Source organism: Loxodonta africana, unplaced genomic scaffold (assembly GCF_030014295.1).
Source record: "Loxodonta africana isolate mLoxAfr1 unplaced genomic scaffold, mLoxAfr1.hap2 scaffold_302, whole genome shotgun sequence".
NCBI lineage: Eukaryota > Metazoa > Chordata > Mammalia > Proboscidea > Elephantidae > Loxodonta > Loxodonta africana.
Genome location: NW_026975022.1, coordinates 43,030 through 187,208, shown reverse-complemented (window position 1 = coordinate 187,208; position 144,179 = coordinate 43,030). Strand labels below are relative to the sequence as shown.

The 144,179-nt window shown below is 41.7% G+C and overlaps 1 long non-coding RNA gene across 1 annotated transcript; it reads left to right on the top strand.

Moving 5' to 3' along the window:
- The first annotated feature begins 30,643 nt into the window (after window positions 1-30,643).
- LOC135229455 (uncharacterized) lies at window positions 30,644-74,261 on the top strand. The gene is made up of 5 exons (XR_010320160.1): window positions 30,644-37,553; window positions 54,223-54,370; window positions 61,469-61,704; window positions 71,932-72,114; window positions 73,966-74,261. It is a non-coding gene; the product is annotated as an uncharacterized LOC135229455 (long non-coding RNA).
- Window positions 74,262-144,179: the final 69,918 nt, after the last annotated feature.

Here is a 144,179-nt window from a genome sequence, read left to right as displayed (position 1 = left end):
CATACTTGATGGTTCAAGTCATCATACTTACTCACCTGTACTTTTGTAATATCTATCTAAATTGTCTTACTGTGCCCATCTTTGTACCATAAAGCACATGGAATAATCCATTTAAAGTATGTTAGATTTTATTACGGTTCTATTCAATTTTACAAAAACCTGAGTTGAATGGAAAGCTTTTAAAATTAAACTCAGGGCCCAACTCCACCTGGCTTCCATTGTTGTGTGCTCCTCAATTCCTATTACATCACTGGGCTCTTTCACTGTATTACAGCTATATTTTGCTGAGGTTTCTTCTTTGGATACTAACTCATCTCTTATTTCAGGGCTTCAGCCAGTTCATTTGCTTTGAGCAGTCTGCTTCTAGAAATGATAGAGAGACTTCATCCCTGAACCAGTTACTATCTTGTCCTTTACCCTACTTTTTTAATTTTTCTTCAGAGAGCAAGGCACCATCTAACTATATATGTAATTATGTGTATCTATTTCTGTCTACTACTAGAAAAAGAATTGATGCATGCAAACTCCAGTGTTGATGAAGAATATTGAATATACCATAGACTCCCAATAGAATGAATGTTTACTCATGCAGTCTTAGAAGAAATACAACCAAAATGTACCTTAGAAATTAGGATGGTGTTTCAGTCATCTAATGCTGCTATATCAGAAATACCACAGGAGGATGGCTTTAACAAAGAAAAATTTATTCTGTCACTGTCTAGTAGGCTACAAGTCCAAATTCAGGTCGTCGGCTCCAGTGGAAGGCTTTCTCTCTCTGTCTGCTCTGGAGGAATGCCCTTGTCATCAATCTTCCCTTGGTCTGGGAGCATCTCAGTGCAGGAATCTCAGACCCAAAGGACATGCTGTGCTCCAGCACTCCTTTCTTGGTGGTATGAGGCCCCCATGTCTCTCTTCTCACTTCTCTCTTTTGTATCTCAAAAGAGATCCACTTAAGACACTACCTGATCTTATAGATTTCATCAACATAACTTCTGCTAATACATTTTATTACATCATAGTGATAGGGTGTACAACACTTAGCGAAACCACATCAGATCGTAAAATGATAGGCAATCATAGAATCGGACAAGGGAATCATGACCTAGGCAAGTTGACAGATATTTTGGGGGGGGACACAATTCAATCCATGACAGCTGGTGAGACTTCAAATTGCTTACTTTGGACATGTCATCAGGAAAAACCAATTGCTAGGAAAAGGTACCATGTTTGGTAAAGTAGAGAGCCAACCAAAATGGGGGAAACCCTCAGTGAGACGGAATAACCCAATAGCTGCAACAATGGACTCAAAATACCAAAGATCATGAAGAGGTTCCAGGACATGGCAATCTTTCATTTTATTATGCATAAAGTCACCGTAACTCAGAACCAACTTGATGGCAGCTAACAACAACTAGAATGCATATACTTTGACATCCTGCTTTGGTATCTGAAAAAAATATTTGTGTCCAGAAAGTATTTCTTGGATGAGTGAATGCAACTTGTGTAGATTAGATTATTAGTCACCAAATATTGACATTATTCCCCTGCTTGCCCCCCCCCCCACAGACCTACACTGTCTTCATGGGAGGAGTATATTTCCTGACCCATTGACACTAGTCTTGGCCATGTTACTTGGTTAATGGAATGTGGATATGAGTGTGAGTGTGGTGTTTCCCAGCCTAGTCTGTAAGAGACTTCTCCTCTGAAAGCTTGAAGTTCTACCATGAGATGAACTTGCCTCAAGTGTCTGCCGCCCCTTCAACTTGTCCAAGGAAATTAAGAGATGCATGGAAACAACCTGAACTCAAAACCTAGCTGATCTGTAGAGTTGCATGAAATACTTTTTACTACGTGTCACTAAGATTTTGTGGTTGTCTTTTATGCATCATTATTGTAGTAAAATTCTGACTAATATCCCAACCCAGTGCCTTCGAGTCGATTCCATGACTAATATAGGAACGTGATATGGAAGCCAAATACAGACCTAATGGTATATGAAGTATATGATTAATTCACTATACCTAGAAACAAGGGAAAGGGTTATCCTTGGTGCATCCTGAGTAGCGGGGTATTTCTCATCTCTTCCACATCAGGATTTGCCATATGACTTGCTGGGCAAATGGAATATGAATGAAGTGAAAGATTCCACATTCAAACAGAAGAATTAAGTGCCATTTACCTGGTTCCATCCATATTCCTATGCATTTGCCAGGATAGTGACTAACATAAGAGCTGCTAACCAGAAATGAAATAGGAAAGATGATAATACAGAGCAGATTTGCACTTGACTCACACCCAAGAGGTATTATAAATGAGAAATATCCCCACATTTTAAGTCAATGAAACTTGTGGATTGTCAATCAACTAGGATAGAGTTCAAGCCCAGTTCCAAGGATATAACCCAACCATTTCACCAATAACAGTAATCACATTTGTCGTGATTATTTCTGGAGCATGAATTAAACCAGATGTTGTCTAATTAGGTCAACTGTTTATTTATTCTAGAAGGGGTTCATGCACCTGTAATTATTATACAAGTTTGAACTCAGGATTTTTTTTTTTTTAACCCAGTTAACACAAATTTTAACTGATTTAGTGATAATGCAAAAAAAGTGCTGCTGCTGATGATAATGGTGATGATATACACCCGTCCCAACCCATATGTATTTTATATAATTAATACTGACAGGAGCTTGGGTGAAATTTTGACTTGCTCTACAAGCATGACTAGAAACCAGTGAGATATCACAGGTGTCTCCTATGAACAATAGGCATATTGGTTTTGACAGACCCTAAACCAAAGATGTCCCTATAATAGCTGACTTGAATATCATATTTTTAATACCATTAGGTGACCATTTATATATTTTTATAACTGGTCCTTATTAATGGTAAGATAAACGGGACATTAATAGATTTGAATATCAGTATAACAACAGGGATCTGCAAGAAATTCAAGCCAGATTCAGAAGAGGGAGTGGAACCAGGGATATCATTGCTGATGTCAGATGGATCCTGGCTGAAAGCAGAGAATACCAGAAGGATGTTTACTTGTGTTTTACTGGCTATGCAAAGGCATTCGACTATGTGTGGATCATAACAAATTATGGATAACATTGTGAAGAATGGGAATTCCAGAACACATAATTGTGTTATCAGGAATCTGTACATGGATCAAGAGGCAATTGTTCAGACAGAACATGGGGAGACTGAGTAGTTTACCGTGAAGAAAGGTGAATGTCAGGGTTGTGTCCTTTCACCATACCTATTCAATCTCTATGCTGAGCAAATAATCTGAGGAACTGGACTGTATGAAGAAGAATGAGGTATCAGAATTGGAGGAAGACTCATTACAGCCTGCATTATGCAGATGACACAACCTTGCTTGCTGAAAGTGAAGAGGATTTGAAGCATTTACTGAGGAAAATCAAAGACTACAGCCTTCATTATGGATTACACTTCAACACAAAAAAACAAAAATCCTCACAACTGGACCAATAAGCCAAACCATGATAAACAGAGAAAAGATTGAAGTTGTCAAGGATTTCATTTTACTTGGATCCACAATCAATACCATAGCAGCAGCAATCAAGAAATCAAAAGATGCTATTTCCAGAGGCAGAGCCAAGGTGGCAGAATAGACAGGCGCTTCCAGCGAGCTCTCTTTACAACAAACACCTGAAAAAAACAAGTGAAACAAGTATATTTATGACAAGCTAGGAGCCCTGAGTATCAAAGGCAAGCTTAGAAAAAGAACTGAGGGGCAGGGGGAGGAAGAGATGGTTCAGAAGTGGAGAGGAGTTACCAGACCTGAATCATGGGGAGCCCTTAGGCCCCATTCCCAGGAGCTGCAGTGGCGGGTTGGTACTAGTGTTCGGCCACAGTTTCCTCAGGGAGAAGCAGCCAGCCGTACAGCCTACTCAGACCTCTGGAACCAGAGAAGAATGGCGCTCTCAGCGAAAGCTAATTACCTGCATATATTTCACTGCACCCCCCACTCTGCCCCCCTGCCCCCCCTACTCCCAAGATGGCTTCAGTGGCTGACTTCCCTGGGCCTGAGATAGGTCCTGTTGAGAGCCTAGACCTATCCTCATGGGCTTTGAGAAGGAATAAATTTGCAATTGGGGAAAAACATAATTTACCAGCTCCATTAACTGGAGAAGCTCAGGACAGAAGCAGCTCCTGATCAGACATAAACGGTCTGTGGACTTTGACAACCTTTCCCCTCTGCATGGACCTGTCTGGGCCTATTTCAGGAGAATAGGCCCCTGTTGGCAAACACCAACTATTTCAGCTGTGTGGTGGAGAGGTGGGTGTTTGATGTTTGACATTGCTTTGCCTATTAAACAGGGTCCTCACCTACCCATATCAGGGGCCTAAAGACAGATGGCTCCACTCAGGTCACCCAGCCACCCGCAAAAGCGGTCCGAGGATAACTGGTACTTCTCAGTCCTTACAACCAAAAATATTGGGTGCCCATGGTCCGTCTGAAGAACTCACCCAACTGTACACTCTAGGGAATAGGGGCACACTTTCCTCAGAGACACTTGGGGGATGATTCTCAGCCCCCTGCCTTGTTCAGAGTACGACCATCTGCTACAACCAGATACAGGTACCTGCACCAATCACCCCTGCCCCTCCAAGGGTGTGGGACACAGCCTGCACCACACACTTGATGATCAGCTACCTAGACACCTGAGCTGAATTCATACAAGAAAAGTGAATGCACTCCTAGACTGATCTACCTGATAACAGCTCTAACCATCTGGTGAGAGGACATCTGAGCTCCAAAAGTGAAAATAATCAAGTTAGCTCACTCAAGCAACCATCTGGGCATATCAAAACAAAACAAAGCAAGAAGCTATGACACAGTAAGCAAACATAAAATAAACTAATGCAATAACTTATAGATGACTCAAAAAAAAAAACAGTCAATTTCAAGTCACATAAAGAAACAGACCATAATTACCTCAACAAACTCTCAAAACAAAGAATCAAGGGATCTTCTAGATGAAAGTGCATTCCTGGAATTACCAGAGGCAGAAAACAAAACATTAATATGCAGAACCTTTCAAGACATCAAGAAGGAAATAAGGCAATGTGCAGAACAAGCCAAGGAACATACAGATAAAGCAATTGAAAAAATTAAAAAGATTATTCAGGAACATAATGAAAAATTTCATAAGCTGGAAAAATCCATAGACAGACAGCAATCAGAAATTCAGAAAATTAACAATAAAAATAAAGAAATAGACAACTCAATAGAAAGCCAGAGAAGCAGATTTGAGCAAATGGAAGGCAGAATTTCTGAACTTGAAGATAAAGCACTTGGCAGTCATATGTTTGAAGAAAAATCAGATAAAAGAATTTTAAAAAAATGAAGAAAGCTTAAGAATCATGGCAGACTGTATCAAGGGAAATAACCTACGAATGATTGGAGTATCAGAACAGGGAGGGATAACACAAAATACAGAGAAAATTGTTGAAGACTTTTTAGCAGAAAACTTCCTTGATATCATGAAAGAGGAGAAGATATCTATCCAAGATACTCGTCTAACTGAACATGAGGCAGATGTCAAAAGAAAGTCTCCAAGACAGATTATACTTGAACTTGCCAAAACCAAAGATAAAGAAAGAATTTTAAGAGCAGCTAGGGATAAAGGAAAAGTCACCTAGAAAGGAGAGCCAATAAGAATAAGCTTGGATTACTAGGCAGAAACCACACAGGCAAGAAGGCAATGGGATGACATATAAAAAGTTGAAGGAAAAAATTGCCAGCCAAGAATCATATATCCAGCAAAAATGTCTCTCAAATATAAAGGTGAAATTAAGACATTTCCAGGTAAACAGAAGTTTAGAGAATTCATAAAAACCAATGCAAAACTACAAGAAACACTAAAGGGAGTTCTTTGGCTAGAAAATTGATAATATCAGGTATCAACCCAAGACTAGAACACTGGGCAGAGCAACCAGAAGTCAACCCAGACAGGGAAATCCAAAAAAACAAAGCAAGATTATTAAAAAAAAAAAAAAACAACCCTCAAAACAGGGGAACAGCAATGTTATCATAGAAAAGAAGACAACATTAGAATAATAAAGAGGGAGTAAGAAATGTTATCATACACCTTCCATATGGAGTGGAAAATACGGCAATACAAAGAAATAAAAGTTACATTTAAATTTAGAAAAATAGGGGTAAATAATAAGGTAACCACAAAGGAGACAAGCTATCCTACCCATTAAAAAAAAAAAAAAAATAGAGACTCAGCAGAAACAAAATCAACAACAACAGATATGAGGAAAGGACAATATATAAAGAAAATCTACTCAGCACATAAAATCAAGTGGGAAAAAGAAACTGTCAATACACAAAAAAAGACATCAAAATGATAGCACTAAATTCACACCTATCCATAATTACTCTAAATGTAAATGGACTAAATGCACCAATAAAGAGTCAGAGAGTCTCAGACTGGATAAAGAAACACGATCTGTCTATATGCTGCCTACAAGAGACACACCTTAGACTTAGAGACACAAACTAAAACTCAAAGGATGGAAAAAAATATATCAAGCAAACAATAAGCAAAAAAGAGCAGGAGTAGCAATATTAATTTCTGACAAAATAGGCTTTAAAGTTAAATCCATCAGAAAAGATAAGGAAGGACACTATATAATGATTAAAGGGACAATACACCAAGAAGCTATAACCATATTAAATATTTACACACCCAATGACAGGGCTGCAAGATACATAAAACAAACTCTATCAGCATTGAATAGTGAGATAGATAGCTCCACAATAATACTGGGATACTTCAACACACCACTTTCGCTGAAGAACAGGATATCCAGAAAGAAGCTCAGTAAAGACACGGAAGATCTAAATGCCACAATCAACTAACATGACCTCATAGACATATACAGAACACTCCACCCAACAGCAACCAACTAAACTTTCTTTTCTAGTGCACATGGAACATTCTATAGAATAGACCACATATTAGGTCATAAAGCAAGCCTTAGCAGAATCCAAAACACTGAAATATTACAAAGCATTTTCTCTGACCAGAAGGCCATAAAAGTGGAAATCAATAACAGGAAAAGCAGGAAAAAGAAATCAAACACTAACTAAACAATACCCTGCTCAAAAAAGATTGGATTATAGAAGACATTAAAAAAAAAAAAATAAGGATGGAATAAAGAAATTCATAGAATCCATTAAGATGAAAACACTTCCTAACAGAACCTTTGGGACACAACAATAGCGGTGCTCAGAGGCCAATTTATATCAATAAATGCACACATACAAAAAGAAAAAGTGGCCAAAATGAAAGAATTATCTCTACAACTTGAAGAAATAGAAACAGAGCAACAAAAAAAACTCACAGACACTAGAAGAAAACAAATAATAAAAATTAGAGCAGAACTAAATGAAATAGAAAACAGAAAAACAATTGAAAGAATTAATAAGACCAAAAGCTAGTTTTTTTGAAAAAAATCAACAAAATTGATAAACTACTGGCCAAACTGACAAAAGAAAAACAGGAGAGGAACCAAATAACCCGAATAAGAAATAAGATGGGCGATATTACAACACACCCAACTGAAATTAAAAGAATCATATCAGATTACTCTGAAAAATTGTACTCTAACAATTTGAAAACCTAGAAGAAAGGATGAATTCCTAGAAACACATTACCTACTTAAACTAACACAAACAGAGGTAGTACAACTAAATAGAGCCATAACAAAAGACGAAGCGAAAAGGGTAATCAAAAAACTGCCCCCCCCAAAAAAAGCTCTGGCCCGGACAGTTTCACTGAAGAGTTCTATCAAACTTTCAGAGAAGGGATAACACCACTACTACTACAGGTATTTCAGAGAACAGAAAAGGACAGAATACTCCCAAACTCATTCTATGAAGCCACCATATCCCTGATACCAAAACCACGTAAAGACATCACACACACACAAAAAATTACAGACCTATATCCCTCATGAACTTAGATGCCAAAATCCTCAACAAAACTCTAGCCAATAGAGTTCAACAACATATCAAAAAAAAAATAATTCACCATGACCAAGTGGGATTCATACCACGTATACAGGAATGTTTCAACATTAGAAAAACCATTAATGTAATCCATCATATAAATAAAACAAAAGACAAGAATCACATGATTTCATCAATTGATGCAGAAAAGGCATTTGACAAAGTTCGACACCATTCATGACAAAAACTCTTAGCAAAATAGGAATACAAGGAAAATTCCTCAACATAATAAAGGGCATTGATACAAAACCGATAGCCAACATCATCCTAAATGGAGAGAGCCTGAAAGTATTCCCCTTGAGATAGGGAACCAGACAAGGATGCCCTTTATCACCACTCTTATTGAACACTGTGCTGGAGGTCCTACCCATAGCAATTAGGCTAGATAAAGACATAAAGGGCATCCAGATTGGCAAGGAAAAAGTAAAAGTATCTCTATTTGCAGATGACATGATCTTATACACAGAAAACCCTAAGGAATCCTCCAGAAAACTACTGAAACTAATAGAAGAGTTCAGCTGAGTATCAGGATACAAGACAAACATACAAAAATCAGTTGGATTCCTCTACACCAACAAAAAGAACATCAAAGAGGAAATCACCAAATCAATACCATTTACAATAGCCCCGAAGAAGATAAAATACTTAGGAATACATCTTACCAGAGATGTAAAATACCTAAACATAGAAAACTAGAAGACACTACTGCAAGAAACCAAAAGAGACCTACCTATGTGGAAAAACATACGTTGCTCATGGATAGGAAGACTTAACATTATAAAAATGTCTATTCTACCAAAGGCAATCTATAGATTTAATGCAATTCTGAGCCAAATTCCAACTTTTTAAAAATAATTTGTATTGTGCTTTAAGTGAAAGTTTACAAATCAAGTCAGTCTCTCACATATAAACTTATAATATACGCCTTACTACACAATGAGACAGCCCGCTCCCTCCTTCCAGTCTCTTTTTTGGTGACCATTTTGTAAGCTTCTAACCATCCCATCTTCCCTCCAAACAGGAGATGCCAACATAGTCTCAGGTGTCCACCTGATACAAGTAGCTCACTCCTCATCAACTCTCTCTCCAATCCATTGTCCAGTCCAATCCATGTCTAATGAGTCCAATGACATTTTTTAATGATAAGTAAAGCATTACTGGAAAAGAAGAATAAAGTGGGAGGCCTCACTCTACCTGATTTTAGAACATATTATACTGCCACAGTAGTCAAAACAGCCTGGTACTCCTACAACAACAGGTTCATAGACCACTGGAACAGATTTGAGAATCCAGACATAAATCCATCCACATATGAGCAGTTGATATTTGACTAAGGTACCAAAACAGTTAAATAGGGAAAAGACAGTTTTTTTTTTAACAAATGATGCTGGCATAACTGGATATCCATCTGCAAAAAAATCAAACAAGACCCATACCTCACCCCATGCACAAAAACAAACTCAAAATGGATCAAAGACCTAAATATAAAATCTAAAATGATAAAGATCATGGAAGAAAAAATAGGGACACTGTTCGGAGCCCTAATACATGGCATAAAGAGTATATGAAACATTATTAATAATGCAGAAGAAAAACCAGGTAACTGGGAGCTCCTAAAAATCAAACACCTATGCTCATCCAAAGACTTCACCAAAAGAGTTAAAAGATTACCTAGACTGAGGAAAAGTTTTTAGGTATGACATTTCCAATCAGTGCCTGATCCCTAGAATCTACATGATACTGCAAAAATTCAACTACAAAAAGACAAATAACACAATTAAAAAATTGTCAAAAGATATGAACAGACACCTCACTAAAGAAGACATTCAGGTAGCTAACAGATACATGAGGAAATATTCATGGTCGTTAGCCATTAGAGAAATGCAGATCAAAACTACAATGACATTTCATCTCACTCCAACAAGGCTGGCATTAATCCAAAAAACACAAAACAAGAAATGTTGGGGAAGTTGTGGAGAGATTGGAACACTTACATATGGTTGGTGGGAATGTAAAATGGTACAACCACTTTTGAAATCAATTTGGCGCTTCCTTAAAAAGCTACAAATAGAACTACCATAAGATCCAGCAATCCCACTCCTTGGAATATATCCTAGAGAAATAAGAACTTTTACAGGAACAGATATATGCATCCTTATGTTCATTGCAGCACTGTTTAGAATAGCAAAAAGATGGAAGCAACCAAGGTGCCCATGAATGAATGAATGAATAAATAAACTATGGTATATTCACATGACAGAATACTGCGCATTGATAAAGAACAGTGATGAATCTGTGAAACATTTCATAACATGGAGGAACCTAGAAGGCATTATGTTGAGTGAAATTAGTTACAACAGAATAAGTATTGTATAAGACCACTACTATAAGAACTAAGAAATAGTTTAAACAGAGAAGAAAATATTCTTTGATGGTTAAGAGAGATAGGAGGGAGGGAGGGAAGGAGAGGGATATTCACTAATTAGGTAGTAGATAAGAACTACTTTAGGTGATGGGAAAGACAACACACAATACAGGGGAGGTCAGCACAACTGGACTAAACCAAAAGCAAAGAAGTTTCCTGAATAAACTGAACGCTTCGAAAGCCAGAGTAGCCGGGGCAGGGGTTTGGGGACCATGGTTTCAAGGGACATCTAAGTCAATTGGCATAATAAAATCTATTAAGAAAGCATTCTGCATCCCACTTTGGAGATTGGCATCTGGAGTCTTCGGCCCTAGCAAGCGGCCATCTAAGATGCATCAACTGGTCTCAGTCCACCTGGATCAAAGGAGAATGTAGAACACCAAGGACACAAGGTCATTAAGAGCCCAAGAGACAGAAAGGGCCACATAAACCAGAGACTACATCAGCCTGAGACCAGAAGAACTAGATGGTGCCCAGCTACAACTGATGACTGCCCTGACAGGGAACACAGAGAACCCCTGAGGGAGCAGGAGAGCAGTGGGATGCAGACTCCAAATTCTCGTAAAAAGACCAGACTTAATGGTCTGACTGAGACTAGAAGGACCCTGGTGGTCATGGCCCCCAGACCTTCTGTTGGCCCAGGACAGGAACCAACTCTTCAGACAGGGATTAGACTGGACAATAGGTTGGAGAGGGATGCTGGTGAGGAGTGAGCTTCTTGGATCAGGTGGACACTTGAGACTGTGTTGGCATCTCCTGTCTGGAGGGAAGAGGAGAGGGTAGAGAGGGTTAGAAGCTGGAGGAATGGACATGAAAAGAGAGAGTGGAGGGAGGGAGTAGGCTGTCTCATTAGGGGAAGAGCAATTGAGAGTACGTAACAAGGTGTATATAAGTTTTTGTGTGAGAGACTGACTTGATTTGTAAACTTTCGCTTAAAGCACAACAAAAATTAAAAAAAAAAAAAGAAGAAAGAAATCAAAAGACACATTGCATTGGGCAAATCTGCTGCAAAGGACTTCTTTAAAGTGTTGAAAAGCAAATATGTCACCTTGAAGACTAAGGTGTGCCTGACCCAAGGCATTGTGTTTTCAATCGCCCAATATGCATGTGAAAACTGGACAATGAATAAGGAAGACCAAAAAAGAATTGACGCCTTTGAATTGTGGCGTTGGCAAAGAATATTGAATGCACTGCCAAGAGAAGGAACAAATCTGTCTTGGAAGAAGTACAACCAGAATGCTCCTTAGAAGCAAGGATGGCGAGACTGTGTCTTACATACTTTGGACATGTTGTCAGGAAAGATCAGTTCCTGGAGAAGGACATCATGCTTGGTAAAGTACAGGATCAGCGGAAGAAAAGGAAGACCCTCAAAGAGAGAGATTGACACAGTGGGTGCGACAATGGGCTCCAGGATAGTAACGATTTTAAGAATGGTACAGGACCAGGCAGTGTTTTGTTCTGTGATACATAGGTTGGCTATGAGTCAGAACTGACTTGATGGCACCTAACAACAACAATCAATTTGAAAATGATACCTTCAGTTCTTTTTAACTCCAATTTACTGAACGCTCTGTAATTCTGGTTGACTCATAGTGCCACAGTATTTCAAATTTATTTTCCTAACTTTTTTCAGATTCTTCGAAATCATCCTACTGAGTGATTTGGATAACTTTTATATACAACTTCCATCAACCTAGTTGCATGGTACATTCAAATATTAACAAAAAAAAAATTAGTCAACCCATTTATTTAAGTCTGATTAGAGCCACTTCATTTCTCACAAAAAGATTTAATAAATATCGAATTATTTTACAAATAGTTGTGTTGACATTTGTAAACACATTCCATTTTCTCATGCTTTACTTGAGTCATATTAAGCCCTGATATCCTCCTTCCTTTTGGGAATGTGAGAGTGGAGAGGCAATTAAGAATAATCCACAGCTGGCTCCAGTCAGGCATCTCCTTTCCATGAACCCTTCCTTTATGATAAAAATCTCACATGAGATGATTCTAGATGATGTAATTATCAAGGAAGAGTAAAATTCCCATGTTTCCATATGAGGTTTCATTTCACTGAGAATTAAGTTACCTTGATTAGTGTTTATTTTCCTCGTGCCACACACAAGCAGTTGCACCTAGAAGATATTGCTTGTTCAAGATATTTCTGTTCATTTGTTTAACTTTAAGAGTCTTCTTTGGGGCCCAGTCAAGACAGCCAAATTGCATTTGGTTCTTTTTCTGGTCTTTAGGAGCCAATGATGTAACCACCAGGAAGGTAAGTAGCTATAAAAATGAATGTTTCTGCACAAATGAGTTCAAATGCATGACTGCAGGACATCAGGAATGTTCTGGATGAAATATGATGAATATATTGTTGCTTCTAAGATTTTGTGGAAACTCTGGTGACATAGTGGTTAAGTGCTATGGCTGCTAACCAAAGGGTCGGCAGTTAGAATCTGCCAGGCGCTTCTTGGAAACTCTATGGGGCAGTTCTACTCTGTCCTATAGGGTCGCCATGAGTAGGAATCACCTCGACGGCACTGGGTTTGGTTTGGTTTTTTGGTTCTAAGATTTTGCAGGTAAGGATAAATTTTCTTAATCTTTTTATTCCCATAAATGATTGTCTAATCAAATATACATTATTCTATTTTAAACACCATTGTAGAAGCAACCTTCTGTATGTTCCTGCTATGAACATATTTTACATTTTGTTTGATTATTACTGTTCTAGTCCTACCCTTCTGAGAACCAATCCTTTTGAAATCCTCACCTGCTCTTCATATTAGGTTTCTAACTTACTCTTCTTACATTAATAACAAAATATTAATATCTATATTTATAAATTTATCACTTCAACATGACAGTTAAATTATCTAGCCTGATGTATGGATTCAATAGATAATAAGTAACATATTTATATTTTCTTACTATTTTAAATAACTTTCGCATGCCATGTGAGGCAGGCAGTGCAGGAATTATCTATATTTTAATTTCAGGAAGGTAAATTGCTTACTTAGATGCATACCCCCAATAGCATATAAACACTGAAATTCAACCTAGTGTTTGTGAATTCACAATGAAACTGAAAGGGAAACAAAAAGAGGTAGCATAGAAAGAAAGAAGACGGGAAGGAAGGAAACGTATCTGAGCAAACTGTCTAGAAGCTTGGAGTGAGTAAAGAAGGCAGGTAGAAGAAATAGCAATATTTGTTAGTAGTGGCTTTGTTTCATCCATTGTCAGAAGTAAGTTTCATACGTATGTATGTATATATATATATATATGTATATTCTTTCCAGATGAGGGTCATCATCCCATTTTGTGGGTGAGTAAATCAAGGCTACAGAAAGTAAAGAAGCATACTTAAAGTCATCAGCCAATTAAGGGCAGAGTGGGATTACAAATACAAATCTGCGTAATTAAAAAGCCAACATTGTATCAATGATATTTCCCTTAACGTTATAATGGCTCCCACTTTATACTTACAATGTAAGCATTGCTGGACAGTATAAAATACCTATTTGATTCCTGAGTTTCCTATACAAAAAAGTAATGATGAAAGTGGTGAGAAATTTAAAGTATTGAACACTACAAACACTCTGGGCTGTACCATACATAATACGACATGAACAATTGACTTCGTTCTCCAAAAGTAAAAGATAAGAAATATTAGACAGTAAAGATAATTTAAATCTATTAGCCAGCAAAACATGTGAAAATAGTAGCCCAACCACTCCTGACTGTCTACCGTGTTAGTATCATAATCACTACTCAGAGACTGATGCTGAGTTTGTGCCATTGAGAATGGGTGAAAACAGGAGCACCAACTGGTCTCAAAGGCATTTAAACCCCTACTGAGAACTGGAGCTAATCATTTGATCTTACTTATTTGGAATTTATTATAATTTTTGATCAATTTACATTTAAAATTTTAAACATTACATAATTCTCTTTGACATATTTCATGCACTAAATACATAGCTGGAATATAAGCTTATCAATTTATCTGACTTATTACAAGAAAGGAATCCTGGTGATGTAGCGGATTCCAACCTGGCTGCTAACCAAAAGGCCTACAGTTCAAATCCACCAGCCACTCCTTGGAAGCCCTTATGGGGCAGCTCTCCTCTGTCCTACAGAGTCGGTATGAGTTGGAATCAACTTGATGACAACAGGTTTGGTTTAGTTTTTTTTAACACAAGAAAAATCTAAATGTTAACATCATTTTTGGTGAATTTATATTTTGAAATTAAAAAGAAATGTATATATCTAAAAAAAGCATAGATAGATTGTAACCTGTTTTACAAATGTTGAAATTAAGTTTTATAGTCAGTAAGTATTGCCGATATACAGCTAGTCAATGAAGGAAGTAAAACCCAGGTAATTGAAACTTGATTCTAAATCCCATTCTGTCTCCACAAAAATGTAATTACTTTTTAATCATGCCTGAACTCTGAGTGGACAAGAATATAATAAAAGAAAACAACAACAGCAAATAAAATGAAACACTGTTTTAAGTGTTAAGGTAGAGAAATAAGAAAGACATTTAAAAGTAAATAACAAGGCTTCAACAACAGGTAAAGAGCGCAATAAGGCAGTAAACATGTTGAGTCGACAATAGTGACCATAGTGCTATAAAAAATATATATATATATATATAGGATGTTAAAAAAAAAAAAAGACTTCACAGGGACACACAGTGATCAGTATCACATAAAATGGTGGTGGGACTAGAACTTGGGTTTACAGCACTGTGAAGATTTTCACAGCTATTTAGGAAGTGGTAAAGGGAAAAGTAATGCATTCAGAATGGGAAGAGTTGTGAGCAAAGCTATGTTTATGTAATGATTTAAGCATTTTTTCTACAGCATGGGACTTGTAAAATGATTTATTGCATTAAAATAATACTTGAATGACATGGACAACTAGTTTAATTCCAATAAATCAGAAATTGCAACACCTGCTAAAGAGAAAAGCTGCTGGATGCACATTTTGAAGCATCTAGCTATTTTATTTCGGTGTCAAGATGCTCCTCTCTTTTACATAACGCTGGTAACCTCTGCTGCACTTATTTTTTATTCTTTGTTTTCTGTTTGTATCTGTCATGACAATAGATATCTATTGACTTATTCTGCCGTTTAATGTGTTTTTATTTGTTTTTGTCTTTTTTAACCATCCGAATTATTACATTAAACATTTACCTACAAGTACACCTATAGTTATGGAACATATTTGTTGTTGAAACTTTCATGTCAAAATATTTTTTGATTCAGTATTCTCTAGCCACAATAGTCCCTCCAACTCTTTAAACCATTGGAACATCACTTTATAATTTGAAATGTAATGATATACACATTATTACACACCTGATTGTTGTCTTAAGCCACATTAAAAAAAAAACATAGTGGTGAAAAATTTATATAGAGACGATGATTTGATGAAATAGTGGTTTGCCTAATAATAAAACTTAACATTTTTATAAGATTTTTCACTGTAATTTTCAAGGAGAGATTTGGAGCCAATTCTTGAACAATGCTCTTGGCAGGCTGAAGAATTTTTACCTTAGTAGAAGGTGAAGAGCAGTGGCAAATATTGAGACAAAGCTGTCTTTCTTCCTGTGCTGAGATGAAGGTCCGTGTTGCTGTGCGGAACTGCATCAGGTAGAGAATTTCTAAAGGGAGCCAAGACCCGCTATGCAATTTCTTCATCCTTAGAGTTAAATAACCATAAGAATATTTCCTATACTTCAATTTATTCTTGAACATTGAGTGAATGGTCAAAAAAATGAATGATATTGGGTAATATTTGTGAGAAAACTACGTGTAGAATGTTCATTATATGTACACAAAACTCTGGGTATATGGAGCAAGAAAAATATCTACAAAAAATACGAATTAATTAAGAGAATTAGATTCCGGCAACCAGCACAGAACCAATATGCACTTATGTCTTTAGTGATGTTCAATATCCAATGCCTTTATTTTTAACTGACTTGCTTACAGAGCTGTGTTTTGTTGTAGAGATCAGTGTTATGAAGGCAAGTGGGACTTGCTGAGGCACTGCAAATGCAGTCAGTGTGATTGTGTGTATCCAACTGGGGATCCGTCACCAACACTGCTGGGAAACTGCTGGTAAGGAAGCACTTTTATTCTACCTGTTTCTGACTAAAAGAGCCAGTCCCCAAAATATACTAAAAGGTGGATGTCATGGATTGTATTATGTCCCCCCCCAAATGTGTGTACCAAGTTGGTTAGGCCATGATTCCCAGTGTTCTGTAGCTGTCCTCCATTTTGTGATTGTAATTTTATGTTAAAGAGGATTAGGGTGGGATGTAACAAAAACATTACTAACAATGTGCAAGCACCCAAAGAGAAATTAGGTAACTCCTAAAAATCAAACACTTATGCTCATCCAAAGTCTTCACCAGGAGAGTAAACTGATTACCTACAGACTGGGAAACAGTTTTTAGCTATAACATTTCTGATCAGCATCTGAACTCTAAAATCTACATGATATTGCAAAAACTCAATAACAAAAAGACAAATAATCCATTTAAAAATGGGCAAAGGATAGGAACAGGCACTTCAACGAAGAAGACATTCAGGCAGGTAACAGATACATGAGGAAATGCTCACAATCATTAGCCATTAGAGAAATGTAAATCAAAACTACAATGAGATACCATCTCACTCCAACAAGGCTGCCATTAATCCTAAATCACAAAATAATAAATGTTGGAGAGGTTGTAGAGAGACTGGAACACTTATTCACTGCTGGTGGGAATTTAAAATGGTGCAGCCACTTTGAAAATCAATCTGGCACTTCCTTAAAAAAGTAGAAATAGAACTACCATAGCATATGGCAATCCCACTCCTTGGAATATATCTTAGAGAAATAAGAGCCTTTATATGAACAGATATATGCAAAACCATGTTCATTGCAGCACTGTTTACAATAGCAGAAAGATGGAAGTAACCAAAGTGCCCATCAACAGATGAATGGATAAATAAATTGTGGTGCATTCACACGATGGAATACTTCACACAGATCAAGAACAATGATGAATCCGTGAAATATTTCATAGCTTGGAGGAATCTGGAGGGCATTATGCTGAGTGAAATTAGTCAGTTGCAAAAGGACAAATACTGTATGAGACCACTATTATAAGAACTCAAGAAATAGTTTAAACAGAGAAGAAAATATTCTTTGATGGTTATGAGGGTGGGGAGAAAGGGAGGGAGAAGGATATTTGCAAATTTAGGTAGTAGACAAGAACTATTTTAGGTGAAGGGAAAGACAACATACAATAAAGGAGAGGTCAGCATAACTGGACTAAACCAAAAGCAGTTTCCTGAATAAACCAAATGCTCCAAAGGCCAGAGTAGCAGGGGCAGCAGTTGGGGGATCATGTTTTCAGGGGACATCTAGGTCAATTGGCATAATAAAATCTATTAAGAAAACATTCTGCATCCCACTTTGGTGAGTGGCATCTGCAGTCTTAAAAACACTATCAAGCGGCCATCTAAGATGCATCAATTGGTCTCAACCCACCTGGAGCAAAGGAGAATGAAGAACACCAAAGATACAAGGTAATTATGAGTCCAAAAGACAGAAATGGCCACGTAAATCCGAGACTACATCAGCCTGAGACCGGAAGAACTAGATGGTGCCCATCTACAACCGAAGACTGCCCCGACAGGGAACGAAACAGAGCATCCCTGACGGAGCACGAGAACAGTGAGATGCAGACCTCAAAGTCCCATAAAAAAATCAGACTTAATGATCTGACTGAGACTAGAGGAACCCTGGAGGTCACGGTCCCCAGACCTTCTGTTGGCCCACGGCTGGAACCATTCCCAAAGCCAACTCTTCAGACAGAGATTGGACTGGATTATAGGATAGAATATGATAGTGGTGAAGAGTGACCTTCTGGTCTCAAGTGGACACATGAGACTATGTGGGCAGCTCCCGTTTGGAGGGGAGGTGAGAAGGCAGAGGGGGACAGAAAGTGGCTGAATGGATACGGGGAATACAGGGCTGAGAGAAGGAGTGTGCTGTCTCATTAGTGGGAGAGGAACTAGGAGCACATAGCAAGCTGTATACTAATTTTTGTATGAGAGATTGACTTGATTTGTAAAGTTTCACTTAAAGCACACACACACAAAAGATGCAAAGAATACACAGAGTCACAGTACCAAAAGAAATGGTCGACTCTCAGTCGCTTCATGAGGTGGCATATGGTGAAGAACTGGTAGTAGTGAAGCAAGAAGTCCAAGCTACACTGAAGGCACTGGCGAAAAACAAGGCTCCAGGAGCTGAGAGAATACCCACTGAGTTGTTTCAACAAACAGATGCAGCCCTGTACATGCCCACTCCACTATGCAAAGAAATGTGGAAGCTAGCTACCTGGCCAACAGACTGCAAGAGATGCATGTTTGTGTCCATTCCAAAGAAAAGCGATCCAACAGATTGTGGAAGTTATCAAATGTAAATCATAGTATTAGTAAATATGGTAAACAAACAGACAAACTATCTACTCCACAGTGAATATGACATTCTATCCCCAGGAGATCTAGTGAGTTTATGATGTTGTTGTCAGGTGCTGTTGGGTCAGTTCCAACTCATAGAGACCCTGTGTACAACAGAACGGAACAGTGCCCAGCCCTGGGCCTTTCTCATTGCTGTGTCTGAGCCCACTGTTGCAGCCACCGTCTCAATCTGTCTCATTGAGGATCTTTGTCTTTTTCACTGACCCTCTACTTTACCAAGCATGATGTCTTTTTCCAGGGACTGATTCCTCCTGATAATATGTCCAGAGTACGTGAGACCAAGTCTTGCCACCCACCTTTCTAAGGAGCATTCTGGCTGTACTTCTTCCAAGACAGGTGTGTTCATTCTTCTAGCACTCCATGGTATATTCATTATTCTTCACCAACAACATAATTCAAGTTTCAGTTCTTTTGTCTCCCTTATTCATTGTCCAGCTTTAGCTGCACATGAGGCGACTGAAAATATCATGGCTTGGTTCAGGCACACCTTAGTCCTCAAAGTGACATCTTCGATTTTTAACACTTTGAGGTCTTTTGTAGCAGATTTGCCCAATAAAACATGTCATTTGATTTCTCGAAGTCTGCTTCCATGGGTGTTGATTGTGGATCCAAGTAAAATGAAATCCTTGGCGACTTCAGTATTTTCTCTGTTTATTGTTCCAGTTGTGAGGATTTTTGTTTTCTTTATGTTGAAGTGTAATCCATACTGAAGGCTGAAGTCTTTGATCCTCATCAGTAAGTGCTTCAAGTCCTCTTCACTTTCAGTAAGCAAGGTTGTGTCATCTGCATGTCTAGGCTGTTAATGAGTCTTCTTCCAATCCTCGTGCCCCTTCTTCTTCATATGATCCAGCTTCTTGGACTGTATGGATTACATGTTTTTTTAAAGACACTGAGTTTTTGGTAATTTACTATGGCAGCCCTAGAAAATGAATACAGAGCCCTTCACCAAGGACAAGTCAAGTTAGCACCAAAAATGCTCCTGTAAGGGTAGCCACGTAACATGAGACATGGCAGTTTTTAAAAAGTATGAAGTAAAACTTTCAGCTTTGACAAAGAAAGGGCTCCTCTAAGTCCAAGTTCTAAGTCCATTGCTGTTGGGTCAATTCTATCTCATAGCGACCCTAAAGGACAGAGTAGAATTGACCCATAGGATTTCCAAGGAGTGGCTGGTAGATTCGAACTGCTTGAATAAGTATTGTGAAAAAATACAACCCTGACACACAACTTTTCTGAGCTTAGTATTAAAACAAAACAAAAAAAAAGTCGCTATTGAGTGGATTCTCACTCATAGGGACCCTATAGGACAGAGTAGAGCTTCCCCACAGGATTTCCAAGGAGCGACTGGTAGATTCAAACTGCAGACCTTTTGGTAGCAGCCAAATGCATAACCACTGCACCACCAGTGGCTTTCAAATCAGCTATAGGCTGATGATCTTCAAATTCTTAGAACCCAGAAAACTACTCTACCTCAGAGTGGTATCCACAGCTGGGAACTGTTCTCCACACTTGGATGACCTCAGACATCCAAATCTAACATGTACAGAAAAAAATCTTTTGGTCATTTTCTCAAGCTTGTTCCTCCATGGTTTTCCACATGGTAGAGAATGGCTCTGGTGACCATGCGCTCATGGTAGCCTGAATTCTAGAAGTCACCTTTGATTCTCCATTCCCCTCATCCCATACGTCTGATCGACCACCAATTCTTGGCAGCTCAAGCTCCAAAGTACACCTCAAGCCTGCCCACTGTTCCCATCTGCACTTCCACCATCACTCCTCACCCTGACCACTGCAGAAGCATCCTGACCGGTCCTCTGTATTTGCTGTCTTCAAGTTCTCCTGGGCTACAGTTAATTCCTGGGACACATTCTTTCTCAAGACCATTGAACAATAGAAGGAGAAGGGCATTTAGTTGTATGCTACCTCCTCCGCTTGAGCTGCATGCCCCTCAGAAATCACTTTTCAGTGTGCAGTCTATAATGTCTCTATCCCAATTTCCTGTCTTTGGCTGCACTGCTTTGATAGCGTGCATGCATGTGTGCTTCAGGGGTCATGTAGGCAGATGCTTGGAGGAATTTTTCTTAGTACAATCATGGTTGTGTGCCATCAAGAGATTCTGACTCATATCAACCCTGTATGACAACTTAGAACTGCCTCACAAGGTTTCCTAGGTTGCAGTCTTTATGGTGCAGCCCTGGTGGCCCCGTGGTTAAGAGCTCGGCTGCTAACCAAAGGGTGGACAGTTCGAATCCGCCAGTTGGTTCTTTGCAAAAAGACATGGCAGTCTGCTTCTGTAAAGACTTATAGTCTTAGAAACCCTATGGGGCAGTTCTACTCTGCCCTATAGGGTCACTATGAGTCGAAATTGATTCAATAGCAACTGGTTCGGATTTTGTTTGGTTAGAATCTTTATGGGAGCCCATCTCCAGATCTTTTCAACCCCTGAGCTGGTGGGTTCCAACGGCCCACCTTTCAGTTAGCCAAGCACTTAACCGTTGCACCTCCAATACTTAACTCTGCACGCGAGAGGGCCCTCTCCTGACGTCTCCCGTCTCCTCACCCCGCACACTTTGGCGTTGTCCTTGCTTCTAGACCCCACCCTCCCCTCTGGAGGCCCAACCCCCCCACGCCCGCCCCACACCCGGGCCGCTGGGCGGGGCCGGCAGCCATGTTCCTAGCCGTCCAGCCAGTTACTCCCGGAAGTGCTGGGACGGGTGGTGAGGGGCCCGGGCCGGATGGCGCGCCTTAGAGAGGATGGTGTTTGTGCTGCTTTCTGTGCCGTGGTTTCTGAAAGATAGGAAACTCCGGCAGCTGGGTGGAGGGACCCGCTCCCAGACTGAACAAGCCCGGCCCCTCGAAGGTGTGGAGGGAAGGCGCCAGGAGGGCGGTTCCCAGTCCCAGCAGTCTGTGGGCTCCAGAGGTTGGGGAGTCCGGAGGTTGGGTTAGCAGCTGGCATCGCCCCCTCCGGCGTACCCCGTCCCGAGTGATCCCCAGGGGCGGACGCGGTGCGGGGCCGGGCGGACGCAGCCACTCTAGGGGCTGCGAGAGGGAGCCTCTGGCCCGGGAGACGCAGCTGGTCTGCGAAATTTCATCCCCATGGATTTGCGGGGGGGGGGGATCCAGCTGCGGGATCCAGCTGCGGAGTGCCCTCGGGCCTGGGGGCTTGAAGGGCTTGGGGAGAAAGGCCGTGTCCAGGGCTGCGCCAAGGTCCCTACTCTGCCTGGGCGGGTTTGCGGGCCAAGCTGGGGGATGGGCGCCTGCCCCCCCGCCCCCCACCTGCTCCCTGTGCCGGGGGGGGGGAAACGAAGGCCCAGAGTTCGCCCGGGGGGGTGAGACTCCAGACTGAGGACGGGGCACTCGCCCCCGTTCGTCGTCCCACCCCCACCAGACTCCGTAGGGTGCCAGGGGCGGGGAGAGAGCGATCCCCCGCCCAAGGCCCCGCTGCCCCTTACTGTTTTGGGCGCTGTGCCTGGGAGGCTGAGGCACCCCGCGCCCGCGCCCGCGCCCGGCTGGTCTACTCTCGGGGCTGGGGCGTCGGCGCGGCCCCAGCCCCACCTGGAAAGGAAGGGGTCCTGGGAATCTGTGGAGCAGCGCGGGGATCCTACTCCTTGTGGAAGCAGCAGCGATTCAGTGTGTGTTAACAGTGTGGGTGCCGGGTCCCGCTCCCCCTCTGGGTGGCGGGGGTGGGGGTAGCAGGAAGGGGTCCTGAGCGCCCATGTTGTTTGTTAACTTAAACGTTTGTGCGGCGCTGTGTAGCGGTAGCTGTGGACGCGGTCTCTGGTGCTGAGGGGATTTGAGGGTTCCTCAAACTGGTGGGATTTGGAGCCTCTACCCTGGTGGCAGTGGGTTCAGTGGGTTACCCTGGTGGCGTAGTGGTTAAGTGCTAAGGCTGCTAGCCAAAAGGTTGGCAGTTTGAATCCACCAGGCGCTCCTTGGAAGCTCTGTGGGGCAGTTCTACTCTGTCCTATAGGGTCTCTATGAGTCAGAATTGACTCGATGGCAACAGGTGTGGTTTTTTTTTTTAGGTTGGAGATTAGGTGTCTCTCGGGCTGACATTTGAAGGTCTGGAGCTGACGGTTTATGAGGGCTTGTAAGGGTTTTAAGCGCTCCAGCCATGGGCACCAACCCGATCTTCCAGCCCCTGCGGACTGACCGCCCCCCCCCTGGGGGGGGTTGGCTGCTCTGGGACCCTGAGCCCAGAGGGCGATGAGAAGCTGACAAATGTGAGTGATGCCCTCCCTGCAGGCTCCAGTCGGCGGGGCAGCCCTGCTCACACGGTCTCAATAGGGGCAGTCGGCTTCGTGCCTGGGGGGTGGTTTCCGAATGTTTCCTCGTGGCCCACCCCCCCGTGCGGGGCGACAGCTCTCCCCTGGGCGGGGACCTAGTAGAGGCCTGCAGGGCATCAGGGTGTGGAGGGGCAGAGCTTGGGCGGGGAGGGCGCGGCCCTGCAGGTTCCTGTACATGACCACGGCAGGGGAGTGCGGGTCTTGAAGGCTGGGCCTGGTCGAGGACCCACTAGGTCTCACAGACGGAGTGGGTTAGGATAATCATAGCATTAATGGGAGTATTGAGAGAGCGCCCTGGGGCGTTGGGTCCCTCGGGAAGAAAAGCTTCTGCTGTCGCCACTGGAGCGGTACCCAGTTCATCCCGTCTTAGGTCCAGGAGGTTCCCATGCTCGGAGGGTCTGGTGGGCAGAACAGAACCGGCGGTGCGCACGCCCTCTCGCGGCCTTGCGCCCAATCGCTGAGGTTCAGTGTCAGGTGATTCTAAGCCATGGTTTTGGAACTCAATAGTGAAGCAGAGCAAATAAATGATGCAGTGCCTTGATGGGACCGGTGGAGACAACAAGAAGCAAAGCACAGCTGAAACTTCAAAATTCCACTGAGTGTTAGTAGGATTTGGAGGGAGAAAATAGACGGAGAGTCGAGAGGCCCAGAGATGCAGAAGGGTTAGAGGATTAGGGTTAGGGGTTAGGGTTTGGTGTTAGGGGTTCAGGTTGGGGGGTTAGAGGTTTGGGAGTTAGGTTTAGGGGTATAGGTTTTAGGTGGCTGGGGTCGGGGTTAGGGCTGGGGTTACTAGGCTAGGGCACAAGTGGTTTAGGGTTATGGTTAGGGTTAGAGTGAGGCTGAGGTTGATTCCCAGTCTTGTGTACCGTCTCTTCCTTCACCAGAGTTACCACATATCTGTCGTTTGGTTGGAAACCCTGATGGCATAGTGGTTAAGACCCACCAGTGCTAACCAAAGGTCTGCAGTTCGAATCCACCAGGCGCTCCTTGGAAACTCTATGGGGCAGTTCTAATCTGTCCTATAGGGTCTCTATGAGCTGGAATCGACTCGACGGCGGTGGTTTGTTTTTTTTTGGTTATTATTTAGTTAGCTTTTCTCTACCCACTCTCCGTCTGCCTGGTGAACATCAAGGATTGTTTCTGTGTGTAAATGTTTTCATGAGTTTTTATGATAGTGGTCTCTTAGTGTATATGTCGTTTTGTGATTGACTTAGTCAGCATGATGCGCTCCAGATTCATCCATGGTGTGAGATGTTTCAGAGATTCATCATTGGTCTTCGTTGTCGTGTAGTGTTCCACTGTGTGTATGTACCGTAGTTTGTTTATCCATTCCTCCGTGGATGAGCACTTAGGTTGTTTCCATCTTTTTGCTACTGTGAATAATGTCGCAGTGAACACGGGTGTGCATATGTCTATTCCTGTGACTGCTCATGGAAACCCTGGTGGCTAGTGGTTAAGTGCTACGGCTGCTAACAAAAAGGGTTAGGGTTTGAGGTTCGGGATGTTAGGGTTAGGGTTGTTAGAGTTCTGGTTGTTAGGGTTTGGGGTTAGGGGTTGGGGTTAGGGTTTTGGGGTTAGGGATGTTAGGGTTAGGGTTGTTAGGGTTTGGGTTAGGGTTTTTCGGTTGGGGTTAGGTGTTAGGGTTAGGTTTAGGGTTTGAGGTTAGAGTTTGGATTTACAGGTTAGGTGTTAGGGGTTGCAGTTTGGGGTTTACAGTTTTGGGGGTTTAGGGTTTTGGGGTTTAGTCGGTAGGGTTTGGGTTAGGTTTTAGGGGTCAGGATTTAGGTTTAGGGTTGGGGTTGGTGTTGGGTTTGTTTGGGATATGTGGTTTGGGGTAAGAGAGTGGGTGTTAGAGGTTTGGGGGTTAGAGATTGAGGGAGTTAGAGGGTGAGGGGTTAGAGGGTGAGGGGGTTAGAGGTTGAGAAGATTATAGAGTGAGGGAGTGAGAAGGTGAGGGTGTGAGGGGGTAAAGGTTAGGGTTTAGGGTTAGAGGGTTTAGGCTTAGGGTTCAGAGGCTTAGGGTTAGGGGGTTAGGGTTTCAGAGTTCAGAGGTTGGGGTTGGTGTTGTGGTTAGGGTTAGAGAGTTAGGGTTAGAGGGTTAGGGTTGGAGGTTTAGGGTTAGAAGATTAGGGGTATGGTTTAGAGGTTTAGGGTTAGGGGTTAGGGCTAGGGTTTAGGGGTTCAGGTTTAGGGGTGTGGGATGGGTCTGGGGTAAGGTTTTAGGGTTTAGGGTTAGAGGGTTATGTTTAGGGCTTAAGGCTTAGAGTTTAGGATTTCAGGACTTAGGGTTTAGGGCTTAGGGCTTAGAGCCTAGGGTTTAGGACTTAAGGTTTAGGGTTTAAGGCTTAGAGTGAGGGTTAGGGCTGGGGGCTGGGGTTAGGGTTTAGGGTTTAGTGTTAGGGTATTAGGGTTAGAGGGTTAGATGGTTTAGCGTTTAAGTTTAGGGTTTAGGGGTTGGGGTTAAGGGTGTTAGTGTTTAGGGTTTTGGCATTTAGGGTGTTAGGGTTGAATGTGTTAGGGGTAAGGGTGTTAGGGTTTTAAGTGTTAGGGTTTACAGTTTAGGGTTAAGTGATAGGGTTAGGCTTAGACTCATTCTTAGGTTTAGGGCTAGGGATTTGAGGTTTAGGGTTTGGCGTTGGGTTTGGGGGTTGGGGTTAGGTTTAGGGCTAGGATTAGAGGGCTAGGGTTAGAGGGTTAGAGTTAGAGGGTTAGGGTTTCAGGTTAGCGTTAGAGGGTTAGGGTTCGAGTGTTAGGGTTAGGGTTAGGGTCGTTAAGGTTAGGGTGGTTAGGGGTTAGGTGTTAGGGTTTAGGGTTTAGGGTATAGGGGTTAGAGTTTGGGTTAGGGTTAGAGTTTAGGGCCTTGGGGGTTAGGACCTAAGGGCTTAGGGCCTTAGGGGCTTTGGGACTTAGGGCTTAGGGGCTAGAGTTAGAGGGCTAAGGCCAGAGGGCCAGGGTTATGGTTTGATTCCTGGTTGGCAATTTTTTTCCTTCAATATTTTGTATAAGTCATCCCATTGCCTTCTTGCCTCCATGATTTCTGCTGAGTAGTCCAAGTTTATCATTATTTACTCTCCTTTGTTGGTGACTTCCTTTATCCCTAGCCTCTCTTAAAATTCTCTTTATGTTTGATTTTGGCAAGTTTGATTATTATATGTCTCGGTCACTTTCTTTTGAGATCACCTTATGTGGAATTTGATGAGCATCTTTCATGATATCAGGGAAGTTTTCTGCCAACAAATCTTCAACAGTTCCCTGTGTATTTTCTGTTAGCCCTCCCTGTTCTGGTACTGCAATCACTCATAGTTATTTCTCTTGATAAAGTCCCACATGATTCTTTGGATTTCTTCATTTAAAATTCTTTTATCTGGTTTCTTTTCAAATATATTGGTCCCAAGAGTTTTATCTTCTATCTCAGTAATTCTGCCTTCCAGTTCTTCAGTTGTGCTCTTCTTACTTTCTATCGAGTTTTCTAACTCTGTAATTTTATTGTTAATCTTCTGAATTTCTGATTGCAGTCTCTCTATGGTTTCTTGCAGCTTATTAAATTTTTAATTATGTGCTTGAGTAACCTTTTTAATTTCTTCAGCTGCTTTATCTTTGTGTTCCTTGGCTTGTTCTGTATTTTGCCTCATTTCCTTCCTGATATCTTTGAGAGTTCTGTATATTAATCTTTTGTATTCTGTATCCGGTAATTCCAGGATTGCACCTTCATCGAGAAGATTCCTTGAGTCTTAGTTCTGAGAGCTTGTTGAAGCAATCATGGGTCAGCTTCTTTTTTTTTTATTTTAATAATTTTTATTGTGTTTTAAGTGAAAGTTTACAAATCAAGGCAGTCTCTCACATAAAAACTTATACACAACTTGTTACATATTCCCAATTACTTTCCCCCCAATGGGACAGCCCACTCCCTCCTTCCACTCTTTCTTTCCGTGACCATTTTGCCAGTTTCTAAGCCCCTCTACCCACCCATCTCCCTTCCAGGCAGGAGATGCCAACATAGTCTCAAGTGTCCACCCAAACCAAGTAGCTCACGCCTCACCAGCATCCCTCTCCAACCCGTTGTCTAGTCCAACCCATGTCTGATGAACTGGCTTTGGGGATGGTTCCCGTAGTGGGTAAACGGAAGGTGTGGGGGCCATGATCACTGGGGTCCTTCCAGTTTCAGTCAGACCATTAAGTCTGGTCTTTTTATGAGAATTTGGGGTCTGCATCCCACTGTTCTGCTCCCTCAAGGGATCTCTGTTATGTTCCCCGTCAGGGCAGTCATTGGTTGTGGCCCGGCACAGTCTAGTTCTTCTGATCTCAGGATGATGTAGTCTCTAGTTCATGTAGTCCTTTCTGTCTCTTGGGCTCGTTATTATCTTATGTTCTTGGTGTTCTCCATTCTCCCTTGATCCAGGTGGGCTGAGAATCATTGATGCATCTGAGATGGCTGCTTGCTAGCATTTAAGATTCCAGATGCCACTCTTCAAAGTGGGATGCAGAATGTTTTCTTAATAGATTTTATTATGCCAGTTGACTTAGATGTCCCCTAAAACCATGGTCCCCAAACCTCTGCCCCTGCTTTGCTGACCTTCGAAGCATTCAGTTTATTCAGGAAACTTCTTTGCTTTGGTTTAGTCCAGTTGTGCTGACCTCCACTGTGTTGAGTGTTGTTCTTCCATTCACCGAAAGTAGTTCTTGTCTATCTCTTTAGTAAATACCCCTCTCCTACCCTCCCTGCCTCCCCCCCTCATAACAACAAAGGAATATGTTCTTCTCAGTTTAGACTATTTCTCAAGATCTTATAATAGTGGTCTTATACAATATTTGACCTTTTGCTACTAATTTCACTCAGCATAATGCCTTCCAGGTTTCTCCATGTTATGAAGTGTTTCACAGATTCGTCACTGTTCTTTGTTGATGTGCAGTATTCCATTGTGTGAATATAGCATAATTTATTTATCCATTCATCCATTGATGGGCACCTTGGTTGGTTCCATCTTTTTGCTATTGTAAACAGTGCTGCAATAAACGTGGAAGTGCATGTATCTATTTGTGTAAAAGCTCTTATTTCTGTAGGATATATTCCGAGGAGTGGGATTGCTGGGTTGTATGGTAGTTCTATTTCTAGCTTTTTAAGGAAGCACCAAATTGATTTCCAAAGTGGTTGTATACCATTTTACATTCCCACCAGCAGAATATAAGTGTTCCGGTCTCTCCACAGCCTCTCCAACATTTATTTTTTTGTGTGTTTTGGATTAATGCCAGCCTTGTTGGAGTGAGATGGAATCTCATTGTAGTTTTGATTTGCATTTCTCTAATGGCTAATGATCGAGAGCATTTCCTTATGTATCTGTTAGCTGCCTGAATGTCTTCTTTAGTGAAGTGTCTGTTCATATCCTTTGCCCATTTTTTAATTGGGGTGTTTGTCTTTTTGTGGTTGAGTTTTAGCAGAGTCATGTAGGTTTTAGAGATCAGGCACCGGGCAGAGATGTCTTAGCTGAAAACTTTTTCCCAGTCTGTGGGTGGTCTTTTTACTCTTTTGGTGAAGTCTTTAGATGAGCATAGGTGTTTGATTTTTAGGAGCTCCCAGTTATCTGGTTTCTCTTCGTCATTTCTAATAATGTTTTGTATTCTGTTTATGCCATGTATTAGGTCTCCTAATGTTGTCCCTATTTTTTCTTCCATGATCTTTATCGTTTTAGATTTTATGTTTAGGTCTTTGATCCATTTGGAGTTAGTTTTTTGCATGGTGTGTGGTAGGGGTCCTGTTTCATTTTTTGGAGGTGGCTATACAGTTACGCCAGCACCTTTTGTTAAAAAGACTATCTTCTCCCCAATTAACTGACACTGGGTCTTTGGCAAATATCAGCTGCTCATATGTGGATGGATTTATATCTGGATTCTCAATATTGTTCCATCGGTCTATGTGTCTGTTGCTGTACCAGTACCAGGCTGTTTTGAGTACTGTGACAGTATAATTTGTTCTAATATCAGGCAGAGTGAGTCCTCCCACTTTGTTCTTTTTTAGTAATGCTTTACTTTTCCGCGGCTTCTTTCCCTTCCATATGAAGTTGGTGATTTGTTTCTCCATCTGTTTAAAAAATGTCATTGGAATTTGGATCGGAAGTGCATTGTATCTATAGATGGCTTTTGATAGAATGGACAATTTTACAATGTTGTCTTCCTATCCACGAGCAAGATATGTTTTTCCAATTACGTAGGTCCCTTTTGTTTTTTTTGCAGTAGTACCTTGTAGTTTTCTTGGTATAGCTCTTTTACATTTTTGGTAAGGTTTATTCCTAAGTATTTTATCTTCTTGGGGGCTGATGTGAATGGTATTCATTTGATGATTTCCTCTTCAATGTTCTTTTTGTTGATATAGAGGAATCCAACTGATTTTGTGTGTTTGTATTGTAATCTGAAACTTTGCTGAACCCTTCTATTAGTTTTCTTGAGGATTCCTCAGGGTTTTCTGTGTATAAGATAATGTCTTTGGAAATAGAGATAATTTTATTTCTTCCTTACCAATCTGGATGCCCTTTATTTCTTTGTCTAGCCCAGTTGCTCTGGCTAGGACCTCTAGCACAATGCTGAGTAAGAGCAGTGATAAAGGGGATCTTTGTCTGTTTCCCGTTCTCAAGGGAAATGCTTTCAGGCTCTCTCCATTTAGGATGATGCTGGGTATTGGCTTTGTATCAATACCCTTTATTATGTTGAGGAATTTTCCTTCTATTCCTATTTTGCTGAGAGTTTTTATCATGAGTGGGTGTTGGACTTTGTCAAATGCCTTTTCTGTATCAATTGATAAAATTATGTGGTTCTTGTCCTTTTTTTATGTGGTGGATTACGTTAATTGTTTTTCTAATATTGAACCAACCTTGCATACCTGGTATAAATCCTACTTGGTGATGGTGGATTATTTTTTTGATATGTTGTTGAATTCTACTGGCTCGAATTTTGTTGAGGATTTTTGCATCTATGTTCATGAGGGATATAGGTCTGTAATTTTCTTTTTTTGTGTTGTCTTTAGCTGGTTTTGGTATCAGGGTTATTCTGGCTTCATAGAAGGAGTTAGGTAGTATTCCGTCCTTTTCTATGCTTTGAAATACCTTCAGTAGTAGTGGTAAGTCTTCCCTGAAAGTTTGGTAGAACTTTGCAGTGAAGCCATCAGGGCCAGGGCTTTTTTTTGTTGGGAGTGTTTTGATTACCTTTTCAATCTCTTTTATTGTTATGGGTCTATTTAGTTGTTCTACTTCAGTTTGTGTTAGTTTAGGTAGGTAGTGTGTTTCTAGGAATTCATCCATTTTTTCTAGGTTTTCAAATTTGCCAGAGTACGATTTTTTTGTAGTAATCTGATATGATTGTTTTAATTTCAGTTGGATCTGTTGTGATATGGCCCATCCCATTTCTTATTTGGATTATTGGTTTGTTTTCCTGTATTTCTTTAGTCAGTCTGGCTAATGGTTTATCAATTTTGTTCATTTTTTCAAAGAAGCAGTTTTTGGCCTTGTTAACTCTTTCAATTGTTTTTCTATTCTCTAATTCATTTAATTTTGCTGTAGTTTTTATTTTTTGCTTTCTTTTGGTGCCTGACAGTTCCTTTTGTTGCTCTCTTTCTGTTTGTTCAAGTTGTAGGGACAGTTCTTTCATTTTGGCTCTTCTTTAATATGTGTGCCTTTATTGATATAAATTGACCTCTGAGCACTGCTTTCACCATGTCCCAAAGGTTTTCATAGGAAGTGTTTTCAGTCTTGTTGAATTCTGTGAATTTCTTTATTCCCTCCTTAAGGTCTTCCATAACCCAGTCTTTTTTGAGCAGGGCATTGTGCAGTTTCCAAGCATTTGATTTCTTTTCCCTGGTTTTTCTGTTATTGATTTTTGCTTTTATGGTCTTTTGTTCAGAGAAGATGTTTTATAATATTTCAATGTTTTGGGTTCTGCAAAGGCTTGTTTTATGACCTAATATGTGATCTATTCTAGAGAATGTTTCATGTGCACTAGAAAAGAAATTATAGTTTGCAGCTGTTGGGTGGAGTGTTCTGTATAAGTCTATGAAGTGAAGTTGTTTAATTGTAGCACTTAGATCTTCCGTGTCTCTATTGAGCTTCTTACTGCATTTCCTATCCTTCACCGAGAGTGTTGTGTTGAAGTCTCCTGCTATAATTGTGGAGGTGTCTATCTCACTTTTTAATTCTGTTAACATTTGTTTTATGAATGTTGCGGCCCTATCATTGGGTGCATAAATATTTAATACGGTTATATGTACCTGGTAAATTGTCCCTTTAATCTTTATGTAGTGTCCTTCTTTATCCTTTGTGGTGGATTTAATTTTAAAGTCTATTTTGTTGGAAATTAATATTGCCTCTCCTGCTCTTTTTTGATTGTTGTTTGCTTGATATATTTTTATCCATCCTTTCAGTTTTGGTTTATTTGTGTCTCTTAACTCTAAAGCGTGTCTCTTTTAGGAAGCATACAGACTGATCGTGTTTTTTTATCCAGTCTGCAACTTTCTGTCTCTTTATTGGTGAATTTAGTCCATTTACATTAAGTGTAATTATAGATAAGTATGAGTTTAGTGCTGTCATTTTGATGCCTGTTTTTGACAATTTCATTTTCCATTTACCTTTTTGTGCTGAGTTTTTCTTTGTAGAATGTGTGTTCTTCCTTTTTATAGTAGTTGAATTTATTTTGGTGAGTCGTTATGTTTATCTTGGTTTTTATTTTGAAGTATGGAATTGTTAGACCTTGTTGTGGTTACCTTAATATTTACCCTGGTTTGAGTAAGTAAAAACCTAAGTTGTTTCGCCCTGTATCACCTTGGTTTCCTCTCCATATGTAATTTCTAAGCCTCCTGTATTTAGTCCCTCTTTTTTCACTATCGTAATCTTTTACATAATCACATCAATGATTCCCTGTTTTGAGTAATTTTTTTAATTAATCTTATTTTGTTTTTGTGATTTCCGTATCTGGGTTGATATCAGGATGTTTTGTTCTGTGACCTTGTGTTGTGTTGGTATCTGATATTATTGATTTTCTGACCAAAGAATTTCCTTCAGTAATTCTTGCAGTTTTGGTTTGGTTTTTGCAAATTCTCTAAGCTTGTGTTTATCTGTAAATATCTTAATTTCACCTTCATGTTTTAGAATTTTGCTGGATATATGATTGTTCGCTGACAGTTTTTCCTCTTTCAGTGCTCTATATATGTTATCCCATTGTCTTCTTGCCTGCATGGTTTCTGCCGAGTAGTGCAAACTTATTGATTCTCCTTTGTAGGTAACTTTTCGTTTATCCTTGGGTGCTTTTGAAATTTCTCTTTATCTTTGGTTTTGGCAGGTTTGATGATATGTCTTGGTGATTTTCTTTTGGGATCTATCTTGTATGAGGTTCGATGAGCATCTTGGGTAGATATCTTTTCATCTTTCACAATGCCAGGGAATTTTTCTGCCATCAGATCTTCCACTGTTCTCTCTGTATTTTCTGTTATCCCTCCCTGTTCTGGAACTCCAATCACACGCAAATTACTCTTCATAGAGTCCCCCATGATTCTTAGGGTTTCTTCATAGTTTTAAATTCTATTTGATTTTTCTTCAACTATATTTGTGTCAATTGTCTTATCCTCCAGCTCCCCCACTCTGCATTCCAGTTCCTCGATTCTGCTCCTGTGACTTCCTATTGAGTTGTCTGATTCTGTGACTTTATTGTTAATCTTTTGGATTTCTGAATGCTGTCTCTCTATGGATTCTTACAGCTTATTAATTTTTTCACTATGTTCTTGAATAATCTTTTGGATATCTTTAACTGCTTTATCCGTGTATTCCTTGGTGTTTTCTGTAGATTGCCTTATTTCATTTGTGAGGTCATTCCTGATGTCTTGAAGAATTCTGTATATAATTTTTTTATATTCTACATTTGGCAATTCTAGGAATGTATCTACATCTGGGAATGATTTTGATTCTTTGATTTGGGGGTTTGTAGAAGCAATCATGGTCTGCTTCTTCATGTGATTTGATGTCGACTGCTGTCTCTGAGCCATCTATAAGATATTGTAATATTTTCTTTTATATTTGCTCACTGAGTCTTATCTTCTTATTTTGTTTTGTTACAAGACACCCAGATGGGCTACTAGATTGTGGTATCGTGATTGATTTAGCTTTTGAATCACTTACGTCCTATTACCAGCTTGCCTGAGCTGTTACCAGGTATATAAGTGTATGAGTCCATTCACTATTCTTGAATAGAATCAGCTCAGGTGTCCTGATAGCTGGTCACCTAGTGTGTGGTGTAGGCTCTCACGTATTATCTTAGAGGAGTAGTGGTGATGGTTGTATGCACCAGTTTCTATTAGTGGCATGGGGTCACATTTCGAGGAGGGCAGGATGCTGACAGCCTTCCTTCAAGTGACAGTGAGGTAGGTGTGGCTCTATTCTCTAGAGCACTCTGGTGGGTGGGCTTTGCAGCTGTATCTTAGGCACCCAATGCTTGGGTAGGCGTCACTATTCTCAGACCCCTCTAGCAGGTGGCTAGGTGATGTGGGTGGAGTCTCAGCCCTCAGTTCACTGGTGTGGATCAGCGAGGGCTCTGTTTAATAGGTAGAGAGATATCTGACCTCCAAAACTTGCCTTTCCACTGCTGAGCTAAAACAATTATGGTCAGATCTCTATCAGAATTGCCTTTACATTGTAATAGCCACCTAGTTACCTGTAGGGTGAAAGCCAAAGACTATGGGTCTGTTAATGCCTGGATGGAGCTGATTCTGTACTGTTATTTCAGTTTAGGGAAGTCAGGGAAGGATTTTTTCTTTGATTGTTAAATGCTGCTTTTCTCAGGCCAGGAGAATGGGTTAGAAAAGAAAGAAGAAAAAAAATCCAGCAGTGCACTTCACTCTCTGGCACAGAGAATTCCAATGTTAATGAAGCTGGCTGGGGCAATGAGGGGTGGAATCAGATATATAGAAGAGAGTAGCCTGGCAAAATATACAAAGTTACTTATGTTGTTTGGTGAGGACTGTTTTTTCTGAGATTCCAGAGCATTGTGTCGCTCGTGTGTGGTGGCTGGATCCCTGCTGAGACTGTCCCAGAGGGTTAGGGCTGCGTCCATGCTCACACCGTCTCAGGAAGCCACAATCGGCTCCCCCACACTTAGTCCAAAGCCCAGCACCAGGGTTTCCTTTCTGGGACGCTGCACTCCAGGCTCCAGAACCAGTCGCTGCTTCCCTATAGTTTTTCGTTTCCCTGTCAGCCACGTCTGTGTGGAGCCTGTGTGTGCTGCCTGGGTCCCCTCTGAGGTTGGTCCTGAGGGTTGGGCCTATATCTGTTCTTCCGTGTCTCAGTAAGCCACAATCAGCCCCACCACTCTGACACCAGGAAACCACGAGGGCTCAAGGCTGTGGCGTGGGACACTGGCTCTGGAAGTGGTCCCTGCTGCAGCGTGGCTTTTCGCTCCCCCGTCACTCAGGTCAACTCCTTAGTTCTGTGTTTGATGGTCAGGGTTTGTAGATTGTCCTTTATGTAATCAGTTCACTTGTTTTTTCGAGTCTTTGTTTCAAGAGGGATAAGCGGAATCTTCTACCTAGTGAGCCATCTTGGTCCTGCCCCCGTGTCTGCCTCTTTATGTGATTTGATATTGACTGTTGTCTCTGAGCCATCTATAAGTTATTGTATTAGTTTATTTTATGCTTGCTTTTTGTATCCTAGCTTCTTGCTTTGTTTAGTTTTGGTATACCCAAATAAGCTGCTTGAGTGCACTAGGTTGATTATTTTCACCTTTGAAGCTCTAATGTACTATCACCAGATGGCTAGCACTGTTACCAGGCATATGAGCCTAGGAGTTCATTTATTTTTCTTGTATGGATTCAACTCAGGTGCCCAGGTAGTTGGTCATAAAGTGTGTGGTACGGGCTCTGTCCTACAGTCTTAAAGGGGCAGGGGTCATTGGTGTAGGCAGAAGTATCTGGCTGCAGTAGGGGGTCAGGCTCTGATCAAGGCAGGGGTCTGACAGCTGTGCTCTGAGTGTCTGTGAGGAAAGTGCATCCCTGTTCTGTAGAGCACATGGGTGGGTTCTGTAGAAGGGCAGTGGGCACCCAATGCTTTTGGTTGTAAGTTCTGGGCGGTACTACTTATCCTTGGAGCCCTATCACAGGTGGCTAGGTATTGTGGGTGGAGCCAGCAGTCCTTATGCCCCTGATGTGGGTAGGTGAAGACCCTGTTTAATAGGCAAAGCAGTGTCAAACATCAAATACCCATCTTTCCACCGTTCAGGTGAAACAGTTGCAGTCTGGCAACAAGGGCCTATTCTCCTGAAATGGGCCCACACAGGTCCATGCTGGGGTGAAAGGTATTCAAAGCCCATGGACTGTTTGTGCCTGAACAAGAGCTGCTTCTGTCCTGAGCTCCCCAGCTTAATTGAGCTGGCAGATTATCTTTCCCCCAGTTGTGAACTTATACCTTCTTCAAGGATGGAAAAATGGCTCAGAGTGGTACCAGGGCCTATCTCAGGCCCAGGGAAGTTGACAGCCACTGAAGCCGGCTTGGGGGCTGGGGGCGTGGTAAAATAAACACAAGTAATTAGCTTTTGCTGAGAGTGCCGTTCTTCTCTTGTTCTGGAGGTGTGAGTAGTCTGTGCAACTTGCTGTCCTTCCCTGAGCTAAACGCCTGTGGAACGCCACTGCCAGCCCCACTGCAGTCGCTCCAGGGAACGGTGCCTGAGGGTTCCTGGCTATTCAGGTCCAGTAACTCCTCTCCACTTCTGAATAGTCTCTCCCTCCCCCTGCCGCTGAGTCCATTTTCTAACTTTACCTTTGATGTTCAGGGCTCCTAGCTTCTCATAAATATAATCGCTTCACTTGTTTTTTCTGGTCTTTTTTGTAAGAGGGATCACTGGTGGCGTCTCAATACTCAAAACTTCATCATTTCTTCCTTTCACTTTAGCTACTCGACATTCAAGAGCAACGTTCAGAGTCTCTTCCGACATCCGTTTTGGTCTTTTCTTTCTTTCCTGTCTTTTAAAGGATCTCTTGCTTTCTTCATGTGTGATGTCCTTGATGTCATTCCACAACTCGTCTGGTCTTCAGTCGTTAGTGTTCAACACGTAAAATGTGTTCTTGAGGTGGTCTCTAAATACAGGTGAGATATACTCAAGGTCATATTTTGGCCCCTTTTGACTTATTCTAATTTTCTTCAGTTTCAACTTGAACTCCCATATGAGCAATTGACAGTCTGTTTCACAATTGATCCCTGGCCTTGTTGTGACTGATGATATGAGTTTTCCCATCTTCTCTTTCCACAGATGTAGTCAGTTTGATTCCTGTGTATTCCATCTGGTAAAGTCCACGTGTATAGCTGCCGTTTATGTTGGTGAAAAAAAATATTTGCAGTGGATGAGTCACTGGTCTTGCAGAATTCTTTCATGAGATTTCTGGCGTCATTTATTTCATCGATGCTGTATTTTCCAACTACTTTTCCTTCTTTGTTTCCAACTTTAACATTCTAATGACCAGTAATTATCAATGCATCTTGATTGCATGTTTGATCAATTTCAGGCTGCAGAAGTTGTTTAAAATCTTCAATTTCTTTATCTTTGGCATTAGTGGTTGGTGCATAAATTTGAATAGTCGTATAAACTAGTCTTCCTTGTAAGTGTATGGATTTTAGCCTATTAGTGACAACATTGTACTTCAGGCTAGATCTTGAAATGTTCTCTTTGATGATATGTAACGTCATTCTTTTGACTCTAGTGGAATATCCATGTTTGTAAGACTGCTCACAGACTGTTTCACCAGAGAGTTTTCTGGTACTGCAACATCTACCACTAATCTCTGTGATCCCTGTGAATTGGCAAAATAAGAATAGTGCTATAGATTTCTTCCAAATACAGAAAACATAAGTATGAAAATGTTCTTGCTGTTGATTATATTCTTTACCAATCTGTTTGTGTGGGATTTTTGGTACTTCACTTGAAAAATGAGTCCAAGGTACTGTGATGTGATTGTTTACTTTGTGTGGCCTTTCTAGCCATGGTCTTATAACATCCACCCTGGTGCTTGGGCAGGACTGTGTGATAGGGTAATTGTGGCTCACCAAGGGGATTGTTTATTTTCCCTTCAAAGAGAACCAGTTCCAGAGCAAAGAGGAGGATTCAACTCCCATCAAGGAAGAACAGCCAAGAGCCGAGCGTATATTATGGACCTGAGATCCCTGCACTGAGAAGCTCCTAGAAGCAAGAGACTGAGATAGAGAGAGGAAGCTGTAACCCTGAAGATGGTAAGATGCCATGGCAGGAGAGACCGAGCAACAGGGACCTGGCTATAGGAGATGATGGCCCATGGAGAAGGAAAGCTGAGTGCCTTTGGAGAGAGGCCGGCCCAAGGCCAGGCAGAGGCACGCCTATCAGCACAGGAGGGAAGAGGCTGTCCTGATAGAAGAACTGTATTCTGAGTGTCTTTGAGCCTGAGCTATAACTGTTACTTCCCTAATAAACCCCATAATCGTGAATATGGACTATGAGTTCTGTGTGGCCATTGCAATGAGTTATTGAACCCAGCAGAGAAGTAGGGAGTGCTGTGTGAGGGACAGTTGGTGTCAGGGTTAGTGAAGATGGTGGAGAGAGGATAGTTTTTCACCAATGCCTTCAATGCAGCTTCGATTTCTTCCTTTTATACCATCAGTTCTTGATCTTATGCTACCTATTGAAATGGTTGAAAATTATCCAGTTCTACTGCAGTGGCTGTATTAATATCAGACAAATTATACTTCAGAAAAAGGAGTATTATTGGGAATAAGTAGAGACATAACATAATAAACGTTCAATTCTCCAAAAAGATACAACACTCCTAAATGTGTATGTGTCTAACAACAGGGCTCCAAAATACAAAAACTAATAAATCTGAAAGGGGAAATGGACAAATACGCATTTATAACTGGTATCAGTACTTTTCTATCAATAATTACTAGAGCCCTGCTAGCTGAAGTCCAAAGCATCTGTATGAACCACTCATGGATGTCTATGTGTGTGTATGTGTGTATGTATGTATATAGTATAAAGAGAAGTAATACAGAAATAAACATAGATACATGTTGTAGTCCTTGGGAGGTACAAACGGTTAATGCATTCAGCTGCTAACCAAAATGTTGGAGGTTTGAGTCCACCCAGAGGCACTTTGGAAGAAAGGCTTGGTGATCTACTTTTGAAAAATTAGCCATTGAACTGACACACTTGTGTGTCAGTACTACTCTGACACACATGAGGGGAGGGGTCACCATGAGTCAGATCAGCTTGATAGCAATCGAATGATTTTTTTATGCATTCTGCCAATGTTTGTCTTTTAATTGGTATCTTAGGCTGGGTTCTCTAGAGAAACAAAACCAGTGAGGTGTATATATATATATTTATATATAAATAGCTTTATATCAAGAAAATGGCTCACGAGGCTGTAGAGGCTGGTAAGTCTCAAGTCCATGGGTCAGGCTTGTGGCTTCTCCTGACTCACATAGATGCAGGGACTGCAGAACTCAAGATCTGCAGGTCATACAACAGGTCTGTGGCTCACAGGCTGCAAAGGCTGACAGATCTCAAGATCGGCAGGTAAGCTGGCAGGCCGTGGCTCACAGACTGCGGAGGCTGGTGAATCCCAAAATTGGAAGGTAAGCTGAGAGTTCAAGTCCCAAAATCTTGAGATCAGATGAAGAGGAGCCAGCTGCAGGATTCCGAGTGAGCAAAAACTCAAGAGCCTTGCCAGAAAGTCCACCTATATTGGATGCAGTCCACACCCCCGAGGAAACTCCCTTAGATCTGATTGGCTACTCACAGCAGATCCCATCATGGAGGTAATCACATTATATCACATCTCATCATGGAAATGATTGCATAGTTATACGACTGCTAAACTACATCATAACTGCCAAAGCACTGAGAATCATGGTCCAACAAAGTTGACACACAACTTTAATGATCCCAATTGTGAATTTAATCTATTTAAATTTAGAGCGATTAATGATAAGGAAGGACTTATGTCTTCTACTTTGTAGTAGGTCATATACGTATTTTGTTTCTCATTTTCTTCACTACCGTCCACTTTTGTGTTTGACTGATTTTTTTCAAGTGTACAATTTTGATCCTCTCCTTATTTCCTTTCCTTATATTTTTTAACTTCTTAGTGGTGATCATGAGGATTACAATTAATATCTTATGTTTATAACAATCTTCTTTTAATTAATACAAATTTAGCTTCAACAGTATACAACATTCTGCTTTTATTCATCTCAGTTACCTCCCCTACTTACGTTGCTGTTACAAAAATTGCATCTTTATACATTGTGTGTCCGTTAAGAGAGATGTATAAGTATTTTTATGCATTTGTGCTTTAAATCATATATGAGAAAAAGAGAGGCGTGATATAAAAATATTACTGACTTTGTTTTATCTAAGTAGTTACCTTTACAGAGTCTTCGTTTCTTTTTATGGCTTCAAGTTACTGTCTAGTGTCCTTCCGTGCCAGCCAGGATGATTCCCTGTAGCATTTCTCATAAGGCAGTTCTGCTGCTAACATACTCCCTCAGGTTTTGTGTATCTGGGCATGTCTTAATTTCACCTTCATTTTTGAAAGATAGTTTTGCTAGATATTGACATCTTGGTTCATAGTTTTGTTTCTGTATTTTTTTTCCAGTACCTTAAATACATCATTCGACTATTTTCTTGTCTCAATGGTTTCTGATGAAAAATCAACAGTTAAACTTGTTGAGACTCTCTTGTACATTAAAAAAAAAAATTTTTTGTACATTAGGGGTCACTTATCTGTCGCTGCTTTCAAGTTTCTATCTTCGTCTTTTGACATTTTGATTATGTCTGTCTGTGGATATCTATGTATTTACTGTCCTTTGAGTTTATTGAGCTTCTTGGATATCTAGGTGACATTTGGGAAACTTCCAGTCATTACATTTTTAAATATTCTTTCTGTCCTTTCATCTTTCTTTCCTTTCTGGGACTCCTTAATGAGTATGTTGGTATGCTTGATGTTGTCCCGCAGGTCCCTTAGGCTCTGTTCATTTTCTTCATTCTTCTTCCTTTATGCTCCTCAGTTAGAACAATTTCAGTTGTGCTTTTTCAAGTTTACATTTTCCTGCTTTCTTGCTCAAATCTGCTGTTGAGCTCCTCTAATGAAAATTTTATTTCAGCTATTCTACTTTTCAGCTCTATAATTTCTATTTGGTTCTTTTGTATAATATTTCTTTATTAATGTTTTCTACTTGTTCATACATTCTTCTCTTGGTTTCCTTTTTTTGTGTGTGTGTCTATGGTTTGTTTAGCTCTTTGAGGAAATTTAAGACAATTGGTTTAAAATCTTTGTCTAGTAATCCCAATATCTGTGTTTCCTTAGGGATGCTTTCTGTTCATTTCTCTTCTTTCTTTCTTCTTAACAAATGAACCATCCTTTTCTTTTTTCTTTTTATGACTTAGAATAGTGTGTTGCAAACTGGATATCTTAAATATTATAATGTAACTCTGGAAATCAGATTCCCTCCTGTCATTAGGGTTTGCTTTTTTTTTTTTTTTTAATTGTTGAGGGCCAGTCATCCATTTGCTTAGTGATGTTTCCAAACTATTTCTGCAGAGATTGTATGTCTTCTCATGTGTGGACACTGAAGTTCTGTTCTGTTATCTCAGCAGTCAGTTCATGACCTGACAGTGCTTTCTTTAAATGCTTGTAGCCAAAAAGAAAAAGTAACATTATCCCAGTCTTTGCAGATTGGCTCTGAACTGGCGCGTTCTTTCAATGCTAAGCAAGAGTGCCTAAAACTCTGACCTAGCCTTCACTTCCTGCCCCCATGGAGCCCAAAGATCAGCCAGAGGTGCAAGCCTAAAGCTTTGTCAGGATCTTTATGAGCATATCTTCATCCTTAGGCAAGAACATTGCACTTCAGATTCCTCAGTATATATGGTAGCCCTTCAAAGCCCTTAAACCACCAACCATTGTCCTCTCAGCCCTTTTTCCAAGCTTTTGGATGTCTCTGCTGTTTTCTCTGTCCTTCATCCTTTGACCCTGGAGGTAGGACCAATTCTTTTTAGCTTCGTACTTCTGAGTTTCCATCACATTATACATTTTTTCTTGTGTGCTGTTGAGTCAATTCTGACTCATAGTGAATATAGGATGGAGTAGAACTTCTCCAAAGGTTTCTAAGGCTGTAATCTTTATGGAAGGGAACGGTCATATCTTTCTCCTGTGGAGTAGTTGGTGGATCAAATCAAAAGGTTTAACAGCTGAGTGCTTAACCACTGCACTACTGGGGCTCCTTTTGACATCATGAATCATAATAGATTTTTAACACACCCCTCAGAAACATAGAAGTCCATAAATTATCAAGGATACAGAAGATTTAACATGTAAAAAAATACCAAATTGATATATGTGTATGTGTGTGTATTATCTAACCATGAAAGAATATACATTCATCTCATGCACATACATAGTGTGTATAAAAATTAACTGTATACTGTGTTATAAAGCAAGTCTCAACAAATTTCAAGAGTCTGCAATAATATAGAGGATATAAGTACAGCATAATTAAAAAAAAAACCATCTTAGAAAATGAAAATACAAAATCTCCATTTTTTTTTTATGTAAGTACACCATAATTAAAAAAAAAAAAAAACCATCTTAGAAAATGAAAATACAAAATCTCCATGTGCTCGGATATTTTAAAATACTATGAGTCAAAAAAGACATCATAATGAAAATTAGAATACATTTTGAAGTGAACAATTATGAACATAGTGCATATAAAAATTTGTGCAGTACAGACAATATAATATAGGAAACTTATAGCCTTAAAAATATAATTGGAAAGAACAAATCTTGAAAAATAAGTGAGTTAAACATCCATTCAAAATGTTGGGAAAAAACCAGAAACAAACATTCATAGGAATTTTTGTTTCTGTTAATGATTGAATAAATGCAACAGACGATCAACAAAGACTAAAGTTGATTCTTAGAAAATGCTAGTAAAATTGACAAACTTTAGGCAAGATTGATCAAGTGAAAAAGAATGAAGATATAAAAAACGAATATCAGGAATTAGAAAGAAAATGACTACAGATCTTGTACAACATAAAGATAATGTGAGAATGTTATGGACCGTATTAGCCAATAAATTTGCAAATTTAGGTAAAGTAGGCAAACGTATCATACCATGTAAGTTAATAACAACGATTCAAGAAGAAACAGGAAGCAAAAGTAATTCCACAACTGTTAATAGAATTGAATTAGAGCTCAAACTATTCTCAAAAAGAAAACTTCATATCAGATGGCTTTTCCTGCAAATTCTGCCAAATATTCAAGAAATATTTCACAAATTCTTCAATATAAAATGAAATATATACCCAAACTCATTTTATAAAGCTTGTAGAATGAATATTGATACCAAAACCTGACAAGAGAAGCAGAAGATGGGAAAATTACAGGCCAATGTCACTGATGAACATAGATGCAAAATATAAAAATAAATAGGCAAAACAAATCCAGCAATACTCTAAAGAAGAATATATTATGACCAAGTTGGGTCTATCCCAAGAATTCAAGGTTAGTTTAACATTCGAAAATGAATCAGTATAATTTGCCATATGTACAGGAAAAATAAATGTGATTATATTAATAGGTGTAATAAAATAAGTATTTGATAACCTTCAGCATCCACTCATGTTTTTTAAAAGAACGTCTAGCATGCCATGAGACCAGAAGAACCAGAAGGTTCCCGGCTGCTGTCGCTGAACATTTTGATCAAAGAGTCCATAGAAAAGCCCTGATCAAAAGGGGGAAAATGCAGAACAGAATTTCAAATGAACCCTAGACTTTTTGGAGCCACTGAGGGTGAATGAACTCCTGAAACTATTGCCGTGAGATAATCTTTAAACATTACACCAAAAGCATTCCCTTGAATCATCTTAAAACCGAAGTATGAAAAAGAAAAAACCAAACTGTTGCTGTTGATTCCAACTCAGAGACTCTGTAAGACAGAATAGCACTGCCCCATAGAGTTTCCAAGCTGCAGGTGGTGGATTCAAACTGCTCTTCTTTTGCTTGGCTACCGTATCACTTAACCACTGTGCCATGAGGGCTCCAGAACATTAGCTTACTTAACTAATAAAAATGGTCTACCTTGAGCATATGCTCTTTTAAGAACTGTCTACATGGCATCAGATTGACAACAGCTACTGAAAAGATTAGATAGGAACCTTAAGGAGCAGTGGGTTTATGTTAATGACAGAGGAACAACTCAGAAAAGGAGGGTAAGAATGGTTGCACAACTTCAAGAATGTAGCCAGTGTTATTAAATTGTACAGGTAGAAACTGTTGAGTTGGTGTATTTTTTGCTGCATATATTCTCAACCAGAAAAAATACAGGTAATAATTAACAAAAAATGTCAAGGAGAGCTAAATATTTTGAAAATAAGACAGAGTTGCATGTGAGGGAATGAGTGGGGTGAGCTGTTTTAGATTAATAGTAAAGGCTTCTGGGAGCAGGATATTTGAGGAGATAACTGACCTATATCAAAGGAGAGAATAGCTGTATGAAGTTCTGAAGGGAGGGATATTGCCAATAAAGGAAAGAGTTGTTTCTGAGGCCCTTAAATAACCAAGTGTTTTGGCACGTTTGAGGAAGCTCAGGAAAGAAGTCATGGCTAGTGTGGAGTGAACCGAGGGAAGACTGTTAGGAAATGAGGTTAGTATGGTGAGCAAGCCCCGCATCATGAAAGACCATGGGAAGGATTTGGGAATTTTTCCTAATTGCCATGAGAAGCCACTGAAATGATGCTGTTATGTAGATTGTAAGAGGGAAGATCGGTGCATAGAGTCCAGTTTTAACCAAGAGATGATGGTGGATGTAAGGTGGAGGTAGTGAGAAGTGGATAGAGTCAGGATTTATGTTAAGGTAGTGCCAAGAGTCCAGAATATGTCAATGGATTGGATGCAAGATTTGAATAAAGGAGAGAAATCAAGGATGATTTCTAGGTTTTTGTCCTGAACGACCCAGAGGATAGTGAGAACATTTGCTGAGATAAGGAAGACTGGGAGGTAGATAAGACACTTGGACGAAGAATTTTGTTTGAACCACATTAAGTTTGAGATGCCTAGTAGACATTCAAGGGGAGATGTGAGGTCAGCCATTGGTGAAGGAACAGGGCAGAGTATGTAAATGAGGGTATCCTAGGGCGCAGGTGGAATTGACTGCCATGAATTGGCTCAGATAACCTAGACAGTGAGAAGTGATGAGTGACGTTACTTAAACAGGGCATGGAAATCAATGAAAAAGGTGTGGGAATGGCAGGGAAGCTAAGGTAGAGAAGTTTCTCTCTCCCTAAACCTGATTAGCTGGATTTGAAGACATCATAAGTTCCTGTATGAGAAATATCCAGCAAATTACCAGTTGATTTAATAAATTGATAACAAAGTCCACCTTTCAGCCAAAGATTGAAAAGCAAACAAACCAATTGCCATCCAGTGAATTCTAACTCTTAGCAACCCTATAGGACTGAGTAGAACTACCCCATACGGTTTCTAAGGAGCAGCTGATGAATTCAAACTGCAGACCTTTTGGTTAGCAGCTTAGCTCTTACCCACTGGACCACCAGGACTCAGACCAAGAATAACACATGTGAGGAACTTACTCCTTAGTTCAATCAAGTATGTAGAAATTGAAATTTGTAATTTTGGAGATTCCCCTCTTTTTTTTTCGAAATGGGGGGCATTGAGATGGAGGATTTTCCTATGCCCACCATCCTAAGGGATTTAATTAACCCATAGTTGAGACATTGTAAACATTTGAAGAAATTATTACCTTTGAGAAATTTGAGGGTGAGTAGGCATATCACCTGGCACCTCTTAAACTCCTTTTAAAAACCTGACTTGAAGACTCACCTGCCTTTTTGAATAAGTGCCAGCTTGAATAGGCAGGGTTCAGGGAATTGCCAACCAAAGGTATGGTTTCTCCAGAGGCCTCCAAGGGGTGTAAAAGAAGAGCGGAGCCAGACCCCGTGCTTGGGACACACCATTGGTATGAAATATTTGAGTGTGTGTGTGGTGAGGGAGCACTGGGTGTGGGAGAGTGGGGTGGGTGGGTAATAGGGAAATGCCTGGTTTTTTTTAAGAAACAGTTTTTTACTTTTTTTTTTTTTTTGATTACAACGAACAGTTCAGTGGAGACACATTCCTTATGTGCAGGGGCTAGTGGAAGTGCTGATAGCTGAGAATGTAGCCTGCTCCCCAAGTGCCAGTTGGCATTTTGGAGAGAAAACTTGATGTTTGGAGCACTGACTGGCCCTGCCTTTTCTAAATAATTAAGGGTGGTGGGGTGGTGGTAAGAGAAAGAGGATGGTCTATGAACACTGACCCTGGAAAATTAACCCGAGTGTGTGGGTTGTGGATAGCAGGAAAAGAACATCACCCGCAAATGACAGCAGTGCCTTTATTTATTTATTTATGCTTCTTTTTAGTTCTGAGTTGTTTTTAAGCCAGAAATTAATGGGGCCACCATGAATTTTCAGAGAATGAGTTTTACAAAAATCTAAGTGTTTTAAATATTGCAAGGATTTACTTATATATGCTGTATATGAGAAAAGTCCTTCCAGTTATAGGGAGGAGAAAGAAAGTATATTCAGGAATTAAATTTTCACAGTTCTCTGAATTCTTATATTTCTCCTGTTGTCCATTTTTCTTTTTTTGTCCTTCATCCACCCCTTCCACCTTGACCCACTGTCTTCATCATCTAGTGCTGCCGTAACAGAAATACCATGAGTGGATGGCTTTAACCAAGAGAAATTTAATACCTCACATTGAAGTAGGCTAATAGTCCACATTCAAGGCATCAGCTCTAAGGGAAAGCTTTCTCTCTCTTTCGGCTCTGGAAGAAGGTCCTTGTCCTTAGCCTTCCCATGGTCAAGGAGCTTCTCAGGTGCAGGGACCTTGGGTCCAGAGGACATGCTCTGCTCCTGGTGCTGCTTTCTTGATAGTCTGAGGCCCCCAACTCTCTGCTTGCTTCCCTTTCCTTTTATGTCTGGAGAGATAAAAGGTGGTGCAGGCCACACCCCAGGGAAAGGTGACCTGAGTGAGGGTGGTGTTACAATCCCACCCTAATCCTCTTAAAGTAAAATTACAATCACAAAATGGAGGACAACTACACAATAGTGGGAATCATGGCCTAACCAAGTTGAGACACACATTTTTTAGGGTCATAATTCAATCCATGACACCCACCAAACCAAACTTGTCACCATCAGAGTTGATTCCAACTCATAGAGACCCTAGTTGATTCGAACTCATAGAGACCCTATAGCATAGAATAGAACTATTCCATAGAGTTTCCAAGGACTAGTTGGTGGATTCGAACTGCTGACCTTTTGGTTAGCAGCTGAGCTCTTAACCACTATGCCACCAGAGCTCCTCTTGATCCACAGTCCACCCTAATTCACCACTGTGTTAGAAACTAAGGTTTTGCTACTCTGAAATAAGAACCTTTTACTATACTTTTGTGTTAGTGGTTGCTTTTGGTACGTCTTTAAGCACTGAACAGTTACCTCATACCCGTTAAAAACCCATTGCCACTGCGTCTATTCCAACTCATAGTGGCCCTATAGGGCAGAGCAGAACTGTGCCATAGACTTTCCAAGGAGCGCCTTGTGGATTTGAACTGATGACCTTTTGGTTAGCAGCCGTAGCTCTTAAACAGTACACCACCAGCGTGGGAGGGGTTTAATTGATAACATGATGTCTGGGCTCCAAGGGAGATGGAATGGATGTGCAGGAGAAGGGCATGCAGAGTCTGCCTGTATAGTCCCCAGAACTCTGTTCAAGATCATAACACACCTCAGTAATCACTTGAATCTAAACATACAACTTTAACAGTTGATGTAAATGACTTTACACATGAATTTTGGAACTCAACTCTTTCTCAATGGAAGTTCCTTCAACCTAGCCGTTTGTTTGTATTCCCTTAATAATTATGAAAGCTAACAATTATTGTGTTCATTCTGTGTGTAAGGCCTTTTTCTAAGTGCCTTGTGTGTTTTATTTAACCTGCGTAAGAACCTTTTGCGTAAGACCCATTTTAGAAATGGGAAACTGAGGCAGTGAGAGGTAAAGTAACGTGCCCAGATCACCCAGCTGATAAACTGAGTTAGGATTTAAACCCAGGCAGTTTGTTTCAGAATTTGCTTATGTAATCACTGTACATGACAGCAGTGAGCCCTAGTGGCTCTGTGGTTAAAGAACTTGGCTGCTAACTGAAAGGTCAGTGGTTCGAACCCACCAGCCTCTCTGTAGGAGACAGATGTGGCAGTCTGCTTCAGTGAAGACTTAGAGCCTTGGAAACCCTATGCGGCAGTTTTACTCTGTCCTTTGGGGTCACTGAGTTAGAATCGACTTGATGACAGTGGGTTTTGGCACATAATACTAATGTGCAGTGTATTCTGTATGCCGTGTATATGTTCAGAAACTAATTTTCCGAACATTTATGCCATATATAGATTACCAATCCAGTTTCCATTGTGTAGATTTTCACTCATGACGACCCCGTGAGTTTTCAGAGTAGGACTGCCCTCCATGCGGTTTTCAATAGCTGTGACTATTTGGAGGTAGATTGCCAGGCCTTTCTTCCAAGGCAACTCTGAGTGTATTTAAACTGCCAACCTTTCAGTTAGTAGCTGAGCACTTAACTCTTTGTGCCACCTAATACATATATATACTAGGAGGTTTTCCTCCTTATTTGTACTTTAACATTTTTTAGACTCTTACGAATACTTGTTCCTGGCAGTGAACTAGATGCTAAAGAACAGAATAGGCACATGTAACCCTCTCTCACCTTCTCCCTCCCCTCTTCCACAGAGATGAAATGAAAAGGAATTAATGAAGACAGATCACTGGATTAGGGCCCATACTCCGGGCTATAACAGCATGGGGAGTTTCTCCTGTCACTTCAGTTCTTGTTCAGGAATTGGTACCTGCTTTTTGTGAATCACAAAGACCAGTGCTGTATATCAAGCCATTTAGATTTGGGGTATGGAGCAGTGATGTAAAAAAATTAAATTTTATTTTCAGAGATTTTTTCTATTAATTGTTTACATTTATTTTAATTGTGTATTCTAAAACCCCTACAAAAAGGCATGAAATAATTGTTTAAATTTTAATTCATATGGGTCAAAATGTATGTTAAACTACCTATCGTCACCTTCACAGTTGTCGTTATGTTTGAGCCAATTGTTGTGGCCACTTGTTACCAAGTATGACCTGCTTCTCCAGGGACTGATCTCTCCTGACAACATGTCCAAAATATGTGGGATGAAGCCTCGCCATTCTTGCTTCTAAGGAATATTCTGGCTGTACTTCTTTCAAGACAGATTTGTTCATTCTTTTGGCAGTCCGTGGTATATTCAATATTCTTTGCAAACACCGTAATTCAATGCCTTCAATTTTTCTTTGGTCTTCCTTATTCATTGCCCACCTTTCGTGTGCGTATGAGACGACTGAAAGCACCGTGGCTTGAGTCAGGCACACATTAGTTTTCAAGGTGACATCTGTACTTTTGAACACTTTAAGAGGCCTCTGGCAGCAGATTTGCCCAATGCAATGTGTCGTTTGATTTCTTGACTGCTGCTTCCGTGGGTGTTTATTGTGGATCCAAGTAAAAATGAAGCCCTTAATGACGTGAACATTTTCTCCGTTTATCATGATGTTGCTTATTGGTCCAGTTGTTAGGCTGTTAGTCTGTAGTCTTTGATCTTCAGCAGTAAATGCTTTAAGGCCTCTTCACTTTCAGCAAGCAAGATTGTATCATCTGCATATCTCAGGTTATTAATGAGTCTTCCTCCAATTCTGATGCCTTCTTCTTCAGACCAGCTTCTCAGATTATTTGCTCAGCATACAGGTTGAATACATATGGTGAAAGGATACAACGGTGATGCACACCTTTCTTGACTTTAAACCATGCTGTATTCCTTGTTCTGTTTAGATGACTGCCTCTTGTTCTATGTACAGGTTTCTCATAAAAACAGTTAAGTGTCCTGGAAATCTCATTCTTCCCCATGTTATCCATAATTTGTTATGAGCTGGAGTAGGTCTCAGAAATAATGTACCATTTCTTCCAGTTGGTTGTGCATGGCTGCCTACTTCCCTAGGTGGTAGCAGCTAAGGCCTGTCTCAGAAACACTCTCCTCCCCACTTAGCATGAGTTTTCACACTGCTCCATCTTCTTTCCCTTGTGTGTCTCCTGCCCTCCTCAGTGGCTGGGGAAAATGATAGTAGTCCACTGATGAGATTTATTCTTTTATTATACTTTATTTTATTATTTGTTTTTATAACATAGTTCTGTTAAAATCAAGGGTAATAAAAATGTTTGTATGATGGAAGTGGATTATCTCACCCACTGTGTCCATCTAAAGTTTCATGAGAAAACTGTGCCCACAACAGAGGGCTCCCACTCCTCTGGCTCACTGTATTTTCTCCTTGTTTATTTGCTCTTCCCTCTTTCCTGATGGATGCATGGAACCACTGAGCTTCAGGGCTCCACAATTCTGCTTTTCATACCAGTGTTACTGTAATCTTGGGTTCATGGGCTGCCTTGCCACAGATTTACTCATTCTGTTTCTGTTAATTATTTCATTACTTAAAAATCTCTCATGAATTTTTCCAGAAGTACATTCTATTCCTCAAAAACTTGGAAGCAATGGGAAAGTATGCAAAAAAAAAAACAAGAAAACATACGTAATGCATAGAATAAATTATTAACGTTCCGATATGTCTATTTTCTTGCTTATATTGGCATGTATGTGTATTAGAGTCTCTGGTTGATGCAAATGGTTAATATCTTGAGCTGCTGACAGAAAGTTGGAGTTCAGGTCCACCCAGAATTGCTATGAAAGAGAGGTCTGGCAGCCTACTTCCGAAAACTCAGCCATTGGAACCCCTATGGAGTACAGTTCTACTCTGGCACACTGGTGTCATCATGAATCAGAACTGACTCAGTGGCAACTGGTTTTATGTGTGTATTAGCACACACAGTTATGTATATTAACACAGATATTATATCCTGATATTTTCATTCAACATTAGTCTTTTCATGGTAATTTTTTTTGTTTTTTTTTAATGAGGGCATTAAATTACTTTATAATATTCTGTGTGCATGTAGTATATGTTTTTTAGCGATTTGACTATAGTTGCAATAATGTGCATGTTTCTAGTAATCTTTAAGCTATACTTACATCTTTTTAACATACATCTCTGCCATTAAATCTCTTTGTTTAAGTGTTGTTTAACACTCATTACGCCTAAGGGATGGTCTCAGAAGCAACCCTGATCAATTTTTCTCCCTCTTACTCATGAAGCCCCTTAATGTATTTCAAGGTATCAACTACGAAGGATTTTACGTCCTTATCGTTTGTTTATTTTTCATTCAGTCAGTGTATTCCATGGGCCAGAAGTAGTCTATGTTATGCAGATACAGTGGTGAAAGGTACACACTGTCCCTGTCGTCATGAAGGGGACAACCCAGTGCAGGTGGGAGGAGCACTGGGGAAATGCAGCTGAGAGCAAGGACAGACAACCCTCCAGGAACCACACTGGACTTCAGAGAGGCTTGTTGGCTGCTGTTCACCTGGCAGGCTTCTAGATACCCGAGTACCCTTGGGCTTGGTGCCTACTCCTCTCTCTATTGACACCCTCCCTCTAGGATGCCTCAGTGAGTTTACTGCTGTCTATTTGTAGCTAAGGACGTGAGGTTTATACCTCCATCCATTCAAACTCCTCCTGGGTCCAGACTCATATATTCAAATGTCAGCCTAACTCTCTGTAATGACCTCTTTATGCATTATAATGATACATTCCTCATATGGCCATCATGAAAAGCAAACATGAAAGGAAAGCACAGGAGTGCCTGGCACCGGTGTAGGTACTCAATGAACATTAGCTGTTGGTATTATTCTTGACATCTGCGTGTGGGGTGAAGTTTTATTACCTGACATCTCCATGTGGGTATCTAACAGCTGCACCATGTTATCTAGGCTATGAAACAATTCTTGGTTCCAACCACCATTCCGTTCTTATCGATGAATTTCTCAAGGCTTCGGTGATGGGAGTGTGTGTTTTTCCACACAATGGACATGATTAGGAATGGTAGGCCAGGTCCTGCACAATAAATTGCTCCAACATTCCTATGGGTGACCATTGAGACAAGTTTCAGCCACTGAATGTAGCAAAGAATTGGAACTACTCTCAGCTGTTCATGTGACTACTCTCAATCCAGAATATCTGGTAAGTCGACTGTTAGGGATTGAATTGTGTCCCTCCAAAATGTATGTGGAAATCCTAACCCCTGTACCTGTAATTCTGACCTTGTTTGGAAATAAGGGGCCTGCTTTTATTATGTGAATGAGGTCATACCAATGTAGGGCGGGTCCTAAGCCTAACTCTTCTTAGTTATAAAAGGAGCAGAATACACACAGACACAAACGGGTGAAAAGGAAGACAGACAAAGAAGACAGATGCTTCTAGAAGGCCAGGAACACAAATGATTGCTGGCATCTACTAGAAGCTGAGGTAGACAAGGAAGGACCTCCCACTACAGCCATGCCCTGAATTCGAACTACTGCCTGCTAAACTGTGAGAAAATAAATTTCTGTCCTTTAAAAGCCATCCAGTTGTGTTATTTTTTGTTATGGAGGGACTAGGTAACTAACACACATACCCGTGCTTATAAGTTCAGCCCAGTGCAGAACAGTTTTCTTCCCTCCTTGGTCTAGCCCACCTGAACCTGCTCTTTCCCTATCAGTGTCCTTTGCTTTCACCTAAGAGCTATGACAGAGTCCGCTTGATGCTGACGCATTGAAATTTCAATTTATTTTTTATTTATGATTACTATTAATTCCAATATTTTCTACGGTTTTCAATGGAGACAGTCCTATAATCTATGAATAGCAGTTATACTTTTTTTGTATTAGCTTACACTTCCAGTGTTAAATGTTTAATAAAAATAATGATAGAAGCATCCTTATTTTATTGTTTATTAATTTTAAAGAGAATGTCCCACACGTCACCATGAACTATCATGCTAGTTGTAGTTTTCCACGTTCGGGAACTCCTTTTCTGTTCCATGTTTACTCCTAGTCCTTATCTCTCCGTGTGATTGGATTTTATCAACCTGCTTTGCCCCCATCTCTTGAGGTGAGCATATGTCTTCTCTTCTTTCACCTATGCATGTGGTGAATGAAATTACTAAATCTTTAATGTTCACTCAAATTTGTATGCCTACAATAAACCGCCTTGATCATGGCATGTTACGTGGTTTACCCTTTGCTGGATTTCCTTTGCTGGCATCTTGTGTAGGGTTTTGCATCTCAGTTACTGAGTGTGCTTGTCCTCTAACTCTTCTTCTACCTTCTTTCTCTAATTTGTTATCATTTTTAAACTAGCCATAAGGATCAAGTTAGGGGAGTGTCTCATGGTTTTCTAATCTCTGTTGACTATGTACTAGATTAAAATGACTGTTTCTTGCATGTTTGCTGGAACCTGACTGGAAACGATCTAGGTCTGCCATTTTCTTTGTAGGGAGATCTTGAACTACTGACCCATTTTATTTAGTGGTTAAAGGCCTCTTCTGGTGCTAATTTACTTGTAAAAAATTCTGATGCATGTTCTAGATTGCTCGAATCTCATCTTTAAATATTGATTATCAGGGCTTGTAGCCTCATGCAAGCCAATTAATCAATCCCAGATTTCCCCAAAGTCAGGCCCTGCAATGATTCCTGGTACCAAATTCCCTCATCTAAGACTTATTTGCAAAGAAAGAGACAACAGTATGCTATCTACGCAGTTGTGTATCCGCAGCCTTCTTGAGTCCATAACGTGAGGTTACAGTCTTCTAATACTTTTTTTGTAATTGTTCTCTTTCTTATTTTTTTTTCCTTTTTTCACTGCCAATACCGCCCCCCCCCCAGTCTAGTAGTTTTAAAGTTGTGCGTTTCAGGTTCAAGTCTGTAATCCAGCTGGGATTCTGTGTGTGCTGCATGTGTGCATCAAAAGAACACGCTTCTAGAAGCAGAAAGCAGGCAGTGGGACTGTTGGGTGGTTGGCGGGGCGGGGGGAGGGGAGCTGCTGCCCAGAGAGGGCGTCCGAGGGAGGCAGGAGATGCCGGGCTGCCCACTGCAAGCCTGCAGACTCCAAGGGGGAGGAACCTGCGTGCGCCATGAGCCTTTTGAGACAGGCCCTAGCCCGCCCAGCCGGGTGCTAACCTCGCACCCGCCAGGCTTGCGGGTTCCCCCAGGACTAGGGGAAGCCTGAGGCCAAGGAGGGCAAGACCTAGGGTCTGGACCTGGGAACTGGTTCTGCCACGTGTGATCGCAGCACTTATGCTGGGAAGGGGGGCAGGAAGCATATCGCAACGTGCGTCCGGACGATGACCCAGAAGGGCAGGAGTTGTGGTCACCCACGGACTCTGCGTCTGCATATGGACGCCCCCCCAGGGTGCAATTCCAGGAGCACAAGGCAAAGCCACAGAGGCCACAGTGCACCTCGCCGATGCTCCCCAGGGGCATTGCCCCAAATCTGGGAAACAGTCCCTCCTCTGGGCTAGGGACTTTGTTTCCTCCATTGTCATCACTGACTGTGAGCAGACTCTTGTCTAGGCAGACTAATGAGGAGTTATCAAAATGAGCTTAAAAGTCCGGATTTGAGTTAAGGATCATAAATTAACACAGAGAAATACGACTTTAGCAATAAGTGCCTGCTTGAAGCCCAAGTTGCCTGAAAACACGGAATTTCAGTCTTTCAGCTCCTCTGCTAATCTAGGGACTAAGAACTGGATCTCACTGGAGCTCAAAGATGTGGGGCACTGGAAATACTCCTGGGTCTGTCTGCTCATGGCTGATTGCCTGATTCCCAGTTTTATTATACAGCTTAAATACAGACCAGAAGAGGAGTTTGGGGCTTGACACCTGACATCTTAACACCAGTTCCTGTTTCTTGAGGAAGGAAGAGGTAAAATAAATCAGCGTTTACTGTTTCCTTCTCCATCCCCGGAAGTCCTGATGAAGACCCTCTCAGGTAAGGACTGGCAGGGAGTGGCTTGGTTTACTATTCAACTTTGTCCTTCAGTCACTTTGTTTATGTCCGGCATGTAAACTATTGTGCATTGAGAAGCATTCTAATTCTTGTGCAGAAGGACTAGACCTCCTGCAGAATGACTATATTGTGCCTCCCTCGGGCACCCCTGTCTGCGCAGCACCCCCCAACGCCAACTGCCCAACCGCCTCTCTCCTGGCATTCTGCTTCTAGAAGCATGTTCTTTTGATGCAGAGATGCAGCACACACAGAGTCCCAGCTGGATTACAGACTTGAACCTGAAGACCTTATGCAGAATGACTATTTATGAACCACTAAGCTCAGTACTAAAGCAGGTACTTACCCCTCAGAGAAGGCCCTGGGGGAGGTTGACACCTGCATTCCCCAGCGCTCCTGCTGCTCTAGAAGTGCCTGAAATGCCTCTCTGGGAAAGGCCTTCAGAGTAGTAGGCTCATGGCCCAGGTGGGAATTCAGGCCTATTTTTCTGTTAGAACATCTCATTTCGCTCTGAAAATATTATTATCCAGTTTATTCACCAGGCATGAGTACAGACATCTCATATTTTCAAAATTAACCCCATTCTCTAATACTAATTTGCCACCAAGAGTATATTCCAAAGTTTTTCCAATAGGCTAGAAAGTCTTTGCAAAGAGGGGAGTCCTGCGCCATGTTGTGCAGTGACAACAGGGTTAGCATAATATGTTTACCGAGATACCTACCACTTTTTTTTTATTTTTTATTGTGCTTTATTTGAAACTTTACAGAGCAAATTACTTTCTTGTTCAACCATTTATACACAATTGTTTTGTGACATTGGTTGCAATATTCATGATGTGTCAATATTGTCCTCTCCTGTGCTCCAGTTCCCCGTTTCCATCCGCCATGATTCCTGTTCCGTCCTGCCCTCTTTTCAGTGCTTTTGGGCTGGTTTTGTACTTTTGGTCTCATACACATGATTGAACTAAGAAACACTTTCTTCACGTGTGTTATTGTTTGTTTTATAGACCTGTCTAATCTTTGGTGGAGGGCGAACTTCCGAAGATACTTTCCACTTTGTTGCTTGCCATAATTCCTGAAATTCCAAGCCTGCCACCTGAAGAACTTCCTTTAGTGTTTCATTTAGAGCAAGTCTGGTGGCGATGAATTCTCTTAAGCGTCTTTCACCTGAGAATGTCAATATTTTTCCTTTACTCATGAAGGAAATAACAGCCTATAGAACACTGGGTTAATGTTTCTTTTCTTTCAGTGTTGAAAAAATGCTGTTTTCACAGCCTTTTGGCCTCCATGGCTTCTGATGATGAATACAGAGTCATTCCAATTGTTTCTCCTGTGTGAGATGAGTTGTTTTCTCTCTAGCTTCTTTGAAGATATTTTCTTGGTCCTTGTTATTCCACAATTGACAATGAGGCATTTGGGCGTAAAATTATGTGAGTTTAACTTGTTGGAGTTTGCATAGCTTCTTGAATCTGTAAGTTTATGTCTTTCAACAAATTGGGAAAGTGTTGAGCCAGTATTTCTTCAGATACTTTTTTCTACACCACATATTTTCTCTACACCGTATGGAATTCCAATAAATAAATGTTAGATATTTTTGAATTTTTTTGAGGCTCTGTTCATTTTTTTTCAATATTTGTTCTCTGTTTTCAGATTGGATATTTTCAATTGAACTGTTTTCATCTCACTGATCCTTTTGTCTGTCAACAGCATTCCGCTGTAGAGCTGATCAAGTGAATTTTTTATCTCTATTTTTCTGTTTTTCCTGTCTAAAATTTTCATTTGTGAATGGTTTCTATGTATTTTTCTATTTTTCTAAGTTGTGCCTGTTACTTCTTTGAGCATGGTTAAAGTAGCTTTTTAAAGTTTTTGTCTGTGATTCCAAGACTGTGTCTTACTTCAATCTTACAGAAAATGTCGATGTTGTTTGTTTTAGGAATCACTTGACCCAGTTATGTTCAGGCTCCAGGTTCTTTCCCAACTTCTGTGTGCTGTGGCTCAGATGTCAGTTCAGATTTTGAAGACTTTGCAGTGATATTTGGATGTAATCTATGGGAGTGTCACTCAGTCTGGGACCTTGTTGGTGTTCTAACCCATAATGCAGTTCTCAAAGGATTGATCTACTTCTTAGGGTCAGAGCAAAGCATATGCAACTGTGGGAGTGGGGAGGGGTATGAAAAACAACTTTATGGTATCCCTCTCTTGAGCCGCCTGGTCTCTGTCTCTCTGAGGCTCTCTGATGTCTGAGCAGCTACCTTCCTGGTCCACTGGCAAGAATGTTGGGGCTTTAATCTCTTCATTCTGCTGCGCAATTAAGTGACTGGGTCTGCGTATGAGGCCAAATAATGGTAAGATGGAGAAAATGTAACAGAGATTCCTGTACATTATTTGGTCCTTATACTTAGGTCAGAGAGAAGGCACACTGTTTCGGGTGATACTTTGAAACAGGTATGGAGAAAAAGGCTTTAACAGGTTGATAGCTGCATACTAGGTGTTACGGATTAAACTCTGTCTTCCCAAAATGTATATATCAGCTTGACTAGGCCATGCTTCTCAGTATTGTGCGATTATCCACCATTTTGTCAGCTGATGTGATTTTCCAATGTATTGTAAATCATACCTCTATGATGTTAATGGTCGAGGTTTTGAAGCAGTTATGTTAAGGAGGCAGGGCTCAGTCTACAAGATTAAGTTGTGTTTTAAGTCAATCTCTTTTGAGATATAAAAGAGAAAAGAGCAGAGAGACAGGGGGACCTCAGTAGCACCAAGAAAGAAGTGTCAGGAGCAGTGCATCCTTTGGACCTAGGATCCCTGTGCTGAGAACCTTCTTGTCCAGGGGAAGATTGGTGACAAAGACCTTCCCCTAGGAGTGACAGAGAGAAAAAGGCTTCCCCTGGAGTTGGCACCCTGAATTTGGACTTATAGCCTTCTAGACTGTGAGGGAATAATTTTCTTTGTTAAAGTCATCCGTTTGTGGTGTTTCTGTTACAGAAGCACTGGATATCTAAGACGCTAGGTACCAGGAGATGTACATTTCCCAGCTCTTTCACTCCCAGGGACACTATGACTAAGTAGCCAATGCCATAAATCCATGCGAGCAGACTGTTCTGATTACTGCTTTGACTCTACTGTCTGTTATGGTAACCACACCCACCTTGTCTTTGTTGATTGAGTGCTACCATTTGGCTGCTACCACCATGGGGTCCAGTCAACTGCATTGTAGTTAGGTGTCTTCATTCAGTTAGGGCAGTTCTCACTGTGGACTCTTACTTACATAAAATAGCAACCACAGAAGTCTTCAATAATGCTGGGGCTTGCTTCCCAAATTTGGACCTCACTGCTGTGGTAAAAAGAGAGCCCTCTGGGCACTCCGTGTGTGGGTCTGTGGGTCCAGCCTAATAAATCCATTCTAACATGCCAATTTCCCTCAGCCTTTGGATACCTTCTCCTACAGTATACAATGGCAGATCTGCCATTTCCACTTGATTTATTTTAGGCCACCACTTAATCCATGCTTCAGTAAACCAGCCAAATAAACTATGAGATCCTTTTCTAACCTCTCAAGCTGAAACACTGAATGAAGAATCTATGCTTCCTGGGCCTATATCAATAAACTCAGACTAATCTACCTTTATGTTGCTTGCACCGTTATCCCACAGCCATAATAGCCATTCCCACACATATTCCCCAGGTTTCTGTATGTATGTATATATTAGAAAAATCAAGCAGTTCTTTTGGAGTTTAGCATAGCTTTTCCTGGGTCACACTTCATAGCTCACCTTTTGGGGCTTGTTGGGACTGAAGCCTAGGTATAGGTCTGGAAGCAAAAATGGGCAGTGGCAGTGGGATGTTCAGCCGTGTCTTATAAGGCATCTGCCTAAGGTGATGCCCCAGGCAATGCCCCAGACACCACCCCAGGAGACAACTCAAACAAGACACTTCAGGCACAGCTGGGGTAATCTCATCAGATGGAGGTGGAAGGGATAATTGTTTTACTGGGAAGGGTGCCTTAGCAGGCAGAGTTAGAGAATCTCTTCAGATGGGAGTAAGAGGTCTGGTTCTGTTAGGAAGAGCGATTCAACAGAAATTGGAGGTTCATTGTCCCCCGCTTCCTGACTATCTGCCCATATGTCCTCATCCCAAGTTTCAGGATCCCATTTCTTCCCAATCAGTGCCCTTACTTTAACTTCAGAAACCATTTGAGGTTGGATATTCAACTGGCGCTTTAATTCAGTCACTCTTATGATAAGAATCTGAGTTTATTTTTGGCAGCATTAGCCTTGTTACTATAAGAAATATGGTTTTCTTTCTGGGCACAAGTGGCAGCTTTCAGGTCTTGTATGTGGTGCTTGAGCTTTGAGCCCATTTCTTTCATTCACCAGTGTGGCTCCAAAAGCAGGACCAACCAAGCAGCTTCCTTATTATTCTTATTCTGACAAAATTATAGAAAAGTATCAAATATGTAATCAGGCAGAGCCTTGTCTCTCACAAATATTTGATCCAGTGGTAGTAGTATTTTGCGTATTTCTATTGTCACCTCCCACCATGGATTAGCAATAGCCTATTTACTACTGGAGACAGTCATCAGTGCCTTTAAGATTAGCCAGACTTGAGAATCAATTCAAAAAACTCGTCCTTAAGATTTGGTTCCTCTGGAACCACTGTAGGTACCAAATATCTTAGCCTGGGATCTCTAGAGATGCAAAACTGGTGAACAGAATATATATATACACACATATATATGAAAAAAAAAGTGTGTGTATATATATATATGTGTGTATATATATATATATACATAAATTTTTTTTTTTTTATATGGAAACCCTAGTCGCATAATGGTTAATAGCTATAGCTGCTAACCAAAAGGTTAGCATTTCGAATCCACCAGGCGCTCCTTGGGAACTCTGTGGGCCAGTTCTGCTCTGTCCTGTAGGGTCACTATGAGTTGGAACCGACTCGACGGCAATGGGTATACACACACACACACACACACACACACACATATGCTTACATATGTTAGTTGTGGCTCTTAGAGGCCATCGATCCTGTGTAAAACAGAATGAAACACTGCCTGATCCTGAACCATCCTCACAATCATTGCCATGTTTGAGCCCATTCTTGCAGCCATTGTGTCAGTTCATGTTGTTGAGCGCCTTCCTCTTTTTTTTTCTGACCCTCAGCTTTTCCAAGCATGATGAGCCTCTCCTGGGACATGTCCTTCCTGAAAATATGTCCAAGGCACGTGAGACGAAGTCTCGCCATCCTTGCTTCTAAGGTGCATTCTGGGTGTACTTCTTCCCAGATGGATTTGTTTATTCTTCTGGCAGTCCATGGTATATTCAGTATTCTTTGCCAACACCATATTTTAAATGAATCAGTTCTTTGGTTTTCCGTATTCATTGTCTAACTTGCTCAAGCATGTGAGGTGATAGAAAATATCATGGCTTTGCTCAGGCACACCTTAGTCCTCAAAGTGACATCTTTCCTTCACAACACTTTAAGGAGGTCTTTTGCAATAGATTTGCCCAATGCAATACATTGTTTGAATTCTTGACTGCTGCTTCTGTGGGCATTGATTATGGATTCAAGTTAAATGAAATGCTTGATGACTTCAGTATTTTCTCTGTTTATCATGGTGTTGCTTACTGGTCCAGTTGTGAGAATTTTTGTTTTCTTTATGTTGAGGTGTAATCCATACTGAAGGCTGTAGTGGTTGCTCTTCATCAGTAACTGCTTCAAGTCCTCTTTACTTTCAGCAAGCAAGGTCGTATCAGCTCCATATCATAGGTTGTTAGTGAATCTTTCTCCAAAACTAATGCCATGTTCTTCTTCTTACAGACCAGCTTCTCAGATTATTTGCTCAGCATACAGATTGAGTAAGTATGGTGAAAGGATACCGCCATGACACACAACTTTCTGATTTTAAACCACACAGTATCCCCTTGCCCTACTCAAATGACTGCCTCTTGGTCTACGTAGATATTCTGCATGACTACAGTTAAGTGTTCTGGAATTCCCATTCTTTGGTAAGCTATTCAATTTGTCATGAGCCACACAGTTGAGTGTGCTTGTATAGTAAACAAAAATAGGTAAACATCTTAGTGATAGTCTCTACTTTCAGCCAAGATCCATCAGACATCAGAAATGATAACCCACGTTCCATGTCTTCCTCTGAATCCAGCTTGAATTTTTGGTAGTTCCCTGTCTGTGTACTGCTGCAACTGTTTTTAAATTATATTCAGCAAAATTTTTCTTGCATGTAATGTTAATGACATTGCTCGATAAGTTCCGCATTCCGTTGGACCACCTCTCTTTGGAATGGGCACACATATAGATCTCTTTCAGTCATTTGGTCAGGTAGCTGTCTTCCAAATATATTGGAATAGACAAGTGAGCACCTCCAGCACTGCGTCCGTGTGTTGAAACATCTCATTTGGTACGCCATCAATTCCTGGAGCCATGTTTTTTGCCAATGGCTTCAGTGCAGCTTGGAGTTCTTCCTTCAGTACCATCAGCTCTTGATCCTATGCTACCTCCTGAAATGGTTGAACGTCGACCAATTGTTTTTGGTGTATTGAGTCTGTGTATTCCTTCCATCTACTTTTGATGTTTCCTCTGTTGTTCGATATTTTGCCCATAGAATCCTTCAGTATTGCACCTAGAGGCTTGAATATTTCCTTCAGTTCTTTTAGCTTGAGAAATGCCAGGTGTTTTCTTCCCTTTTGGTTTTCTAACTCCAGATCTGTTCACATTATATTATCATACTTTGTCTTCTCCAGCTTCCCTTTCAGGTATTCTATTGAGCTCTTTTACTTTATTTTTCCTTCCATTCTCTTTAGCTACTGTACATTCAAGAGCAAGATTCAGAGTCTCTTGTGACATCCTCTTTGGTGTTTGCTTTCTTTCCTGTCTTTCTAATGACTGTTTTTTTCATATATGATGTCCTTGCTATCATCCCACAACTAATCTGGTCTTCGATCATTAGTGTGCAGTGCATCAAATCTATTCTTGAGATGCTCTCTAAATTCAGGTTTGATATACTCAAGGGCATACTTTGACTCATGGACTTGTTTTAATTTTCTTCAGCTTCAACTTGAACGTGAATATGAGCAACTGATCATCTGTTCTGCAGTCAGCCCCTGGCCTGATTCTGACTCATGATATTGACCAAGTGAAGAGTGATTCAGAGAAAAACATGGGTAGAGTGTGACCTAATTTCCATAAAAACAAAGAAATGAATGTACTTACACGTGTCCCGGCAAAAAGAAGTGTGTAAAACGGTACATATGTATCTTTGGACACTGGACACTTCAGGGGAGCAGGTACAATATACTTATGTGGGGATGGCTCTTATTAAAACTTCTATATACAAATCTCTATTGTTAAATGTGTTATAAGAATGTAAAAGCTTTTAAAGTTTAATAACATCATACGTGTATGTGTGTGTATTTGAAACTTTTTTTTTTTTTTTTACTATTTTATATATGTGTTTTTTAGTTATCTAGTTTTTTTTTTTAGTGTGGCTATTTTTTTTTAGTGTGGCTATAGCGGAGATACCACAAGTGGATGGCTTTAACAAACAGAAGCTTATTCTCTCACAGTTTAAGAAGCAACAAGTTTGAAGTCAGGGCACCAGGTCTAGGAGAAAGCTTTCTCTCTTTGTGGCTCTGGGGGAAGGTCCTTGTCATCTATCTTCCCCTGGCCTAGGAAATTCTCAGCGTGTGGACACTGGGTCAAAAAGACGTGCTCCACTCCAGGCACTTCTTCCTTGGTGGTATGAGGTCCCTCTCATTTCCGCTCACTCTTCTCTTTGTATCTCAAAAGAGACTGACTCAAGACTCACCCTAATCCTGTAGATTGTGTCCTCCCTCATTAACCTAACTGTCTCTAATCCCGCCTTATTAACATCACAGAGGTTAGAATTTACAACACATAAGTAATTACATCAGATCACAAAATGCAGGACAACCACGCAATACTGGGAATCATGGTCTGGCCAGGTGGGCACACATTTTGGGGGACACTATTCAATCCATAACAATAGAGAAAACACTGTCTTCAATGCCAGATTCAGAGACTTTTATCCATCTATGAAGGGCAAACACAGAAATTGAACAAAATTCAGACCAGCGAATTATTGCTTGCTCTTGTAACTAATGACTTCTTCTGGTCTCTGTACCTGGAAATGGCCAAAACGAATTCTGTGAGGATTAATTCAGTTATTGCTAAAACATCTACTGCATTTACATGTCTACAGATAAGGAAGAATGCTGGACACCATGTGTGATTCATTAAGTAACACAGGGACTATTAGACTGTTGTTCTCCTTCTCTGATATGCCACTATCACCTTCTCCCCTTGTTGCTCTCCTGAAAAACCCACACTTGTATATTCTAGGCTTTTTTCCAGGATTGAATTTGCAGGAAGTTAAAGATATATCTTTGAAAGATAAAAAAGACTTTGGCCACATTGTCTTTAGACAGTCAAACTTCCCAGCCAGCCTCTGTGCAGGATGGGAATTCACAATCCCTCCTACTCAGTACCTCTGAGCAGGACAGGATTTCTGTTTCATTATCAGGAGACTGTGGAATTCACCCCTCTTCAGAAAACTTACTTTCCTTTGCCTCAAACTCTCCCTCTCAGGATCTGTCACGGTCACTCTGAGAAATTCACATGGGCAGCCTGTATGGAAGTGCCCATCCTAGAGGCCCTGCCCTCCTTTCCTTGCTCCATAGGGCTTCCTCTGACACTTGGGGTCGCATCTCCCAGGGAGTACACACCTCTGGCACTTCCAGGGATTCCCAGGCCCTGGGATACTGTGGATGGGACTTGGAACTCAATCTGTTTCTTCCCATCCTCACCTTTGGTTATCTGTGTTCTGTCTTCACCAGATTTAGGAGGCCTTGTCTTCTCTTTGCTCATTTCATTTCAGTCAGGCTTTTCTATTCCAACTCTCTGATCTCAGGACAGATCAGGTTAGACCACAGAAAAGAGAAAGACCAAGCAAACATCACTGATCTGTGCAGAAGCTGCTGGGAAGGGATTCGATTCTCACTGGTTTAGGGTTTTATGCCCACTGCTCACCGGCAGGCAGGTTCCCCCCAGAGTCTGGCTTCTGTCTGGTACCTTGTACTACAAAGAACTCAGTGACCAGCCCACCTTCACAATCACACCTCCCTTAGAGCTACCTTTGCAGCGGCTCTTTCTCAGACTTCCATGTCCCACTGAAATCCCATTTCTCTTTCCTTACAAACATTGTGCTCATTCTCAGGGCCCCGAGACCTTATCTGCAGGTGAGTCTTGTCCTCTTCTCTCCTTGGCTTTTGAGTGGACCTCATGTCTTCGGACAGCTATCCTGGGGCTTCTTCCACCCTGGTGCTCTGGGGCTGGATCTCTCCATGTACTAGAGGGGGCGTGGAAGGGGCACAAGGCTAAAAGGATGGATCTTCCAGGTGAGGTGGGTTTAAGAAGCCTGAATGAAGTTCTTCCCTGAAGGGTGCATATTTTGCAGTCCACACATCCTGCTTCTCTCAGTCTGAGAGTCCTAGCATGTCTTCATGTGCTTTCTCCTTTGACTTTGAGGCCATGCCTGCACCCTCTGCAGCCAGGTCTCCCACATGTGTAGCAGCACCAGTAGGTGTGGTAGCCTCTTCAGCCCCTGTCTCCTCCTCCATATGCTCCTGGAGGTACCTGGCTCTTCTTGCCAGGACTCCAGGATGCTGACCAGGAACTCAGTGTTGGTTAGACTGAGGGCAGCCAAATCACAACCATGCCTCCTGGGGGGGGGGGCGGGGGGCAGGGCTTGAATATGTCAGCATAAGGGTCAGTATTTTTCTGAGTATGAGGGAATGATTGGCGAGTTAAGGAAGAAAGAGAAGGAGTTTGGGAGGGGAATGTAAGCTCCAGTGACAGACAGAAGATGGGGTGGGGGATCTCTCAAAGGGTATTAGAGGCCAGTCAGAAAAGCAGGAAGCAGCAGGAAGCAGGGTCAGTGGAGGGCAGCACTGGGTGGAGGAGGACAGCAGAGGTAATAGTAGTGGGGAGGGCAACAAAACTGGCCTGAAAAGAGTGATACATGACTGATCCTAGATGAAGCTCAGGTTGAGAAAAGTAGGAAAATAAAAAATTCTATCCTGTAGCCATGTTTGTGGTTAGGGGTTGTTAGGCTCTTGAGGGAGGTGGGCAGGAGACACAGGAGGGGAAGGGGAGTTCCTGGATCTAGGGAGGAGTCTACAGCCCTTCTTCTGCCCTCAATGATATGGGTTCTGGGCTCTTCAACCTACTACTCCCAGAACCTCCTGAATAATTTCCTTAGTTCTTCACATGGTATATTAATTCCATCTCAGTAGAAAATATAATAATGAAGTACGCTTCTTCCTACCCACCCTTTCCACCATCCTATACTCTCTGCCCCAGTTGCCCACTGGCTTCCTTCCCTTCCATCATGTTCAGATCCAGAACAAAAGAGTGCCTTGTCTGCAGCTATTCTGGAAAGCTCTCAAACTTACAATTGAATTCTTTTGTTTCATCCCTCATTTATTCCTACATTTCTTATTGACAAAATAAACTTTGGTTAATTATCTACTAAATGACAGAAAGTGCTTTCTCAGGAGAATCTTCCTTATGACCTTATCCATTCATCCCAAATCCTTCATCTTGTCCTACCATGGCTCTCTTTTCTGGTGGAAGTCAGAGCTTTTGTTCTGTAGCACTCATCAATCTGGGTCGATTTTTCCTCATCTTTATCTACAGTCTTAGAGAAAGGCCTTTTCCTCGTGTATCACTGTTTCATCCTGCCTGGGTGAAGATGTCCAAACATAATGGTCTCTGAAGGACATTTATCCCTTCTCCCAGCAGGACCCTTTGATAACCTGGGGACTCTGGCTTGCTCCTGAATTTCCTTGATTCAGTAGCTAAGGTTTCTCTCCCACAAGACCTGAGATCGGCACCCTTTTCAAAAAGCAGCTGAGATCTGAGTTAGCACCAAGGCTTCCGTAATCCTGTGTGACATCATTGCTGACAGTGCTGAGTTCCATGGGCCCAGTTTGAAGCTAAACAGGGCAACCAGAAAAACATGAAACTGTCAGGTAGGCACTTGAGAAGTGCTAATGCCAATGTGGGAAGAAGGAGATTAGATACTAAAAATGAATTGCAACTTTTCCGTGCCGTGTAAGGGGTTACTATCCCCTGGTGGGTAAAGAGAGCACAGGGAATGATAACAGTATCATGGGCAGCTGCTTTCTCCCAGTCCTCTCATTTGACTCTGTTGGAATCATGTCTCTCCAGCTCTGGTTATAAAATGTCCACTCTGAGCCACTCTTAGGTCTCCTTAGCCTCTGAGGCTTCACACAGGCTCTGCTCTCTGACTAGGAGATGTTCTCTCCCTTCCCGTCTGCTGGCCTACTCTCCCTGGTGAAGCGTGAAGGTGAAGAAAACTGTCCCCATTGGAAAGATTAGGCTCATGACTTCACCAAGAAGCCCTAAGACTCAGGAGTTTTGTGGTCAGTCAGAATGGGAAGTTTGGGAGTTGACTTGGGGAACTGCTTTTGTTTAGGAGGCCATTTAGAAGAGAAAGCAGCAAATGGGGAGACCATTTGAGGAGGAAATTAAGAAGGTTGGGGTGGTGATGAGGAAGGAGGAGTCTTCTCCAAGGAAAATAAAAGTTTCCACATGGGGATGGTAGGGGCTTGTTTTGTGTGACCCCAAAGGAGAGAAGAGGCAGGAATGGTAGGGAAACAATAGAACAAAAGATAATCTGTGCCTGTTCACAAATGTAACAAATGCCCCAGTGTTTTCAGCCTGTTTCCTCAGACTTTTCTCATCAAGCCATCCCTCCCCTTTTACTGAAGCCTCTGGAAAATACCTGAGGCTTCCTGGATGCTCGGCCTTTTTTCACCCCTTAACTATTCAGTCATATTCCCAACTTGGTTCAGGCATCACTTCCTGGTTGTAGTCTTGCCTGAATCTTCTCCTGGTAGATGAGTCCACTTCTTGCTCTGTACTCCATTGTACCCAGGAAACCCTTTACTGCAGCATAAAACACAATTGCATTTACTACACATTCTTCCTCTCTCTGTGCCCACGCCTTCTATGAGACTCCAGAGCACCTTTCATTAGCAGTAGGAGTCTTCTTCTACCTGTTGAAGGCCGACCTTACGGTTGCTTCAGCCATTGAAATAGTAGCAGAGATGATACAAGGAGAGAATTGAAAAGATTTTACATTGAGTCTTGCCCTTTTGTTGCTCTTAAACCCTGAGAACCTGTGGGAGTGACCCCAGGCCAGCCTGCTGAATGATGAGGGACCATTGGAAAGAGGATCCAGCGGTTTCCCTGAGTTGATTTTATGAAACTGGCTCGCAGGTGACCTGGAATCAAATTGTAGGCACATGAGTAAGCCCTGCTGTGAGCCGCTGTGGCTGGCCCAGATCAGAAGAACCCCAAATTGACAACCTGAAAAATTGTGAGCTTAGTAAATGGTTGTTTTTTTAAGACACTACCTTTTGGAGTCATTTGTTACACAGCAATACGTGACTGATACACCTGTTAACTTGGCCGTTTCTCTCACCAGGCAGTGAGGCAGCTTCTGTAAGTCATTTCATCACTAAGAGCATCTGGCCTAGGGTCTGACATGTAGCTGTTTATACAGGAAATCTTTGTTGACTTAATGCATGAATGAGTAATACGAATTTTATGTGCGAGTCTGCACAAAATCATGTATGAATAAAAGCATGATTTTTTAAAAAATAAAATGAATTGAGGCTCAGAACTACCTGCTTACAAAATTGAGGGGAGTTTTTAACCTCACTTACTTTTAGGGTACTCCCTCCTCCAGATATGCAATGATTCCCAGGGTCTAATGAAGGACCAGTGCTTGGAGAAGACCTTGAACACACCCATTGCCTCAGCGTATGTGGGTGATCTCTCTAGAAGCATTCGTTCTGCTGTTTCCATTCTCAGCTGGATCATGAGAACCTTGGTGGGGCTGTCAACAGCATAATAGGGTTTGTCTACTTATGTGCCTGCATCAGCCTTTGAGGTGCTGTAACCCCCTCCAGGGCACTATCAAGAAGGAGGTCCTACCCCTTCCCAATGTCTAGGACCCTACTATCTCACTGTCACTCTTCCCCTGGGCTCCAGTTCACTCAGTGTGATCACCTCAGTGAGCTGAGGCTTTTACCACAGACTCTTCAGAGTCTTGAAGTTTCAGGCCTTCAACACTGTGAGTCCAGCTATCTCCTTGAAATGAGGTAGGGAAGGAGGAAAAACGTAGGAAGATTTTATTTTCCATTTAATGTTGCAATAAAATTTCTTGCCCTGCATTTTTGAAGGGTCCTGCCTAACAATTCCCTCTGTTCTCTTCCAAGATGTAGGACGATGAAGAGTGAATGTTTGTTGTGTCATAATCTGCAGAAGGCTGCAAAGTGCACATGGGGTCCATTCCCCCGATGCTCACACTAGAGCACCCCACCCACGTGGAAATCTCTGCAAGTGTTACTGAGTCCCTCCCACATCCACAGTGAACAGCTTTCAGATTCTTATAAGAGGGAATTGTGTCCTAACACCAGCTGCTCCCTGGAAACCCTATGGGGCAGTTCTACTCTGTCCTATACGGTCTCTGAGTCAGAATTGACTAGATGGCTACGGGTTTGGTTTTTTCTTTCAGCCGAGTGGTGAGAGTTTGATGTCAGCTCCATAATCATGTTATTAAAAAATAATGACAGGGTGGCAGGTGAAAGCAACAAAACAAAACTGAAATGTAATGGCTTTTTCACATTTATTGGCCCCACAGAGTTCCTTCGAGGTGTTTACTTTTCACTAGATTCGGAGAAATCTTTGTGAGAGAGACAACAGCTTGAGATAGCTCCAAAATTACGTTTCCCTCCTTAATGTTAGGTTACATTAAGAGCTGGTTGGCTGATTTATCATCTGCCTGCTTCACAAAAATAGAAGGCCCATGCAGGGAGGAACTTGTCTGTTGTGTTTGTCAGAGCATCCTGGTACCTGGCACCTAAGAAGTGCTAAAAAATGATTTGAGTGAATGTGGGTGGGTTTTTATAAAAAACACTGTGTTGCTGTCTTTATTTAGTTAAATAGTGAAAACAGGGATAAGGAAAATGGAGACAATTATTTGTATAATTTAGAGTTACATAAGATGAGAATAGAAGTTGAATAATGAAGAGATAAAAAAAATAAGCTGTACGGATGGAATGTACCCCCTTCCCTTTGCTTTGGAGGGAGACGTTTTAAAATTGGATTGTTTTTTCCCTACTGATTTATAGGTTCTATATGTTAATTGAAAAGTTAGTCTTTTAGGAATCACAAATACTTCTATTGAGATACAATTCACCTGCCGTAACACTGCCTTTGAAAATATGCACAATACCGTGGCTTTTAGTATATGGACAGACTTGGCACAACAGTCACCACTGTCTAGCTTCAGAATATTTTCAGTGCCCCGTAAATAAAGGCCCTTGTTAATAAAGGCGTATTAACAGTCATCCTCATTACTCCTTTCCTCCAAGCCGTAGCAACCACTAATCTACTTCTGTCTGTGTTGGTTTGTCTGTTCTGGACATTTCATGTAAATGGAATCATGCACGATGCGGTCATTTGTGTTTGGCTTCTTTCATTTAGCGTAATGTTCTCAAGGTTCGTCCATGTTGTGGCATGTATCAGTACTTGGTGCCTTTTTGTGGCTGAGTAATATTCCAGTCTATGAATATACCACATCCTGTCTATCAGGTCATGACATGTGGGTTCTCTCCACATTTTGGCTGTTACGAATAACACTACTAGGAATCCTCTGTGTGAGTTTGTGTGTGAACATGCTTTTGATTCTCCGGGTACAGACCTAGGAGTGCAATTGCAGTGTTGTATGGGAATTCTGTGTTTAACTGTCTGCAGAATTGCCAAACCATTTTCCAAAACAATTGGATCATTTTACATTTCCACCAGCGGTATTCCAGCTTCTCCACATCGTCGCCGACACTTGTTGTCCATCCTGTTGAGTTTAGCCATCTTAGTGGTTTTGAAATAATAGTGCACTTTAGTTTAGATTTGCATTTCCCTGATGACTAATGAGGTTACGCTTCTTTTCCTGTGCTTGTTGACAGTTTCTACATCTGATTTCGAGAAATCTCTATTCAAATCCTTAGCCTGCAAGCTTTTTTTCAGCTCTTTGCCTGTATTTTTACTCCCTTCATATACTTTTTGATATGCCAAAGATCTATAGATCTTAACAGTTTTAGCCTTCATATTTTGGGATTTTTAAAAAGTCTTTCTCTTTTATCAATAAAAAGAAAATAAAAACTTCTAAAATTTTTATGGTTGCATATTTTAATTTTAAATATTCGATCCATCTGGAATTTTGTTTTGTGTAAGGTATGAGAAAAAGGATGAAAACATTTTTACAGGTGGTCTGAGTGATTACCAGATTGCTACAAACGCTCCTTTTCCCGTGACCCATATCTTAACTGCATTTTCCCGTAGTCTGTACAGAGACGCCTTTTTACAAAGGGAGGCCACCATTCCCAGCCATTTCATTTTAAGGTTTGTTTTCTGCAATTAAATCCCTTGTGTATCTTATCTACACACCTTTTCTTTTAAGCTAATACAAATTTTGTGTGAGTAGGACCTTGGCGAGTGTAAGATGGGCTTGAATTTCATAACTGGTTCCGTGTGGTGCAGCCCAGCAGACGGACAGACAGAAGCAAGGGCTGCAGAGGCGACAGAAGCTATGAGAACATGAGCCTCTAGAGATGTGCTGTGGAATTTCAGATAAAGATTCCACGTGCCAGGAATAGTCTACATCATGTGGACGCAGTGGTGAAAGTACACATTGTCCCTGCCATTGTGAAGGGGACACCCAGTGCGGGTGGGAGGGGGACTGGTAAAATGCAGTCCAGAGAAAGGACAGACCATGCTCCAGGAACCACACTGGACTTCAGAGAGCTTTGTTGGCTGCCGTTCATCTGTCCGGCTTCTAGATGTCAGAGTGCCCTCAGGCTCAGTGCTTAGTCCTCTCTCTCTATTGACACCCTCTCTCTAGGATGCCTCAGGGAGTCGGTGGCTGTCTGTCTGTAGCTGAGGATGTGATGTTTACACCTCCATCCATTTCAACTCCTCCTGGTTCATGACTTCTATTCAAATGTCAGCGTAACTCTGTGTACCGAGTTCTTCATCTGTAAAATGTGCCTTATAATGATACATTCCTCACATGGGTATCATGCAGAGCAAGTATCTTAAGAGAGGAGAAGCCCTCACAAGAGTCCTGGCACCAGTAAGTGTTAGCTGTCAGTATTATTACCTGCCATCTCCACGTAGATGTCTGACAGCTATGCCATGTTACCAACGCCATGAAACAATTCTTGGTCCCAACCCCGTTCCACCCTTATCGATGAATTTCTCAGGGCTTCAGTGATGGGAATGTGTGCATTTTTCCACATAATGGACATGGCTAATAAAGGTTGGCCTGGTCCTTCATAATAAGTTGCTCCAAAGTTTATATGGGTGGACTCAGACAAGTGATAGCCAACTAATATAGACAAAAAATAGAACTCTCAGCTGCTCATATTTGTACTCTCAGCCTAGAATATCTGGTGAGGGTACTATATGGACTGAATTGTGTAACCCCAAAGGTACGTTGAAATCCTAACTACTGTACCTATAAATGTGACCTGATTTGGAAATAGGGGATTTTTAAAATTATTTTAATGAGGCCATACCAGTGTAGGGTGAGTCCTAAACCTAATCCCTTCTGAGTTACAAAAAGAACAGAATAGACACAGACACAAACAGGGGAAGAGGGAGACAGACAAAGGGGAAGATAATCTACAAGGCCAGGAACGCAAAGGGTGGCTGGAAGCTGCTAGAAGCTGAAGTAGACACGAGCCATGCCCTGAATTCCTACTTCTAGCCTCCCGAACTGTGAGAAAATAAATATCTGTTCTTTAAAGCCACCCAATTGTGTTATTTTTTTCTTATGGCAGCACTAGATGACTAACACATACCCATGACTATACATGAAGCCTGGTGTAAAATAGCGTTCTCCCCTCCTTGTCTAGCCCACCTGAATCCTGCTATTTCCTTATCAGTGTCCTCTGCCTTCACTAAGAGCTACAACAGAGTCGGCTTGATGCTGATGCATAGAAATGCAGTTTATTTTTTAGTTTATATTTATGATTGACTAGCATTAATTTCAATGGTTTGTAAATTTTTCTGTGGAGGCATTTCTGTAATCTATGAGTAATAGCAGTTGCAGCTTTTCCTTCTTTTTGTTGTCATTTTGTTCTAGCTTGGACCTCCAGTGTTAAATATTTAATATAAATAATGATAGAAAGCATCCTTATTTTTTTAATATTTTTGTGTGTGCTTTAAGTGGAAGTTTTCAAATCAAGTCAGTCTCTCACACAAAAACGTGTATACACCTTGCTACACACTCCCAATTACTCTCCCCCTAATGAGACAGCCTGCTCTCTCCCTCCACTCTCTCTTTTCGTGTCCTTTTCGCCAGCTTCTAAACCCCCTCCACCCTCTCATCTCCCTTCCAGGCAGGAGATGCCAACATAGTCTCAAGTGTCCACCTGATCCAAGAAGCTCACTCCTCACCAGCATCCCTCTCCAACCCATTGTCCAGTCCAATCCATGTCTGAAGAGTTGGCTTCGGGAATGGTTCCTTTCCTGGGGCAACGGAAGGTCTGGGGGCCATGACCACCGGGATCCTTCCAGTCTCAGTAAGACCATTAAGTATGAATTTATGAGAATTTGGGGTCTGCATCCCACTGTTCTCCTGCTCCCTTAGGGTTTCTCTGTTGTGTTCCCTGTCAGGGCAGTCATTGGTAGCAGCCGGGCACCATCTAGTTCTTCTGGTCTCAGGATGATGTAGTAGCTGATTCACGTGGCCCTTTCTGTCTCTTGGGCTCGTAATCACCTCGTGTCCTTGGTGTTCTTCATTCTCCTTTGATCCAGGTGGGTTGAGACCAATGGATGCACCTAAGATGGCTGCTTTCTAATGTTTAAGATGCCAGACGCCAGTCTTCAAATTGGGAAAGCATCCTTATTTTAATGCTAATTAATTTTAAAGAGAATGTCCCACATTTTCCCATGAACTATCATGCCAGTTGTATTTTTCCAACTTAAGGAACTCCTTTTCTGGTCCATGATTGCTCAGAGTCCTTATCTCTCAGTGTGATTGGATTTTATCAACTGCTTTGTTCCCATCTCTTGAGGTGAGCATGTCTTTTCTTCTTCCATCTATGCTTATGGTGAATTAAATTATTAAATCTTTAATGTTCACTCAAGCTTGCATGCTGACGATAAACCCCCTTGATGATGGCGTATTACATGGTTTATACTTTGCTGGATTTCCTTTGCCAGTATTTTATGTAGGTTTTTGCATCCCAGTTACTTGGTGTGCTTGCCCTGTAACTCTTCTTCTATCATCCTTGTCTAATTTGGTGTCAATATTAAACTAGCCTTAGGGATGAAGTAGAGGAGCATCTCATCTTTTTCTCTTCTTTTCTGACTTTGCACAAGATTAAAATGCTCTGTTTCTTGCCTGTTTGCTGCAACCTGAATGAAAGTGGTCTCGGCCTCCTATTTTCTTAGGGAGATCTTGAACTACTGACCCATTTTGTGTAGTGATTAAAGGTCTTTTCTGGTGCTACTTAGAAAAATTTCCACTGCATGTTCTAGGCTGCTAGGATTTCATCTTTAAATGTTATGTTGTTATCACGATTTTCAGTCTCATCCACGTCAATTAATCAATCCCAGATTTTCCCTCATTTTTCCAAAGTCAGACTCTACCTCTATTCCTGGCAGCAATTCCCTTATCTAAGACTTGTTTGCAAACAAAAATACAACCCAGCATCTTTGAGTCCATGATGTGAGAATACAGTCCCATATAACTTTTTTTGTAACTGTTGTTAAGTGTTTCTCCTCTTTTTTTTTTTTTTTTTTTGTTCATTTCCCACCTATCTAGCAGTTTCAAAGTTGTGCAGTTAAGGTTGAGGTCATTAGCTGGATTGACTCCGTGCAGGGCCATGGGGTGCTAGTTGCAAATGGACATCAAAAGAGCACTCCTCTAGAACTAGGAGGCAGGAGGAGGTGGTTGGGCGGTTGCGGGGGCGGGGGAGGGAACTGGGCAGGGCTGTGTGGAGAGGGACGCCCAGGGGAGGTGCCAGGTCGGAGGCTGCCCCACCACAATCTCAGGTGCATCAGGAAGGAGCTGGCTGCAGGAGCCTTTCACGAGAGTCCCAGCCCACCCAGCCTTGGCCTGAACTCAGACCCGCTAGGCTCACAGGTCCCACCAGAACTAGGGGAAGCCTGAGGCTACCGATGTCAAGACCCAGGGTACACCCCTGAGCCCAGTCACAGTGCTTATGCTGGGATAGTAGGGCAGAGGAGGCGTATGGGGACTTGGGTCCAGAGGGTGACCCAGAAAGGGTGGGAGAGTTGTGGTCACTCTAGGACTCTGGCTCCGCACGTGAAGGGCCCCAGGTTGCACTTCCAGGAGGAGAAGGGGAAGCCACAGAGGCCACACTGCTCACACAGCAATCCCCCACCCCCCTCCGCCCTTTCTCCAGGCGGGACGCCCCTCCTGTGCTGTCCTCAGAAGGGCTCTTCAGGGACCGCACCCCTAGTTTGCGGAGCAGCAGAGCCTGCCCCAGTCTGGACCAGGGACTTTATTTCTTCCACTCTCACCACTGGCTGAAGGCAGACTCCTGTCTCCACAGACTAAAGAGGAATTATCAAAATGAGCTCGAAACTCTAGATTTGAGTTAAGGATCATAAATTAACACAGAGAAATACAACTTTAACAACAAAGACCTGTTTGGAGCCCCAGTTGGAATTAAAAAAAAAAAAAACTTGAACAGAGGGAGTGATAAAGTCTTCCTTCTTTTGCCACCCTCTCTCGGTGGTCCCAAGCTTTCTCATCTCCCACCTCACAAGACTGTATCAACTGCTTTGAGACTTTTAGAATAAAGATCCCCAGGCATATCACTGCTGTTACCCTGTGAGGATTTCCCCAGTGCTGGGTTAGAGTAAGACAGAATCCTTCCAAGGCTTCCAGGGCCTGTGTACTGGACGGTCAGCACACGGAGCCTCAGAGCCCACTTCGTTTTTCCTGTAGTTGGGCATGACCCCAGGGACATGACCCTGAGAGTGCTGACACTTCCTGAAGCCAGTGACCCTCCCCCTGGGCTTCTCTCTGCATGGGTCTCAGAATCTCTGAGGCCAACTTGTACCCTCGGAAGTGTTTCTGCTGAAGGACACGTAAACCGCACTGTGGATTTGTGTCCTGCAGTCTGCAAAACTGCCTCCCCTGAGTGGGGTGAGGAGCTACTGAAATACTGAAATCATTGAAACTAGCAGAAGCCACAGCTCATGGTGCTGGGAGAAAACTGGGAAGGACGGAGAGGTGAAGAGGCTATAAAGGCTCAGTTGTGAAGGTGATCATGGGCCAGGATGTCCTGAAGTCGCAAAGCTGACCAATGCTGAGTGCCCTAAAACCTGCTACTCCTGTGCCCATCTCTTCTTTCAATGGACAAAGTCTTCCCCTGCTCTTATGTGCCTGGGCTGGAAGGGCCTTTGACTTAGAACATGAAGCAGCCTCCAGAGCCTCTTGGGGCAAGTGATGGTCAAGGAGGCTCTGCCTAACCCCACCCTGCCCTTCCCACTTGTCAGAGGACCAGGAATTTCAGTCTTCCAGCTCCTGGGCTGATCTAGTGACTTGTAACAGGATTTCTCTGGAACTGGAAGGTGTTGAAGACAGGAAGTACTCCTGGGTTTCTTCACCCAGCTGAATGCCTAGTTCCTGGTCTTATTACACGGCTTACATTCAGGATAAGAAGAGGCATTTGGAGCTTTACGCATGACCTCTTAGCAGAGGTTTCTGTTCAGGAGCGAAGAGGTAAAAAGAAAGCAGTGTCTACTAAATCCTTTTCCAAGAGTCTCAGGAAATTCTCACGAAGACCTTCTCAGGTAAGGACTGACGGGAAATGCCTTGGTTTAATATTAAACTTTGCCCTTGACACATTTTGTTTATGGAGGGCATATACAATGTTGTCCGCTCAAGGAAGCACTGTAGTTCTTATCTAGACTTTATGTAGAATGAGTATATATAAAACCTAAACTTGGTCCTTAAGCAAGGGGTTACCTCTCAGAGAAGGCCTATGGGAAGGTTTCTACGAAATTCTGTGGTGCTGCCATTGCTCCAAGGAGCCCAGGTGGTGCCAAGTTTGAGCACTCGGCTGTTAACCGAAGGTTAGTTTTTTGAACCCACCAAAAGGCTCTAAGGAGTAAAGACCTGGCGAACTGCTTCCGTTAAGATTACAAACCAGGAAACCCTATCGGGGAAGTTCTCCTTTTACACTGGGCCACAATGACTCAGAAACCCACTCGATGGCACCTAGCAATATCAACAGGAAGCCGTTGCCCCACATGTGCTTGAAGTGCCTCTCTGGGGAAGGTTGGCCTTCAGAACCAGCTCATGGCCACACGGGAACTGAGACTCATGTTTTGTTACCACACCTTAGTTTCAGTCAGTAAATTTATTTTCCAGTTTGTTCACTAGACTTGACTACAGACATCTCTCAGGTATTGTCAAAATTAATTCCATTCTCTAATAATGATTTGCCAGGATGTATTTCCAAGCATTTCCAAGAGACTGGAAAAACTTTCCAAAGAGGCTTGTTCAGTGCCATGTTGTGCAGTAACTACAGTGTTGACATAGTATATTTATCCACATAGTTTCCACGTTTTCTGCTTTCCATAAATACAACTGAAATTCCAAGTCTACCACCTGAAGTACTTCCTTTAGTGTTTCACTTAGAAGTCTGGTGGTGATGAATTCTCTCAGTTTTCTTTCCCCTAAGAATGGCATTATTTGTGCTTTACTCCTGAAGGTAATGATTGGACATAGAATTCTGGGTTAATATTTCCATCTTTCAGGGTTGAAAAAATGATGTTTCACAATCTTTTTTTTTTTTTGGCTTCCATGGCTTCTGATAGTGAATACAGAGTCATTCAAATTATTTTTCTCAGGTGAAATGTGTTGTTTTCTCTCTACCTCCTTCCTGAGTATTTTCTTGACCTTTGTTATTCTGCAGTTGATTATGATGTATGGTATTTTTATGCAAGTAACCCATGTTCTATATATATATATATATGTGTGAACTGTTTTTCCCCTCCCGGGTGTGTCTGTGAGTACAGTATACTGTTTTTTTCTTTTTACATGCTGCTGTTAAAAAAAAAAAAAAAATTAGAGTAATGTACTTACAAATATACTTGGGATGTGGGGTAAGGCCCACTGGGTTGGCAAAAAACCCATAACCCACAGAATATTTTTGTGAAAATTCGGTATTGGGGCATGGAATTCTTTAACTTGCTGTGGTTTGCTGAACTTCTTGAATCTGTAAGTTTATGTCTTTCACCACATTTGGAAAGTGTTCAGCCAGTATTTTTTCAAATACTATTTTCTTCACCACACATTTTGTCCACTTCTTCTGGAGTTCCAATAAATAAGCTTTTTGTCTAGTTCTTGAGGCACTGTCCATTTTTTTCCATATTTTCCTCTCTGTTTGCAGAATGGATATTTTCTACTGATCTATTTCAAGTATTTAGTTTTTTTCTCTGTCATCACCATTCTGCTATTGTGAAAATATCAACTGAATTTTTTATTCCTACGATTGTACTTTTAACATGTAAAATTTTCATTTGCAAATAGCACCTATTATCTTTCCATTTATTTAAAAAGTGTCCCTGTTATTTCTTGGATTAGAATAGCATTTTAAAATCTGTTTCTTATGATTTTGAGAGTACAAGTCCTGCTTAAATTTTATGGAGAATTTTTTTGTTTTTAGCAGTCGATTGACCCAGTTATGTTCAGGCTCCAAGTTCTGTCCCATCTTTTGTATTCTATGGTTCAAATGTTAGTTCAATTTTTGAAGGGTTTGCAGGTGTATTTAGGTCTAACCTATGTGAGCGCCACTCAGTATGGAACCTTGATGGCATTCTAACCCATAGTGCGGGTCTTAAAGGATTTGATAATGCTTCTTAGGGTCAGGGCAATGGATACGCACCTGGGGGGTGAACCAGGAGTTCATAGCAAGTCTGCAGAATCTCTTTCTTGCACAGCCTCCTCTCTCTCTTTCTCTTCTGCTCTCTGAGTTCAGAAGGAGTGCTTTCCTGGCCCACTGGCGGGAATGCTGGGGCTTTAATCTCCTCATTCTGTTGTGCACATCAGTGACTGGTTCTGCCTATGGGGCCAAAGCACCGGACAACCAGCCAAAAGGCTGGCACTTTGAACGTGTCAAGAAGCGCCTCAGAAGACAAACCTGGTGATCTGCTTTTGAAAAGTCTCACCCTTTGAGGCAGAATTGACTAGGTGTCAGTTAACAGCAGAGAGAGAGAAAATGTAATGGAGCTTTCTCTACAATATTTGGTTCTTCCATACTCTGGTCAGAGAGAAGGATTCTCCTCTGCCAGAGTTTCAGGTGTCTGCCCACCTGCCCAGCTGCCTGTCTCTCTCCTTTACGGACCTTCTATCCCATTTATATGAGAGAGGGCTTCTCTCGGGGCTGTTTCTGTCCACAACGGGTGTGCAGCTGTGAGATTTGGGCTCATTTAATTTCAGCCTCTAGAATGTTCATACTTTATGTTCTGGTTCTGCCCTGCCCCCATCCACCTTCAACACTTTCCTTTGCAGAGTCCTGAGATAGTGTCCCATGCATTTGTCCAGATACTTAGTTGTCAGATACCAGCATAGCCACCGGGGGCAGTGCTGTTGTGGTTGAGGGGGGAGAGACTGTACACTGAAGGAGCTGCAAGACCTGGCTGCCTTGTGTGAGCAGGACGGGGGTGTGCTGAGGAGTGGGTGCTGAAGGTGCTGAGTCAAGGGGAGTTTAATATAAAGTTGGGTCAAGGATAGTTTGTTGACAAGGATTTATTGCCGTAGCAAGGGTTCTGGAAATGGGTTTAATATGCTGTGGGATTGCTTTTGGAAGCTTAGAAAAGGCAATGGCCCACATTCTCTGAAATGGAAATGCCAGACCTGCTAGGTCAGATGTTGGAAGAGGGATTAAAAGCCTCCAATATGTGGGCATGTCTGAGTTAGTCTTCTATAAGACCATTTCTTGGAGGTCCTGAAGGATATCCATTTCATCAAAAGAATAAGGAATGCGGAGATGAGGGGAGCACCAGCAAGATAGAGCTTACCAATATGTATACTTTGTAGGGAGTCCCTGGACGCCACAAACAGTTAAGTGCTTGACTATTATCTGAAAGTCTGGCAGTTTGAACGTACTCAGAGGGTCCTTGGAAGACAGTCCTGGCCATCAACTACTAAAGGATGAAAGCCTTAAAAACACTATTGAACAGTTAGTTCTACTATGCCCACATGGGGTGGTCATGAGTCAGAAATGACTTGATGACAACTAACAGCAACAATTGTCTATAGGCTCAGGTTGTTAGTGGGAGCTGGGCTGCCTAGTAGCAATGCAAATCATGGGATCCCAGCTCTACAGAGGCCAGGTGAAAGTACTTAACTGTCAGAAACAAGTTGTGTGTGATTCCAATAATGGTCAGCAGGTCAGAGTAGTAGTTATCTATTGGGGCATAATAGATTCTCCCCAAACTTAGCAGGTGTGAGATAAATGGAAAATTAATATTCAACTCATTCTGATAAATTTGGAACTAGACAAAAATTTTGGTATCACTCAACATAGTTTTCAGGTGAAGGAATAAACTAGAAAATTTAAATAACTAGTATAAGTATAATAAGAGATTTTTCAAATAATGATGATATAATTGCATACCTGAATAAAAGACAAATACATCAAAATCAATGGTTTGTCTCCAGTATAGACATGAGGGTCTCAAATTGGCAAGGGTGAGAAGGGCAGACCGTTCTCTTTCCCCTACTACTTGACTGGATCAAACTGTGTTCAAAACTGTAAAATATTTAGGAAAACATTGTTTTGACCAGAGCATCAAAGGACCTCTATGACGAAAACTAATGTACTAAAATACATAAAATGAAACCTGAATGTATGCAAAAAATATGCCATATTTTCAAATGAGAAGTCTTGTCAATGAAATGGAGGTCCCTAAAACTAATATATAAGTGGAATGTATTTCCAGTTGGAATATTAAGATAGTTGTTTTTGAATTGTATACAGTGATCATATGCTACAAATAGTACAGTAGATAGCAGAGGATGTTGCTGGTGTTAGGAGACTTGGAGTCCATTTCTGACTCATAGTGATCCCATTTCACTGCCCCATAGGGTTTTCTAGGCTGTGATCATTATGGGAGCAGAACAACAGGTCTTTCCCCTCAGTGCCCCCTGGTGGGTTCGACCTGCCAAACCTTCTTTGGATTAGCAGATGAGCACTTAATCACTGCAACACTACGGCTGCTTTAAAAGGTATAGAGAAGAAAAACATGAAAAAGCAGGATACTGACAGGTGTCTACCTCTTCAGGTAACAGAACAAATTGATATTACATAGCATAGAAACTGACAAGTCGACCAATGAAACAAAATCTGCTAAGAAGTCACAATAAACATTGATATAAAGGCGCTATTTTGAGAAAATTATATTTATTTAATAAACGGTGCTGACTCAAGTGACCGTTCTGGGGGACAAAGCTTGCAAAAATGTGATACACAAATGATAGATTTGGAAAATCATGTGAAATGGAGATGACAAGGCTTAATAACAATTTCCATTTTACACAGAAGGATAAAAGTTAAGCACTTGAAAAATGAGCAGTGAATTCAAAAAGATCGTTCACAGGAAATCCACATGCCCAATAAACATAGTCCAAGTTGCTCAAAAACACTTGTAGTTAAGAAAATATCAAAGTCCCAGTGAAACTGGCACAATTTAAAAATCAACACCATCTATGGCTGGCTGGGCTGTGGGGAGAAGGATACCCTGAGACATGGCTGGAAAGGTGCTTTAGGACAGCCTATAGGGGAAAGACATGGCCATGGCTCTGTACTTTTAAAACATACTTTGAGCTGGAAATCTCACTCTATGGAGTCTATTGCACAGAAACAGATCCTGTAGTATACAACGGATAGTTATTATTAGTGTTGACCAAACGTTGACTGTACATTGACGGTTGAATGATAGATAACTTATGGTAAAGCTACATCATCAATAAATGAGTTGTAGTAGTTGAGTGGGAAAAATATCTGTGAAGTATTATTGAAGTATTACTGAAAAAATCTAGGTGCAGAGAAGTGTATATAAAATGAGCACATCTGGGTTAAACAATATCAATTGTTTGAATATGCTTGGATACCTGTTTATGTTTATGAGTGTTATACACATAAACGATCCTTTTGAATTCACTGCTCATTTTTCACGTGCTTAACTTTTATCCTTCTGTGTGTGTGTATAAGTCTGTGTCCTTGTTTAAGCAAGGATAAGAGAGACTACTTACCACATTGTTAACCTGAATTATCTTGGATTCACTTGCAGGAAAGAACAGGGGGAGGAGAGGTAGAACACGCAGGAAGAGTGGACTTAAAAAGCATGGATGATAATGTTTCCATTTTAGTAGTGTTATGTATGAACGAACAAATCTGTCTTAAAGGGAGAAAGCCAGAATATTTCTTAGAAGCAAGGATGGCTTTGGCCATGTTATCAAGAGGGAGGGACCAGTCCCTGGAAAAGGACATCATGCTTGGTAAAGCAGAGGTCCAGTGAAAAAGAGGAAGACCCTCAATGAGATTGATACAGTGGCTTCAACAGTGTGCTCAAATATAGCAAAGATTATTAGGATTGCACATGACCGGGTGGTGTTTTGTTCTGTGGTGCAAAGGGCCACTGTGAGTCAGAACTGACTTGATAGCTTCTGACAAGAACATGTAGAAGTACAGATAAAGTGTACTGAATTGATATCATCTATTTAAATTATTCATGTAAGTTAAAAGATCAAAAAATATAGTGGCAGTGCCATATCTAATGACTTACAGAGAATCAAGGTAGAATATCAAGTGAAATAAGGGGCGAGAGCAATGTGGGTGGAGTGTGACCAGGCTTTCATAAAAGTAAACACCCCAGCAGATATACCTGTGTGCCTGTGACTGTGTATATGTGTCCCTGCAGAGAGGTGTAGGGAAGGTTACACATGTGTCTATTAACATTGGATACCCTGGGGGAGCAGGACCAAATTACATATGAGGGTGGGACCCTGACATTAATTTTTTTGTCATACAAATCTGTGATCTTGCAAATGTGATAAAAAACAATTTCAGAGCTTTGGAAATTCATAAACATCATAGATATATGTATATTTTAACATGTTTTGTTAGATATTTAAAATAGGTGAAAATTCTCCAGAATGACAGACAAAAGATTTGAATCACTGGCAGGAGAGCACACCGCAGAAAGTAATAATCAGATCCAGTGGATTTCTTGTTGTTCTTGGAGCCAGTGAGTTCCTCTGGTCTCTATAACTGGAAATGACCAAAAATAATTTTGGGAAATCAGTAGAGTTACCCCTCAAACACGTCTTGCAAGCACACGTCTACAGCTAAATGTAGAAGGCTGGACGCCATGTGCAATTCACTAGGTAACTCATGCGCCTCTAGAAGATTCTCTTTCCTGGATATGCTGCTTCCACCTCCTCCCTGCCTAGCCCCACTGGATAACCCACCTTTGTGCATTTTAGGCCCCATTCAGGTCTGAGCATAGATCATAGAGGACATCAACTGGGAAGGTAGCTTTTAAGAAGAAAGATGTTGATGAAAAGATTTCCGAAAGCAGCACCTCCCCAGCCAGCCTCTCCCCAGCCTGGGAATACCAACCCCTCCCACCCTGATACCTCTGAGAATCTCTGATTTTTCGTTTTGGATGCTTAGGAGACTGCAGAATTTACCTGGTCTGAACACCTTGGTTCTTTTCTGCCTGTGACCCTCTGCCTCGCAGGAGCCGTCTCTGTCACTCTGAGGAATACACACAGGACAGACTGTGGATGGAGGTGCCCATCCTAGAGGCCCTGCCCTCCATTCCTCTGCCCCTGGGGGGTTCCCTGTGATACTTGTGGTCTCATTTCCTAGAGAGGTGGATACACCCCTGTCATGTCCAGGGCTTCCCCAGACTTGGGATTTGATGTTGTGACTGAGACTGGGGCTTTGTTGTCCACTGTTGAGTCTGGGCCTGAATCTGCCCCTTCCCACCATTACCTCTGATCACCTGTGTTCTCGCTGTTCTCCCTGGGTTTGAAGCCTGTCCTCTCTTTTGGTTCTTTCACCTCAGAGGGCCTTTTTCTTCCAGTTCTTTGACCTCGGGACAGGTCAGATTTGACCACAGGAAAACAAAAAAAAATTAGCATGTTTGTTTGACATGTCAAGAACCGGAATGTATAGCTTGATTTAGGAGAAGAAAAAGTTCCAAAGCTCTACCCCTTACCCTAGAACATGCTCTACAGGAAATATCCTGCAAGCCCTGGATCAACTCTTATCCAGAAATGGTTAACACCCAGGGGGATTTTTCTACACCACCTCCCACTTACATTCCCCTAATGTGGCAGAAAGGATGCATCCCAATCATAAACCCAAATTCACCCTAGGAGACCAGAAGACATGGCTGGGGTGAGTTCATTTTCCTTCAACCTGCCCTCCTCTCCTCCTACCAAGCCCTGTCTCTTTCTCTGCCTCTATACTGCTGGGAAGGGACCCAGAGTTGTTTGTTTAGGGCTTTATGTCCACTGCTCACCTGCAGACATGTTTCCCAACAGCCTGCCATCTCTCTGATTCCTTCTCCTCCAAAGAACTCAGTGACACCCCCTTCACCATCACACCTCAGCAGGGCCCCCCCCCCAATCCTCCCAAGTCCCACTGAAATCCCATTTCCCTTTCCCTATTTATGCTGCGCTCATCCTTAGGGTCCCAAGATCTCACCATCCAGATGAGGCCTGTCCTGTCCTCTCCTGGGCCAGGGGAGCCTCTGAGGGGACCTGGTGTCTGCGGTCAGCTATCTGGGACTTCTTCCATCCAGATCCCCCTTAGGGCTGGAGTTCTCTGTGCACTTGGGTTGGGAGGGTTGGGGTCACAGGGGGAAGGACGGTATGATCTTCCAGGGGAGCTGGGTTAAACGAACCTGAATGGAGGTCTCTCCTGAAGGGCCCACGTTTTCAGCCCAAAGGCCCTGCTCCTCCTAGTCCCGGGGTTCTAGCACGTCTTCAGGCGCTTCCCCCTCTGGCCTCGGTGGTGCACCTGCTCCTTCTGCAGGCTGGTCTCCTGCCTCTTCAGCCTGTCCAGCTGGTGCCTCAGCCTCTTCAGTTCTTCTCTCTGCTTCTCCAGCTGCTCCTCCAGGCGTCTGCAGACCGCTCTCTTCTCCCTCACCTCCCTCTTCTTGGCGGCCATCAGGCAACGCCTGGCCAGCTGGTGGCAGCGTCTGGGCCTTCGCTGGACTGAGCGTGGCAGCCGCCTCTCCAGCAGCTCTTCAAAGAAGACCCGGCAGCTGAAGCCCTGAGTCACACCATGCTCCGCGTGCGCAACCAGGGCCTCCCGGGACTCGAACACGCGGCAGCAGGCCACGCAGCGGAAGCCGTGCTCACGGGTCACCAGCCACTCCGGGGTGGTTGCGCGGGGTCTCTCCCCATGCTCCTCCCCTTGGTCGGTGGGCTCCTGGGTACAGGTCTGGGGCCCCTCCTGCCAGGGCTCCAGGTTGCTGACCAGGGACTCAGTGTTGGCCAGACTTGGGGCAGAGCCGATGGTGCTCTCCTCAGAGAGCTCGGCTTCAAAGACCTGGGGCATATTGCCCACGGGGGCAAAGGAGGTTTTGGTCTGCCAGGAGACCGCCACCCCCTTGACCGTGCGCACCTTGGTGAAATATGCGCACCTGACCCATGGGTTTCCTGGGGCAGCCCCGTAGCTGGAGGAGTGAGAGGTCTGCTCGGTGGAAGAGGAAGGAGAAGCGTTCTCGGATTGTTTTGGAATCTTCCTGGGCCTGGAGCTTCGACTTTTTTCATGGGATGTTGTTGACTGTTGCACATTTTCCTCTTGGATAGAGACCTCTGAGAATAGAGAGTTAATTTACTTGAGCTTTCAGGGTCCTTATTCTCACCTGTGAGCCCAAAGCTTTGGTCATAGGGACCCCTGGAGGCCTCTCCATCACCACATCCTCCACCTCTGCAGACCCCATGCTTTCTTTCTTCTTCCCCAGAGACCCACCACCCTTTGGGGGCACTGCTGTGGAAGACAAAGTCTCCATTGTAAAGTGGCACTGTTTATGGTAGTTCATTTTTTAAGAAGTTATTTTTCTTTAATTCCACCTTTATTGAATTCCAATGAATTTGTTCGTTTGGAACTTAGAAATGACCTCATTCCCATGAAGCTTCATAATAAATGTGTGACTTGATGTTTTGTATGTGAGTGATATTCTTAGTAAATTTGGAGGGTAAACACTCCAGAGCAATGGTCACCTCTTTTCATCCTCTTTTTACTGAAAGGCTTTTTATAGAGGAGGTATATGTAAAGAGAAGAATGTGTATATTTAGTTATGATTCTTACATGTGTACCTCTTCCTTGCACCCTTCTTAACCCAGCCACAGTAGAAGATGAAAATTGTTTTTCTCGGAATAGAAGCCCAGTCCTTAGTAGATGAAGTGAGGCAGAAAGAGATGGCCGTATCTGAGAACCTTGATGTGAGAACTTCAGATGGAGAACACACAGCCTCCTCCGCTGTGTATGTCTCAGTGGGTTGTCTGTGTCAACCTAAAGGTCTGTGTATGTTTCTGAATCTGTGGGAAGGACTGCAGAGTTCAGGATGCAGAAAGAGATGGAGCTAGGTCGGGTGCGTTGGATGGAGGGAAAGCTTGAGAGAGAGACAAGATTCAGAGATGGAACATGCCAGCAGTTGGTTAGAAGGATACAGAGATCAAGGAGGGAGCAGAAAGCAGGGCTCAGCCACTGAAGGGCAGAATGGGGCAGCAACAAAGAAGACAAGGCGGGGGCACACTAGTCGGTGAAAGAATGGATGACTAAGAATGATAGCAGAAACTGAGGTTAGCTATAGTTGGAATTTTAAAATTCTTTCCTGCTAGACTTTGAAAACATCATGCTAAATGGAATAAGTTAGTATTTGCCCTAAGTATAGGGCAAATACTGTACGATCTGACTTACATGAAATAAGCAAATATATAGAAAGCAAGGATTATTGGTGGTTGCCAGTTGTGGGCAGGGGGAAGGGGCAGTTTTTCCATTGGGGCATTGAGGTTATGTTAATGGTTGTAGAAAAGTTTGGAGAAAGGTATTGAGAATGGTTATATGACTTGAAGAATGTAATGAGTATCACTGACTCATACATTAGAAATTATTCAGTTATGTTTTATGTATATTTTCAACACAATTAAAAAAATAAAACTTTGCAATTACAAGAGAATAAAAAACGATCTATACTATAGCTGTCTTTACCTAGAAGAAATGTCAAACCCTTCGGTAAAGATGGTCAGGAGACCTTGGAGGAGAAGGGAAATCCCTAGAGCTAGAGGGGCAGGGCCTTCCTGGACCTTCTTCTGCCTGCGTCCAGGCTGAGGACTGTGGCAGCTTACATTGACTGGGAACTCTGAATGAACGTGTGGTACTGTGCTCCATCACACCACCCACTCCGAAAACCTCCTGATAAATTTGATATATTTTTTTTATTCGCATGATATATTAATTCATTCTCATGAAAAAATGAAGTACAAGTCTCTGTAACCACCCTTCTCCCTGGTTCTATACCCACTGCCCCAGTTGCCCACCTGCGTTCTTTCTGCTAACAAAGCAGGAGAGTTCACAAATCTGACTTGTCTGCTACGGTTATGGAAAGCCCCTCAGATGACAGTAGAATTCTATATTTCACTCACATAGTTATTCCTTCATTTATTTATTCACACTATAATTTCTTACTGTTTACTAATTGACAGGAAGTTTTTTCAGGTGAAAGCCTCGATGATCCCTTGTGGTCCTTGTTTCCGGGGTGAATCAAACCCCTTGCTGCCCAGCACCCATCGCACAGACTGAATTTTCCTCCCACCCTTACCTTGGGCCTTAGAGAAAGGCCTCTTCCTCATGTATTGACGCTCCATTCTGGCTGGGTGAAGATGAACCACGAAGGATGGTCAACGGCAAGCTGTTTCTCCTCCTCCCACGTAGAGATGATGTCCCAAACTCTCACAAGTTGGGGACCTTGATTTAGGCAGAACCGTTTGTAATTTGGTATCCAAAGTCGCTCTCCCACAGGAGACCTCAGACCCACAAAGAGCAGTTGGGATCTGAGTGAGCACCAAGGTTTCCAGTAACTCTTGTGTGACATCATCGCTGACATCGCTCAGTTCCAAGGGCCCAGTTTGAATCTAAACAGCGCACTAGGAAAAAATATGGCAACTGTTGTGGGAGAGGCTAGGAGGCTGGGAGGAGGGAAATTATATCTTAAAAATGAATTGAAATGTTCACTTAAAGAAGTCAACATCTAAGAGGAAGGAAACTGTGAGTTGAGGAAATAGAAGAGTGTAATGAGTCGCTATTTCTCCCAAACCTCTTCTCTGGCCCTGAATCAAATCTCTCCAGCCCTAGAAACACAATGTCCACTCTGAACACCTCTCAGGCCTCCTTTGCCACTTAGGCTTCACACAGGCCGTTCCCTCTGACTAGTAGACATTCTCTCCCTTCCTGTTGACTGGTTCCTCCTCCAAGGTACCCAGTCTGTGCTTCTGGTTTATGTATTCAGAGGACCTAGTAATCTTTTAGTAATCCTCCATCATAGCACTGAGTCATAGGAGATGCTCAATTTCCAATTTGTGTCTTCCAAATGTGTTGTAAATAACTTGGGGACAAAGACAAGGTCTGCCTCATATTTGGCAGTCCCAGAAAGTGAGACAGAACCCCACCCATAGGAGATACCCAATATATATCTATTGGTTAAATAAAAGAAAACTCTTTCAAAAGACTCACCCTTCGTAGCCATCCGTGCAGAATGGAGTTTTTGGTCTGTTGCCTGGAGGTACCATCACTCAGTGGTGGTGTCTAGGCCACTCTCTCTTGACCTCCTGACTCTCAACCCTGTGAAGCCTCTTGGCCTGTCCACATGCTTCTCCCTTGGAGCCACTAAAAAGGGTAGGATTACATCAACACAGAAAAGCACTGAGACTCCGGACGACGTCTATGGTCAACCTGCCTGGGAGGCTTAGGTGAGCCCTCGGGGAAAGGTCCACTGTCCTCTGCTTGATCTCCTTTTTTGTCCAGGGGGCAATTAGAAAAGGAAGAAGCAAATTGTTGAAACATTTTAAGGCAGGGTTTGGGAAGTTGTGCTTGGTAGGTAGAGGAGAGCCTGAGGATTTGAAGGAAAATGAAAGATGTCAACATGGGAGCAGAGGGCTCGCTTTGTGTGACGACAGATGGTAGAATGTGGGCAAGTGGTTGGAAATATATAAAAAAAGAAAATCTCCTAACCATCCACTCGTATTTCAAAATTTAGGTCAAGCATCACTTCCTGGTGGAAGCCTTTCCAACCCTACACCTGGTAGAATTTCCCACCCTGCTCCACACTCTATTGTATTTAAGAAACGCTTCTGCCACAACTAGGGACAAACTTGATTGCATTTACATGTTGTGATGGATAGCAAAAATGGCCACATGTTCTAATATGTATGTATCCATACATATTATATGACCTACAGCTCCCTTTCTCAAGAGCAAGATTCTTCCTCCAGTCCTTGAATTTGGACTGATCTATGATTGCTTTGGCCTTTGGGACAGTACAAAGACCAGTAGAAGCAGAGACCGAATATAATTAGACACATCGTGACTTGCTCTCTTACCAAAAACGAAACCCACCACTCTCAAGTATATTCTAACTCATAGTGACCCTGAAGGACAGAGTAGAACTGCCCCATAGGGTTTCCAAGGCTGTAATCTTTACAGAAGGAGAGTGCCATGTCTTTCTTCTGCAGAGCAGCTGGTGGGTACAAACTGATTACCTTTCCTTTAGCAACTGAGCCCTTAATCACTGCAGCACCAGGGCTCCTCCTTGCCCTCTTGCTGCTCTTCAAACACTGAGAACCCATGGGAACATCCCAGGCCACCCTAATAAATGACAAGAGACCATTAGAGAGAGAATCCAGCTGAGAAGATTTCAGGCCCTCTGCCCACCAGCTGACATCGTGGCTGATTCCCGATACATGAGGGAGCCCAGCCGAGAGCGGCTGAGTCTGCCCCAGACCAGAAGAACCCCAAACTGCCAACCCGCAAAACTGTGAGCGAAGTAACTGCTTGTTCTTTTAAGGCACTTCATTTTTGGGTCATTTCTTATACAGCAATTGATAACTGATTTGTTAACTGGGCTGTTTCTCTCACCAGACTGCAAGGAATCTTTTCTTAATCATTTCTGTATCAACAGTATCTGGCAGAGGGTTGTTCATGTAGTCATTAGACAGTAGAAATTTCTTCATTTACATAATTTAAAAGTTTCTAACATTATGTTTTAACTTTCTTTTATAAGTAAGATATGGGTGGATTTGCAAGTCTAAGCTGAGTGTACATGTTTTTTCCTTAGGTATTAATCCCTTTTTCTTGCTATTACTCATACATTTAGACATAATTCCAATATTATACTTCATATTCACTGTTCTTTTTTTTATTATTATTATTCTGCTTTTCCTGTTTCTTTTTTTATTGGAATGATGAAATTTCTCTTTCTTTTTCCTTCTAGCGATTTGAAAGTTGTATTTTCAATTCCTATTCTTTTATAGTAAACATGAGATCTTTGAACATTTTAATATTTGGTATATTGTATCAAGTTCATATCTCAGTTCTCCTCTCAAACAGTAATTTTTTGCTAGCTGCCATTGAGGTGACTCCGACTAATGGTGAACTTAGGTAACACAGAACTAAAGGTTGCCAGGTCCTGTGTCATCCTCACAAGTGCCAGCAATTTAGATTCCATCATTATGGCTAATGTGCCAGTCCATCTCACCAAGGGTCTCCTACAGCCTTGTTGGCCTTCTTCTTCACCAACCATGATATTCTCCTCTAGGACTGATTAATCTCTCCTGATGACATGTCCAAAGCAAGTGAATTGGACAGTATTCTCTTGTGATCTGTAAGGGTTTAATTGTCCAATTTTCAGAAGTAAATCTCCAGGTCTTTCTTCCTAGTGTGTCTTAGTCTTGAAGCTCCACTGAAACCTGTCCACCATGGATAACCCTGTTGGTATTTAAAATACTGGTGGCCTAGCTTCCAGCATCATAGCAACATCCAAACCACCACAGTACAGCAAACTAAGAGACAGGCAGTGAGCCGAACTGGGTATTGTTGTTGTTAGGTGTCATCAGGTCAGTTCTAATTTATCGTGACCCTATATACAGCAGAACAAAACACTGGCCAGTCTTGTGCCATCCTCACACTTGTTATTATGCTAGAGCCCATTGTTGCAGCCACTGTGTCAATCCATCTCACTGAGAGTCTTCCTCTTTTTCACTTTCTACTTTACCAAGCATAATGTCCTTCTCCAGGGCCTGGTCTCCCCTGATAACATGTCCAAAGTATGTGAGACAAACACTCACCATCTGTGCTTGTAAGGAATATTCTGGCTGTACTTCTTCCAAGACAGATTTGTTTGTTCTTCTGGCAGTCTATGGTATATTCAATATTGTTCACCAACACCATAATTCAAAGGCAGCACTTCTTCTTCGGTTTCCCTTATTCATTGTCCAGCTTTCACATACGTATGAGGCGTTTGAAAATGTCATGGCTTGTGTCAGGCACAGTTTAGCCTTCCGAGTGACATCTGTGCTTGTCACCAGCTTAAAGAGTTCTTTTGCAGCAGATTTGCAATACATCATTTGATTCCTTGATTGCTGCTTCCATGAGCGTGGACTGGGGAACCGAATAAAATGAGATCCTTGATAACTTCAATCTTTTCTCTGTTTATCATGATGTTGCTTATTGGTCCAGTTGCGAAGATTTTTGTTTTCTTTATGTTGAGGTGCAACCCATACTGAAGGTTGTAGTCTTTGATATTCACCACTAAGTGCTTCAGGTCCTCTTCACTTTCACCAAGTTTGTGTTATCTGCGTATCGTAGGTTGTTAATGAATCTTCCTCTAAACCTAATGCCACATTCTTCTTCATAGAGTGCAGCTTTTTGGATTATTTGCTCAGCATACAGATCGAATAAATGTGATGAAAGGATAGAACCCTGACACAAACTATTCCTGATTTTAAACCACATAGTGCCCCTTGTTCTCTCTGAAAAACTGCCTCGTGGTCTATGTACAGGTTTCACATGAGCAAACTTAAGTGTTCTAGAATTTCCATTCTTTGAAGTGTTACCCGTAGTTTGTTATGATTGACACAGTATAATGCCATTTCATAGTCAATAAAACGCATGGAAACATCTTTCTGGTATTCTGGTATTCTCTGCTTTCAGCCCAGATCCATCAGACATCAGTAATGATATTCCTGATTCCATATCCTCTTCTGAATCTGACTTGAATTCCTGTTGCAACTTCTTTTTAATGATCTTCAGCAAAATTGTACTGGGTTTTGATATTAATGATATTGTTTGATAGTTTCTGAATTTTGTTGAATCACTTTCTTTGGAATGTGCACAAACATGGATCTCTTCCAGTCGGTTGGCTAAATTATTCAGCCAGTGCTGCATCTGTTTGTTGAAACATCTCAATTGGTACCTGTCAGTTCTTGGAGTCTTGTTTTGCCAATGCCTTCAGTGAAGCTCGGAGTTCTTCCTTCAGTACCATCAGTTCTTGATGACATGCTGCCTCCTGAAATGGTTGAACATCGACCCATGCTTTTGTGTGTGTGTGTGTGTCTGTGCCGTGACCCTGTGTATTCTTTCCATCTTATTTTGATGCTTCCTGTGTTGTTCAATATTTTGCCCGTACAATCCTTCACTACTGCATCTCGAGGCTTGGATTTTTTTATTCAGTTCCTTTAGCTTGAGAGATGCCAAGCATGTTCTTCCCGTTTGTTTTTCTAACGCCAAGTCTTTGCACATGTCATTATCATACTTTGTCTTCTCGAGCCGCCCTTTGTAAATCTTCTCTTCAGCTCTTCTACTTCATCATTTCTTTCATTTCCTTTAGCTACTTTACGTTCAAGAGCAAGTTTCAGAGTATCTCTGACATTCATATTGGTCTTTTCTTTCAGTATAAGGGCTGTATTTGAGGGTACCATCATTTTTATAACTTGCTAGTATCCTCTGTCAGGGCAGTTATTGACTGTAGCTGCACGCCACCTAGTTCTTCTGGTTTCAGGCTGATGGCGTCTCTGGTTTACGTGGCCATTAAGGGAAGACCTGTTATTCAAAGAATTATACTTAGAGGAAAATTTGTATATTTATGTATAATTTAAAGCTTCTCCTTTAAGATTGCCTTTCCCTGAACAGAAAGCTCTCACCATGTCATTATGAGAAATACTCTTTCAGTGTGAGGCCGAAAGAGATGTCCATATTTGAGAGTCCGATGGTACAAATCTCAGTAGCCAAGACACAACCACATCAACTGTGTGTGTGGGTGGGTTGTATATGTCAACATAAGGGTCTGTATTTTTCTGAGTATGAAGGTAGGATTGGCGAGTTAAGGAAGAAAGAGATGGAAGCATCTTGGGAGTGGAGTGCAGACTCCGTGACAGAAGTTGCAGCAGGGGATCTCTCAAGAGGGTTTTAGAGGCCAGTTAGAAACCTAGGAAGCAAAAGGAAATAGGGCCAGTGGAGGGCAGCACTGGAGTAGTGGTGGGGGGCAGCAAAAATAATGGTAGTGGAGAGGGCAACAAAACTGCCCTGAAAGGAGTGGCAAATTAAAGATTCTAGACAAAATTCAGGTTCAGAAAAGAAGGAATGTAAAAAAATTCTATCCTATAGCTCTCTTTGCTGTGAGGGTTTTTTAGGCCCTTCGGGAGATGTGGGGAGAAGACATAGGAGGAGAAGGGGAGTTCCTGAATCTAGGGGAGGAGTCTGCAAGCCATCTTCTGCCCTCAATGATGTGGGCTCTGGGCTCCTTCAACTTCTCACTGCCAGAACCTCCTGAGATATTTTCTTAATTCTTCACATAGTACATTAATATCATGTCATTAGAAAATATAATAAGTATGCTTCTCTCTAACCACCCTTTCCCCCATCCTATACTCTCTGCCCTAGTTATGCACTGGCTTCCTTCCTTTCCACCAGGTACAGATCCTAAACAACAGAGTGCCTGGAAAGCTCTCGAACTCCCAATGAATTCTGTAGCTTGATCCCTCACTTATTCCTACATTTCTTATTGATATAAGAATTTGGTTAATTGCCAACCAAATGACAGGAAATGCTTTCTCAGGACGCTCCTCCTTATGACCTTATCCATTCCCAATTCCTTCATCTTGTCCTATCATGGCTGTCTTTTCTGGTGGAAACCAGACCCTTTGTTCCATAACACACATCAATCTGGGACAATTTTTCCTCTCACCCTTATCTAGAGTCTTAGAGAAAGGCCTCTTCCTTGTATATCACTGTTTCATCCTCTCCGGGTGAAGATGTCCAATCATAATGATGTTCTGAAGGATCTTTATCCCTTTTCCCAGTTCTTCATGATGCATGACCGTTTGGTGACTTGGGGACTCCGGTTTAGTCCAGAATTTCTGTGATAGAGTAGTTCCAGGTGCTCTCCCACAGGATCTCAGATCGACACCCTCTCCAAAAGAGTAGGTGAGATCAGCATGAATGGCATGGCTTCCATAACCCTGTGCGACATCATTCCTGACATTGCTCAGTTCCATGGGTCCACTTTAAATAGAAACACAGCAAAAAGAAAAATATGGAACTGTTCAAGTAGGAGCTTGAATACTGCCAGTCCCAGAGTGGGAAAAGGGGGCTTAGATATAAAAAAGGAATTGCAACTTTTCTCTGCACTCCATGTCGTTACTATCCCTTGGTGGGGAGAGAGAGAGTACAGGGAATCGTTACAGTGTGACCAGGAGTTGATTTGTCCAAAACTTCTCATTTGACTCTCTTGGAATCATGTCTCTCCAGCCCTGGTCATACAATGTCCACTCTGAACACCTCTCAGGTCTCCTTAGCCTCTGAGGCTTCACACAGGCTCTTCCCCGTGACTAGATTTTCTCTCCCATCCCATCTGATGGCCTACTCTCTGGTGAAGCATGGTGGTTAAGAGAACTGACCCCATTGGAACAGATTGGGCTTATGAGCTCACCATAAAATGCTAAGACTCAGGAATTTGTGGCCAGCCAGAATGGGAGGTTTAGGAGTTGACTTGGGGAAAGTCCATGACCTGTGCATCTTCCAGGCTCTGCTTTCACTCTGGAGCCCATTTAGAAAAGGAGCTGCTAAATGGAGACAGCATTTGAGGAAGCAATTAAGAACATTGGGGTGGTGATGACTTCTCAGAGGAAAATAAATTTTCAACAGGGAAATGCTAGGGTCTACTCTTGTATGACTCCAAACTATAAATAGGGACGAGTGGTTGGAAAACAGTAGAACAAAAGATGATCTGCATCTGGTCACAAATGTACCAAATGCCTAAGTGGCTTCAGCCTGTCTCCTCAGACTTCTCTCTGGAGAAGACATGGGGCTTCCTGGACCCGGGGCTTTTTTCACACCTTAACTATCCAATCATATTCTCAACTTGGTTCAGACATCACTTCCCTAAATATCCTCCTGGTAGATTTGTTCACTTCTTGCTCCCTACTCCATTGTACCTGCAAAACCCTTTACCACAGCATAAAACACAATTGCATTTACTTTTTGTGGTTGATGTAAGAAATGTCTACACATTTATCCTCTCTCTGTGCCCATGCCTTCTATGAGACTCTGGAGCGCCTTTCATTAGCAGTAGGAGTCTTTCTCCATCCCTCAGTTGGGGCTGACGTTATTGTTTTGGACATTGGGATGGTAGAAAACCTGATAAAATGAGAGAGTTGAAAGACTTTACATTGAGACTTCCCTTTTGTTGCTCTTAAACCCTGAGAACTCATGGGAACACCCTCAGGCCAGCCTGCTAGATGATGGAAGACCAATGGAGGGAGGATCCAGCGGTTTCACTGACTTGATGTTATGAACTGGCTCCCAGCTACCTGGAAGCAAATTGTAGACACATGAGGAAGCCGTGTTGTGAGCCACTGAGGCTGACCCAGATCAGAAGAGCTCCAAACTGACAACTTGAAAAATTGTGAGCTGGTAAATTGTTGCTCTTTTAAGACACGACAATTTGGGGTCATTTGTTACACAGCAATACATGACTGATACAACTGTTAACTTGGCTGTTTCTCTCACCAGGCATTGAGGGAAATTCTCTGAGTCATTTCATCATCAAGAGCAACTGCCATAGGGTCTCACATGTAGCTGTTATAGTGTTAATGTTTGCTGACTTCGTGGATGAATGAATAATATGAATTGTAAGTGAATCAGCACAAATTCATGTGTGCAAGAAAACTTGATATTTCTTTAAATAAACTGAATTCCAACTCAGAGCTCTCGGCTTACAAAATTGGGGTAAAATTTTAACCTTACTTCTTTGTAGGGGTATATTTGGTGTTGGTTTATTTTCTAGGTACCCCGGGGTCTAAAGAAGGACCAAGGTTTAGAGATCTTTAACACACCCATCGCCTCAGCCTATGTGGGTGATCTCTCTAGAAGCATTGTCTCTGCTGCTTCCATTCCCAGATGGAGCATGAGAACCTTGGCAGGGCTGGGAACACCATAATGTGGTTTGTCTACTTGTGTGCCTGCATTACCCTTTGAGGTGCTGCCACCTAGCCCAGGGCATTATCAAGAAGCAGGCCTCACCCCTTCCCAATGTGTAGGTCTCTGCTGTCTGACTCCCACTCTTCCCTTGGTTTCCAGTTCACTCAATGTGATTACTGCAATGAGCTGAGACTCTTCCAACAGACTCTTCAGAGTCTCGAAGTTTCAGGGCTTTAACTCTGTGAGTCCAGTTACCTCTTGAAATGAGGTAGGGAAGGTTGAAAAACATAGGAAGATTTTATTTTGAATTTAATGTTTCAATAAAATTTCTTGCCATGCATTTTCAAATGGTTCTGCCTAACAATTCCCTCTGTTCTCTTACAAGATGCAGGACAATGAAGAGGGAATGTTTGTTGTATCATAATCTCCAGAAGGATGCAAAGTGCACATGGGGTCCATTCCTCCCAATGCTCACACTTGAGCACCACACCCACATGGAATCTCTGCAAGTGTTACTGAGTCCCTCACACATCCACAGTGAACAAATTTCAGATTCTCATAAGCAGGAATTATTTGTGTCCTAAGACGAGGAACTCCTTGGAGACCCTACTGTGTCCTACAGGGTCGCTGTGAGTCGGAATCGACTGCATGGCATCGGGTTTTGTTTTTGTTTTTTGGGGGGTTGGTTGATGTCAGCTGCAGGATAGTGTTTAAAAAAATGTGGACAGCGTAGCAGGTAATACCAACAAAATGAAACTGAAATGAAATGTCTTTTTTTCACACTTACTGACCTCACAGTTCCTTCAAAGTGTTTACTTTCCACTGGGTTCAGAGGCAAGAGGGAACTCTTCATGAGAGAGACACAGGTTGGGACACCTCCAAAATTATACGCCTCCCTCCTGATGTTAGGTAACATTACATACTGTTTGGCTGGTTTATCATCTGACTGCTCCACAAAAATAGAAGGCCCATGCAGGCAGGACCTTGTCTGCTGTGTTGGTCAGAGTATCCTAGTTTCTGGCACCTAAGAAGCTTCCAAATATGATATGTCTGATTGAATGAGTGGGTGGGTTTTTATAAAAACTATGGAAGTGCTCTGTTTATGTAGTTACAATAGTGAAAACTGACATAAGGAAATGGAGACTAGTTATGTATGATTAGAAATGGAGACTAGTTATGTATAATGAGAACAGAACTTGTTAATGAAGAGATAAAAAAATAAGATGTATTAATAGAATGTACCCCCTTCACTTTGGCTGGAGAGAGATATGGTAAAATGGGTTCTTTTCGCCTACTGATTTATGGGTTCTATATATTTAACTGAAATGTTAGTCTTTCGGGAGTCACAAATATTTCTATTGAGATATAATTCACCGGCCATAACATTGCCTTTTATAATGTGCACAATTCTGTGGTTGCTAGTATATGGACAGAGTTGTGCAACAATCACCACTGTCTAGCTTCAGGATATTTTCAGTACCCTGTAAATAAACGCCCTACATATTAGTAGTCATCTCATTACTCCTTTCCTCCAAGACATAGCAACTGCTAATCTACTTCCTGTCTGTGTTGGTTTGTCTGTTCTCGATATTTCATGTAAATGGAATCATGTACCACGCAGTCATTTCTGTTTGGCTTCTTTCACTTAGCATAACGTTCTCAAGGTTTGTCCATATAGTGCCATGTATTAGTACCTGATGCCTTTTAATGGCTGAGTAATATTCCATTTTACGAGTATACCACAGTTTATCAGTTCATTACTTTGGGATTCTCTCCACATTTTGGCTATTTATAAATAATTCTACTATGAAAATTCTTTTGTAAGTTATTATGTGAACGTGCTTCAGTTGTCCTGGATGCATACCTAGGAGTGGGATTGCTATGTTGCATGCTAACTCTATGTTTACCTTTCTGAGCAAGTACCTAACTGTTTTCCAAAGCGATTGGATCATGTTTCATGTCCACCAGCAATGTATGAGGGTTCCAGTTTCTCCACATCCTCACCACTTGTGTTGTCCATCCTGTTGATTTGAGCCATCTCAGTGGTTTTGAAATAATAGTGCGTTTTGGTTTTGATTCTCATTTCCCTAATGACTAATGAGGTTGAGCTTCTTATCATGTGATTATTGACCGTTTCTATATCTTCTTTGGAGAAATGTCTATTCAAATCCTTAGCCTACGAATTTTTTTTCAGATTTTTGCCTGTATTTTTGCTTTCTTCATATAGTTTTTCATATGCCAAACATCTATATCTGTATCTTACCAGTTTTAGCCTTCACAGCTTTGGGATTTTTAGATAATCTTTCTCTTTTACCAACAAAAAGCAAAACAAAATCTCTCATAGTTTCTTCTGAAATTTGTATGTTGACGTATTTTACTTTTAAATATGAGATCCTTTTGGAATTTCATTTCCTGTAAGCTATGAGAAAAAGGATGAAAATATTTTTACAGGTGATCTAAATGATTACCAAATTGCTGCAAGCACTCCTTTTTGCCTTTTTGCATAAGCCATATCTTAACTGCATTTTCCCATATTCCATGTAGAAAAGCATTTTTACAGAAGGAGGCCCGCCATTCCCAGCCATTTCATTTTAAGGTTTTGCTTTGCTACAATAGAAATCCCTTCTATACCTCCTCTACACACCTGTTCTCATAGCCAATAAAAATTTTGTGTGAGTAGGACTCCTGTGAATTTATAAGATGAGGTTGAATTTTATAACTGGTTCCATGTGGTGCACCCAGCAGAAGGACAGACAGAAGCAGTAGCTCCAGAGGGAACAGAAGCTATAAGAACATGAGCCTCTACAGATTTGCTGCCGCATTTCACAGAAAGCTCTAGACTTTTCTTTATAAGCTTATCATTATATATGGCCATCACCTTAGAACAGACGAGAATAGTGCTTTTTAAGTGAGGCATTCAGGACAGAACTGGAGAAAAATATAGAACAAAATCCTAATTCAAAAAAAAAAAAAACCCCCAGAATTCTAGGTTGACAGAGACTGGAGAAACCCTGAGAATCTGACCCCCAGACATCCTTTTAGCTCAATAAAGAAGTCACTCCTGAGGTTCACCCTTAACCAAAGATTAGACAGGCCCATAAAACAAAATGAGACTCCAGGGGCATACCAGCCCAGGAACAAGGACTAGAAGGCAGGAGAGGACAGGAAAGCTGGTAATAGGGGACCCAAGGTCAAGAAGAGAGAGTGTTGACATGTCTTAGAGTTGGTAACCAATGTCATAAAACAATATATGTCCTAACTGTTTAATGAGAAGCTACTTTGCTCTGTAAACCTTCATCTAAAGAACAATTAAAAACAAAAGTTAGGCATTCAGAAGGAGGGTGTTCATTCCTTAGCAGATGATTAGACTTATGTGTTTTGGTGAACATATGTACCCATTTCTATCGGGTATGTATCTAGAAGTAGAATTGCTGGGTCATAGAATATATGGATGTTCACAGCTTTAGTAGATATGGCCAAAGCATTTTTAAAGTGGTTGTACCAAATTGCACTTTCACTAGCAGTAGATTAGAATTCCAGTTGCTCCATGTTCTACCAAATAGTTGGTATTTCCATTTTTTTTTTATTTTTTTATTTTAGCCATTCTGGTGTGCAGGATTAGGATCACATTGTGAGCTTTTATTAGAATTCCTCTGATAACTGATGTAGTCCCTTTCCATATGGATGTTGGCCATACAGAAATCTTTTAGAGAGCATTCAAATATTTACTTGTCTTTCTATTGAATTCTTTTTTTTCTTTATGAATCATCCTTTGTATATTTTAGAACCAAGTTTGTAGTAGGATGTATGTATTGCAAATAACTTCTGCTTCCACATGAATTCACCCTTGTAGCTTGTCATGAACTTTCAAATTAAAAAGCATGCCTTTTACAAAAACAGGCAAATGTATAGAGATGAAAGTTCATAGGGGTTCCCAGGGACAGGAGGGAGGGAATAAAGGGGTGTTATTGTATTTTTTTTTTTATTGCATATGGAAACTGAGCTTCTGTTTACAATTATGGAAAAATCACACAGATTAAGGGTAGGGTTGCACAGCCGATTAATGTAATTCCTGTCAGTAATGTGTACACCTGTACAACTCGTTCACTTGGCAAAGGTTGTGTGTTATATTTACATCAACAACAAAAATGTGTAGCTGCTGAGGCAAAATGATAGTACTGAATTGATGAGATGTTTTCTTTTTTTATTCTTTTATTATACTCTTTTCTATTTTCTCATTTGTTTTTGTAAGAAGTTACTGTTAAAATTAAAGATAATAAAATGTTTGCATGATGAAAGTGGATAGCAATGTCTATTCCACTAATTGTGTCCCTCTGAAGTTTAAATGAGGAACTACATGCCACTAGCAGACGCCCAGCCTTACTTAGCACTCAGGAAATATTCATTTCTCCTACTCCTCTGGCTCACGGTCTTCTCCCCGTCTTTATTTGCTCTTTTCTGTTTCCAACTGGTTGCATGTGACCACCAGGCTTCCTGACTCCATCATTCTGCTTTCCATACCAATGTTATTGTAACCTTGGAATCTTGGGCAGTGGTGAAAGTTACACACTGTCCCTGCCATTAGGAAGGGGACAAGGCAGTGCAGGTGGGAAGGACAGTGGGGAAATTCGGCCTAGAGAAAGGACAGACCACCTTCCAGGAACCACACTGGCCTTCAGAGAGCTTTGTTGGCTGTGGTTCACCTGGCCAGCTTGTAGGCGTCAGGGTGCCCTAGGACTCGGTGTTTAGTCCTCTCTCTGTGTTGACACCCTCTCTCTGAGATGCCTCAGTGAGTCCACAGCCATCGGTCTGTAGCTGAGGATGTGAGATTTACACCTCCAGCCATTTCAACTCCTCCTGGGTCCAGACTTATACTCAAATATCAGCTTAAATCTCTGTATCGGCCTCTTCATGTATAAAATGTGCATTATAATGATACATTCCGCATAGGGCTATCATGCAGAACAAATATCTTAGGAAAGGAGAAGCCCTTACAAGAATCCTGGCACCACTGCATGTACTCAGTAAGTGTTAGCTGTTAGTATTATTACCTGATATTTCCATGTGGGTATCTAACAGCTATGCCATGTTATCAAGGCCACAAAACAATTCTGGTCCCAACTCCATTCCCCACACTTATCAATGAATTTCCCAAGGCTTCAGTGATGGGAGTCTGTGTGTTTTTCCACACAATGGACATGGGTACAAAAGGTTGGTCAGGGTCTTCATAAAAGTTGCTCCAAAGTTCATATGAGTGACCACTGAGACAAGTTACAAACAACTAATGCAGAAAAAAAAATAGAACCACTCTCAACTGCTCATGGTAGTATTCTCAGTCCAGAGTATCTGGTGAGGGCACTATTATGGACTGAATTGTGTAACCCCAAAAGGTATGTTGAAATCCTAACCACTGTACCAGTAAATGTGACCTGATTTGGATATAGGGGATTTTAAAATTATATTAATGAGGCCATACTAGTGTAGGTTGCGTCCTAAACCTAGTCCCTTCTGAGTTATACAAAGAGCAGAATAGACACAGACACACTCAGTGGCAGAGGAAGACAGACAACGGAGCAGATGCATCTACAAGACCAGGAACACAAAGGGTGGCTGGAAGCTTTTAGAAGCTGATGTAGACGTAAGCCATGCCCTGAATTCAGACAGGTAGGCTCCTGAACTGTGAGAAAATAAATTTCTGTTCTTTAAAGCCACCCAATTGTGTTTTTTTTTTTTTTTTTTTCTTTCGGCAGCACTAGGTAACTAACACACATACCGGTCCTTATAAATCCAGCCCAGTGTAAAATAGTGCTCTCCCCTCCTTCGTCTAGCCCACCTGAATCCTGCTGTTTCCCTGTCAGTGCCCTCTGCTTTCACTGAGAGCTATGACAGAGTTGCCTTGATGCTGCTGCATAGACATTCACTTTATTTTTTACTTCGTATTTATAAAAAAAAAAAAATTTATGATTAACTAATATTAATTCCAATATTTTCTATGGTTTTTAAATTTTTCTGTGGAGACATTCCTATAATCTATGAATAATAAGAGTTATATGTTTTTCTTTTTGTACTCCAGTGTTAAATATTTAATAGAAATAATGAGAGAAAGCATCCTGATTTTATTTCTAATTAATTTTAAAGAGAATGTCACACATTTCACCAGGAATTATCATGCGAGTTGTAGTTTTCCACATTCGGGAACTCCTTTTCTGTTCCATGTTTGCTCAGAGTTCTTATGTCTCAGTGTGTTTGGATTTTATCACTGCTTTTTCACCGTCTCTTGAGGTGAACCTATGTCTTTTCTTCCTTAACCTACACATGTGGTGAATTAAATTATTAAATCTTTAAAGTTCACTCAAGCTTGTATGCTGACAATAAACCCCCTTGATGCTCGCATATTACGTGCTTTATACTTTGCTGGATTTCTTTGCCAGCATTTTATGTAGATTTTTGCATCTCAGTTGCTTAGTGTGCTTGTCCTGTAACTCTTCTTATACCTTCCTTTTCTAATTTGGTATCAATATTAAAGTAGCCTTAGGGAACAAGTTGGGGAGCATCTCATAGCTTTCTCTTCTTTATTGACTGTGTACAAGGTTGAAATGATCTGTTTTTTGCACATTTGCTGGAACCTGCCTAAAAGTGATCTACCAAACCCAAAACCAGTTGGCCATCGAGTTGATTCCATCTTTGTAGGGAGATCTCGAACTACTGACCCATTTTGTGTAGTGATTAAAGGCCTCTTCTGATGCTACTTTACTTAGAAAAATTTCCACTGCATGTTTTAGGCTGTTAGGATTTCATCTTTAAATATTATGTGGTTATCACTGTTTTCCACCTGATCCAGGTCAATTAATCCCAGATTTTCCATTTTCCTGAAGTGAGAGTGTGTATCTACTCCTGGTACCAATTCCCTTATCTAAGACTTATTTGCAAAGAAAGATACAACCCAGCCTCCTTGAGTCCATAATGTGAGGTTACAGTCTCATATTATGTGATTTTTTTGTAGTTGTTTTTTTGTTTTGTTATTTTTTTCTTTTACATATTCTGTAATTGTTTTTTTTTCTTAAATTTTTTTATTTTCCTTTTTTTTTCTTTTTTCATTTCACACCTATCTAGCAGTTTTAAGAAACCTGGTGGAGTAGTGGTTAAAAGCTACAGCTGCTAACTAAAAGGTTGGCAGTTCAAGTCCACCGAGCGCTCCTTGGGAACCCTATAGGGCAGTTCTACTCTGCCCTTTATGGTTCCTATGAGTTGGAATGGATTAGATGACAACAAGTTATTGGTTCTAGTGGTTTTAAGGTTGTGCATTTCAGGTTCAGGTGTATAATCTAGCTGAGAACTGACTTCGGGTTCAGTGCGGTGGGGTGCCCGGTTGCACCTGTGCATCAAGAGAAGGCGCCTCAAGAACTAGGGGAGGGGGCGGCAGGGATGCTCAGAGAGGGGCACCCGGGGGAGGCGCGAGGTCCCAGGCAGCCCTGCCACAAGCTGGCGGGGAGCAGGAAAGAGCTGGCTTCAGGAGCCTTTTGTGACAGTCCCAGCCCACCCAGCCCCACCTGGACCTCAGACCCACCAGGCTGGCAGGTCCCAACAGAACTAGGGGAAGCATAAGGCCATAGAGGGCGAGACCCAGGGTACACACTTGAGCCTGATCACAGCGCATATGATGGGATAGGAGGGCAGAGGAGGCATGTGAGGACTTGGGTCCAGACAGTGGACACAGAAGGGTGGGAACTTGTGGTTAGCGTCAGGATCCGAATGTGGAGGCCTTCGAGATGCACTTCCCGGAGAAGAAGGTGAAGCCACAGAAGCCACACTGCCTGGCACCCACCCCATCCCCCTCCCAGGGCCCCAGAGTGGACTCACCGCCTGCGCTGCCCTAGGAGAGCTCCCCAAGTGTGGTACTCTTAGTTTGAGGAGCAAGAGGAATTTATTTCCTCTGCTCTCATTATGGGTGTGAGCGGACTCTTGTCTGCACAGACTAAAGACGAATTATCAAAATGAGCTCCAGACTCCAGATTTGACTTAGATATCATAAATTAAAACAGAGAAATACAACTTTAGAAATAAGTGCCTGCCTGGAGCCCAAGTTGCATTAAAAAAAAAAACCTGAACAAGACCCCAGAGGGAGTGAGTGATAAGAGGCTCCTTCTTTTGCCACCCTCCTGTGGTCCCAAGCTTTCTCTTTTCCTACCTCAAGACTGTATCAACTGCTCTGAAAATTTAGAATAAAGATCCCAGGAATATCACTGCTCCCACCCCATGAGGATTTCCCCAGTGCTGAGTTAGACTAAGACAGAATCCTCCTGAGGCTTCCGGGGCCTGTGTACTGGTTCAGAGTCAGTTCATTTTTCCTGCAATTGGGCATGACCCCAGGACATGACCCTGAGAGCGCTGACACTTGCAGAAGCCAATGACCCTTTCACTGAGTTTCTCTCTGTCTTGGTCTCAGGATCAGTCAGGACAGTTTGTCACCTCAGGAGGGTTTCTGTTGAAGGACACCTAAGCAGCACTATGGGTTTGTCCCTCACACCCTGCAAACCTGCCTCCTCTGAGCGGGACGAGGAGCTACAGAAACACTGAAATCTTTGAAACTAGCAGAAGCCACAGCCCATGGTACTGGGAGAAAAATGGGAGAGAGGTGAAAAGGTATAAAGGCCCAGCTGTGAAGGTGACCAGCGGCCAGGATGTCCTGAAGCCGCAAAGCTGACCGAAGCTGAATGGCCTCAAACCTGCTGCTCCTGAGCCCATCTTTTCTTTCAATGGAAAAAGCCTTTCCCTGCTCTTATGCGACTGGGCTGGAAGGGCCTTTGACTTATAACATGAAGCAGCCTCCAGATCCTGTTGGGGCAAGTGATGGTCAAGGAGGCTCTGCCCAATCCCACCCTGCCCTTCCCAGTTGTCAGAGGACCAGGAATTTCAGTCTTCCAGCTCCTGGGCTGATCTAGTGACTTGTAACAGGATTTCACTGGACCTCCAAACTTTGAAAGATGGGAAATACTGCCTGGGTCCTGGTCTCATTACAGAACTTACATACAGGATAAGAAGAGGAGTTGGGAATTGACACCTGACATCTTAGCAAAGGTTTCTGTTTGTTTAGGAGGGAAGAGGTAAAAAAGAAGGCAGTGTCTACTACGTCCTTTGCCATGTGTGTCAGGAAATCCTCACGAAGAGCCTCTCAGGTAAGGAGTGATGGGAAATGCCTTGGTTTACTCTTAAACTTTGCCCTTGAGGCATTTTCTTTATGGAGGCATGTAAAATGTTGTCCATTCAAGGAAACACTCTAATTCTTATGTAGACTTTGTTTGTTGACAAGGATTTATTGCCATAGCAAGGGTTCTGGAAATGGGTTTAATATGCTGTGGGATTGCTTTTGGAAGTTTGGAAAAGGCAGCGGCCCACATTCTATGAAATCGAAATACCAGACCTACTGTGTCAGGTGTTGGAAGAGGGAATAAAAGCCTCCAATATGTGGGCATGTCTGAGTTAGTCTTCTATAAGACCATTTCTTGGAGGTCCTGAAGGACACCCATTTCATTAAAAGAATAAGGAATGTAGAGCTGAGGGGAGCACCAGCAACATGGAGCTTACCAATATGTACCTTTGCAGGGGGTCCCTGGATGCCACAAACAGTTAAGTGTTCTATACTAGCTGAAAGTTTGGTGGTTTGAACCTACTCAAAGGCACCTCAGAAGACAGTCCTGACGATCTGCTTTTAAAGGATCACAGCCTTGAAAACCCTACTGAACACTTCTACTATGCCCACATGGGGTGGTCATGAGTCAGAAAGGACTCGATGACAGCTAACAAGAACAATTCTCTATAGGCTCAGGTTTTAGTGGAGGCTGGGCAGCCTAGTAGCAATGTAAATCATGGTATCCCAGCTGAACAGAGGCCAGGTGGAAGTACTTAACTGTCACAAACAAGTTGTGTGTAGATTACCATAAAGGTCAGTAGCTCAGAGTATTAGTTATCTATTGGTGCATAACAAATCCCCAAACTTATCAGGTGTGAGATAAATGGAAAAATATTAAACCCATTCCGATAAATTTGGAACTAGACAAAAATTTTGGTATCACTCAACATAGTTTTTAGGTGAAGGAATGAACTAGAAAATTTAAATAACTAGTACAAGTATTAAAAGATATTTAAAATAATGATGATATAATTACATACCTGCATAAAAGACAAATGCATCAAAATCAATGGTTTCTCTCCAGTATAGAATAAGGGTCTAAAATTGGCAAGGGTGGGAAGGGCAGACCCTTCTCTTTCCCCTACTACTTGACTGTATCACACTGTGTCCAAAAGTGTAAAATATTTAGCAAAACATTGTTTTAACCAGAGCAGCAAAGGACCTCTATGAGGGAAGACAATGTATTAAAGTACATAAAATGAAACCTGAATATATGCAAAAATATGCCATATTTTCAAATGGAATGTCTTGTCAATTAAATGGAGGTCCCTAAAACTAATATATAAGTGGAATGCATTTCTAGCCGGAATATTAAGATAGTTGTTTTGAACTGTATACAGTAATCATATGCTACAAATAGTACAGTAGATAACAAAGAATATTCCTGTTGTTATGAGACTTGGAGACGATTTTTGACTCAAAGCGATCCCATCTGACTGCCCCATAGGGTTTTCTAGGTCGTAATCATTACGGGAGCAGAACACCAGGTCTTTCTCCCTTGGAGCCACCTGGTGGGTCCGACCTGCCAAACTTTCTTTGGATTAGCAGTTGAGCACTTAATCGCTGCAAAACCAGGGCGGTTTTACCAAAGTAAAACATGAAAAAGCAGGATAGTAACAGGTGTCTATCTCTTTGGGTAACAGAACAAATTGATATTATATAGCATAGAAGCTGACAAGTCGACCAATGAAACAGAAAATCTGTTAAGAAGTCACAATAACTTACAAAGGTAGCATTTCAAGAAAATTATATTTATTTAATAAATGGTGCTGACTCAAGTGATTGTTCTGGGGGACAAAGCTTGCAAAAATGTGATACACAAATGATAGATTTGGAAAATCATGTGAAATGGAGATGACAAGGCTTAATAACAATTTCCATTTTACACAGAAGGATAAAAGTTAAGCACTTGAACAATGAGCAGTGAATTCAAACAGTTCATTCAGAGCAAATCCACATGCCCAGTAAACATAGTCCAAGTTAAGAAAATATCAAACTGCCAGTGAAACTGGCAGAATTGGAAAATCAGCACCACCTATGGCTGGCTGGGCTGTGGGGAGAAGGATGCCCTGAGACGTGGCTGGAGAGGTGCATTATGGCAGCCTCTAGGGGAAAGACATGGCCGTGGCTCTGTACTTTTAACATCCTTTGAATTGAAAATCTCACTCTGTGGAGTCTATTCCACAGAAACAAATCCTATAGTATAGAAAGGATAGTTATTATTAATATGACCAAACTTTGTCCATTGATGGTGGAATGATAGAGAACTTATGGTAAAGCTACATCCTCAATAAAACAGGGAGTCCTTAGAATGAAAAAGAGTTGTAGTAGTTGAGTGGGAGAAATCTCTATGAAGTATTATGGAAGTATTACTGAAACAATCAAGGTGCAGAGAAGTGTATATAAAATGAGCACATCTGGGTTAAACAATATCAATTGTTTGAATATGCTTGAATACCTGTTGATGTTTATGTGTGTGTATAAATGAGAAGATGAGGATACATGTATGTCTGTGTGTGCTTGTTTAAGCAAGGATAGGAGAAACGACTTACCACATTGTTAACCTGAATTACCTTGGATTCACTTGTGGGAAAGAACAGGGGGAGGAGAATTAGAACATGCAGGAAGAGTGGACTTAAAAAGCATGGATGATAATGCTTCTGTATTAGTAGTGTTGTGTATGGACAAATAAATCTGTCTTGAGCAGAGAAAGCCAGAATATTCCTTAGAAGTAAGGATGGCTTTGGAGATCTTATCAAGAGGGACCAGTTCCTGGAAAAGAACATCATGCTTAGTAAAGCAGAGGTCCAGGGAAAAAGAGGAAGACCCTCAATGAGATTGATACAGTGGCTGCAACAGTGTGCTCAAATATAGCAACGATTATTAGGATTGCAATGACCGGACCGAGTTTTGTTCTGTGGTGCCTAGGGTCACTGTGACTCAGAACTGACTTGATAGCTTTTAACAACAACATATATAAGTCCAGATAAAGTGTACTGAGTTGATACCATCTATTTAAATTATTCATGTAAGTTGAAGACCCCAAAATATAGTGTTAGTGCCATATCTAATGACTTACAGAGAATCAAGGTAGAATGTCAAGTGAAAGAAGGGGCGAGAGCAATGTGGGTAGAGTGAGACGAAGTCTCCATAAAAGCAAACACCCCAGCAGATGTACTTGTGTACCTGTGACTGTGTGTATGTGTCCCTGCAGAGAGGTGTAGGAAAGGACACATGTGTCTATTAACATTGGATACCTTGTGGGAGCGGGAGCAAATTACATATGAGGGTGGGACCCTGACATAACTTTTTTGTCATACAAATCTGTAATCTTGAAAATAAAAAATAATTTCAGAACTTTGGAAATTGATAAACATTATAGATACATGTATATTTTAATGTGTTTCGTTAGATATTTTAAATAGGTGAAAATTTTCTATAATGACAGACAAAAGATTTTAATCACTGGAAGGAGAGCACACCACAGACAGTAATAATCAGATCCAGTGGATTTCTTGTTCCTGGAACCAGTGAGCTCTTCTGGTCTCTATAACTGGAAATGACCAAAAATAATTTTGGGAACTCAGTAGAATTAACCCCCAAACACGTTTGCAAGCACATGTCTACAGCTAAATGTAGAAGGCTGGACACCATGTGCGATTCACTAGGTAACTCATGGCGCTCCAGAAAATTCTCTTTCCTGGATGTGCTGGTACCACCTCCTCCCTGCCTTGACCCACTGTATAACCCGCCTTTGTGCATTCGAGGCCCTTTGAGGTCTGAGCCTAGAGCATAAAAGAGGACATCAACTGGGAAGGTAGCTTTTAAGAAGATGTTGATGAAAAGATTTCAGAAAGCAGTACCTCCCCAGCCAGCCTCTCCCCAGCCTGGGAATGCCAACCCCTCCCACCCTGATACCTCTGAGAATCTCTGATTTTTGTTTTGGATCCTTAGGAGACTGCAGAATTTACCTGGCCTGAACACCTTGGCTTTTCTCTGCCTGTGACCCTCTCCCTCACAGGAGCTGTCTCTGTCACTCTGAGGCATACACACAGGACAGACTGTGGATGGAGGTGCCCATCCTAGAGGCCCTGCCCTCCTTTTCCTCTGCCCTCTGTGGTCTCATGGCCCAGAGAGATGGATGCATCCCTGTCATGTCCAGGGCTTCCCCACACCTGGGATTTGATGTTGTGACTGAGACTTGGTCTTTTTTGTCCACTGTTGAGTCTGGGCCTGAATTTGCCTCTTCCATCCATACCTCTGGTCACCTGTGTTCTCGCTGTTCTCCCCAGGTTCAGAAGCCTCTCCTTTCTTTTGCTTCTTTCACCTCAGAGGGCCTTTTTCTTCCATTTCTTTGACCTCGGGACAGGTCAGATTTGACCACAGGAAAAAAAAAAAAATTAACAACATTTATTGACGTGTCAAGAACCAGAATGTACAGCTTTATTTAAAGGAGATGAAAAAGTTCCAAAGCTCTACGCCTTACCCGAGGACATACTCTACAAGAAATACCCTGCAAGCGCTGGATCAACTCTTAACACCCAGGGGGATTTTTTTACACCACCTCCCAGTTACATTCCCCTAATGAGGCAACAACAATGCTTCCTAATCATAACCCCAAATTCACCCTGGGAGACCAGAAGACATGGCTGGGGTGAATTCATTTTCCTTCATCGGGCCCTCCACTCCTCCTGCCAAGCCCTACCTCTTTCTCTGCCTGTATGCTGCTGGGAAGGGACCCAGAGTCCTTGGTTTAGGGCTTTATGCCCACTGCTCACCTGCAGGCAGGTTTCCTGACACCCTGCCATCTCTCTGATTCCTTCTCCTCCAAAGAACTCAGTGATACCCCCTTCACCATCACACCTCAACAGGGTCCCCCTTAGCCTCCCAAGTCCCACTGAAATCCCATTTCCCTTTCCCTACTTATGCTGTGCTCATCCTTAGGGTCCCAAGATCTCACCATCAAGATGAGGCCTGTCCTGTCCTTTTCTGGGCCAGGGGAGCCTCTGAGGGGACCTGGTGTCTGCGGTCAGCTATGTGGGGCTTCTTCCATCCAGATCCCCCTTAGGGCTGGAGCTCTTTGTGCCCTTGGGGTGGAAGACTGGTGATCAGAGGGGAAGGAGGGTAGGATCTTCCAGGGAAGCTGGGTTAAACGAACCTGAATGGAGGTCTCTCCTGAAGGGCCTAGGTTTCCAGCCCAAAGGCCCTGCTCCTCCTAGTCCCAGGGTGCTAGCAGGTCTTTAGGTGCTTCCCCCTCTGGCCTTGGTGCTGTGCCTTCTGCAGCCTGGCCTGCCTCTTCAGCCTGTCCAGCTGGTGCCTCAGCCTCTTCAGTTCTTCTCTCTGCTTCTCCAGCTGCTCCTCCAGGTGCCTGCAGACCGCTCTCTTCTCCCTCACCTCCCTCTTCTTGGAGGCCATCAGGTAACGCCTGGCCAGCTGGTGGCAGCGTTGGGGCCTGCGCTGGACTGAGCTTGGCAGCCGCCTCTCCAGCAGGTCTTCAAAGAAGACCTGGCAGCTGAAGCCCTGGCTCACAGCATGCGCCGCGTGCGCAACCAGGGCCTCCTGGGACTCGAACACGTGACAGCAGGCCACGCAGCGGAAGCCGTGCTCACGGGTCACCAGCCACTCCGGGGTGGCTGCGCGGGGGCTCTCCCAATGCTCCTTCTCTTGGTCGGTGGGCTCCTGGGTACAGGTCTGGGGCCCCTCCTGCCAGGGCTCCAGGTTGCTGACCAGGGACTCAGTGTTGGCCAGTCTGGGGGCAGAGCCGATGGTGCTCTCCTCAGAGAGCTCGGCCTCAAAGACCTGGGGCATCTTGCCCACGGGGGCAAAGGAGGTTTTGGTCTGCCAGGCGACCGCCACCCCCTTGACTGTGTGCACCTGGGTGAAATGTGCACACCTGACCCATTGCTTCTCTGAAGTAGCCCCGTAGCTAGAGGAGTGAGAGGTCTGCTTGGTGGAAGATGAAGGAAAAGAGCTCTCGGATTGTTTTGGAATCTTCCTGTGCCTGGAGCTTTGACTTTTTGTTTGGGATGTTGTTGACTCTTGGGCATTTTCCTCTGGTAGAGACCTCTGAGAATAGAGAGTAGATTTAGTTGAGCTTTCAGGGTACTTATTCTCACCTGTGAGCCCAAAGCTTTGGTCATAGGGACCCCTGGAGGCCTCTCCATCACCACATCCTCCACCTCTGCAGACCCCATGGTTTCTTTCTTCTTCCCCAAAGACCCACCACCTTTTGGGGGCACTGCTGTGGAAGACAAAATCTCCATTGTAAAGTGGCACTGTTTATGGTAGTTCATTTTTTAAGAAGTTATTTTTCTTTAATTCCACATTTATTGAATTCCAATGAACTTGTTCCTTTGGAACTTAGAAATGACCTCATTCCCCTATAACTTCATAATAAATGTGTGACGTCATTGAAAGAAGTTTTCTATAAGGGTGATTTTCTTAGTAAATTTGGGGTGTAAGCACTCAAACAAGAGCAATGCTCATCTCTTTTCAACCTCTTTTACTGAAAGGCTGTTTTACGGAGAAGTTATACTTAAAGAGAAGAATGCGTATATTTAGTTAAGACTCTTACATGCATACCTCTTTCTTGTACCCTTCTTAACCAAGCTACAGTAGGGGATTAAAATTGCTTTTCTCAGAATAGAAGCCCTTGTCCTTATTAGAGAAACTCCTTCAGCGTGAGGCAGAAAGAGATGTCCGTATCTGAGAACCTGATGCCAGAAACCTCAGATAGACAGCACACAACCACCTTGACTGGTTGTGTCTGGGTGGGTTGCCTATGTCAACCTAAAGGTCTGTGTATGTTTGTGAATATGTGGGAAGGACTGTAGACTTCAGGATCCAGAAAGAGATAGAGCTAGGTCGTGTGTGTTGGATGGAGGGAAAGCTCCAGAGACAAGATCCAGAGACGGAACCTGCCAGCAGTGTGTAAGAGGGATACAGAGACCAAGGAGAGAGCAGAAAGCAGGGCTCAGCCACTGAAAGGCAGAATGGGGCAGCAACAGAAGAGACAAAGGGGGTACACTAGTTGGAGAAAGGATGGAGAACTGGGAATGATAGCAGAAACTGAGGTTAGCTATAGTTGGAATTTGAAAATTCTTTCTTGCTAGGCTTTGAAAACATCATGCTGATTGAAGAAAGTTAGTCACAAAAAGACAACTACTGTATGATCTTACTTATATGAAATAAGCAAATTTATACAAACCAAAGATTATTGGGGGTTGCCAGCTGTGACAGGGAGGCGGGAAGGGCCTGAAATCTTTCACTGTCTCATCTCATGCTCTCATTCTTAATCTCTTTATACTCTCTATACTTTTTCTTTTTAAATTTATAACATTTCTATTACTTAATTATCATATAACTTGAGTTTTAAATACAAAAAAAAAATTCAAAAAAAGAGAAATGAGTAAGAGAAGGCGCCGCTGTGCAATACTTTGTGTCAGCCGGGCATCAGGGAACCAGAGTGACAGAATGCACTTCTTCTTTGCGCAAAGCTTGAGCAGAGTCATGGCAGCTACAATGACCATGTCATATAGACACTCCAGTAAAAGGTCTGGTTAACTAGAACTTTGGAAATTGGATGAGGGGGTAGAAAGGAATGCATAGCAGAGAAACTGAAGATATATGTATATATGTATATATATGTGAATTAAAATAACTTTGTGTAGCTAGTAATTGACAATGGTAATTCATCGTGGATTTCTGAGGAGAAGATCCAGGTAATGATACCTGACTTCAAGAAAGTTTGCTTTGGCATTATTGTGCACAGAACACCCAAGGAAGAAATACAGCTCCTCAATGGGAGCTGATGCACTGCTTCAGCAAATCTTAGGATATAAATTTAGAAGAAAAGCATCATCTCCCAAAGGTCATAAAAGTTGTTCATGAGTCTATACTAGATTTTCTTTTATTTTTTTTTATTGTGCTTTAAGTGAAAAGTTACAATCCAAGTCAGTTTCTCATACAAAAACTTATGTACACATTGTTATGTGACCCTAGTTGCTCTCACTACAATGTGACAGCACACTCCTTCTCTCCACCTGTGTTTCCTGTGTCCATTCAACCAGCTCCTGTTCTCCTCTCCCTCCTCACCTTGACTCCAGATAGGAGCTGCCCATATAGTCTCATGTGTCTACTTAAGCTAAGAATCACACTCCTCACCAGTATCATTTTAGGTCCTATAGTCTAATCTTTGTCTGAAGAGTTGGTTTCAAGAATGGGTTTTAGTTTTGGCTGACAGACAGTCTGGGGGTCATGACCTCTGGGGTACCTCCATCTCAGACCATTATGTCTGGTCTTTTTACTGGAATTTGAGGTCTGCATCCCACTTTTCTCCTGCTTCATCAGGGATTCTCTGCCATGTTCCGTTTCAGTGCAGTTATTGGTGGTAGCCAGGCACCATCTGGTTCTTCTGGTCTCAGGCTGATGGAGTCTCTGCTTTATGTAGCCCTTTCTTTCTCTTGGGCTAATATTTTCCTTGTGTCTTTGGTGTTTTCCATTGTCCTTTGCTCCAGATGGCTTGAGAGCAATTGATGCATCTCATATGGCAGTTTGCTAGCTTTTAAGACCCCAGATGCCACTCAACAAAGTGAGATGCACAACGTTTTCTTAATATGCTTTGTTATGCCAATTGACCTAGATGTCCCCTGAAACCATGGTCCCCAGACCTCCGTCCCTGCTACTCTGTCCCTCAAAATGTTTGGTTGTATCCTGGAAACTTCTTAGCTTTTGGATAAGTCCTATTGTGCTGACTTCCCCTCCATTGTGTGTTGTCCTTCCCTTCACCTAAAATAATTCTATCTACTATCTAATTAGTGAAAACCCTCTCCATCCCTTCCCACACTGGCAACCATCGAAGAGTGTTTTCTACTGTGTTTAAATCTTTTCTTGAGTTCTTATAAAAATGGTCTCATACAATATTTGTCCTTCTGTGACTAATTTCCCTCAGTATAAAGCCTTCCAGATTCCTCCATGTTATGAGATGTTTCATGGATTCATCGTTGTTCTTTATCACTGTGTAATATTCCATTATGTGAATATACCATAATCTGTCCACTCATCTGTTGATGGGCATCTTGGTTGTTTCCATCTTTTTGCTTTTGTAAACAGTGTTGCAATGAATATAGCTGTGCACTAATCACTAAAAAGAGCATTTCAAGATCTATCCAGAAGTACAACACTGCCAGTGATGGCATAATATTCATACGCCTACAAGGAATACCAGTTAATACAATCTATTCAAATTTACACACCAACCACTAAGGAGAAAGATGAAGAAATTGAAGATTTTTACCAACTACTACAGTCTGAAATTTATGGAATGTGCAACCAGGATGCATTGATAACTACTCGTTACTGGAATGAGAAATTGGAAACAAAGAAGGATCAGTAGTTGAAAATATGGCCTTGGTGATAGAAATGATACCAGAGATCACATGATAGAATTTTGCAAGACAAACGACTTCTTCATTGCAAATAACTTTTTCCACAACATAAACAGCAAGTTTTTTTTTTTTTTTTATAAGTGTGGGCCTCACCGGATGGAATACACAGGAATCAAACTGACTACCTGTGTGGAAAGAGATGATGGAAAAGCTCAATACCATCAGTCAGAACATGGCCGGGACCAACTACAGAACAGTCAACTACACATATGCAAGTTCCACTTGAAGCCGAAGAAAATCAGAACAAGTGTATGAGAGCCAAAGTATGACCTTGAGTATGTCCCAACTGAATTTAGAGACCATCTCAAGAATAGATTTGACATGTTGAACACTAATGACCAAAGACCAGATGAGTAGTGGAGTGACATCAAGGACATCAGACATACAAAGAAAACAAGAGGTCATTAAAAGGGGAAGAAAGAAAAGATCAAAATGGATGTCATAAGATTTATGACTCTGAAATGTGCTCTTGAACATCTAGTAGCTAAAAAGAACAGAAGAAATGATGAAGTAAAAGAGTTAAACAGAAGGTTTCAAAGAGCAGCTATGGAAGACAAAGCAAAGTATTATAATGACATATACAAAGATTTGGAGTTAGAAATCGAAAGGGAAGAACACCCTCAGCATTTCTCAAGCTGAAAGAGCCAAAGAAAAAATTCAAGCCTCAAGTTCAATAGTGAAGGATTCTACAGAGAAAATATTGAACAACTCAGAATGTACCGAAAGAAGATGGAAGGAATACACTGAGTCACTACACCAAAAAGAATTGGTAGATGTTCAACCATTTCGGGAGGCAGCATATGATCAGGAAGCAACGGTACTGAAGGAAGAGGTCCAAGCAGTACTGAAGGCATTAGAGAAAAACAAGGCTACAGGAATTGATGGAATACTAATAGAGATGTTTCAACAAACAAATGCAATACTGGAAGTGCTCATATGTCTATGCCAAGAAATTTGGAATACAGCTACCTGGCCAACTGACTGGAAGAGATCCATATTTATGCCTATTCCAAAGAAAGGTGTTTCAACCAAATGCAGAAATTATCATCAGTATCACATGCAAGTGAATTTTTGCTGAAGATCATTCAACAGTGGCTGCAGCAGTGCATTGACAGAAACTGTCAGAAATTTAAGCCATATTCAAAAGAGGACGTGGGAACAGGTAAGTCATTGTTGATGTCAGATGGATCCTGGCTGAAGGCAGAGAATATCAGAAAGATGTTTACCTGTGTTCTATTGACTATGCAAAGGAATTTGACTCTGTGAATCATAACAAATTATGGATAACATCACAAAAAACGGGAATTCCAGAACACTTAATTGTGCTCATGGGGAACCTCTGCATAGATCAAGAGGCAGTCATTCAAACAGAACAATGGGCTACTGCATGGTTTAAAGTCAGGAAAGGTGTGCATCATCCTTTCACTATAATTATTCAATCTGTATGCAGTCCACATAGTCCAAAAAACTGAACTACATAAAGAACAAAGCATCATGATTGGAAGAAGACTCATTAACATCCTATGATATGCGGATGGCACAGCCTTGCTTGCTGAACGTGAACAGGACTTGAAGCACTTACTGATAAAGACCAAAGACTGTAAAGACTTAGGTATGAATTACACCTCAACATAAAGAAAACAAAAATTCTCATCAGTGGAGCAATAAGCAACATCATAATAAATGGAAAAAAGATTGAAATTGTCAAGGATTTCATTTTACTTGGATCCACAGTCAACACCCATGGAAACATCAGTCAAGAAATTAAATGATGCATTGCATTGGGAAAATCTGCTGCAAAAGAAATTTTTAAAGCATTAAAAAGCAAAGATGTCACCTTGAAGACTAAAGTGTCCCTGATCCAAGCCACGGTGTTTTCAATTGCCTCATATGCACGTGAAAACTGGACAATGAGTAAGGAAGACCTAAGAAGACACAGGACCTGGCAGTGTTTCATTCTGTTGTACATAGTGCCACTATGACTTGGAACTGACTTGAGGGAACTAACAACAACAACAATGCAAGGCAATACATGTCATGATGATATGTAATTTATTTCAAACTTGGAAGCCATTGGAGGATATTCCTTTACATAATATGTACACCCTGACTTACTAAGGAGACAACATGGGTGTTTCTTTGTAAGCAAAATCTCCTAAGAACAGATACTTTTGAATTGGGAGCAATACTTTAATTGGAGTTCGTTAGGAGGCTCTGAGAAGCCATTTTTCTGTGATAGTGTATATGTCTTCTTCTATCATTCATTTGTTTTAGAATAACTCACTGTTGAATGAGAATATGTTAGAGCCAGGACATATGACGAAATATAAACACAAGAATTTGTTAAAATGAATAAATTTTTAACACTAAAACAATTTCATCTGGGAATAAAAATTCATTTATATATATTGTTGATCCTCTACTATATACAGAGAATTTCTATTTTAATAACTTTTCTTTCTTCCTACCTTCCTTCCGTCCTTCCTCCCTCTCTCTTTCTCTTCCTCCCTCCCTCCCTTCCTTTACTTCTTTCCTTTCTCTCTCTCTTTCTGTTCTATGTCATTAAAAAGTGTACCACCCTTTAGATTCACCAGTTTCAAATAGTTGAGAGATAATATAGGGTAGCTGTGAGTTGGAATCAACTCCATGGCAATGGGTTTGGTTTACAGGGTATGTATTTTAAAAGGTTTTATATACATATATAATTAAGCTGGACATTTAGGGAAAACTACTTAAAATCTCCTCATATCAATTTTATCATCTATAAAATGTCAGTGGTGATATCAACCTTAAGAGGTTGTGTGAAGTATAAACTACAATTTAATCCTGACACAAATTCTGAAATATTTTAGGTGTCACCCAGCGAAGGTGGTGAATAAAAGTTTTACCTTCCATGTATGGTCATGGTCCAGATTTAAGGCTTGTTTCTCCCACTTTTGTTTCTTCTCTGAAATTATCATCAGAATTTTTTCTTCTTTTCCTTTCTTTTTGTGTATAATGTAATAAATGCTAATACCCATATCACAAAATTGTGGGGGAAAATTAAAAATAAAGACAGGTGAAAAAGTTTTGTAAATAGACTACAAATAAATATTTATTTCTCTTTCAATGAATAAAATAAAAATAAAAGGGACAAAAAAAAAAAACCCTATTTGGATTTCTTTTTACAGAAGAAAAAACATCCTCTTCTATTTAGACCTGGGGAAAATGCTTAAAGCTGCTTCCGGGGCAGGCACACAGCCCTTGAAATGAGTTCACAGGACAGGATACTAGCACATAAATAGGGAGACATGGATAAAAAACAATATGTTCCATTGGCAGTCATAAGACATGGCATCAAATAACTGATCTGATGTGGCATTCATTATTTCTGTATTGTGCTGTTTTTCCCACTTCTTTAATTTAGGAAAATATTAGCTACCTCGTGGGCAAAATCATTTTAAAAACGTAATTGTAAATGTGACGTACATATATTCACAAAACGTGAAGGAATTCTATCCCTTCAAAAATATAGGAAAAAACATTTGGGGAACTAGTGACTAAAAACAATGAAACATATCAATCCTTAGATTAGGGAAGGCAAAGATATCCCAAGAGGGCAAAGTAAAAATAAATCTGAATCAAGATATAATGTAGTGAAACTTCAGTACATAAATACAATAAAAAATCTTAAAAAGAACCAGAGAGTAAAGAAAGACGTATATAGTTATATATATGTAATAAATAAACAAAATAAGACTAATAGTTTATTTCTTAAAAAAAAAGGTGGAGTTTTTTAGATGAAACAGATCATCCAACAGTTTTAAGTTCAAACGTTTATTTAACAGAAGAAACGAGAAAATAATATCTGCTATTAACACTTCTATTCATAATTATATTTCAGATTTAAACACCCCCCAAAAAAGAAAAAGAAATTATAATGGTTGTGAATTGATATAAAAATTATTATTGAAGTTTATACAATAGTCTAAGCAGAAAACCTAATAGAAATTAAATGCAATTGAAGAATTGTAACAGAAAGCTTAGCAATGATTTTAGATGAATTTTCAAAACCATTTAATTAAACAAAAGCTTTATAAGATTTATTTTAAAAGATACAAGTTACAGAAGAACAAAACTGCACACACTCCTCTGAGTTGACCTCAATGACATGCATGGAATCAAGCTTTCGAGACCTGCATTTGCTGATGTGGCATGACACAAAAGGAGAAGAAACGGCTGCAAACATCCATTAATAATAGAAACATAGAATGTATGAAGTATGAATCTAGGAAAATTAGAAATCATTAAAAAATGAAATGGAACACATAAACATCAATATCTTAGGCATTAGTGAGCTGAAATGGACTGATATTCACCATTTTGAATTGGACAATCATATGGACTTTTTTTTTTATGGACTACTGTGCCAAATCGAAGAGAGTTCATCATCAAAAAGAACATTTCAAGATCTATCCTGAAGTACAGTGCTGTCACTGATAGGATAATATCCATATGCCTACAAGGAAGACCAGTGTCTTAGTCATATACTGATGCTATAACAGAAGTACCACAAATGGGTGGCTTTAACAAAGAGAAATTTATTTTCTCACAGTCTAGTAGGCTAGAATTCAAAATTCAGGGCGTCAGCTCCAGGGGAAACTTTCTCTGTCAGCACTGTGGGAAGGTCTCCATCATCAATCTTCTCCTGGTCAAGGGGCTTCTCAGGTGCAGGGACCCTGGGTCCAAAGGACATGCTCTGCTACTGGGGATGCTTTCTTGGTGTTATGAGGTCCTCATATCTCTCTGCTTGCTTATCTCTTTTATACCTCAAAAGGTATTAGCTTAAGACACTATCTAATCTTATAGATCTCATCAACATAACTGCGACTAATCCATCTCATCACATCATTGTGATAGGATTTACACCACATAGGGAAATCACATTAGATGACTAAATGGTAGACAATCATACAATACTGGGAATCATGGCCTAGCCAAGTTGACAGATATTTTTTAGGGACACATTTCAATCTATGACAAGCAGTTAATACGACTATTATTCAAATTTGTGCACCAACTGCTAATGCCAAAGATGAAGAAACTGAAGATTTTTTACCAACTTCTGCAGTCTGAAATTGATCAGACATGCAATCAAGATGCATTGATAATTACTGATGATTGCAATGTGAAAGTTGGAAACAAAGAAGAAGGAACAGTAGTTGGAAAATCTGGCTTTGGAGACAGCATGATAGAATTTTGCAAGACCAATGACTTCTTCATTGCAAATACCTTTTTTCAACAACTTAAATGGTGAGTATACACATGGGCTTCACCAGATGGAATATACAGGAATCAAATGTCTACATCTGTGGAAAGAGACAATGGAAAAGCTCAATATCATCGGTCAGAAAAAGACCGGGGCTGACTGTGGAACAGACCATCAATTTCTCATATGCAAGTCTACGAGAGCCAAAGTACAACTTTGATTATATCTCACCCGAATTTAGAGACTATCTCAAGAATAGATTTGATGAATTGAAGGCTAATGATTGAAGGCCAGATGAGTTGTGCAGTGACATCAAGGACATCATACTTGAAGAAAGTAAGAGGTCATTGCTCTGACAGGGATCACAATAGAGGGTCTGAGAGCTGGAGAAAAAATGTAGAACAAAATTCAACTCACAAAAAAGACCAGATTACTCGCCTGACACAGACTGGAGAAATGCTGAATATGTCCCCTGGACACACTTTTAGCTCAGTAATAAAGTCACCCCTGAGGTTCACCCTTCAGACAAAGATTAGACAGACCCATAAAGCAAAACTGAAGGGGCACACCAGCCCAGGGGCAAGGGCTAGAAGGCAGGAGGGGACAGAAAAGCTGGTAATAGGGAACCCAGGGTCAAGAAGGGGAGAGTGTTGACATATTGTAGGGTTGGTAATTAGTGTCACAAAACAATATGTGAACTAATTGTTTAATGGGAACCTAGTTTGTTCTGTAAACCTTCATCTAAAGTATGACAATAAAGATATGAAATAAAATATATATGTATATCTGTCAGAAAAAAAAGAAAGCAAGAGGTCATTAAAAAGACAGGAAAGAAAAAAAGAAGACCAAAATGGATGTCAGAAAAGACTCTGAAATTTACTCTTGAATGTAGAGTAGCTAAAGCAAAAAGAAAATGATGAAGTAAAAGAGATGAACAGAAAATTTCAAAGGGCACCTCAAGAAGACAAAGTAAAATATTATCATGAAACGTGCAAAGACCTGGAGTTAGAAAATCAAAAGGGAAGCACATGTTCAGCATTTCTCAAACTGAAAGAACTGAAGAAAAAATTCAAGCCTTTTGTTGCAATATTGAAGAATTCTACAGGGAAAATATTAAGTGACGCAGAAAGCATCAAAAGAAGATAGAGAGAGGTGGAGTCAAGATTGCACAGTAGTCAGACACTTCCAGTGATTCCTCTTACAACAAAAACCAAAAAAAAAAAACAAAAAAAACAAATACCTGAAAAAACAAGTGGAACAATTTTATACATGACAAGATAAGGGCCCTGAACATCAAAGGCAAAGTTAGGAAATCAGACTGAGTGGCTGGGGGAGGGAGACACGGTTCAGAAGTGGCGAGCAGTTGCCGGACCTGACTTGGTGAGAAATGGCACCCCTTGGACACAGTCCCCTGGAGGGACAGTGGTAGGGCTGACAGTAGCATTCAGGATGCAGTCTCCTCAGGGGAAGACAGCAAGTCTCACAGTCTACTCACAACTCTGGAATCAGAGAAGAACAGTGCTGTTGGCAAAAGCTAAGTCCTTGCATTTGTTTTACTGTGCACTCAGCCCCCAAGACGGCTTCAGTAGCTGTAGATTTCCCTGCACCTGAGATAGGTGTTGCTGTGCAGCCTGAGCCATTCTCCTGGCCTTGGAGAAGGAATAAATTAACAATTGGGGGAAAAGATAATCTGCCAGCTCCACTAAGCTGGGAAGCTCAGGACAGAAGAAGCTCCTTTCCAGGCACAAATGGTCCACGGACTTTGAATACCTTTCACCCCTGCATGGACCTGTGTAGGCCCATTTCAGGAGATTAGGCCCTTGTTACTGCAATGGTGTATGTGCTTTGTATCCAACTTCAACTGTTTTACCTTGCAGTGGAGAGGTGTGTTTTTGATGTTTGACACTGCTCTGCCTATTAAACAGGGTCGTTACCTACCTACACTGGGGGCCTGAGAACTGGTGGCTCCGCCCACATCATCTAGACACCCACAACAGGGGTCCAAGGATAACAGGTGCCTCCCAGTACTTACAAACAAAAGCATAGGGTGCCTGTGGTCTGACTGCAGAACCCACCTACCCGTGCACTATAGAAAACAGGGGTGCACTTTCCTCACAGACACTTGGGAGATGGTTGTCAGCCCCCTGCCTTTGTTCAGAGTGTGACCCCCTGCTGCAACCAGATACCTGTGTCTACAACAATCACCCCTCCCCATCTAAGACTATAGGACTTGATGACCTACAATTGATGACCAGCTACCTAGACACCTGAACTGAATTATACAAGAAAAGTGAATGGACTCCTAGGCTCATATACCTGGTAACAGCTCTAGCCATCTGGTGACAGGATGTTAAATCTTGAAAGTTGCAAATGATCAAGCAAGCTCACTCAAGCACCCTATTTGGGCATATCAAAACAAAACAAAGCAAAAAGCTAGGGTACAGTAGGCAAAAGTAAAAAATAAAATAAAATAACTTATAGATGGCTCAGAGACAGCAGTCAATATCAAATCACGTAAAGAAGCAGACCATGATCACTTCAACAATCTCTCAATACAAAGAATCAAGGAATCGTCCAGATGAAGGTGTTTTCCTGGAATTACCAGATGTTGAATACAAAAGGTTAATATACAGAACTTTCAAGAGATCAGGGAGATCAGGCAAAATGCAGAACAAGCCAAAGAACACACAGATAAAGTAGCTGAAGAAATTAAAAAGGTTACTCAAGAACATAAAGAAAAATTTAATAGGCTGCAACAATCCATAGAAAGAAAGCAATCAGGAATTTAGAAGATTAACAATAAAATTACAGAATTAGACAACTCAGTAGACAGAGGAACGGTATTGAGGAAATGGAAAGCAGAATTAATGAGATTGAAGATAAATAACGTGGCACCGATATATTTGAAGAAAAATCAGAGAAAATTATTTTTAAAAAACATGAAGAAATCCTAAGAATCATGTGGGACTCTATCAAGAGAAATAACCTATGAGTGATTGAAGTATCAGATTAGGGAGGGATAACAGAAAAAACAGAGAGAATTGTTGAAGATTTGTTGGCAGAAAACTTCCTTGATACCATGAAAGATGAGCAGCAGATATCTATCCAAAATGCTCATTGAACCCCACATAAGGTAGATCTCAAAAGAAAGTCACCCAGACATATTATAAACAAACTTCCCAAAACCAAAGACAAAGAGAGAATTTTAAGAGCGGGTAGGAATAAATGAAAAGTCACCTACAAAGGAGACTCAATAAGAATAAGCTCAGACTACTCAAGAGAAAACATGCAGGGAAGAAGGCAATGGGATGAGTTATATAAAGTGATGAAGGAAAAAAATTGCCAGCCAAGAATCATATACACAGCAAAACTGTCTCTCAAATATGAAGGTGAAATTAGGACATTTCCAGATAAACAGAAGATTAGGGAATTTGTAAAAAAAAAAAAAAAAGGTAGAAGAAATACTAAATAGGGTTTAGAAAATCAACAATATCAGATATCAAAACAAGACTAGAATGCATGGCAGAGCAACCAGATATCAACCCAGGTAGGGAAATTACAAAAAGAAATCAAGATAAAAAAATGCTCAGAACAGAGAAACAGTGATGTTATTATGTAAAGGATGACAATACTAAAATAATAAAGAGGGACTGAAAAATGTAGTCATAGATCTTTCATACAGAGAGATAGTCAAGGGGATAGAAAGAAATAAAAGTTAGGTTTAAACTTAGAAAAATAATGGCAAATATTAAGGTAACCAAAAAGGAGACTAACAATGCTACACATCAAAATAAAATACAAGAAAAACATAACTCAGAAAAAAAAATCAACAATGAATAAGAGGAAAAGGCAATATACAAAGGAAAACTATTCAGTACAAAAAATTAAGCAGAAAAAAGAAACTCGACAACATACAAAAAAAGATATCAAAATGATGGCACAAAACTCATAACTACCATAATTACGCTGAATGTAAATGGACTAAATGTACCAATAGAGACAGAGAGTGAAAGAATGGATCAAAAAACACGATCCATCTATATGCTGCCTACAAGAGACACTCCTTAAAGACACAAACAAACTAAAACTCAAAGGATGGAAAAAATATATATCAAGCAAACAACAATCAAAAAAAAGCAAGAGTGGCAATAATTTCTGACAAAATAGACTTTAAAGTTAAATTCACCAAAAAGGATAAGGAAGGACACTATATAATGATTAAACAGACAACATACCAGGAGGATACCACCATATTAAATATTTACACACCCAATGACAGGGCTTCAAGATACATAAAACAAACGCTAACAGCATTGTAAAGTGAGATAGACAGCTCCACAACAATATTAGCTGACTCCAACATACCACTTTGGTGAAGAACAGAACATTCAGAAAGAACCTCAGTAAAGACACTGAAGATCTAAATGCCACAATCAACCAACTTAACTTCACATACATATACAGAACACTCCACCCAACAGCAGCCAAGTATACTTTCTTTTCCAATGCATATGGAACATTCTCTGGGAGAGAGCACGTATTAGGCCATGAAGCACACCTTAACAGAATCCAATACATCAAAATATTGCAAAGCATCTTCTCTGACCATGAAGCTATAAAAGTAGATATCAAAAACAAACAAACAAAAAAAGCGGGGAAAAGAAATCAAACACTCAGAAACTGAGCAATACCTTGCTCAAAAATGACTGGGTTATAGAGGACATTAAGGATGGAATAACGAAATTCAAAGTATCCAATGAGAATGAAAACACTTCCTACCAGAACCTTTGAGACACAGGTAAAGCAGTGCTCAGAGGTCAATTTATAGCAATACACGCACACATCCAAAAAGAAGAAAGGGCCAAAATCAAAGAATTATCCCTACAACTTAAACAAATAGAAATACAGCAACAAAAGAAACCCTCAGGCATCAGAAGAAATTAAATAATAAAAAGTAGAGCAGAATTAAATGAAATAGAGAACAGAAAAAAAAATTGAAAGAGTTAACAAGACCAAAAGCTGGTTCTTTGAAAAAATTAACAAAATTGCTAAAACATTGGCCAAACGGACAAAAGAAAAACAGGAGAAGAAGCAAATTACCCAACATCACAACAGACCCAACTGAAATTAAAAGAATCATATCAGATTAGTATGAAAAATCATACTCTAACAACTTTGACAACCTAGAAGAAATGGATACATTTCTAGAAACACATTGCCTACCTAAACTAACAGAAACAGAGGTAGAACAATTAAATAAACCCATAACAGAAGGAGAGGTTGAAAAAGGTAATTAAAAAAATAAAAAATCTCCCAACAACAACAACAAAAAAGCCCTGGCCCTGACAGCTTCCCTGGTGAGTTCTACCAAACTTTCAGGGAAGAGTTAACACTACTACTAGTAAAGGTATTTTAGAGCATTGAAAAAGATGGAATACTCCCAAACTCATTCTATGAAGCCAGCATATCCCTGATATCAAAACCAGGTAAAGACACCACACACACAAAAAAATTACAGACCTATATTCCTCACGAACTTAGATGCAAAAATCCTCATCAAAATTCTACACAATAGAATTCAATAACATATCAAAAAAATAATTCACCATGACCACGTGGGATTCATACTAGGTATGCAGGGATGGTTCAACATTAGAAGAACAATCAAAGTAATCCACCATATAGGTAAAACAAAGGACAAGAACCACATGATCTTATCAATTGATGCAGAAAAGGCATTTGACAAAGTCCAACACCCATTCATGATAAAAACTCTCAGAAAATAGGAATAGAAGGAAAATTCCTCAACACAATAAAGGGCATTTATATAAAGCCAACATCCAACATCACCTTTAATGGAGAGAGTCTGAAAGCATTCCCTGAGATCGGGAACCAGACAAGGATGCCCTTTATCACGACTCTTGTACAACAGTGTGCTGAAGGTCCTAGCCAGAGCAATTAGGCCAGATAAAGAAATAAAGGGCATCCAGATTGGTAAAGAAGAAATAAAAGTATCTCTATTTGCAGATGACATGATCTTATACAGAGAAAACCGTAAAGAATCCTCAAGAAAACTACTGAAACTAATGGAAGAGTTCAGCAGAATATCAGGATACAAGATAAACCTACAAAAATCAGTTGGATTCCTCTACACCAACAAAAAGAACATCAAAGAGGAAATCACCAAATCAATGCCATTTACGGTAGCCCCCAGGAAGATAAAATACTAGGAATAATTGTAACCAGGGACATAAAAGACCTAAACAAAGAAAACTACAAGACACTACTAAAAGAAACCAAAAGAGACTTATGTAAGTGGACAAGCATACCTTGATCATAGACAGGAACACTGAACATTGTAAAAGTATCTCTTCTACTGAAAGCGATCCATAGATATGCTGCAATTCCAATCCAAATTCCAAGGACATTTTTTAAGGTGATGGAGAAACAAATCACCAACTTCATATGGAAGGGAAAGAGGCCCCAGATAAATAAAGCATTACTGAAAAAGAAGAACAAAGTGGGAGGCAAAACGTTACCTAATTTTAGAACTTATTATACCACCATAGTAGTCAAAACAGCCTGGTACCGGTACAGCAGCAGACACATAGACCAATGGAACAGAATTGAGAAACCAGACATAACTCCATTCACTTATTAGCTGATATTTGATAAAGGCTCAAAGTCAGTTAAATGGGGGAAAGATAGCCTCTTTAACAAATGGTGCTGGCATAACTGGATATCCCTCCACAAAAAAATGAAACAAGATCCATACCTCACACCGTGCACAAAAACTAACTGAAAATGGATCAAGGACCTAAATATGAAATCTAAAATGATAAAAATCATGGAAGAAAAAACAGGGACAACACTAGGAGCCCTAATACATAGCATAAACAGTACAAAAAACATTGCTAACAATGTGCAAGCACCCAAAGAGAAAAGAGAACTCCTAAAAATCAAACACTTATGCTCATCCCAAGCCTTCACCAGAAGAGTAAACTGACTACCTACAGACTGGGAAACAGTTTTTAGCTATAACATTTCCGATCAGCCTCTGATCTCTAAAATCTACATGATATTGCAAAAACTCAATAACAAAAAGACAAATAATCCATTTTAAAAATGGGCAAAGGATAGGAACAGGCACTTCAACGAAGAAGACATTCGGGCAGGTAACAGACACATGAGGAAATGCTCACAATCATTAGCCATTAGAGAAATGTAAATCAAAACTACAATGAGATACCATCTCACTCCAGCAAGGCTGCCATTAATGCCAAATCACAAAATAATAAATGTTGGAGAGGTTGTAGAGAGCCTGGAACACTTATTCACTGCTGGTGGGAATTTAAAATGGTGCAGCCACTTTGAAAATCAATCTGGCACTTCCTTAAAAAGCTAGAAATAGAACTACAATAGGATATGGCAATCCCACTCCTTGGAATATATCTTAGAGAAATAAGAGCCTTTATATGAACAGATATATGCACAACCATGTTCATTGCAGCACTGTTTACAATAGCAGAAAGATGGAAGTAACCAAGGTGCCCATCAACAGATGAATGGATAAATAAATTGTGGTACCTTCACACGATGGAATACTTCACACAGATCAAGAACAATGATGAATCCGTGAAATATTTCATAGCTTGGAGGAATCTGGAGGGCATTATGCTGAGTGAAATTAGTCAGTTGCAAAAGGACAAATATTGTATGAGACCACTATTATAAGAACTCAAGAAATGGTTTGAACAGAGAAGAAAATATTCTTTGATGGTTATGAGGGTGGGGAGAAAGGGAGGGAGAAGGATATTCGGAAATTTAGATAGTAGACAAGAACTATTTTAGGTGAAGGGAAAGACAACATACATAACTGGACTAAATGAAAAGCAGTTTCCTGAATAAACCAAATGCTCCAAAGGCCAGAGTAGCAGGGGCAGTAGTTGGGGGACCATGTTTTCAGGGGACATCTAGGTCAATTGACATAATAAAATCTATTAAGAAAACATTCTGCATCCCACTTTGGTGAGTGGCATCTGCAGTCTTAAAAACACTATCAAGCGGCCATCTACGATGCATCCATTGGTCTCAACCCACCTGGAGCAAAGGAGAATGAAGAACACCAAAGATACAAGGTAATTATGAGTCCAAAAGACAGAAATGGCCACGTAAATCCGAGACTACATCAGCCTGAGACCAGAAGAACTAGATGGTGCCCGTCTCCAACCGAAGACTGCCCCGACAGGGAATTAAACAGAGCATCCCTGACGGAGCACGAGAGCAGTGAGATGCAGACCTCAAAGTCCCATAAAAAATCAGACTTAATGATCTGACTGAGAGTAGAGGAACCCTGGAGGTCACGGTCCCCAGACCTTCTGTTGGCCCAAGACTGGAACCATTCCCAAAGCCAACTCTTCAGACAGGGATTGGACTGGATTATAGGATAGAAAATGATAGTGGTGAGGAGTGACCTTCTTGTCTCAAGTGGACACATGAGACTATGTGGGCAGCTCCCGTTTGGAGGGGAGATGAGAAGGCAGAGGGGGACAGAAAGTGTCTGAATGGACACAGGGAATACAGGCCTGAGAGAAGGAGTGTGCTGTCTCATTAGTGGGAGAGGAACTAGGAGTACATAGCAAGCTGTATACAAATTTTTGTACGAGAGACTGACTTGATTTGTAAAGTTTCACTTAAAGCACACACACACAAAAGATGGAAAGAATACACAGAGTCACAGTACCAAAAGAAATGGTCGACTTTCAGTCGTTTCATGAGGTAGCATATGATGAAGAACTGGTAGTAGTGAAGCAAGAAGTCCAAGCTACACTGAAGGCACTGGCGAAAAACAAGGCTCCAGGAACTGACAGAACACCCACTGAGTTGTTTCAACAAACAGATGCAGCACTGCAGATGCTCACTCCACCATGCAAAGAAATTTGGAAGCTAGCTACCTGGCCAACAGACTGCAAGAGATGCACGTTTGTGTCTATTCCAAAGAAAAGCGATCCAGCAGATTGTGGAAGTTATCAAATGTAAGTCATAGTATTAGTAAATATGGTAAACAAACAAACAAACAATCTACTCTTCAGTGAATATGACATTCTATCCCCAGGAGATCCAGTGAGTTTATGATGTTGTTGTTAGGTGCTGTTGAGTCAGTTCCAACTCATAGCGACCCTATGTACAACAGAACGAAACAGTGCCCAGCCCTGGGCCTTTCTCATCGCAATGTTTGAGCCCACTGTTGCAGCCACCATCTCAATCTGTCTCATTGAGGATCTTTGTCTTTTTCACTGACCCTCTGTTTTACCAAGCACGATGTCTTTTTCCAGGGACTGATCCCTCCTGATAATATGTCCAGAGTACGTGAGACCAAGTCTTGCTACCTACCTTTCTAAGGAGCATTCTGGCTGTACTTCTTCCAAGACAGGTGTGTTCATTCTTCTAGCAGTCCATGGCATATTCATTATTCTTCACCAACAACATAATTCAAGTTTCAGTTCTTTTTTCTTCCTTATTCATTGTCCAGCTCTAGCTGCATATGAGGCGATTGAAAATACCATGGCTTGGTTCAGGCACACCTTAGTCCTCAAAGTGACATCTTTGATTTTTAACACTTTAAAGAGGTCTTTTGTAGCAGATTTGCCCAATAAAATATGTCATTTGATTTCTCGAAGTGTGCTTCCATGGATGGTGATTGTGGATCCAAGTAAAATGAAATCCTTGACGACTTCAGTATTTTCTCTCTTTATTGTGATTTTTTTATTGTTCCAGTTGTGAGGATTTTTGTTTTCTTTATGTTGAAGTGTAATCCATACTGAAGGCTGAAGTCTTTGATCCTCATCAGTAAGTGCTTCAAGTCCTCTTCACTTTCAGTAAGCAAGGTTGTGTCATCTGCATGTCTAGGCTGTTAATGAGTCTTCCTCCAATCCTGGTGCCCCTTCTTCTTCATAGAGTCCAGCTTCTTGGACTGTATGGATTATATGTTTTTTTAAAGACACTGAGTTTTTGGTAATTTACTATGGCAGCCCTAGAAAATGAATACAGAGCCCTTCACCAAGAACAAGTCAAGTTAGCACCAAAAATGCTCCCGTAGCCGTGTAGCACGAGACATGGCAGTTTTTAAAAAGTATGAAGTAAAACTTTCAGCTTTGACAAAGAAAGGGCTCCTCTAAGTCCAAGTTCTAAGTCCATTGCTGTTGGGTCAATTCTATCTCATAGCGACCCTAAACGACAGAGTAGAATTGACCCATAGGATTTCCAAGGAGTGGCCGGTAGATTCGAACTGCTTGAATAAGTATTGTGAAAAAATACAACCCTGACACACAACTTTTCTGAGCTTAGTATTAAAACGAAACAAAAAAGTCACTGTTGAGTGGATTCTGACTCATAGGGACCCTATAGGACAGAGTAGAACTTCCCCACAGGATTTCCAAGGAGCGACTGGTAGATTCAAACTGCAGACCTTTTGGTAGCACCCAAGTGCATAATCATCGCACCACCAGTGGCTTTCAAATCAGCTATAGGCTGATGATCTCCAAATTCTTAGAACCCAGAAAACTACTCTACCTCAGAGTGGTATCCACAGCTGGGAACTGTTCTCCACACTTGGACAAACTCAGACATCGAAATCTAACATGTCTAGAAAAAATCTTTTGCTCAGTTTCTCAAGTTTGTTCCTCCATGGTTTTCCACGTGGTAGAGGATGCCTCTGGTGACCATGCTTTCATGGTAGCCTGAATTCTAGAAGTCTCCTTTGATTCTCCATTCCCCTCATCCCATATATCTGAGCCACCAGCAATTCTTGGCAGCTCAAGCTCCAAGTTACACCTCAAGCCTGCCCACTGTTCCCACCTGCACTACCACCATCACTCCTCACCCTGACCACTGCAGAAGCATCCTGACTGGTCCTCTGTATTTGCTGTCTTCAAGTTCTCCTGGGCTACAGTTAACTCCTGGGACACATTCTTTCTCAAGACTATTGAACAATAGAAGTAGAAGGGCATTTAGTTGTATGCTACTTCCTCCACTTGAGCTGCACGCCCCTCAGAAATCACTTTTCACTGTCCACTCTATAATGTCTCTATTCCAATTTCCTGTCTTTGGCCGCACTGCTTTGATAGCGTGCATGCATGTGTGCTTCAGGGGTCATGTAGACAGATACCTGGAGGAATTTTTCTTACTACAATCATGGTTGTGTGCCATCAAGAGATTCTGACTCGTATCAACCCTGTATGACAACTTAGAACTGCCTCACAAGGTTTCCTAGGTTGCAGTCTTTATGGCGCAGCCCTGGTGGCACCCGTGGTTAAGAGCTCGGCTGCTAACCAAAGGGTGGACAGTTCGAATCCACCAGTTGGTTCTTTGCAGAAAGACATGGCAGTCTGCTTCTGTAAAGACTTATAGCCTCAGAAACCCTGTGGGGCAGTTCTACTCTGAGTCAGAAATGATTCAACAGCAACTGGTTTGGGATTTTGTTTGGTTAGAATCTTTATGGGAGCCCATCTCCAGATCTTTTCAACCCCTGAGCTGGTGGGTTCCAATGGCCCACCTTTCAGTTAGCCAAGCACTTAACCGTTGCACCTCCAATACTTAACTCTGCATGCGAGAGGGTCCTCTCCTGATGTCTCCCGTCTCCTCACCCCTCACACCTTGGCGTTGTCCTTGCTTCTAGACCCCACCGTCCCCTCTGGAGGCCCAACCCCCCCATGCCCGCCCCCCACCCGGGCCGCTGGGCGGGGCCGGCAGCCATGTTCCTCGCCGTCCAGCCAGTTACTCCCGGAAGCGCTGGGTCGGGTGGTGAGGGGTCCGGGCCGATGGCGCACCTTAGAGAGGATGCTGTTCGTGCTGCTTTCCGTGCCGTGTTTTCTAAAAGGTGTGAAACTCCGGCAGGTGGGTAGAGGGACCTGCTCCCAGACTGAACAAGCCCGGCCCCTCGAAGGTGTGGAGGGAAGGCGCCAGGAGGGCAGTTCCCAGTCCCAGCAGCCCGTGGGCTCCAGAGGTTGGGGAGTCCGGACGTTGGGTTAGCAGCTGGCATCGCCCCCTCCGGCATACCCCGTCCCGAGTGATCCCCAGGGGCGGACGCGGCACGGGGCCGGGCGGACGCAGCCACTCTAAGGGCTGCGAGAGGGAGCCTCTGGCCCGGGAGACGCAGCTGGTCTGCGAAATTTGCATCCCCATGGATTTGCGGGGGATGGGGGTGGGGGTCCAGCCGCGGGATCCAGCTGCGGAGTGCCCTCGGGCCTGGGGGCTTGAAGGGCTTGGGGAGAAAGGCCGTGTCCAGGGCTGCGCCAAGGTCCCTCCTCTGCCTGGGGCGGGTTTGCGGGCCAAGCTGGGGGATGGGGGCCTGCCCCCCCGCCCCCCACCTGCTCCCTGTGCCAGGGGGGAAACCAAGGCCCAGAGTTCGCCCGGGGGCGGTGAGACTCCAGACTGAGGGCGGGGCCCTCGCCCCCATTCGTCGTCCCACCCCCACCAGACTCCGTAGGGTGCCAGGGACGGGGAGAGATGGATCCCCCGCCCAAGGCCCCGCTGCCCCTTACTGTTTTGGGCGCTGTGCCTGGGAGGCTGAGGCACCCCGCACCCGCGCCCACGCCCGGCTGGTCTACTCTCGGGGCTGGGGCGTCGGCGTGTCCCCGGCCCCACCTGGAAAGGAAGGGATCCTGGGAACCTGTGGAGCAGTGCGGGGATCCTACTCCTTGTGGAAGCAGCAGCGATTCAGTGTCTGTTAACAGTGTGGATGCCGGGTCCCGCTCCCCGCTGGGTGGCGGGGGTGGGGGTAGCAGGAAGGGGTCCTGAGCAACCATGTTGTTTGTTAACTTAAACGTTTGTGCGGCGCTGTATACCGGTGGCTGTGGACGCGGTCTCTGGTGCTGAGGGGATTTGAGGGTTCCTCAAACTGGCGGGATTTGGAGCCTCTACCCTGGTGGCAGTGGGTTCAGTGGGTTAGCCTGGTGGCGTAGTGGTTAAGTGCTAAGGCTGCTAGCCAAAAGGTTGGCAGTTTGAATCCACCAGGCGCTCCTTGGAAACTCTGTGGGGCAGTTCTACTCTGTCCTATAGGGTCGCTATGAGTGAGAATTGACTCGATGGCCAACAGGTGTGGTTTTTTTTTTTAGGTTGGGTATTAGGTGTCTCTCAGGCTGACATTTGAAGGTCTGGAGCTGACAGTTTATGAGGGTTTCTAAGGGTTTTAAGCGCTCCAGCCATGGGCACCAACCCGATCTTCCAGCCCCTGTGGACGGACCGCCCGCCGCCCCGGGGGGATTGGCTGCTCTGGGACCCCGAGCCCAGAGGGCAGTGAGAAGCTGACAAACGTGAGTGATGCCCTGCAGGCTCCAGTCGGCGGGGCAGCGCTGCTCACGTGGTCTCAATACGGGCAGTCGGGCAGTGGGCTTCGTGCCTGGGGGGTGGTTTCCGAATGTTCCCTCGTGTCCCCCCACCCCGTGCGGGGCGACAACTCTCCCCTGGGCGGGGACCTAGTAGAGGCCTGCAGGGCATCAGGGTATGGAGGGGCAGAGCTTGGGCGGGGAGGGCGCGGCCCTGCAGGTTCCTCTACGTGACCACGGCAGGGGGGTGCGGGTTGTGAAGACTGGGCCTGGTCGAGGACCCACAAGGTTGCTCAGAAGGAGTGGGTCAGGATAATCATAGCATTAATGGGAGTATTGAGAGAGCACCCTGGGGCGTTGGATCTCTCGGAAAGAAAAGCTTCTGCTATCGCCACTGGAGCGGTACCCAGGTCGGTCCCGGCTTAGGTCCAGGAGGTTCCCATGCTCGGAGTGTCTGGTGGGTAGAACAGAACCGGCGGTGCGTGCGCCCTCTCGCGGCCTTGCGCCGAATCGCTGAAGTTCAGTGTCAGGTGATTCTAAGCCATGGTTTTGGAACTCAATAGTGAAGCAGAGCAAATGATGCAGTGCCTTGATGGGACCGGTGGAGACAACAAGAAGCAAAGCACAGCTGAAACTTCAAAATTCCACTGAGTGTTAGTAGGATTTGGAGGGAGAAATCAGACGGAGAGTCGAGAGGCCCAGAGATGCAGAAGGGTTAGAGGATTAGGGTTAGGGGTTAGGGTTTGGTGTTAGGGGTTCAGGTTTGGGGGTTAGAGGTTTGGGAGTTAGGTTGAGGGGTATAGGTTTTAGGTGGTTGCGGTTAGGGCTGGGGTTACTAGGCTAGGGCACAAGTGGTTTAGGGTTATGTTTAGGGTTAGAATGAGGCTGAGGTTGATTCCCCAGTCTTGTGTACCGTCTCTTCCTTCACCAGAGTTAAGGTTTCACATATCTGTTGTTTGGTTGGAAACCCTGATGGCGTAGTGGTTAAGAGCCACCGGTGCTAACCAAAGGTCTGCAGTTCGAATCCACCAGGCACTCCTTGGAAACTCTATGGGGCAGTTCTAATCTTTTCTGTATCCATTGATAAAATTATGTGGTTCTTGTCCTTTTTTTTCCTGTGGTGGATTACAGTAATTGTTTTTCTAATATTGAACCAACCTTGCATACCTGGTATAAATCCTGCTTGGTTATGGTGGATTATTTTTTTGATATGTTGTTGAATTCTATTGGCTAGAATTTTCTTGAGGATTTTTGCCTCTATGTTCATGAGGGATATAGGTCTGTAATTTTCTTTTTTTGTGTTGTCTTTAGCTGGTTTTGGTATCAGGGTTATGCTGGCTTCATAGAAGGAGTTAGGTAGTATTCCGTTCTTTTCTATGCTTTGAAATACCTTCAGTAGTAGTGGTAAGTCTTCCCTGAAAGTTTGGTAGAACTTTGCAGTGAAGCTGTCAGGGCCAGGGCTGTTTTTTCTTGGGAGTGTTTTGATTACCTTTTCAATCTCTTTTTCTGTTATGGGTTTATTTAGTTGTTCTACTTCAGTTTGTGTTAGTTTAGGTAGGTAGTGTTTTCCTAGGAATTCATCCATTTTTTCTAGGTTTTCAAATTTGCCAGAGTACGATTTTTTTGTAGTAATCTGATATGATTGTTTTAATTTCAGTTGGATCTGTTGTGATATGGACCATCCCATTTCTTATTCAGATTATTGGTTTCTTTTCCTGTATTTCTTTAGTCAGTCTGGCCAGTGGTTTATCAATTTTGTTCATTTTTTCAAAGAAGCAGTTTTTGGCCTTGTTAACTCTTTCAATTGTTTTTCTGTTCTCTAATTCATTTAATTTTGCTGTAGTTTTTATTTTTTGCTTTCTTCTGGTTCCTGATATTTTCTTTTGTTGCTGTCTTTCTGTTTGTTCTAGTTATAGCGACAGTTCTTTCATTTTGGCTCTTCTTTAATATGTGTGCCTTTATTGATATAAATTGACCTCTGAGCACTGCTTTCACCATGTCCCAAAGGTTTTCATAGGAAGTGTTTTCAGTCTCGTTGAATTCTGTGAATTTCTTTATTCCCTCCTTAAGGTCTTCCATAACCCAGTCTTTTTTGAGCAGGGTATTTTTTTTTTTTTTTTTATTGTGCAGTTTCCAAGCATTTGATTTCTTTTCCCTGGTTATTCTGTTATTGATTTTTACTTTTATGGTCTTTTGTTCAGAGAAGATGTTTTGTAATATTTCAATGTTTTGCGTTCTGCAAAGGCTTGTTTTATGACCTAATATGTGATCTGTTCTAGAGAATGTTTCATGTGCACTAGAAAAGAAATTATAGTTTGCAGCTGTTGGGTGGAGTGTTCTGTATAAGTCTATGAAGTGAAGTTGTTTAATTGTAGCAATTAGATCTTCAGTGTCTCTATTGAGCTTCTTACTACATTTCCTACCCTTCACAGAGAGGCTTGTGTTGAAGTCTCCTACCATAATTGTGGAGGTGTCTGTCTCACTTTTTAATTCTGTGAACATTTGCTTTATGAATGTTGTGGCCCTGTCATTGGGTGCATAAATATTTAATATGGTTATATCTTCCCGGTAAATTGTCCCTTTAATCATATGTAGTGTCTTTCTTTATCCTTTGTGGTGGATTTAACTTTAAAGTCTATTTTGTCGGAAATTAATATTGCCTCTCCTGCTCTTTTTTGATTGTTGTTTGCTTGATATATTTTTATCCATCCTTCCAGTTTTAGTTTATTTGTGTCTCTAAGTCTAAGGTGTGTCTCTTTTAGGCAGCATACAGACTGATGGTGTTTTTTTTATCCAGTTTGCAACTTTCTGTCTCTTTATTGGTGAATTTAGTCCATTTATATTAAGTGTAATTAGATAAGTATGAGTTTAGTGCTGTCATTTTGATGCCTGTTTTTGACAATTTCATTTTTCCATTTACTTTTTTGTGCTGAGTTTTTCTTTGTAGAATGTGTGTTCCTCCTTTTTATAGTAGTTGAATTTATTTTGCTGAGTCATTATGTTTATCACACGCAAATTATTCTTGATAGAGTCCCCCATGATTCTTAGGGTTTCTTCATAGTTTTAAATTCCTTTCTCTGATTTTTCTTCAACTATATTTGTGTCAATTGTCTTGTCCTCCAGCTCCCCCACTCTGACTTCTTATTGAATTGTCTGATTCTGTGACTTTATTGTTAAACTTTTGGATTTCTGAATGCTGTCTCTCTATGGATTCTTACAGCTTATTAATTTTTTCACTACGTTCTTGAATAATCTTTTGGATTTCTTCAACTGCTTTATCCGTGTGTTCCTTGGCTTTTTCTGTAGATTGCCATATTTCATTTGTGAGGTCATCCCTGATGTCTTGAAGCATTCTGTATATAATTTTTTTATATTCTACATTTGGCAATTCTAGGACTGTATTTACATCCGGGAATGATTTTGATTCTTTGACTTGGGGGTTTGTAGAAGCAATCATGGTCTGCCTCTTCATGTGATTTGATGTCGACTCCTGTCTCTGACCAATCTATAAGATATTGTAATGTTTTCTTTTATATTTGATCACTGTGTCTTATCTTCTTGTTTTGTTTTGTTACAGTACACCCAGATGGGCTACTAGATTGTGGTATCTTGATTGCTGTAGCTTTTGAATCACTTACATCCTGTTACCAGCTTGCCTGAGCTGTTACCAGGTATATAAGCGTATGAGTCCATTCACTATTCTTGAATACAATCAGCTCAGGTGTCCTGATAGCTGGTTACCTAATGTGTCATGTAGGCTCTCACGTATTATCTTAGAGGAGTAGTGCTGATGGTTGTATGCACCAGTTTCTATTAGTGTCAGGGGGTCACATTTCGAGGAGGGCAGGATGCTGACAGCCTTCCTTCAAGTGTCAGTGAGGTAGGTGTGGCTCTATTCTCTAGAGCACTCTGGTGGGTGGGCTCTGCAGCTGTATCTTAGGCACCCAATGCTTGGGTGGGCGTCACTATTCTCAGACCCGTCTAGCAGGTGGCTAGGTGGTGTGGGTGGAGTCTCAGCCCTCTTTTCGCTGGTGTGGATCAGTGAGGGCTCTGTTTAATAGGTAGAGAGGTAACTGACCTCCAAAACTTGCCTTTCCACTGCAGAGCTAAAACAATTATGGTCAGATCTCTATCAGAATTGCCTTTGCATTATAATAGCCACCTAGTTACCTGTAGGGTAAAAGACAAAGACTATGAGTTTCTTAATGCCTGGATGGAGCTGATTCTGTATTGTTATTCCAGTTTAGGGAAGTCAGGGAAGGATTTTTTCTTTGATTGTTAAATGCTGCTTTTCTCAGGCCAGGAGAATGGGTTAGAAAAGAAAGAAGAAAAAAAAAATCCAGCAGTGCACTTCACCCTCTGGCACAGAGAATTCCAATGTTAATGAAGCTGGCTGGGGCAATGAGGGGTGGAATCAGATTTATAGAAGAGAGTAGCCTGGCAAAATATAGAAAGTTACTTATGTTGTTTGGTGAGGACTGTTTTTTCTGAGATTCCAGAGCATTGTGTCGCTCGTGTGTGCTGGCTGGATCCCTGCTGAGACTGTCCCAGAGGGTTAGGGCTGCATCCATGCTCACACCGTCTCAGGAAGCCACAATCGGCTCCCCCACACTTAGTCCAAAGCCCAGCACCAAGGTTTCCTTTCTGGGACGTTGCACTCCAGGCTCTAAAACCAGTCACTGCTTCCCTGTGGTTTTTCGTTTCCCTGTCAGCCGCATCTGTGTGGAGCCTGCGTGTGCTGTCTGGGTCCCCTCCAAAGTTGGTCCTGAGGGTTAGGCCTACATCCGTGCTTCCCTGTCTCAGTAAGCCACAATCAGCCCCACCACTCTGGCACCAGGGAACCGCGAGGGCTCAAGGCTGTGGCATGGGACACTGGCTCCGGAAGTGGTCCCTGCTGCAGTGTGGCTTTTTGCTCACCTGTCACTCAGGTCAACTCCTTAGTTCTGTGTTTGATGGTCAGGGTTTGTAGATTGTCCTTTATGTAATTGATTCACTTGTTTTTTTGAGTGTTCGTTTCAAGAGGGATAAGCGGAAGCTTCTACCTAGTGAGCCATCTTGGTCCTGCCCCCGTGTCTGCCTCTTTATGTGATTTGATATCGACTTATCTGAGCCATCTATAAGTTATTGTATTAGTTTATTTTATGCTTGCTTTTTGTATCCTAGCTTCTTGCTTTGTTTAGTTTTGGTATTCCCAAATAAGCTGCTTGAGTGCGCTAGGTTGATTATTTTCACCTTTGAAGCTCTAATGTACTATCACCAGATGGCTAGCACTGTTACCAGGTATATGAGCCTAGGAGTTCATTTACTTTTCTTGTATGGATTCAACTCAGGTGCCCAGGTAGTTGGTCATAAAGTGTAAGGTACAGGCTCTGTCCTACAGTCTTAGAGGGGCAGGGGTTATTGGTGTAGGCAGAAGTATCTGGCTGCAGTAGGGGGTCAGAGTCTGATCAAGGCATGGGTCTGACAGCTGTGCTCTGAGTGTCTGTAAGGAAAGTGCATCCCTGTTCTGTAGAGCACACGGGTGGGTTCTGCAGAAGGGCGATGGGTACCCAATGCTTTTGGTTGTAAGTTCTGGGCGGTACTACTTATCCTTGGAGCCCTGTCACAGGTGGCTAGGTATTATGGGTGGGACCACCAGTCCTTAGGCCCCTGATGTGGGTAGGTGAAGACCCTGTTTAATAGGCAAAGCAGTGTCAAACATCAAACACCCATCTTTCCACCGTTCAGCTGAAACAGTTGCAGTCTGGCGACAAGGGCCTAGTCTCCCGAAATGGGCCCACACAGGTCCATGCTGGGGTGAAAGGTATTCAAAGCCCATGGACTGTCTGTGCCTGAACGAGAGCTGCTTCTGTCCTGAGCTCCTCAGCTTAATTGAGCTGGCAGATTATCTTTCCCCCAGTTGTGAACTTGTACCTTCTTCAAGGACGGAAGAATGGCTCAGAGTGGTACCAGGGCCTATCTCAGGCCCAGGGAAGTTGACAGCCACTGAAGCCGGCTTGGGGGCTGGGGGCGTGGTAAAATAAACACAAGTAATTAGCTTTTGCCGAGAGTGCCGTTCTTCTCTTGTTCTGGAGGTGTGAGTAGTCTGTGCAACTTGCTGTCTTTCCCTGAGCTAAGCGCCTCTGGAACGCTACTGCCAGCCCCACTGCAGTCGCTCCAGGGAACGGTGCCTGAGGGTTCCTGGCTATTCAGGTCCAGTAACTCCTCTCCGCTTCTGAATAGTCTCTCCTTCCCCCTGCCGCTGACTCCGTTTTCTTACTTTGCCTTTGATGTTCAGGGCTCCTAGCTTGTCATAAATATAATCGCTTCACTTCTTTTTTCGGGTCTTTTTTGTAAGAGGGATCACTGACAGCGTCTCACTACTCTGCCATCTTGGCCTCGCCTCTCTAATATAATCAACAATTTTTTAAAAAAAGAAAGAAAAAAGTGAAACCTGTAGAAACAACGAATAACAGAATGAGATCCACAGAAAAACTAGATATTGGAGCTATCAGACAAAGACACTGAAATCACTCTATTATGTTCAAAGAAATAAAGGCAAGACTTAGAAATTTGGCAAAAAACTAGAATCTAAGAAAAAGATCAACTTAGAAAGTCAACTGAAAACTATAGCTGAAGTTAAAATCTTAATGCATGTATATAACAGCAGATTAAAAATGCTGAAGAGGTTTAGTGAACTGGAAGATACGTTGGAAGAAAATAGAGGCATAGACAAAAGGAAAGATATATATAATATAAAAAGGAATAAGATACAGAGAATACGATGAGAATATCTAGCATAAGATACTTTAAGAAGGAAGAAAAAGAATGAGGCAGAAAAACTGAGACTATGGCTGAGAATTTTCTTCAAATAATTAAAGATATCAAGTCACAGATCCTAGAAGACTTACAAAACCCAAACCAAAAAAAAAAAAGAACAAAGCCACTGCCGTCGAGTCGATTCCGACTCAAAGCGACCCTATAGGACAGAGTAGAACTGCCCCGTAGAGTTTCCAAGGAGCGCCTGGTGGATTCGAACTGCTGACGTTTTGCTTAGCAGCCATAACACTTAACCGCTACGCCACCAGGGTTTCCTTATAAGACCCATGTAGGGTAAATACAAAGAAATTCGTATCTAGGTACATCATAGTAGGACTGCTGAAGCTAAAGACAAAAAACCCCACAAAAAAACAAATAATTTAACACAACTAAAGAATGGAAGAGGTTATCTTTAAAGGACAAACAAAAAAACTGGCTGATGACTTCTGTACAGAAATAGTGAAAACCCTAAGACAATAAGATGGTATATTTAAATTATAGAGAGAAAATATGTGGCAACCCAGAATTTTGTGCTGAGGAAAAACATCCTTCATGAATGAGCAAAGACCTTTTGTCTTCAGAGAAACAAAACCTAGATAAGTTAACATCAGCATGCCCACATTAAAGAAAATTCCAAAGGTATTCTTGAAGCAGAAAGAAAATAAGGTGAAAGGCTTAAGATGCAAGAAGGAATGAAAGTTAATGAAATGGGTAAAAATAGAGGATTACTGACTGCATGACATAATAAGAATAGACTTTATTGGGTTTAAAATACGTAAGAAATTAAAATGTATGATAACTACAGCGGTTTGACTTTTATGGCTTTATGGTCAGGAAACATGCTGTGTAATATTTTGATGTTTTGGATTCTGTTAATGCTTGCTTTGTGGCCTAATACGTGGTCTATTCTCAAGAATGCTCCATGAGTGTTAGAAAAGAAAGTTTACTTGACTACCATTGGGTGGAGTGTTGTGTATAAGTGTATGAGATCAGTTGGCTGATTGTGGTATTTAGACCTTCTGTGTCTTTATTGAGCTTCTTTATGGATATCCTGTCTGTCATCAGAAGTGGTATGTTGAAGTCTTCTACTATTATTGTGGAGCTATTTCTCTTTTCAATGCTGTTTGAGTTTGTTTTATGTATTTTGGAGCCCTGTCATTGGGTATATAAATATTATGATTTTGTCCTCCTGGTATATTGACCCTTTAATAATTATATAGTGTATTTCCTTTTCCTTTGTGGTGTATTTTACTTTAAAGCCTGTTTTATCAGAGATTAATATTGCCACTCTTATTTTTTATTGTTGACTGCTTGATATATATATATATATATATTTTTTTCCATTTTTTGAGATTTAGTTTGTTTATGTCTTTGAGTCTATGGTGTGTCTCTTGCAGTCTGTATACAGACGGATCACGTTTTTTAATCCATTCTGCTACTCTCTCTCTCCTTATTGGTGCAATTAAACCATTTACATTTATCATAATTATTCATAGTTATGAGTTTAGTGCTGTCATTTTCGTCTTTTTTTGTGTATGTCTTGTTGACATTTTCCTGATTCCACTTAATTTTCTTGAGTCGTTGTTCTTTGTGCATTTTCTTTCCATCCTCTTCATTTTTGTTGCCTTTGTATTTACTGCTAATTTATTTTTTTCTGTGCTGAATCGTTTTTCTTTTTAGTCTTTCAGCTTTTTCTTGTTGCTTTTGTATTTGCTGAAAATTTATGTTTTCCTTGTTTTTTTTTATTTTAATGTGTAGGATTGTTAGTTTCCTTTGGGTTACCTTAACATTTACCTGTTTTTCTAAATTTAAACCAATCTTTTATGTCTTTATATCATCTTGACTTTCTCTCCATATGAAGGATCTATGACTACATTATTTAGTCTCTCTTTTTTGTCTTAATGTGGTCATCTTTTAGAGATCGATGTCTCTGTTTCTATATTTTCAGTGTGTTAGCTTTCATTTATTTGTAAGTCCCTACGTGGGTTGGTATCTGGTTGTTCTGTCCCGTGTTCTAGCCTTGGGTTGTTACCTGATATTATTGCTTTTCTAACTGGAGAACTCCCTTTATTATTTCTTGTCATATTGGTTAGGTTTTTAAAAATTCCCTAAACTTGCTTATCTGGAAATGTCCTAATTTCACCATCATATTTGAGAGACAGTTTTGCTGGATATATAATTCTTGGCTCGCAATTTTTTTTTTTTTTCCTTCAGGGCTTCGTATATGTCCTTCTTGCCTGCATGGTTTCTGCTGAGTAGTCCGAGCTTAGTCTTACTGACCCTTCTTTATAGGTGACTTTTTGTTTATCCCTAGCTACTCTTAAAATTCTCTCTTTATATTTGGTTTTGACAAGCAAAATTATAATATGTCCTGGTGACTTTATCTTGGCATCTACCTTGCGTGGGGTTCAGTAAGCATCTTGGGTAGATATCTTCTTATCTTTCACAAGATCAGTGAAGTTTTTAGCCAAGAAGTCTTCAACAATTCTCCCTGTGTTTTCTGTTATCCCTCCACCCCCCGCCCTGATTCTGGTGTTCCAATCACTCTTGATAGAGTCCCGCATAATTCTTAGAGTTTCTTCAATTTAAAAAAATTATTTTATCTGATTTTTCCTCAAATAAGTTGGTGTCAAGTACTTTATCTTCAGTCTCACTAATTCTGACTTCCAGTGCCTCAATTCTGCTCCTCTCATTTTCTATTGAGTTGTCTAATTCTGAAATTTTATTGTTACTCTTTTGGATTTGCTTGCTGTCATTCTATGGATTCTTGCAGCCTGTTACATTTGTCTTTATACTCTTATATAACCTTCTTAAGTTCCTCTATTGTTTTATCTGTGTGTTCCTTGGCTTGTTCTTCGTTTTGCCTGATCTCCTCCTGGATCTTTTGAAGAGCTCAGTGTATTAATCTTTTAAATTCTACCTCCGGTAATTCCTGGAATTTCTCTTCATTTGGAAGATTTCTTGATTTGTTGTTTTGGGAGCTTCCTGAATCCATCATGGTCTGCCTCTTTATGTTATTTGATATTTACACTTGTCTCTGAGCCATCAATGAGTTATTATATTCATTTATTTTATGCTTGCTTACTGAGTCGGAATCTACTTGACGGCACTGGGGTTTTTTTTTTTTTTTTTTTTTTTTGGTGTCCTGTGTCCTAGCATCTTGTTTTATTTTGATATGCCCAAATAGGCTGCTTGGGTGAGCTAGTTTGATTATTGGCACCTTTGAAGCTCTTCCATCCTGTCACCAGGTGATCAGAGCTGTTACTAGGTATGTGAGCCTAGGAGCCATTTTACTTTTCTTGTATGCATTCAGCTCAGGTGTCCAGGTAGTTGGTCACCAAGTGTGCGGTGTAGGCTCTCACCTACAGTCCTACATAGACAGGGTTGATTGGTGTAGGTACAGGTGTCTGGCTACTGTGGGGGGAATGACTGCCCTTGAGTGTCTGGGAGGAAAGCATGTCCCTGTTCCCTAGAGCACATAGGTGGGTGGGTTTTGCAGCCAGACCATGGTCACCCAATGCTGTTGGTTGTAAGGACTGGGATTCACCACTTATTCCTGGACTCCTGAATTGGGTGGCTAGGTGGCGTGGATGGAGCCACCAACCCTCAGGTCACTGATGTGGGTAGGTGAGGACCCTGCTTAATTGGCAGAACATTGTCAAATATCACAAATCTGCCACTCTACTTTAGAGCTGATAGAGTTGAAAATAGGCTTCAGGTATATACCCTGTCGTAGTGTGCTAACGAGGGCCTACGCTGTTGAAATGGGCCTACACAGGTCTATGCAAGGGTGAAAGGCATTCAGAGTCCTTGGACCCCTTATGTCTGTGCCTTCCCAGAGTTTCTGGCTTAGGGAAGCTGGCAGATTATTTTTTGTTGTTTGTTCCTGCTCCAGGGCATGTGATAGTTCCTACCTCTGGCCCAGGGGACCCAGAAATAGCTGAAGCTGGTCTAAGACTAAAAACAGAGAGGGAGGAAGCAGGTAAATGGGAGAGATGTTCTTCCCAAAGGGGATGATTTTTGATTTGTGTGGCATTTTAAATGCATGTACTTATCTTTTGCCAGCTTAGCACTGCTTTTCACTGGTTCTGGAGGCTTGTGTAGACTTTCCACCACTCGGTCTCTTCTGATGTGAAAAACATGTCCTGAGCGTCACTGCTTGCCTCACCGCACGTGCCATCCAATCCAGCCTGCAGGGTGCAGCTTTCTGCCGGGTCAGGTCTGTCAACCTCTCACTGCTTCTGAACCATGTCCCCTGCCCCCTGCCACTAAGTCCAATTCTGTAACTTCACCTTTGATGTTCAGGGCTCCTAGATTGTCATATATAATCGATTTACTTCTCTGGGTCTTTGTTATAAGAGGAGCTACACAAAGCATCTGACTACTCTGCCATCTTGGCCCCACCCCCTACAAGAGACATTTTTCATCACGTTCCTGAATCTGACACTATCAGAGAAACTTATCTCTGAGAAAATGAAATAGGGATGAGGCAGTAGGCAGAACAAACCCGTTGGGTTGGAGTCGATTCTGATGCATAATGACCCTACGGGTCAGAGTAGAACTGCCTCATAGGGTTTTCAAGGAGCGGCTGTTGCATTTGAACTACTGGGCCAGAGTATATTTGGAGCACTGGTGGTGCAGTGGTTAAGAACTCAGCTGAAATCAATTCACCAGTAGTGGGTTTGGTTTTTTGGTTTACACGCCTACATGAGTAAAATTTGTCTTGAATCTCTAAACTTAATTCTAACATTAGAATGAAATTGTAGCACTTCTCCATAAAGGTTTATCTTAAGTCATCAGGATAAAAACCAAACCCACTGCTGTCGAGTCGATTCTGACTCATCCCGCCCATATAGGACAGAGTAGAACTGCCCGATAGAGTTTCCAAGGAGCGCCTGGTGGATTTGAACTGCTGTCCTCTTGGTTAGCAGTCGTAGCACTTACCCACTGTGCCACCAGGGTTTCCTCATCAGGATAAGCCTGTGCTAATTTATTAGGTACCTTCAGGAATTCTTCATCAGTTATATTCACATTAAGAAGGAAAAAAATATCAGAAAGAACTTCATACATCATCACCCTTCATTTCATGGAAGATT